General features: G+C 40.8%; 1 protein-coding gene across 1 annotated transcript; it reads right to left on the minus strand.

The window, feature by feature from the left end:
• Positions 1-243: 243 nt before the first annotated feature.
• GRIN3A (glutamate ionotropic receptor NMDA type subunit 3A) lies at positions 244-73,669 on the minus strand. Its single transcript, XM_038170310.2, has 9 exons — positions 72,634-73,669; positions 41,991-42,595; positions 35,066-36,113; positions 18,672-18,817; positions 17,115-17,230; positions 14,672-14,823; positions 5,344-5,508; positions 4,029-4,102; positions 244-1,733 (listed from the first exon to the last, which is right to left on the minus strand). Exons 1-9 carry the CDS (start codon positions 73,363-73,365, stop codon positions 1,397-1,399), a joined length of 3,375 nt encoding a protein of 1,124 aa, XP_038026238.1. The 5' UTR covers positions 73,366-73,669; the 3' UTR covers positions 244-1,396.
• Positions 73,670-144,179: the final 70,510 nt, after the last annotated feature.

Raw genomic sequence — 144,179 nt, forward strand, 5'->3', positions numbered from 1 at the left:
GCCTTATTCAAACCCCATAATACATTTCCATGTCTGGCAGAAGCCTTTAACCACACCTGCTAGGACTGTCACCCTTGGCAACATTCACACAGTTGGCTGGAGATACAGGGAGGGTACAGGTGATTTTGCTGATGTATCAGGGAGACCAGAGTTAATTCTGCCAAGCATTCTTTGTAATACAGGATGTGTTGTGAAGTGTTGTTTAAAAACTCATGGAAATCCTGTATTAATAACACAGTCACGTGGATTGATGTATTATTTATTCAGATGCTGAACAGCTTACCCTTCCTTCCACTCATCCAGGTTGGAGGGAGCTCCACTCAGTACATTGCCTTAGAAACAGCAAATCTCTATCCCCTTTACAGTGATTGTTGGTCCACTAGGAGGTTTTGGTGCCAAATTCCCTTTGACTTCGGTGGGAGTTTGGTGTCTGAATAAATCAGTGGACCAGATCCCCATTATGTTACTTTGGCTGTGAGAAAGAAGCTAAACATCGATTGTAGACAGAGAATGTTAAGGGAGTGGTTTCACAGAGGAGAACCTCACCTTTGGTCGTAGATAATGGTCTGCAGCACTGCTGCCCTCTCCCCTCCCCTCATCCTTGGCTTCTGCCACTGTGAACCCATCCCCTCACGTCTGCCAGTGCAGCTGTTTTTGCATGGCTCCTCTCTGGGTGGGAGTGCAAAGTGAACCCAGGCTCAGAAGCAGACAGAGGTGGTGGTTTGTTTTTTGCCAAGTTATTTCTAAGCTGGTTGAGTTCCTTTATCACAGTCACAGAGCAGCCACATCTGCATTTGTGCTGACAGAGCTAAGGGAACAGTGTGTACTGGGACTGCCACCAAGAATTTGTCTCGTGAGCTGCAGCCCGTGCCAGGAGGGAAGGGGTTGCCAACATAGAAACTAGCACCTGGTGTAATGAGGCAACCATAAGGAGCCTTAGCATAAACAGAGACTAAATCCATAGGTACCACAACAAAAACATACCAACAAGGGACATGCTTCCAATAAGCAGTTTAGATTTCCTTGTTCTTTTTTTTTTTTCTTTTTTTTCTTTTTCCCTTTTCTTTTTGAATTAATGCACAGAGAGGGCTAAAAAAGAGGGAACTTCACTGTAGTGCCAAGTGAAGGAAACAGGAACTCCTGCTGTTGAGACAGTTCTTGTTTCTCTAGTCCCTTGGGAATAGCTGACGTTGGCTGGGAGAATGCAAAACTTGTTAGGAAAGGAGGAGGACCCGGGAGGGTGGCAGTGGCTGTGGGCTGCTGCAACACTGCTCTCATAAAGAGCATATTGCCTGCTTTATTTTCATGCCTCTTCCTGGCATTACAAAAGCACGTTAAAAATTTTACAGAGGAGGGGAGAAAGGGAGAAAAAGGGAAAGGGCCTGAGTATGCTGGCCTAGGGCTCTGCAGTCCTGTTTGTTCTCTGATACTCTTCCAGCTCTGATTTCCTGTCCATGGCGAGCTGCAGCTCCTGCTTGATGATTTGGATCTGCTTCTCCAGCTCTGTGAGCTCTTGCGTCACCGAGGTCCTGGCCATGCTGAGGGTGTCCGCTTTCCCGTTGGTTGTTAAAGAAGCCGGAGTCTCTCTCCTCACCTGTGGCAGGGGGATGTCTTGGTGCTGTCGGATCGCCACCTCATTTTGCCCCTCGTTGGTGCAGACGTATTTTTTCCGGTGACAGTTGCCCGTGTTGGCTGTATTCCACACAGCGTGCTGGCTGTTCCCTACATGGGACCTGAACAGAGGTGTGAGAGTTAACACAAAGTCATAGCCTTCTCTTGTGAGGATGCAACCCCTCCCTGGGAGCCATCCTACTGGAAAAATACGCTGCTGCTGTTATCAATTACATTTAAATATTATTCCTTTATCTTTGGAATTATTTTTCCTCAGAAGTACAAATTATAAACACAGATGGCCAAATGTCTGTGGTAAACCATAGCAAAGAATCAAACAGAATCCTAAAATTCAAGTTCCCTACATTATTATTTTTTTTTTAGTTATTGAATTGCAGTCCTCTCTACTCCAGCTCAGGAATATTTAAGTCCGCTTCCAAAGCTTTCTGAAAGCCTTTGTGGCTGCAACATCTACAGCTCTTTACAGCATTAGTCCTCTGGGGAAATGGACACGATGACATGGTTTATCCAAACCTTGCAGTGTAGAGCATGAGCTTCCCAACAGACATCAGTGTCATTATCGCTAACCTGCCATTTCAGATGCATTTTTTATTTCACAGTTTAGAGCACAGCTCTTTGATAAAGCTTTCGTGACTGCCACAGCTTCTACTGCTTGTGGCTCAGGTGATCTGGGGGGGTTGAATGTAACAGAGGCCCAAGTCCGCAGTTAACACTTGTGTCTCATCAAGTAAGTGAAATCCGATAGAGTTCAGCTACTGATGTTGAGAAGTTTTCCTAGTATGGAGTTTAAAGAGTTTTGGAAAGTTAAGACCTGAAAAAAAACAGTGGAGTTTCCTCCCTGTGGAAAATAGCTGTACCATAATACAAACTCTTTCCACCTCTTTTCTATATCTTGGTGCTTTTAGTAATTCCACATTCCTGAGCAGGAATAAAATAAAGTGCAGTAATATAATTGATTTGAGATCCCTGGGTCCTATGTTGCTGCATTATTATTCATTACAAGCTGGGCACCGTGTTACTAGGTGTCTTGAGTTAAATTCACCACAATTCTGTGCAAATGGCAGCTTAGACCACGTGAAGAGCAAAGGCTGTAGGTGGGCATGCAGAAATACACACGCGAGCTGGGCGTTGCACAAGCAGGATTTTTTGGCATCTTCACTCTGAATCATTAACGAATATTTGTGTACTTCTTTTTCTAAGTATAAGGATTGTGACCATTCCTTGTGTTATGAAGTTTTTGCACTGCTCAGTATCTGTCAAATAATTCAGCCAGTGCTTTTTTTTTTTTTAATTATTGTCAGAGATGCAGAGTGCCCCCACTTGGAGGACTCCTTTGCCCTTGGACTGTATTAGGACCTGAGGCTGGTGTGAGTGTGAATGCTACTGTCACTGCAAGGGCAATGTCGGAGGAGGAAATGTTTTGCAGCAGGAGGCACTTGTTACTGCCATTTAGAGATCAAAAGCAAGGAGTTGCTGTGGCAATGAGGTGCTACAGTGAGGATTTATTGGGGCAATAAGATGAAGGAATGAACAGAGGAAATTAGTTGCATGCATTTTTATGCACTCATTTATATATAGGCAGTCTAGAAGCCTATAAGTGTTTATTTCTTATATTTGCTGACAGTGGTGCAGGGCTAGCAAACAGAGCAAGACATTCATTTACATGTTCCGGCTACACTGAAGTTACACGCAGTTTCAGTCATGCCAAATATACAGCAGCAGCCAGGAAGATGTTTCTTTTCTACATTCTATGTCTCTACTCATTTTCTACTCGAGTATAAAAGCTGCTGCCTGCATCAATAGTTTTAAGTTACTGAGCAAGTGTTTAGTTTTAAGAGAATGCCTTGTATTCCCAAGGGTCATAGATAAGTCAAGCTGTTTGCTCTTCAGAGCACAAGTCAAGTTTGTTGCCTACTTTTGTCTCCAACAAGAGACAAAGATTTTTGAAAGGACTGCATTTTCCTTTTTTCAGCTTAGTTCTTATTCTGAAAAATAAGAAAGCTGAAAAAAAAAACAACAAACATGCACCACCTGATCAGTTATTCACCGCAAAGCTGTCTCACAGGGCCCTACACATCTGCCAGTTCATTAATATATGAGTAAAAACAAGGCAGCAAACTTTAAAATCTGCGATGCCTGTGTTTAGAATGGAGTGCTTTATTTAGCTGTAAGGGAAATCATGAAAGAACAAGATTTCTGGGTTTAATGCTTTCTATTGTAAACAGCTCATTTCTGCTTCCCTCTCTTGTCATTTCTATTGTTTCTTTTTTTTTTTTTTCTTCCTGTTCTCTTATCTTTGGGGTGTATTAGACCCATAGGTAGATTCCCAGACACACTGCACTTCATTTAAAAGGACTTTCTGTACTTTGTTTTTTAAGGCAGGCAAAAATTCCTACCTCTTTTCTACTCGTTTTTTCTTAGGCTGGCATTTGTCTTCAATAAATGAACTGTTCAGAGCACGATGTAATCTCTAGAGGGAAAAGAAGAAAGTAAATTACTAAAAGCAAGATTAAAAATAGCTCCATAAATACATAAACAATTTGGGCTTTGTGTGATGGACTTGAGTATAAATTATTTTGCTTGTTCAAGGATACAAGCAACGTCTGTGCTTTGTCATTACAACAAATGTATGTTCCCATACTTTCCTGAAGAAGGGCAATCTGAAAGGTAGAAAGGTAGTTTGCTAGCAATCCTTGTTTTTTCAAATTGCACAGAAGAAAGGTGGATCTTAGCAAACTACATTATTTTCTAAAAAATCTCTTTCACTATACTGCTTGAAAGCAGTAGAAGCTTTTATTATTATTACTTTTCTTTTTTTCTTTTTTTTTTTCTTTTTGCTGCGAAGTAACCTCTTCCTTTAGTGCAAACTTGCAGAGCAATTTTCTTCTATTTTTTCCTTAGAGTAATGGAGGAAATTACCCAGCACTTCGTGGATGCATCAAAAAGGTTAGGAGCCCATTATGATAAGGTAAAATCTTTGGGCTGTCCAGGCCAAATTAATAACACTGTTGGTATCCAAAAGAGTGGTATGGTTAAAAGTACAAATGGAAAGGCTCCTTCTGTAGACTTTCAGTTGTGAACATTTCCTAGATTCATAGAATGGCTTTTGGAACAGACCTCAGAGATCATCCAGCTCCAACCCCCCTGCCAGGGGAAGGGATGCCACCCACTGGACCAGATTTGCTCAGGGCCCCGTCCAACCTGGTCTTGAAAACCTCCAGACCAGGTTTAGAAATTTAGAGGAGTTAGAAGCTAAAGGAGTGAAACTCATGATATATCATTCAGGGTTTTGAGGTCTTGATTTTTTTTTTCCCTTTCTTTTCTTTCTTTCTTTCTTTCTTCTTCTTCTTATTTTGAATTAGAATTACATGGAAATATGCTTAAAGAAAATTTCCTTTCCTAGAAGGAGAATAAAGAAACATTTTCTGTGTGACTTACAGAACCAGGAAATTCACATATTATTGCTAGAGTCAAGAAAGAAAGATTGAACACTTCTAAATCTGAACATAAATAAATATAAAGTAAATATTTGAAAGTATTTTCTTTGTGCTTTTGATTTTATTTTTAAGACTTTTCAAATTCCACTAGCTGCTGTCACACTCCAAATGCCACTTGGTGGTGCTCTTCTTGCAGCCTTTTTTTCGTTACTCTTGTCCAGGCTTTCCTAATCACCCTGACATTACTTTCATAGGGTTACTACTGAATACATACCTGACTTGTATGGAGCCAGTACTTCATCTTGGATTTCTTCTTGATCCGTGGTAGAACCAATCTGTACACAATGTGTTCCCCAATGGTAGTGAGAATGGACAAGACAAACCCAATGCACAACATCACAAAGAGCCCAGAAAAATGCTTGATGCCCATTTGCAGTGTCTGTGAATAAAATCAAAAGAGAAAGTTAATGAAGGAGACTGTTAGTTTATTTCAATAGATGTTTCTGTTGCATCATTTGGAAATGTGGTCTGACATGGCAGTGAAGTATTGCAGAATAGTCTGGATCTTGGTCACCACAAAACCTTTCTGTGCTGTGTGGCCACTGGAGAGCGTGGTGATCAGGCAGAGCAAAAGACCTGTGATGGGAGTGAGATTCAGGCATAGACCAGGATTTTTTTTTTTTTTCTGTGCTATTTCCCTAACGAGATGAAGTGCTGAGCACTTGAGAATCCAGTACTTGGGGTATCTTTGCATTTGCATTTGTAAAAGCACATACTGCTTGACAGAATACACTCAATGAACTGTAGAGCGAATCTTTCATCAGCAGTGAGCTAAGACTGTTCATATTTTCTGAGAACTGATCATTAACTTTCTCTTTTTGTGCTTTACCCTTGATGGAAGGTCATGGAGAAAACGTTTTGAAGTAGTAGCACAAACACGGCATCTCTCTGCTCCCTACGTTAACATGACTAAAACTGTGTTTTTTTAGCAATCATCACCACCATTATGAAAAATGAACACTCACCTTGGCTTCCCCTGACCCACTCCTTTCATGTAGTTTAGGAGCTATTTATTATTTTGAATCTCTTATTGGCATTAATCATGTCTGAAGACTGAAGAACCATGTACAGCAGCAGTCTATACCACAAAAACTTGCTCTTCAATTCATAGGTCAGGCGTGCCTGTTATGTAAAGTCTTAGTACCCTTATTGTCATGCCCCTGTAACTCAGTTATGAATTCATCAACAACTAAAAACTCTTCCTAATAATTACTGCCCACAGACTTCTTGGGATATATTTCCAAGAATACAGATTTTACCCCTGCCTTTCTATTAAAGAATATTACTCACCATGACATTAGAAAATTGCTTGGGTAGGGTTACGTGTCAGGAGACACCATCTGGGATGCTAACACCATGAATAATTGACCTTTGTGTGCCTTGAGCTTGTTGTTTTTGTCATGAGAGTGTTCTGTTATGACTATAGCTGTGCAACCCACAAAAGAAACCAGATCTAGCTGACAGTTAGATAAATCACATTTTTGGATAGATCTTATTATGAGGTCATTTTAAGCCAGAATTCATTTGTGATGAGTCTACTGAAGTTGAAGACTCTGAAGTCTCTTTATATACTTTTACTGGGTTACTGATAATATTTCCCTCTCGGTTTCTTTATTTGGTTTCTTCTCTTTAGAACACAATGATACGAGACAGCATATCACAGGTTTCTAAGAACAAAGCTTCAGCAGTCAAGCAGAGTTTCTACTTTTTTTTTTTTTTTTTTTTTTTTTTTTTTAAAACGTAGAAACGGCAATAAGATGTCATTCTGAGGATCCTCTGCAACCTTCTTGCCCCAGGCAGAGTTCTTGAAAAGAGAATTCTTTTACTAATGAATCAATGCTTCAAGGGCTGTAATGGGGGTGTAAAAACAGTTTTTAAAGAAAACTACTGCAGCCAGGAAAGGAAAGGAAAGAAGAAAAATACAAGATAATGACTTTGGGGTAGAAGAGTGTCAGAATCTTGAAACAAGGTTTTGCTCACGTTGACAATTCATCAGTTCAACCTAAACAAAACTCCCTCTCAGCACTGGAATTTCTTATTGGCAAGAATCTGTTGTCCCATAGGTTGTCCTTCTTGTGAGGGGAACAGGAGGGGTTACAAAAATCACAGGTCGTAATACTCTAAACCACTGAAAAAACAAATTCTTTGTTTGAGCTCTGTGTTACTGACCTGCTTTTGTTTGTTTGTTTGCTTTTAATTAGCAGTAAAACACAATTTTAGCCTACATAGCATAAAAGCAGATTGAGGCCCTGCATCCAATCTTTTCCTCAGCCTGTAGACCTGAATATGGCCCATCTCTGAATTCAGCATAACAAAGTACTTATGAGAAGCCAAAGCAGTGCTATCTGTGCTAGCTGAATAGGACACTCACTCTTGTTAATCCTTCACAGAGCATTAACAAGTTCAAGCATCACTTGCTTCCCAAAATGAGAAGTTCAAGGACCGATATGAAACAACATACTTAGAGTTGCAGACTTAACAGTAACTACAAGAATAAATTGAATGAGAAATAGAAAAATAATTGATAAGGAATGGACTTGCTCAGTCATCTGAAGAACACACCTATATATATGCTCCCAGGCTGCTGCTGTTTGGTGTCACACAGAGGTGTCTACAGAAGGACACTGAGCTTGCCATAGATTTCCCTGGGGACAGGGAACTGTGAATCAGCTGGGCAAAGGTCCTTTTCCTTAACTACATGGGAAGTAACAAAGAAGTCCCCAAAAGCATGGGAGATCAGTAAAGAGGCTGATCTGCCAGTGTTAGGTTGCTGTATGCCAGGGAGCATTTGTATTGCTCTGAGAATAGAGACTAGGTTTAATGGAATATTATAAAACTCTAGCAATTCAAACAGAAAAAAAAGGGAAAGAAAGACAAAAAGATAAAGGATACACAGTGGCAGTTGCACTGGGGATTCCTGCACACCTGAGATGTCTCCTCCAGCCTGAGGCTGGTGATTGATGCCATTCTAGTGCTGGCTGCAGAAAGAACACTTGGCCAGCTCCTCGCATGAAAAATAACTCCCTTGTCTTCAGTAAAGTTGTGCTGATTTATGCTGATGAGAATCTGGCTCACTGTCCTGTCAGCTCTGCAGAATAGTTTTCTACCTTCCCTGGAAACAGGTGAAAGGAATTCCAGCAGTGGCATCCCAGATATGTTTTTCACTTGTAATGGATAGCTTTTGAAATTGTCCCGAACAAGACATCTTTCACTGGGAAAGGCTGTGCCAAAACAAAGCTTCCATAGTATTTCTTCTAGCAATAAAGACGATAATGCATTGCAAGAGCTACCTGATAAAGGCTACAGATTAAAGGAAAATCTTGAGAATAAATTGCATGGCAAAGAGGTAGAGGAGAAGTAATTAGCTCAGTGTGTGTTACAGTGTATGGAGTTGTTATCTGAAGTAAAGTCAGCAGATTTACATACCCTTGTAAGAAGGCAGATTATCAGCTGTTCATAATTACTCGAGACACATACACATTAAATAATAAAAGCAAGCATCTGATAGAGGCACCTCTCATTTTCATAGTATCATGATGATCAGTATCACAGCAGCAAACTCCAATCCTTATTTTGTCATTTGTCTATGCATTTGTAGGTGTGTATATAGGCTATATTGTGAAAGAGCAGCAATAGACTATATTCTCAGTACACCCAGTGCTTTCCTGGCTGCTGAAGTGATGTGGGCCAGGTTTGTATGCTAGTCCTTTGCTGACAATATAAAAGCAACAGATGACTTCTTTAGTGCAATATCTTGTCCTTATTAAGGAATAAAAGCTCACAGTCTGGTGAGCTTCTATTAACCCAAGATAGAGTTCTTGCTCCAAATTTGTAATCATAAATTCAGGAGGTAGCTCCCTGCATTTTAGAAGCAACTCAGTTTTATCCATGTGGTGGTTCTGAAGCAATAAGCAACCACAGTCAATCCTTGGATGATTACAGCTGATAGGGTGGCAAGGACACAGTGGCAACAGCCTCTGAGTCATTTGCCGCTTACAAATGGGCAAATTGGCAATTTGTGAAAACTAACAAATACAAGAGCAGACATGGAGGTATCTGCCTTTTTATATACCCTTGGAGAGACATTTCTGATTTAACAACCCTTATCTCCAATTGCTGCCTAAACATTTCCTGCTGTCTGTTCCATCCAGAGTTACGTGCTTTTTCTTTGGGCACTTAAGAGATGCAGGTGAAGGTGGAGGATGCAGAGAAGACTTTGTGTTCTGTTTAAAGGGGAGAGCAGAGACAAAAACAGCACTCAGTATTTAATTACTGGATTTCGAGTGCAAAAATCCTGCTTTACTCTGTGCTTTGAGACACTGCAAATAACTTACTCTCCCTCCTTGTACTGAGAGCTGTGAATAGGCCATCGAATACATTTGTGGTCCAGCTTTGACTAATCAGAAGCCTCTAAAGATTTCTGTGGATTCATTTCAGGTTGGCAGCACCACACAGCTATTAATGCTGTACACTGCTGAACTCAATCTCTAAGGAGGGTTGTCATGTGTGTATTAGCTATAATAATAAAATAAGCAACCTTTTTTGATAGCATTTTCCCCACAAGGATTTTAAAAAGCATTACCGAGATCAGGAAGTTAAATTTTGCAGCACCTCTGTGAAGAAGGAATTATTTCCAGCTTTACTAGGGATAAATGGATATGAAAGGCAGATTTTTAAAGCCATTTGGGTATCTCAGTAGATTTTCAAAATCCTGCTGACACTGATGCATGTATTTAGGTAACTAAGCAGTATTAAAAGCAGTCCCTGTCCCCAGATTGAAGCATTTCTTGTAGCTGCAGACAGACTGGCTTTTATTTATTTATTTATTTATTCTTTCTTATGGCTTTGTGTGCTCTCAAAGAAATGGCAGCACTGAAGTAATATGTATTTAATTTCTTTAGGGAGATTATCCTTGGCAAAGACCGGTGACTATGGCTTTAGGATTTCAAGTGCAAAATTTTGAGCTACTGTAAATCATTTTGTCTCACATTAACAAGACAAGTTCCTTTCCCTTCTTGTGAAGAGTTTTGCACAGGACTGGAAAAAACACCCTCTTTTGTAATAAATCTTTTTTGTAAGGCTCATCCATTATCTAAGCCCTGTCTGCAGCAGGAAGAACAACACACATACCATTGGAATTAGGTGGTGAGTTGTTTTTTTTCTGTGATATTACAGGCTGGTGAATTGCAAATAATAGTTTAGTCCCCTCAGATAGAGAACTATTTTTTGTTTCTCAGTTTGGACAGGTGAATCTAAACCTGGTATTCATTCTCCAGGATACTCAACAAGTGCTTCTCCAGACTATGCTGTCCGAATCCAGACTCACATATCCCTTTCTTAACGACTATGGTGGAAAGTATTTTTCCTCATAGAGCAAGTGATGCCCCTCAAGTGGAAGGTGCCACTGCATCTTCCTGCATTGTGACAACCCCCTTGCAATGCAAGGGTTGTCACAGGGTAGTGCTTCCCCTGTGGAGGTGTCTGTGTGGCCTTCCCTTGACACCCGCAGTGCTCCAGAGACAAGCAGCCAAACCACAGCTTCACGATTATGCGTAGAAACCCAACTGTTGAGTTGCCACATTACTGGTATAACAAAAATTGAAAGTAACTGTTGACCCTTAAGGAAACTAGTCAAAAATAAGAGCACAAAGGCAGTTTGCCAGATGATAACTGTGTAAAATTATTTCAGGATGAACGGCATGGTACTGAGCAAGGTACTATCTGATTGTGCATCTCCATGTGATACTAAGGCCAAAGATCCCCCATGTAGGCACAAGCCGCAGAAGGCAAAGTTTGGCCAAGTTTCCTCACACACTCCAGAGAAGAGCCATGGGTGGATTCCACCACCAATGAGAGAAGACAGGATGAAAGGACCTTGCCTTCACTGCACTCCTGGTCTGGATCAGACAGGAACTCATGGTGAATGGCAGATCCCCACCACCAGCATGTGGCATGCACAACAATGTGGCTTCCCCAGTGGGAAGCAGTGGGTCTGCTGTAACAGCTGAGTCTGTGCCAGCATCACCTGTGTGTTTGCATATATTGCTGTTGTACATATCAGGTTAGATACTGTTTGTGTATTACTATGAAGTATCAGCAAGTTGTTTAATTTTACTGCTGTGTATCAATATAGAAAAGTGTAACTTTTTACTCCTTGAATTGGTTGCTATCTAACTGAACTGCCAGTTCTGTATGTACAGCTAGCCCTTTACAAGGGGTGTCAAACCCCAGGATTACAAAGGGCCCTTCTCTCATACTGCGGTGAGAAACTTCTCTGTGCTGGCTCATCACCTAAACACTCTACCCTGATCATTACTGCTTGGCCTAACAGCAAAGACCGCTGCTCAGTGATAGGCAGCTTGTACATTCTTGTTATCCATCCTGCCTGCAGTCATAGTGTCCCTAGCTGTTCTGCTACCATGAGGGGGAAGTTGCAAAGCTACCAATTCGCTCTATTTTGGTTTGCAAAAATGCTGCAGGAAGAAGGAATTTGCAGTCTCTCCTAAGCTTGGGTGGAGCTCATGTGCTGGATGGGAAAGTCCTCGAAGTTTGGTTCCCGCTGACATGGTGATACTGGGAATAACAGTGGAGTGAGGCAGATCTAAGTGTGTTACTGTTTGCAAACTGTAAATGCAGCAGAATGATTAGGTGATTCATACAGATGTAACATGCAGCTATAGCTCTGCCAGCTCCACTTCCCTTCTGAACTATGCTTTGCCCTAAGCAGAGAGACACAAAGAATCCGATTGAGACTAGGGTATGACAATTTTAAATCAAGAGCATTCAAGCTAGCAATCAGTGAGAACAGTCACCACTACCAACAATTACTTGTAGTGGAGAAGGCAATTCACTGTAGAAATTCATTCAAGTTGTGTTAGCTGCATTGCCTGTGAAAGAATACAGACCCGAATATAGAAATTGGAATAAGGCTTTCATGATTAGAGGCAGGTCTCTACGTCCCATTTTCCTCACACCGCCTTAACCTATATGGTGCTAGTAAGGCATTGCAGGTCTTCCAGGTTAGTTCTCATGTCTGAATGAATCTGAGCTGTATCAATTCTAGCTGTCTGGATGCCTGAAAACTTAAGAATTTTTCCTTTTCTCACTATGAGAAAAGAATATACACAGGTGGGCTTCTTCACTATATGTTTGTTTAAGAAGTCAAAAGCAACATAATGGTGAGCTGGATGAGCTGCTTCAGAGATTCCCAATAACTTTAGGGATTGCAGGAAACACTGGAATCTTTCAGTATAAATGAAAGGGGGATTTTATGCTTATAGCCTACTGGGCGATAACAAGCTTGTCCTTATTGATGAGGCAACAGACTCAGTTTTAATTCTAGTGCCTGGCAACAGGGGAGCTGTAGATCAGCATTTCCCAGGTGCAAGTATTTGTCTGGATCTATGTATAACAAAGAAGGGGAAGACCAAGGAAAGAAAGTTAAATATCCAGTGGCAGCAGTACATTTGCAATGGAGGAGGCTGGAGTTTGAATCGGCATGTGAGATTTTGTAGGTATGTAGAAGGCAAGAGAACGGGAAAAGACACGGGCTTGTGAGCATTCTCTTAATGGCTGCTGTGCGACTGCTCAGACATCGCCAATGTGATATTAAGCATTGTTATGCCCTTGACACGTTTAATTGAAACTTCAGACAGCACCTTTTAGGGGATGCTATGCTTAGGCTTCTGGGTATCAGTATGACATATTAACATAAGTGGCACTGACAATGATAAAGCTACCTTTTCATGTGATTAAATCCTGTGAGCCACAGAGGAAACTGGTTTTCATGAGGCTTCTGATTACAGCTTCACATTTAATGCAAGGTCACTTTTAATTCAAAAGAAATGGTGCTGTCCCTTGCTATGACTGCGGATTGTTTCAAAAGATACTTTTTAGGCAGTTTTTTAACCTTTTTTCCCAGTTTTAAAATGCAAATACTTAATAAAAGGATTTAAATGTTTCACTGGGGAATTACTAATAGGGTAAGTTTGTCTCTGCTATAAGGAAGTTTTCAGTTTTAAAACAGTTGGGATAGTTAATACTGTTATGATCTGGTAATTTTCATGAGATTTAATTCAAAAGATTATGTTAAAGTGTAGAGTGACAAAGGGTCATTGAGTGAAGTGCTTGTCAGGAATGGATCTGCGAGCTACATTTAAAAGAATGCTCCCCCTGTACCTTTTTTGTTAGATGATAGTTTAATCTTCAGATCATCCAGATCAAAAATAGCAGTGAATACATTTTTATTTAGCTGTGCTTTCTTATGTTGAAGCAATCACAAAAATTTAAATACGTTGAATAAAAATAAATTGGATTTTCTTATACAAATGCCCACTGTTATAATTTATTTTATTTCATATTGACATAATCTTAATGAAAAAGTTAAAAACGTAATGGAAGAAGCAGAAATACCCCCAAAATCAATGTATTAAAGCAGTCAAAGTTTTTCTTCATCTGAGGTCTAGAAAATAGAAAATGCTAATTTTCTAGCAATATGGTCAGCAATGAGAGGTTGCAGAGAAGAGGTTCAGGTGCCTACTAAAGATCAGGAATCAGAGCTCTAGGAAACTGGGCTTCTCTTTCAGGGGAGAACAGCCACGCTACCACTTCCTTAGGGAATAGGGAGGGTTGGGTTGATGTTTGGCTGAACCTGCTCTGAAGAGAAGACAACACACTCTCAGCTGCGTGTTTTGTACCAGTGAGAACACCTAACTGATGTGTTTTGGAACACCTTGAGTTAAAAATCTGCAGGCATGCTAGATCTTTTGATTCCTCAGTACTTTATCTTTTTTCACTTGACAGTCTTGAGAACTTGAGAAAAACTGCTATTCCGATAAGAGCAGTCTTTTTTTTCTCATAAATAACGCCTATATCTTCAGCTGCCACGAGCTGGCATAACTCCTCTGATTTAATACCAGGCCATAAATCCATGAGGATTTGCCTCCATTTCCTGTAACTGTACTTATACTTGAGACCTGCTGCTCATCAGTTCTTAGCAGGGTATCTTAGAGGGCTGTTCCTAGGCTGCAGTCCTGTCTTTGGTGCAGACACCTGTGACCCATTAGGAAGCGGTCCGGGTTACATTACTAATTTGGGATGTATTAAATTCCTGCAGTCTCTGTTTCTTTTGCTTTTGTCACTCTTTGTGTGGGCTACTTCAGCAATCACTCCTGTGAGTTCAGAGTCCTTGTCTGCTTCTGTAGCTGGTGATACACGTAATGGAGTGGAATCAGACAGCTTTGTTGTGCAGTGGGCAGATCACTTTTTTTAATGCACCATTACATACCCTGTTTGTCTCCATAAGTGCTCTCTGGTTGCATGCACTGCAAGCCTAACTTAGCAGCACTGTCTTGCTGATGTTTTTCTTGCACTCTGAGCTGAACATTGCTGGGTGTAACGACTCCTGCTTCTGGAGCTTAATGCTGCAGCCCATCACTGTCATGTGTCTAAGTCTACTGCACATTGTGTAGGAGGAGCAATGACTGGCAACTTGGGCAAATCCTCAGTACCTTCAGTTATGTGACCAATTGTTCATCACTTACCTCTGTGACAGCAAAGCTTCTTTTCCCACACGGAACCACCTTGTACCATTTGTCATGCAGTACATCCATGAATCCGTGGGACTTGTACTGACTTATCAGTTCGGAGATGTTGGAGGTGAGCGGAGAGTTAGGGGGAAGACCAATACCATATCCTAGAAGGAAAAACAGCACAGTCATGTCTCTTTCTCATTTGCTTCTTACTGAATTATATTGCTTTCTGGTATTGAGTGGCACTGCGGCAGATCAGGTTGGCATTTTATTTGAGGTCCGAACCTGGATGCTGATTTCCTGTGGATGGAAAAAGCTGAGATGAGGCACTGTTGTACAAAGTAAAGTAGCCTGATGTAAACAGGATTCAGAATGATTAAAGCCAGAAAACAGTATGTAAAAATGGAGATTCAAAAATTTAAGATGGCAGTACACATAGATGAATAGACCTGTTGTATATCTAGAAATACAGCCTTTGTCTGCCTTCCTCATGGGCTCTTCTGTTTTACATTGATTTACCAATGCAAGACAGCCTTAATGTCAAGTAAACCACTATGATCCCTTCATACTGTTATAGCCATGGATGTGACCGTGGTGTCAAATGTGACATTTTCTTTTTTCCTGTGTATTTTCTGATGAGAAGCTGTGTGCATATAAATGCACATGGAGCACTGCATATTGTTATAACACAGCAATTTAAAACCCAGGGGTTGGACTTCCCATTCATGCAGTTCTGCTCCAGCCAGAATTTGATATTCATGTGTTCTTCAGCATGCTTGCAAAGGTCTCAGTCTAAATGCAGGTGGATTCAGGAACTTTAATATGGTCTTTACAGAATCCTGGTTTGGATTTAGAGAAATATAGTTTATGCCTGCAAAACACGCAGTTGCCTGCAGAGGTGTCCTGACAATAACCTGTAGAGATTCCTTTCTAATTCACTGTGGATTTTTTTGTTTGTTTGTTGTTTTTATTTGTTTTCAGTTCAGAATGCCAAATTTCATATTGTCCCGAAGAAGAGGGAAGGGGTAGGGAAAGGGGGAGAGGAAAGGGAAGGGGGAAGGAAAAGAGAAAGGGAAGGGGAAGGGAAAAGAGAATGGAAAGGGGAAGGGGAAGGATGTACATGACTGGTAAATTTGCTAGCACAGTGCCTTGCCTTTCAGTAATGTAGTGGTATGTGTACTTGCTGCTGATTTTTCTACCTTGTGTCTGTATTTCTACCTGAATGTATCTGCTAACATTGAAGGAATGGTTTCAGAGAAGGCATAGCTGCAATTCATTGTTACCACATTTCCAGCCTATTTAAGTGTTCCAAAATTTGGTGCTATGAAGTCCAGTTCTTTAAAAATGTATAATTGCAGGTTAATTTAGTTTTTCTATGTTGAAATGTTCAGTAATTGACTCAAAGTTGTGGAAGCTGATGGCTTACTTTGTTAGCTCTGTCCTCTCTGAAAGTGAAGATATATTGAGTTACACATGCATGGTGAAAAAAGCAGCTGCTCACACACACGTCCTACTTCTGTCTAAACAGCTGTCTGCACATCTATCATTCCCAGTAACACCAAAAAAAAAAAAAAAAAAAAGAGGAAAAAAAAAAGTCTCTGGTGCAAACTCAAATGGGGAACACTGACAGAGTGAAAAGAATTCTATATAATCTCTAGTGCTGGTGACTTTTAGCTGAACTGGTTAAAATGCTCGGCTTCTCCTGGCCTTCATTTTGCTTCATTTTGCCTTCCTAGTCAGACTTGAACATTTCTGAAGGAGACTGTTTTAATGGGAGATGGGAGAGAGGCCAGTGTGATTGCCCTTGGAGGGGAGGGAAGGAGGAGCTTCAATCATTTTTGCTGCTTATCTATCACAGAAGTGATTCCTGAGGACTAATGGCTGCCCATGCTGGTGGTGGCTTCAGACAAGCCTTGTTTCCAGGCTGCCTTCTGCTGCCTTCTGCTGTGTCTTTGTGAGTACATCAGGACTGCAGGAGTCCACGGACCCGGATAGGCTCTGCTCTTTTGCTGCAATTAGCTACAGATTCAGCAGGGATCCTGCAATGACCTTTAGAAAGGGAACGGTGGAACTGTGGAATGGCATTCTGAATGCACTTCTCTGAATTTTGAACATGTGTAATGAAAGTGAGCCTAGAGAAAGCAAGCCTTATCTCAGGAGCAACTTTATTTCATTGTGAGTAGTGAAAAGGGCTGTGCCTCCTGCTTCTTTGTAGGCAGACCATTTGAGCTCTTTGAATAATTCCTATATAGAGTATAGGAACAGATGGTGCAAATGATCTAAAAACTTAAAAAAAAAAAAAACCCACACAGGAAAAAAAAGGTGAAACCTCGGTCCTGCTTCATCATCGAGAATTTTACCATAAGTTTCAAGGGGTCTACCTATATAGTTTCACTGAACCACAAAAAAAGGAAGTACAAGAAATAGAGCAGCATGCTGTAAAATGGATTATTACCTTCAATGGCAAAGGGCTTTCCCACAGTTAGAAGCTTGCAGTCGGCATCTATTGATACTTCATAATCTAAGAGTGCTTTATCCATAATGAAGGCATCAAGTTTCTCTGGATCATTCCTGTATTCAACATCAAAGTCAGAAACAGAATCATTTCACAATCTAAGACTCGGTGGTACTCACTGAACATTTATCTATCTAGTTCTCTGGAAGCTTACCAGAGAATGGAAACAGGAACCAGGGACTGCTATTGTCAATGCAAGACTGATTTATATTTGAAGGAGGGAAACGAGCTTGAAAGATACAAACTTCGTGCATCTAGAACAGGGCAGCAGGGCTATGACTTACATTGCTCCCATGAAACACCTGATCTGAAAAATGGAAAACACTACAACAGGTTAGACTTTGACTCAGCTGAAAGGCAGCACACTGCCTTATTGGAAGAAAAGAGCAAAAATTGCTAATATGCTTGTGCTGTCCTGGTTTCTTTGTGATTTTGAAATTTAGGTCATTAGACCAAAATGCAGGAAGATAACTCCATACAAAAGTGTTGTTTCCCTTTCTGAGTATGTGGTAAATTAATTCCCTTCACCAGATCAGCTTTTCTCTGCGTTCAGATTTCATGAACACAGGCAATTAGATTTTACTAACGTATTAACAAATTACGAATAATGAGTGTGAGATTAACGAATCTCACACTTGCACAAGTTGATGATAGAAAGGAACAGTTGCACTGCCTGTTTTCATCTGCCGCAGGGGCTGCACCCTCACCCTTGTCACTTGAAAGGCCTGGATGTTCTCCTGACGTGAAGTTATACCATGTCATTGATTTCAACTGAATGATTCCAATTTAACCCAAAGAACTGCCATGTATATGAATTTTTATTAGAATGGGCTTGGAAAAAATGTGTAAACAGGAAACAACTTCTGGTGAAAATTCCTCAGGCCATCTGCTATGCAACTTTTGTGTGTAAAATGAATGAAGTATTTCAGGCTTGTTATCTCCTCTTCAGTTTCCTATCAGAGTGAATCGATTGTATGACCCCAGATTGTTAGACACAAATGTATTTGAAACATGGGGATATCACGATTCCCTAAAGTAAAATTTGGTGTTTATTACTTTGTACCAGTCTAATGATGCTTTTATTAATTTTAATGACAACTGCTTTAAGGGCTCTCTCTGACAGGCCTTGTCTCCCACTAGCATGGTGAAGATGCTGAGGATCTTCATCCTTGACTTCTGCCTGGAGGGTGAGGATTTTTTTTTCCTGAATGTTTCTCACTGCCCTCATTAAGGTCTCCACGAACAGAAACCTGCCAGGAGTAACACATTGCCCATGCTTGATGGCACTCTAGCAGTTAATGCAAAGCACAGCTTTCCCTGGAAATGCTTCAGCTGGTTCTGTGTTAGCCTGCCCTCCGAGTATGACTCCATCCAGGTGATTACAAGCTTGCCACACTGCCTTCAATGACTGTTTTATGGGATGAGAGACACTGAAAGTGTGAAGCTCATCACAATCTCACTGCCATGCCAGATCTGCTGTTGCATATAGAGGCTCACTTAAGATATGCTACTCCATCCGGGGTTGCAGGGACATTGTACCGCCGCATGTACTCGTGCATCTCTGGGAAGCTTTGCCTCACGTAGTCTTCTGCACTGCTTTCTCGCACGGTTCCAAAGCGAAACCCTTGGGATGGGTGGTGGAGCTAAGGAGATGAAATTACAGATTAGCAGAGTCACTTGCCTCCTTCACATACAGGATCTTGGTCTTATTTGTGAATGTTTGTCAGAAATTTACAGCATAGACCTTTATCTTATGTTTTCCTATAGTCAGCTTTCTACCTCACAGAAGAGGTATGTAAGGACTTACCAGGTGACTGATTAGCCTGTTTGTGTACTCTCAGGGTTTTCTTCATTACATGGAAAACATTTCCTTTGAGACACCAAGAACCCCCAGATCTAGGTGTTTAGTTGTACCATTTGTCCTAAAATGGTGTGTAGTGATAGGACACGGAGTCATGGTTTTAAACTAGAAAAGGGTAAATTTAGATAACAGGAAGAAATTCTTCACTCAGAGGGCGGTGAGGCCCTGGCACAGGCTGCCCAGAGAAGCTGTGGCTGCCCCATCCCTGGAGGTGTTTAAGGCCAGGCTGGATGGGGCTTGGAGAAACCTGGTCTGGTGGGAGGGGTCCCTGCCCATGGAAGGTTGGGGTGGACTAGATGAGCTTTAAGGTCCCTTCCAACACAAACCATTCAGATTCTTTGATTCTATAAAACCAGTCAAATTTTCAGCAAGTATCATGACAAGCTTTTAGGCTTGCTAGGATCCAGTGCCTGAGGTTCTGGATAGGCAGTAGTGTCTGGATGTATTCTGTCAGAATATCTTTACAGGTTCATTAAGGATGACATTTACTCTTCTGCAGAAGGGCAGCACCACTACTTCATTCCTAGAAGCCCAGAAATCATGTTACAGACTGCTGCTGCCTTTGCTGTCTTTCACCGCAGTGAAACTAAACACTGAATTGTTGTGGACACAAAAATGTCTCCCGTGGCTGACAGGAGGATGAATACCGTCAGCAAAGCCCAGGGTCTGTGTTTGATTACCCACTATACACATACAATTTTTGTACCAGACAAACATGCAATTGTGTGTCCTTTCCTTTTCAAAACCTGCTTCCTGGGTCCACCTCCTGTATCTGTATTACAGTCCTGAGTAGTTTGTCCGATCAGAAATTTCACAGACTGGTGTTTCCACAGTATCATGCTTGTCTTGGGAATACTTAACACTTCACGGGGAAATTCTCAGAGTGCAGCAGCTCAGGCAGTGCCCTCTAGTTTTGCTGAGCACTTCCTTGAGAGGACTGAGCGTTGCCAAGACCATGTTAATTGGAAAGCCTTCAGCAGTGTACCAGCCTCAGAGCACAGGAAGCCAAATAAAGTTAAGGCAGACACACTCTGTTTCCCTGGAAGCTGAAGGTCTCCACAACAGTTTGCAAAGACGATCCCAGCATGGCCATGTTCTGCTTTGCAAAGAGCAAGCAGAGAGGTGTTCTGCCAGTCCATCTGGTTCCCTGCGTTATCATCTATGCAAAGCAGAGCGCACAGCAACACAAAGCTGTACAAAAAGACCTTCCCCCCACTTTTTTTCAATGACCCCACAGATAAAAGAATATTCATAGAACATAAAGATAACAAATGTAGGATGTAAATTCATGATCTTCTAGTTCAGTCTGAGAAGGAATAGAGAAAGGTCTTTTGAATGGTATTTTGGTATCCTGGAACCAATGAGTATACTTTATTCCTGGTAAATTTATCTGGAAAGTGGGCAGCTGCTTTTCACATTGTGCTCTGCTGACCTGGTTCTTGTGCTGCAATCCAGAAATAAGACCTGGAGGTAAATGCTTTTGTGTGGGCATGGAGGGAGCCTTAGCATGTTTTTCTCAGGTATCCTGGTCTGGATGACTACAGGATGCACAATGCAGGGCGTATATCCATCAGCAGCTGGCCATAGTGCGTGCTATGCCAGAAGGACCGTGGGCGCAGAGGGAAATGTTCTTGCCTGGAAGTGTGGAAACAACATTGAAGTGCCAGAAGACATAAATAACAGAGAGTGGTGCTGTGACAATACATCATGGAGCCTTCCAGAACAATGTCAATCCAAACTAGGTCTAGTCTCCAGACATGGATGATGACCTGCTTAAAGAAGAAGAGGCTCCGTGTACATGGAGAAGGCTCCATGTACTCTACAACCAAAGCTAGTTACCACAATACGTGTTCATTCTTCAGGTTTTATTTCTCGGCCATTTCAGTGAAGAGACCAGAAACTTCTCTGGGTCTCAACACTGAACCACACTGCTACCTTTCGAGTCAGCTTAGGTGCTTGTTGTGGCATCTATGGTCCACCTAGTGATGCCAACTGCAGTGCCACACCTGCTCTGCAGATAAAGACTGCTGATAGAAGATGAAGTCTAACTGAGACTGTCACCAAAGCAACAGATCTAGATAGATTTTTAAGCCTCCATGAAAAAGGCAAGTACAAAGGAAAGAGTTAAGTCAATCTCTGCGCTGGTGCGGCCTCACCTTGAGTACTGTGTGCAGTTCTGGGCACCACAGTATAAAAACGACATGAAACTGTTGGAGAGTGTCCAGAGGAGGGCTACGAAGATGGTGAAAGGCCTGGAGGGGAAGACGTACGAGGAACGGCTGAGGGCACTGGGCCTGTTCAGCCTGGAGAAGAGGAGGCTGAGGGGAGACCTCATCGCAGTCTACAACTTCCTCATAAGGGGGTGTCGAGAGGCAGGAGACCTTTTCTCCATTAACACCAGCGACAGGACCCGCGGGAACGGGGTTAAGCTGAGGCAGGGGAAGTTTAGGCTTGACATCAGGAGGGGGTTCTTCACAGAGAGAGTGGTTGCACACTGGAACAGGCTCCCCAGGGAAGTGGTCACTGCACCGAGCCTGACTGAATTTAAGAAGAGATTGGACTGTGCACTTAGTCACATGGTCTGAACTTTTGGGTAGACCTGTGCGGTGTCAAGAGTTGGATTTGATGATCCTTAAGGGTCCCTTCCAACTCAGGATATTCTGTGATTCTGTGATTCTGTGATCTCCATTCAATTTTCTGTCCCAAAAGCCTTATTGAGGACTATTCATGCTTCGCTTTGTGTTGGGCACATTGTCAAATTTCACCACAAATGATGACAACAGTGGAATATGTGTTAGATCAAAGGTCCATCTGGCTTAATATCCTGTCTCTAGCAGCACCATATGCCTTGTGGGATGTCTTGGAAAGACTGTGTAGGGAAGTTATGTAGTGATCCTTTGCATCCTATGCTCTTCCTGCTTCCGGTAATTTGTGTTTTTCTTAAGCATAATTATGTGTCTGCAGTTCTATATTTGATGACTCTTGACTCTTTTCTTGAAGGATAAATCTTAATAACGTTCTAATCCTGTATATCTGTTGTGACTTCTGCTTTCTTCTTACCGCTGCTTATTCACATGAGGAAAAGGCTTACTTGCAGCTATACTGAACAGCGGATTAACGACACAAAATGCTGCCAAAAGCAGATACTGGACTACCTGCACTGCCTTCCCTGCCTAATCCACTAAGATTCCTAAGGGTTACTTGCTTCAAGACAAGATAAAAACTTCAGGATGGAAACAAGACTTCAGTTTTCACTGTTGTGTCACTGTTGCTTTCTTACTTTCTGTAGTCCTCTCTGGGAGAGATTCTGTGAAAAGGTGGAAACCACAAATATCTTTATGTTGACAGTACAGGTAAATGTCAGTCTTTGTGTGAGTTTTGCCTTATTAATTGCCTCTTTCCTGTTCATCATGTGCTGCTTCTTTTGTGTTTCTTAGATCTTAAGAATTCTGTATTGAAAAGAGTTTTGCCAAAAATAAGTCACACAATCCTAATGCTTAGGACTTCAGAGAAATCCTTTAAAACATTAACTCTAAAATAACAGCATTTTAAGAACCACAATTTGAAGATTCAGGAATTTATTTACTTTTTAAACTGGTGATTTGGTGGAGGCAGTTACTTATTTCTGGTATCAGTAATAGCAAATATAAAAGCTGTCTCATGGAGAAGAGACAGCCATTCAAATTACAGATATTTTTAATATGTGGAGACTGCACTTCTGTCTATATGCTGTTGCGTTTTTTCGTTAAAAACTTAGTCAGTATGAAAGGTGAATAACTATTACAAAGAAGGTAACGGGCACGAGGAACTGCTAACAAATTTTGCATCCATAGAGTAGCTGGAGATTTGCTGGTGATGTAAGTATGATTAAAATAAACAAACACAAAGGCTGCAAATCCATCTCCAGGTGGTGGCAAGAGCCATCCTGGCTCTCATTTTAAATAACCTTTCAAGGTGCCTCCAAAATCATGTATCTAATGCTGTAAAAAATCAAAAGAACAGGGTTTGTTCTAGCCTACAGAGGAGCTTTCAGCCTTTTTGGGAGACAAGTTGGTCCCAATGTGACAATGCATTGAAAAAGTTATAGAGGTTATATAGGTACAGGTGATATCTCTCTCTTTATTCATCTTTTTAACTGCCAGACCTCCCTTCTGAAGGCCTGGGAGAAAAAGAAATCACTCATTTTCTAAAAGGGTCATAGCTCCTAACTGCAACAGGTCCTCAGCCAGAAGGCTGACTCTGTGCACTTCTAAGCAGCCTCTCCAACACAGTGCATGGGAACTGAGCATTGCTGCAGTGCATGGGGCTCATTGCTGTTTAACCAGGCATTTGAGTATTAGCCAGCGAGGCCACCACAGCACACCACTCAGCAAAGTACAGTGCTGAGCTATGGACTGGGAGAAGCAGGAGGGCACCACCGGGAGCTGCCGGAGGACAGAGCAGAGCCCAGGCATGCTCACCCCCTGGAAGGACCTGGGTGCATGCATCATGGTTGAAAACTGAGGTGGCCAGTTTGTAGCCTTTCAGGTGTTACCCCGATTGTTTTTTAAAACCGTCTCCCCTGTCTACTGTGAGATAGCTGGTGCACATGAAGTTATGATGCACGTGGAGGCCTCCCGTTTGGATCTGGGTTAGCATGTGGGGCCAGCTCAAGAAAGAAGAGATGGATGTAGTGCCAGACGGGACTGATCACTTATCTTCTTCAGTCAGCACTCTGACTTCACATATGCAGAGCTGTGAAATGCTAAGACTAAAGGATCTTGTGGCACAGGTCTGCGAGTGGTTCAGGAAGATAACCAATCTTCTCTGAAGAAAGAAATCGTGGGAGGCCTACAACATGCTCCTGGGAAGAGCAGGGCAAAGGTGCAGAAGAAAAGCTAAAGACCTCTGGAAAGTAAGTATGCTTTCTGTAATTAGGGTACCAAGGCTGTCCCTGTGGTATCTGAGGACATATCTAAAGTGGGATGAATATGCTGGTGTTCCTAAGGGCAAGTCTCCTGTGTAAGAAAACGTGGTATCCAGGGTAGGGGCAGTGGTTCAAGGTGCTGAGAAGGTGAAGTGTTGGTTGAATCACTTGAGCACTGAGGCTCAGGTCACTCAGAGGTTAAGGAAACTCCAGAGCTCTGCAGAACACCCATCCTCTCTGAAAGCGCCAGGAAAAGCTTCGGGACTTCTCTGAGTCTTCTGTACTTTGTATAGCATTGTGCTACTAGACAAACAATGTTTGGGAAACAAATTTGCTGAAAGCAAATACTGCAGACACCATTTCCATTGGCATGCCACCTTACTTCTGGATCTTCTTGGTTTCTGTCTTCTGTTGTTAAAACATCTGCTGAGTGGGAAGTGGAGAGCTAGTGTTTTATTTGGGAGGAAGATGTTGAGAAGAATTGGGTATGTGCATACATCTATGCCTTGGGGTGCCAATTATGCATGAAAATACCAATGTGATAAAACCACAGGAGCAGAAACAGAAAAATAAAATCCTAAATGTCAGGGATTTGAATTACTTGGCACATTCCAGTTTATGTAATACAGTGCCACTGCATTCAGTACCGTCAGCTAGGCTGAGATCACCTAGACTCAGACCTGAAAATACTTAGGCATAGAAATGTCCTGTGCAAGTTGGGATTTAAAGCTGAAAATGCATAAGATGCTACTAGGAGTTAACCTCCAAAGTTGGCTGTTGTGTTTGTGGATCTTTCTGGCAGATTCTGGCTTCTGAATGAACTTTCAGAACTTTCACTGCTGAGAAACTAGGTTTGTCTCAAAGACTTTTCCCCCTTGGTGCTCTGGTTGCTGTCTCTACTATCATTCTGAGGTTTGCATCGCATTTGGTTGTCATGTATTCCTGCAGTGTGTAGGAAACCTAGGTGTTCAGAATATAAATACAGTGAAAAGATGATCTCAGTTCCAAAAAGACTGGCAGTAGAATAGAGGCAGTGAAACTACTCAGTGAGAAGAACAATTTTTTCTTGTAGAAGTTCTCTGTCACATCTTCATGGTCCTCCTGAGTAAATAGCTCTCTGCATTTCTATGTGAATAAGGAGAAGTTGAACAGGGAGTGACTAGCTGATCGCAATGCATCCACTGTATTTATGGAAACTTTCACAGAAGCCTATCACCGATGCAGGAGATACCGGGCTGCGTGTCCAGAGTACTTAATGAATGAAGCATTGTGGGGTCTCAAAATGACAGGAGTTATGCTGAAGCATGAACTGGCCTGGTGGACTTGCTGAAGTGAGGTTTGGCTTTGCTTCCTTCTGATCCTGTGGAGTTTGAGCTTGCAGGGAATGCTGAAGAGATAAGGAAGTTATAAGCAGAGAAACTGTAAGGAAGTGGAATTATGACTATTTTCTATAAGCAGATAAATCAACCTACCCATAAATGATTGAATTTTAGGCAATTTTTCCCAAGTACTTGACTGATGGGGTGCAGTAACTGTCTCAATGAATTTGATTCAAGACCATTTTGTGCACACTGATAGCTGGTTTAAGAAAGACTGGTCCTGGGACTGTTTCTAATCAGCATCTCAAATCATGATCATGACTTCACCATTCATTCAGCTAGCCTCTCCTTTCCAAAACTCACCTCCACAGAAGGGGCAACCCAGTATGCAGTGAGTTGCAGTGGCAGTGATTGCACGCTGCAGTGGTGGATGCAGAGGTAACACGGATTCAGCTTTTACCACAACCCACGATACTGTGTTTTAATTTTAATAGGGTATAGAAAGGGTGAACAAGTCTGAAAACACTTCCCTAAGTTTTACAAAAACCTTAGAGGAAAAAATTTTCTGAAAAGGTTTCATTAGTTCTGCCCCGTGCTATTATTGGTTACCTGGTGTAATACTGAGTGTAGTGTTTAATGGTCACCCCACATATCAGCAAGCAGGCTGCTGGAGCCAGCATGATCTCTGCCAGGCAACTGCTGCAGACTCTGGAAGAAATATTCAGTTTTGGTTGTTAACTGCTGGAGTGTGGTGGCATTAAGTGGTCTGCTCTGCTGTGAAGGGCTGACATGCTTTTAGAGTATGTTTTGCAACGAGCCTTTATGAATCAGTAGCTTTTTATTCTGCCTTCCTTAACCTAAACTTTTAAGTGGTCGCCTACCTGCTAACAGATTTCTCATGGCCCACTGATAGAGGAAATTCAATTGCTAATACCAAGCAAAGTTTCAGGGTAAAAAGAACAAAACAAACAAAATTAAAAACAAAGTAGAACTATGTTCATGGGCTTTTCCCAACTTATCTGCCAGAATTTTTGAAAGCTAAACTCTTGTGAATATTTATGGGGTGCAGAGAAGGATGAAAGAAAAGAAAATTATTCATAGTGAAGCAGATGAATTTCAAATTTTAGCAGATGAAAATTCACAGCTGAACTTCTGGAAGTGAAAGCTTTGTTCAAAAGCTGTCCCATGTGTTCAGGCTTGGGATGTGGAGATGTTCCCAGGGACTCCAGGAGATGGTGCATGCAGGATACATCTGAAAGCTCGCTTTCCTTTCTCTATTGCAAGAAGTGTCAGTGGAGCTGATTATTGGCTTGCCAGGATAATGTCAGATTTTGTTAAAATCCTGTCACTTAGAATCCAGCTCAGCTAGGTCATTAGTTGGCATAAATCTTTACAGCTGCATTGAAGTCAATGAGCAGTTTCAATCTGGGAACCAATGCACAGTCCAGTACTGAGAGTTTATTCTTCTGTATTTCAACCTAAGTGTGTATGAAAAAAATCTAAGATCTCTGTTTAAAAATACAAAGCTTCTTTACTGATACTCCTTGTGTGAGTGCTAAGAATTAATTAAAAACTGCTTTGCTCCTCTGTGTGCCACAGAAGCTGCATTGCTAAGGGGTGAAACTGGGCACTCTGGTCTGCAAAGGTATTAATTTCCAAGAATTGTTTTGCTGATTGAGATGCTGGGCAGTGTCTTAGTCCAATAAGATTTGTAAGAACAGAATGGTGGTGAATATAAACTGCAGGGTGTGCTTATCTCTGTTTTTAATAGCACTTTTTTTCTGGACAGAGGGATCCTTCAGCTGGGATTTATTCTAGGAGAGTTGAGAACTGCAAGATAGTATGTGTAATAGTTACAGACAAAATTGATAGATTAAAGGGAAATACAGGGATGTAATTCCCAGCAGACTATAGATCACTGGTTCCAGATGTACTTCAGCAGCACAAAGCAGCCATAGAAATGCTCCAGACTGTCACTTCATACGCTGTTCTTCCGCCTCCCACCTGTTTATTAACCGCAGGGTTAATGCTGCTTTAAGGTGAAGTCCTTTCCAAATCAGAAGGGAAAGAGAGCTGCTTGGCTGTATATGTGTTTGGTATCAAAGATGCATGGGAGTTTTCTGGTTAAATAGTCCCTCTTGGCCTTCCATCCTGGGTTTCAGGTTTGCTGATGAAAAACTGCCAAAGAGCTCTCTAGTATCAGCCAAGGTCTGGAAGGGGACACCTAATATTACAGCAGCATATCATGGAGGTAGCTTCCTCACCCCCAAGCTTCAAAACAAATGTATTTCAAATCATTTTTCTTACAAAATCCTTCTGCTCCAGCTGTTGCTGGTTGATCAGGGCCATCCTGCCAGTCCTCCTGCCCTCTGGCACTTGTCCCCCAGGTGCCAGAGCATGAACGCTGTCCTCTACAGATGCACTGCCTAAACTTGGAGGGTAGGGGTTGTGCTCTGTAGCTTCTGGGAAAGGAACAGGCAGCAGTTTCATGTTGCAAATGGGTCACTAGTTACAAGAAATTAATGTGATTAGCACTTCGCCTGTAGGGACACCAGAGCTTTCCAATCACTGACTGTGGAACTGTCTACCAGCACAACTCTGATTTCTCAAAAATGTTATCTGCTATCTTTTTTCTAAAGCATCAAATGACAGTAAATCAGAGGGAGTCCTTAGTTATCAGTAGATCCATTGTTGAAACTAAACGTTTTGGGCTTTTGTTTTTCTTCTTGGAATCAATTTTGAACAATGAAGCATGTGTGAAGCACAAAGACTAAAAGAAAAATTATGGGGTCATTTAGATGCCTTGGCCTCTTGAAAGGCCGCAGTGAAATATGGACAACACTACTTGACTTTACCTGGTGTTCAGTCAAATCTCATTGTATTCAGTGAGAACTATGATTCTTTCCGGGGGGCTTGACCTCTTGGCATCCCAGAAATCCAGCAGTGCTGGTGCTGACTGAGGACTTCTATCATTAGGAACTGCTGGTACCCAGGTGTGTTTTTATAGATCACAATGGCCATGAACACTAATAAATTTCCTTCATGCTGCTAAGTCAGCTGTACAATGATCCTCCATCTGCCAGGAGATAAGATCAACCTTATGTGTCTTCTCTGTCCTCTGTTCTTTGCCAATTACTTCAGCAGCACCTTCTCCTCATCTTCATCTGCTTGCTTTATTTCTTGCAGAGGTCTCAGCCTCGTCTATGATGCAGCTGCTTTTTCCAGTGATGAGCTCGCTTTCATTGATTTTTGATGACATGACATACAGGTACATTGCAGCTTGAGAGTAAGAAACTGATGTGAAGATGGCTGGAAAAATCCTAGAAGACATTAATTTCTTCTGGTGCTGAAAGATCAACCTTCATGATGTTCTTCAAGAGAAATGAAGACAGCAGGACTTCCTCTCTTCCACCCTGTTGCCTATCTGCTTTGGATCAAACAGCAAGGTGAGGTAAGGAGTACTCAAGACAGTGGGTGACAGAACAAAGAACAAATCACTCTATATAGAGGAAGACCTGGAGCAGCAGGGTATAATAGACAAAGATACCACAAGGATGATTGTTGGTAAAAAGGCACAAAAAATAGGTTTTGAAGAGAAAGGAGACTCGATTTGGAGAATGGGGCAGTGCACTGTGTGATACGTTGGATATCAACATGGAAAAAAATCCAAACCATCCAGATTCTGAACCTTCAAAGCCATAACTTTAGGAGAAATCTTTAACAAGGTGATAGGGAAGCTAAACAAGTTAACTTTTCACCACCATAAACTGCACAGGGGAGATAAAGAAGCCAAGATTTGACCTCCATACATTGCAGGCATGCCCTTCATGCACATATGAGATTAGTCTGCAATGTCTGTTCTTCATTCCGACTCTTCACTTTCATACTTAATTTCTCTTTCATTTGATATTTTTTTCATTTTGTCTGGTCTCCATGACATAAAAAGTCCTCCTGAGTTCAAATCCTTCACTGACTTATTAATACTCAGAAAGGCACCACACACTAATTAGCAGGCTGTGGTGCTGTCAGTCATGACCTTCCCGTGTCCAGTAACTTCTCGCACAGAAATTTATGCTCTCTAGACATTGCAGCCAACTTCTTGTAACTCTGAAAATAAATGAATCATGCAGTCCTGGACAGATAAAAAACCCCATGGGAGCAATAAGATTTCTGTTAACTCCTCTGAGGTTGTTGATTGTTTTTTGTCATACAATTTAATGCATTTAATGCATATTTAAATAGTTGCTGTTTCATTATATATTTAATATATAGCAGTATAAGTAGCACTCCTGATAATGATTCCTCTTAGGCTGATGCAGTGAAAGACCACAGCAGAATTTAAGTGCATTTGCGTTGGTGTAATTCTTACAAGACTTCTTTTTTTCGGGAAGAAAATTTATCAATAAACGCATAACAGTTATGACCTCGCTCTAAAGCTTGTTGGACTCAGAGGAAAATCTCATTAAATGCAATATTGTTTGGCTCATGCCTCTAACTGTGAAAAAGGCCTATAAAGTGGCTGAAGCTTTCCTTTTCTGTGGTTTGATATTGCTAAATCTCATCTGCAGTTACTCACCAGTTGGTATTTCTGGATTGTTTTAACACTACATGTAACAATGAGTTTTCAGCTGATACAATCATAACCATAAAGCTTCTAAATTAACTTAGATTTTCATAAATCAAGATGTGAGACTTTGCACCCTCGCATTTTACATTTTAAATTTAGAAATGAAAAGCTAGGTGATTGTAAACATTGAATTCCTGAATAACAGTATCTCAGTAATCTTGTTTGGATTATTCAAAGTGCTTAGTCTTGTAATAAACAGATGGACAGATCATAAAAGCAGGTGTTCTGGTGGCACGGCAGTGGATTGAAGATTGCTGGGAGAGAGCATCAGATATTTCTGAGGATTAATTCCAAAGCACGCCAAGGTGTCTGGAAGGACATGCCAGATGGGGCTTGTCAGAGTGATTGTGGGTGTCCAGCGTATTCCTTGGGGACTCTATATCATTTGCAAGATATGCTCCATCGTCATTGTGCATGAAGCAGAGAAGCAGACAATTTCAGGGTCTGGGTGATCTCATCCCAAAGCGTCTTCAACAGAGGACTCAGCCAGATGTGCCTGCCTCTCCCAACTAATCGTGGAAGCATACTAGACTAAGTAAATCACCCGCACTGTCTCCACTGTGGACATGTGAAATTAGGTGAGATAACACAAGAAAATTAACTGATGGTGGGATTCACAGGCAAGCACAGCACTTTTTTGCTAAATGAGTCTCTATAGGCATGATATTTAATATCAAATTACAATGTGGAGAGTAACTTTGCCATTGTTTGGAAGACAAAGTTATCCGGACAGATCAAAATATAGCCATGCTAAATTAACAGACATAGATGCTAAAGCGAATCCTCAGTTTGGCAAAGAAGAGCTTACAGCTGATACATCTGTGACAATGGTAGGGTAACGCCTGAAAAGCTTGTTACATGGTGGAAGGCATGGCACCTTTATTAGCAGAAATAGAGGCCAGGTGATGGATCACCTCCTGGAAAGTCTGTCCAGCCCTTCAGCTTCTGCTGCTGTATGCTTTCTTGTTGGCATGTTTGAAATGAGTCTTTGGTCCTCTGGGCTTCCACAGTCATTCTGCCTCAAGTTATATGGACAACTCAATATGCTCCTGACTTTTACTGTGCATTTCCAACATAGGATCTTGCATTAGAAGCCTGCAAGCAAAGTCCCTGCTTCAAAACTTGCTACTGACAACCCCTGCTCCCTGGGGAGAGCCTATACACCAGAACTTCATTTGGGGATTTGACAGTGAGGAGTCATACTGGATCCAGGCCTTATTCTAAAGAGTTGCCGGGCAAAGAAAGGCACTGTGACTGCCTATGTACTTACAGAAAATCTTTTTTCCCTGCCTGTGGCACCGAGACCCAGATCACGCACACGCAGATGGTATTCCTTTATGGAAACCATTCCAGAAACTAAGATGTAAAATATCTGGGTTTGTCACAAGACTGAATAAATGACACAACAGCCATAAGAATACATGATTATGAAGCAGCCTGGCAGCAAATTCTTTTTTTTCTACCCAGAGCCCCTTGCTTATCACTGTGCCCCTTCTCTGCTCCACCCATGCCTGCCGGCCGCATACTCAGCATGCTGCTGTTGGTCTGTAATGCAGTCACAGAAGAACGAATGCCTGTCAGCAAGGAACAGACAACAGCCAGACTCATCTGTCCCCCTCTGCATACTTCGGTGCTGCTCCAGCAGCAGTCAGTTTTAATGTGTTACCTTCTGCAACCCGGTCTTGCCGCTGTGGAAATGTGCACTGGCACCAGCGAAGGATAAAAACATTGGGCAGTGGGTGGCTTCTTCAGCTGAGACTGATCACAACGTCAAGGGCCTAAGGAACTATGAAATAAACAAGGTGGTAAGCAGATGGGGGAGATGTCAGGAATTGTGCCAGTTGCCTTCCAGGCCGTGACAGGTAGGCAGGACAAATGACCAGACCAGCTCAAAGGCAGCCTGTTGGTTTGCGTGCTTGTAGGCTGAAAAACAGAGCTTGTACAGAAGTTGAGTTTACACAACAGATACACAGTCTGCCAAGCAGTCTGAAGAAGAGGAATGCCATATTTTTTTGTGTGCATCCAACGATGTGACATTAGAAGAACAATTGAAATAAGCACCTGGGATTCGGATGAGAGAAGGGATGAAAGCAGTATAAAATGATCCAAATAAAATGCTTTTCTCTACCTTCTATATGCAAGCAAGCTTTTGAATTTATTTGCCACATGGCGTTGAAGGTGGTCTGCTGCTTCAGGTGGAGGATCAAGGCACTGCAGCAACTTTCACCCGGATAAACAGCACGTTCAGCCTTGCAGCTGTCTTCTTCTGCTCAAACAGCAGCCTGAAAATGTATTCAAGTGAACGTTTCTTCCCCAAAACACGTCTGCTGGTTTGCACTGGGAAGAGATGATAGTCTAAATTGTGTAAGATTTGCAGGCCTGGTTGAGAGATCTGTAAGATCTCTGTTGACTTCATTTTCTGTTATTTCTAATGAAGAGGTTGTACCTTTGAGGCTCCAGCAGCACAGAAGGACCATGTCTCCTTTGCACAGCTATACCGAGCACTTGCTAAACACTGTACTGCTCGGTCCAATTAAACATCACTGCTGTAATCTGTGTTTTTCTAGAAAGACAGATGTTGTTTATTTTTAAGCAGAAAAGAAAGAGTATATATACTCCTGGAAATATTGACTTTAGATATCAGGTTTCTCATCTTGACAAAGACTTTCAGTTTTTCCCAACTTGCCTTCTCTTCTGACTGCTTTCAGTCTCAGATGGGATTTTTTGTTTGTGGCTGCCAGCTTAAAGAAATTGTATGTTTGACATCAACTCAAGAAGGTTGCTCATCTATTTTGGGCTTTGTTTTTTAAATACTTTTCAAAAGCACAGTACAAAGGCATACCTATATAGAGAGCAGTATGAGAATGTTTAAAAGCACATTGATATTAAAAAGATTATTTTTGCATCTTGTTGCCATCTTTTTCAAAAAAAAAAAAAAAAGAGGCAAGCAGATCTGAAAAAGGGAAAAATATTCAAATCACGTAAAAATTATTTTAAGGAACTAGAACTAACTAAACTCGTGGGTGTACTTCTAAAACTGCTGTGCTGCAAACATCTCCTAAGCCTAAGCTTTACACATCAGAGAGCACTTTGCAAAGGTACAGCCCAGGCTTTGTGTGAGAAGAGGTTAAAACAGTGCATTTACTATTATAACTGCTCTTACATACTAAGACTTCAGAGGCAAATGCGTGAATGAAATACCTGGAACTATTTTGCAGTTCATGTCACATCAGGTGATCTTGTCCCATAAAATCTACTTGTTTTATTCCTACATTGGTAACTATTCAGACGCTGAGCTTTGTTTCATGAAGCAGAGAAATGGCTGTCTTGAGAAGGCTGATAATGCCACTGATTTACTGGGATCACTGAGGTGATTAACCCCAAACCATCAGTCAATGTTGTTTTTATTCAGGCCTAGGACCCATGTTTTCAGTTCCCAGTATGCTTCAATACTCTGTGCCCAATTTTGTAGCCTGATGGAGAAGTTTTACCATGCAGCTTTAAAATAATTTCATCTTCTTAAAATTGCAGAAATTTCCCAATATCTCTCTTAGGAACTCTATGTGTGGTCACAATAATGATGCAGAAAAATAGGATGTAATCTGATGTGATTTGATTTGATGAAGGTAATGCTCATGCAAAGAGCAGGACTAACCTAATTTTCAAGTCCATGTTATGGCTTATACAACAATGACTGAAAGGCTCTCATTTACTCACTCAGAATGCTCTGAATAAAACATATACATGATTTCAGCAGTTTTGAGGCTTAGTGAACTTATGGATGTAGAATATATAACATTTTTCTGGGAGGAAAAAGGGGGATTATTAATAGAAACTTTGTTTAAGTCATAGATCAGAGGGCCTTAGGCCAACCACAGAAAACTCTGTTTTGTTTAAAATATTACTGAAAGAAAGGATCTAGATTATGTTGGAAAAAGTGAGTCAGAATTCGTACTCACAAAATCAAAACTGAATGGTCATCAGTCTGAATGCAAAATACCTCTAACATAGAAGAGAGACATATATACCCTTTAATTTCAAAATTTATGAAAGTAAAATAAATGATCAGTTCTTGCATTCTTGAGGTGACTTATTCTAGTGGTACAATGTTGTATTTAGTTCAACTACCTGAGACTAGTGGGAGGTAGTTTCATAGCTATGTACCAGCAGTTAAGTCATGAGTATAAAATTGTGAACAATACCATGAATCATTCTTTTGCTGGAGAAAGCACCAAACAAACAAGGAAAATTTGCTGTTGTCATCCTGCTCCCTAGACACAATTGAAGAGGATGCCTGCTCTTGTGTCACCTGCAGCCTTGAACTCTTTGCATAAACCCTTCTGCTCTCTTTTATTCATGATCATTACTTTGGGGCAAATAAAATCAGAATAGTCTTTTAAAATTGTTGGACTGGGGAATTTGGCTGAGACTTAAATTCCATCCAAAATTTGCTTCACCCCCCCGCCCCCCCCTTTGGGATTGAGGGAGAGAGCAGGTGTGAACAGTCCTGATTTTGCATTTTTCCTTGCCTTCCCACTATGTTTTTCTGAGCTATTTGCAAATAAGTTGTCTACTACATAATCCATTCCCTCCAGTGTACATTTCCCAGTATGACATTGCAAATCAAATGTTTGACTACACATGAAGTGAATCCCACTGTTTTGATGCAGAAGGTAGAATTTTTCAAACAATTTCTGTTCTTCTCCATTTCATTTAGCATTCATGGGGAATTTTGCCAGTAATGCCCTTGTAAGTACTGTTAGGACCTCTGAAATACTAACAAAACCCTATCTAGAACACCAGTGGTTTTGTATCCATGCTGTGTGCATGGTTGAATAAATCACCAAAACTGCAGCCAAAGAGACTTTGGAATTGAAATCTAACCCTGAATCTGCATATAGAAGCCACTTATCATCTCTGCAGTGAGTAAAAACAAAATCCTTGACCACCTTCCTTACCACACATCTTTGAAATAAACCCCTACACTTCTGTGGATACTTAAAGATCTCTCAGTGGATGTTTCTACTGAAAAGACATGAGATGATCATTAACTGTAGTGTAACTGCTCTTTTGCAGACAGGTTGCTTTCTGATTTTATTAGAAACCATAAACTGTGCAGCAGTAAGTTTCAACTAGGAAGAAGAAAAGGCTGAGTTAATAACAACAGACATGCTTTACCTTTGGGTCATGTATTCCAGAAAGCTCTTCGTAGATTTTCTCTCCTACCATGACAGCAGCTAGGTTGGCTGTGTATGTGGACAAACAAAACAGACAGAAAATAGCCCATAGATTCATTAAAAATCTTCCAGTCCAGCACTTGGGAGGTTTGATGGCAGCTGTTCTTCCAAACAAGATCGCATAGCAGACATTGAGAGCAGATGAGAAAGAGAAGACTTTGTTCCTGTTCCTTCCCTTGGGGGTCATCCCAAAAGGACTTTTCCACTCATATAAGGTGAGGAATATAGCTGTGATATGCAGTGCGACAAATATCCCCAGCCACATAGTCCAGTGAAGTGGCCACATAAAGGCTCCAATTGGAGCCGCGGTGTCTTTGGTCCTAACCAATATGCCCAAGCTGGTTGAAAAGAAAGGGCTGGTGAAATCAATCACTTGGCTGCGGGCAGTGTTAATGCTAAAGGATGTCACTGCCATATGAGCTGTCCCAGAAAGAAGGTCTCCCACCAGTCCTGTCCAGTGGCCGTTCTTCCAGGCTCCATACTTTCCATCACCAACAATATACAAATCAAAATCAAAGTTCATATCCTCAGCCAGTTTCTCCAGCAGGTCAATACAGTAGCCATAGCAGCACTTCTTCAGCTCAATGGGAACGGTGTCATTTCCTCCTTGAAGGGTTTCAAACAGGTTATCCAGCACAGCTGAGTCATTGGTCAAAGGATCTAAGCACAGCTGCCCTGCTGGGCAAAGACCTTCATCATCTACATCTCTTGTAAAGACAAATGGATGCTCAATGAGAGTTACCACTCTGAGATGCAACCGGGTGGGGTGTTGCATGTGATTTTTATGTCTCTGTGTTTGTTCTGGCCATATCCCGTAGTCCATGACTATCTTTCCTTCTTGCCAGCTCCCCAGACGAGTCCACATTGGATTCCCAACAGGGTCATGCTGCAGATTCCAGATAAAGAAGTTGTTTTCTGAGCTAACAACGGAGGAGCCTTTCACCTTAATATGGCCACTGAGGCCATCAAATGTTGTGTTGGCTAAAAACCTGTTGGGGGGAGAAAGCAGAGAAATCAGAAGCAGACATCTCAAGCCATATGCAGACACCATGAATTTATGTTTAAAGGACTAGATAAGGAAATCCAGTTGAACACCTAGATAATTCATAGCTTTCCTATGGCACAATGAATAAGCCACTTAATTTATGATTAAAGTAACTGGGAATACTCTATCTCCTGCATATTTTATGTACTGTAAATGGAAACTCTTCAGAAACGATATTCTATTTACCTATTAGAAAAAAATGAGTGACAATTTACTTTTTTTCAGTTATCTTTCCTCCATAAGGAAATGAAACATGGGTTAATTCTCTGCTGAACTCTCCAGATCAGTGTCAGTTTCTTAGACAAAAATATGTACGAAAATGGAAGAATGGAAATGATGAAATGTCCTTCCAAGAAAAATCTTATAATTTCAGTAAGATCTAGTTTATGTAATAGAGGCTACTGAAGTGCTGTCAACAGATTTCAAGCACTCTGAAGTGAACCAATCTGGATTTTAAAATGCAGATTTGGTATTGGTAAGCCGCTTCAGAATGGGGAAAGAGATTCAGTGAAAGAAGATGGCCCTAGAACAGGCAGATTTAATTCTTTAAAACAATAAAATATCTTCAAAAGCAATGTTCTTACAGGTGAGATTTTGACCTACCTGCTCTCATTAAGTGTGCCAGTTTTGCACTGTGAATTTTGCATTAAGGTTTTTGGACTTTTGCTACCCCAGATACTCAGAGTAAACTTAACTATTTCATTTGTATTGGGCTGGCAATGTTTGCTAGTAGTTGTCACCCCTTTATGTAGAATGCAGCTTCTGCTAACTCATTATACAAGATGCTAAAATGACATGGATAAAAGAGCAGGGAACTGAATGGGAACATGACCAGCTGAACTGCTCTCCTTTAATGAGAAAGCCTCTGTGCATTTCATAGGGGCTGTAGAGGGGCACTACTTAGACTATACAAGTCTTAGTAGAGTGATTCCATTAGAAACAACTGAGTTAAATTGCTGCTAATATGGTGTAAGGTAAGTGAAGCAAATATTTTTTCAGTAAGAAGCATTCAGAAGACAGACTATTTAGCTGTCATAGTAGAATATAACACGTCACATTAGCTCTGGGAATTGGATGAAAGCGAGTATTGAAAGAAGTATAAAGGCTAAAGTTGTCATTCCAGTCTCAATAGACAAGACATAACCTTTAAGTGGTGTTAATTGTTTATCAATAGCTAGAGGGGGAAAAAACCTAACCTGAAATTGATTCGAAAAGGATAAATACGTAGCAACTGTTTGTGCATGCATGCTTCTGACTGGACTGCAGCCTTTGTTTTGATGACTTCTGGTGAATTTTGATGGATTTTCAGCAGTCAAAACTGCATATGAGTTCAGATCATATAATTTTTTTGCCCTCAGCAAAGAGTAAATTTAAGAAACTGAATGATATAGTTTTGAGTGTTAGTTGTGTGAGAACCTTTTAGAGATGGCTCTGAAACTCTTCTTATGCAGCCTATTTTGAGTGTGTTGAGTTTGGAGAAAGATTGCACAGCCAACACGGTCAAAAGCTACTGTACATGTGTTACTTGAGTCTGAGAATTATGCCTAAAAATGCATGTAGGTGTTTGTATACAGGACTGATGCATAAATATGAATCACATTTTAAAATCTTTACCCTTTAGTCTAGTGTTAGCTAAACGACACTGCAACTTCATTAACCAGTGGTCTCTGCCATTGTTTGACTGGTGCTTTCCTCCCAGCCTGCGTTTTGTATTTAACTGTGTTTGTGCATGCTCATGCATGTAAAACATTATCAAGACACCATCTACAGAAGAAGGCAATCCCAAGCACTAAAGAAGGGTTTATGTAGCCATTAACTTTTCTGTTTTCTCTCTCTTTCTCATTCTTTGTGAAAAAAAAATGAGCTATTTCCTCCTAACAAGCCTTACTGGGTTTATATGCTGAGGTCATCACTATGACAATAACTGAATGTGTAGATGTGCCTGTGCATAAAATTATGAAAGAAATAGTGTTGAAAATAGTGCTAGCAATTCACAAAATGCCAAAATTGAGGGAAACAAATTCCCAAGGGGAATAAATTAGCAAAGTTCTGATGGATTTGGGCCCACATTTTCATTGCAGCAGCATAACCTGGATGTTAGAAAGCTGCAGACCTGGTGTTTTGGGAGTAGATGAAGCTATGGAATAATGCCTTAGATTTATTTTCTACAGGTAGGATGAGAACAGTGAAATTTATGCACTGTGTTCTCTGACTTTCAGTGTAGAAATAAGCGTGCCCATGAGAGTAAACCAAGCACTCGGTACCTGTCCTGTAGTTGAATTGTGTTAGAAGCATTTACCTGAGAGATTTAGTAGCATTTAAATGTATGACTTTCCTACCTTATCGAGGTAGTGGCTTACTTTTGCAACTCATTTGCATGTTATATATTTTTGGTAGTGACAGGACATTAATCAAAATAAATGAGGGGAACCATGTGGGAGATACATTTTAACAACACGTTGTTATATATGCGAGTGGCTATGGCTGCTAATCATTTTCATATGCTGTATGCAGTACTACTGAAACTCATGCCAGGGGCTTCATGGAAAAACTCAGTAACTTACAAAATAGGTAAGAGGATGTGACTACATTATTTAGGGCAGTAGTCTCTAGTATGAAAATTTGGGGAGTTGCAAGTGTTGAGTATTACATAGACACATTGGAAATTCCAGAACTGGTCCTTTTCAGTAGGGCTATGGACAGATTTTTAAGGAAAGATGATGTGTACAGGTTTCAAAAGGTGAAGGGACAGATCCTCAATTGATTAATTTCCTTGATGTGTCAGTATCTGTGAGTTGATGATCACACTGGCAGGCTGATTGCTGTCTCAAAGCTTTACTAGCATCTCCTCAGTTTGACCAAGCAGTCTGAAGTGTGCCAGCTGCTCTTTTCACCTTTATTCCTGTTTTTAATGTGCTTTGCTGTAAGAATTGCTTATTACAACTTCAATAGTACTACCACAATCCAGAAGAGACATCTTTGTAGTACGTTTAAGAATGACTTAATTTAACAATTTCATTTTCTCTCAAGCTTGATGGCTTGGCCATTCTATATCTTTCTTAGAAAATTTACCAGAAAGTAAGAGTCAGAACAGGCAGGCAAATAACAGGCTGGTGAAATTACCCAAGAAGGCAAATTAAAGATGTAAGTCTAGTTCAAGCTATAAAGACAAGATGAGGCTTTGAAATTTTAGTATCTCATTCTGCCAAAAAGGATGCTCCCATGAGCAGACAGGAATGGATGAAGGAATCAACCTTGTCATGAGAGAAATTAAGGATGGAGATTTACAACAGCACAGTCTTTAACTGTGTGTATCTCCATATCAATACCTATATCAATAAAAACATGTTTTGCCACAGAGCAGATCTTGGCCTCATTCACCATCATTATTCTGCTCTCAGGTGGCATTTAAATGTCTCCAATACCAGAGTACAAGCACAGCATTGGCCACAAAAGCCCAGGTGCCAGGCGGGCCAGCCTGTGGGCCTGATGCTTCTCTGCACGCAGCAGCCATGGTGGTGAAGACCTGTACCTCTGCACCTTCTCCATCCCCACCACCACAGCCCCAAGGCTATGTATTGAAGCATGTGGATCAGCTCAGGAAGAGAAATGCACACGTAAATGCACATGTAAATAAATACTCAGTTATGCACCAGATAAAAATGTTGACTTTTGAGGGGCTCTGATCGCCTAAAAGCAACCGTGAAATTGAGAGGGTTGGTCACTGTTGAGATGCTCATCAGTGCATCATGACTCAGGAATCACTGTTACACGGGTGAATTAATAGGTATGCTGCTAACTCAAATACATCAGTTCTGGCCATCAGGAATCTGCCTCACTTACAGGCTACAAAAACAGCTGCAGTGCTTCAGGCCAGGGATTTATCTAACCTGTTATTTTGTCTTTAATAGGGTCCACAAGCAGATGCTTAGGGAAAAGCCCGCCAATCATATGACATTTTCTTCTAATGATCTAACACTTTCCAACCATTTTGAGTTCCAGAACCTGCTGCAAGTTGTCTGTGTGGTGTCCCTTCCTCTGTTCTCTCCTCCAGGCATTTTATTCAGTCTTACACTTGAACCCACTTAAGATGCTAGTATTTATTGAAGTTTTGCCAGAAACCTTACAGGTGTACTGGCTGTACTGTACTGTACCACTGTACTGTGGTATGAATTGCTGCTTTTGATTTGTTTTGAACCTTTCTGACTTCATCTTCACATACTGCCCTTGCTTCTTTTACGCAAAAAGACAATGAACCATTTATCTCTGTCTAGTACCTCCACTCCATTAGTGATTTTGTAGACCTCTATCACTAACCCCATAAGCTGTCTCTTTTCCCAGCCTATTCAGTCATTCCTTGTAAGGACAGATTTCTTCCTACCCTCTGACCCTTTTTTCTTTTCCACAATATCTTTACTGAGATGAAGGGACTTGAAATTTCATAGATGTGAAATTGCATTTTGTCTCCCAAAATAACACAAGAGTTACAGTAGTCAGTGTCCATATGGTAGGTAACAGTTTTTTGAATAAACAATGATGTAGAAATACCATGCAGGAATACATAACAGAGCTTTGATCTTGCTTTTCTTTCTCTTTGTCTCTTCCTTAATACTCAAAATGTCTGTCCTACTACCACTTCTACCTCAAACATTTGGTATGTCAAGAAGCCAGTTTGTGGGTTTTAGTTTTCAGGAAATTAGGTATGATCTAGTTAAAACAGATAGAATGATGATGCAGAATTAGTATCACAAGTTGGTGGATATATTACAAAGATGGGCAATATTACTCTCGAGACTTATTTCACTATTCAGAATCATTTTTTTTTGTCCCTTATGTTATGGATGAGGGCTGACTAAGGAACTGTTAACATCTCAAGTGGTTGTGTTTTGAGCAGTGCTGTTAACACTTCATCGTGAAGACACATCTCAGATAGCATTTCAAAAAAAAAAGTTGCAAAAATAACAAAAGCTTCAAGAATTCTTATCCTAACCCCATCTATTAAAATCTGTAGACTGAAAACCAGGTGTAATGGTGGAAAAATATGCAACAGTCACTGGATGTAAAACAGGTGATGAATTCACATACTTAGCAAGGACTGTTCTGTTTGTTTTTAAAAGGAACCATGCATTTTTCCTTATGTTCAAATCCAAAATATTTGTAGACATGAATCCCCAGGTGGATTTGGAAATAACTTCAGTGCACTGATGCGCAGTAGTCTACAGGACTAGTTTTACAAGCTGAATGAGAAGCCTCCTGTACCAAGCAACAGAGGGTTTGGTCTGCATCAGTGTCCTATGACATGGTCAAGGGTTTTTTGTTGTTGTTGTTTGTTTTGTTTTGTTTTGTTTTGTTTCTTTCACATGGAAGCATCCTACCAAGTGCCTGAAAGCAAACATATGCTTCTATATTCTGTGATTACTTTGGTAGCCCAAATATTCTTACTGTGTTTTGTATTCTCTCAGGTATCTCAAAACCTGAGGGAATTTGACAATAGTCCTGACTTGCCCCTCACATAGGCATAATTACAAGATACTTTTGGAGTTTAGTCTGTAACCTATCCTACAATTACTATGCTATCTCTACTGCCACGGAACAGGGTTTTCATCCACAACTAGCTTCATCTCCTCTGTGGCTAAGTTTAAGTTTATTTCTCCAGCAGTAATGAAGTAGGAAGAAAAACTGAAACAAATGTGCATATTAGGGAGGGTAGCATTATGGCCAAGACATGGAGAATGGTGGGAAGAGGAGAGAAAATTAAGATTTTATTTTATACCGCAAATGCTAGCTATAAAAAAGAAAAGAAAAGAAAAAAAAAACTTACTTTGATAAGTACTGCCCTGAAGTGATATTTTTTTCATCTGTGTCCATGCAATTCATTGTACTTGGAATAAGAGCTAGTTCAGGCTGAATCATGGTGGCTGCTGCTACAGCTCTTGCTACCAGCTCCATTGCATCCTGGACGTAATGCTCAAAGACTGATTGTGTTGTCTTGCCATGAGCAATGAGACCAAGTGGCAAACCTTCTGTCCTCAGTTCTTCTACATTCTGTGAATCCCCAATAATCCAGTGAAGTTCTGGAGGCATCACACCAAACTGGGTAGTTATTTCAAAAATTCTCCTTGTTTTTTCCATGTCGCATCCAAACATCACCATAGTAGACGTTGTTTCTTTAATGCTCTCCAGATAAAACTGTAGGTAGTTCAGAAGGTCACTGGCTGAAGTGAGATTTGCTGTGATGTTTATAATGGATCCCAGGTGGAACTTGGAGCTCTGTTGTGTGAGGAAGAGAAAATCTGTGATGTTCCACTCCTCCTGGCATACCATCAAGCTGAAATTGTACCAGTTGTTCATTGCAAGGATTGAGAAAGTGACATCAGCATCAGAACTCAGTGAGTTTTCTAAACTCATTTGCAGGTGAAGGGGATTCTGTAGTCAAAAATATGAAAGATACTGATTAGAAATATGCTGGAACCAAAGTTAATGTGTTTTCTTTACTTTTATATGAAGATCACATATTCATTCATGTTGTTCAAAGTAATCACCTGTTGATCAAGGTAATGGTGTCAGAAACACGGAAACTTAGACCAGCCCAAGCTTAAATGGTCTTCATGGATTCCTTGGCTTCCTGAAGTTTAAGTCAACTTCAATAACCACCAAAGAGTAAGTTTCCCATAATTTCATAGAATCATTCAGGTTGGAAAAGACCTCTAAGACCATCTAGTCTAACCTTTAGGTTAGTACTAAAGTTCATCACTAAACCATGCTAATAAGTTCTAAGTCTACACGTTTCTTGAAGACCTCCAGGGAAGGTGATTGAACCGTTTCCCGAGACAGACCATTCCAATGCCATGCAATCCTTTCAGTAAATAAATTTCTCCTAATATCCAACCTAGAATTTGTATTTCTTCCAATCAATAATTTGCATGTCTTTAAATACATTTGTACTTTTGGATTTCTTGGCATTCTCAGTTGATGAATTCCATAGTCTCCTGACTGTACATATGAGAAGGTATGCCCTTATTGTTTGCATTCAGACATGGTGTTAATATTTTAATTTAATGGATGTTGCCAAGTGCTTTGTTAAAAAGTTGCACTGGGTCTGGCTGGGATGGAGTTAACTTAAAGACAGATGGAGTTAAGGAAAAATAAAGAAAAACTCTGTTCTTTTAGTTATCTCTTTCTTATTTTTGTTATTTGGGGACTTTTTCAACACAGACATGTGAGTAAGCTAATTAAACAGATCATAGCCTACAATCAATGCACATCATGTACTACCAATAAAACATGAGAAGATTGATTCTTTGGTAAAGGACACGTTATTGAATGCACAAGAGGCTAAGACATTCAGGCTCCATGATTTCTGAGCTGGAAAATATTAGATAAATAAACCTTCCATACCATTTTTTTTCTGTATTGTTGATAATACCACGGTACTTAGCCACTTACTTTTCCCAACATCATTGCTTTTAGCTGTATTTCTTCCACGAAAAGAGACGAGCAAAAGGACGTGAGGTTCATCCATGAACACTTTTCCCCTTACTCTTAACTCTTCCCCTTTCCAGAACCCCAAAATAAAGTTAAATTTTACCTGAAGATTTAATAAGCAAGAATAAATGAAGGGACCCAAACAATTTCGGGCATGAAATGATTTTCTCCTTTACCAAAATGCTTCCATCAGGCCTTCAGCTAGCATATACGTGTTACATTGCTTGGTTTCAGCTGAGAACTTGACAGTCCATAGTGTAGCTTTACTAAAAAGTTATTCCAACTTACTTTGGCATTTGATTTCAGCCATGGGACTGTTCAAGAAACAAACAACAAAAAAGTGAGTTATGAAATCAGCTTCAGTATTTGATTTGCTTGTGAGATCTTTGTTGTGGTGTTGATCTGTGCTGTGTTTAAACATTTGTCAGTATTCATGGTCCCTCAAATCATATGCTACCCTACACTGGTTCCTGCATTTTATCATCTTTCTATCCATTCTGAAGTTATTAAACACACTTCAGGTCTGTTCTTCATTATCTTACATTTTAAGAAGTCAACATGTATTATGTATAAGTGGGATCAGACCTTTACTCTGTTCAAAGCTAGTATAAAATGCTGTCATTTTGATTTTGACAGAATTTTATCATTACAGACTCTAGTTTGGTTGGATCTTAGAAATGTCATTAGGAATAACTCAAAATTTACTGAAATAAAATCGTGGCTCTCTGATATAGATGCAAGAGGTGAATGAGAAAAACAAACAGACAAGAAAACAACAAACTGAAGAGCTAAACAGCATTTATAAGCAACAAGCTTTCACTGTGTTAATTTGTAGCTATGTGAATACATCATGTGTTTTCCAGAGCAGATAATTTAAATTCAAAGCTTGATAGAGAGAATACTGTAATTGAAGATGCACTCAGCTCTTTTGTTATGTCTTGGTTTTGGTATTTGTGGCCTGTTTTTACACAGACACATGAATAAGCTAATTAAATAGATTACTGTCCACTATCAATGCACATCATGTACTGCCAATAAGATGCAAGAGGATTAATTCTTTGATAAAGGACAAGTTACTGAATGCACAAGAAGCTAAACTGTGCAGACTCTTTGAGTTCTATCCTGCAAAACATTGCTTTTTAATTAAAACACATGATTAATTCAGAAAAAAAAAAAAAAGAAAAAAAAAAAGCTTTGTGCATAGTATCTGGATTTGGGAAGCTGATTTGAATAAATTAGTCTGTGAAAACTCAATTAAGATTTTTTTTTGCTAAGGTTATGAGATCATATAGCAAATTAACTCTAATTTGTTTCTCACTTGAAATAGAAGGGAATAGAAGGAGTTTTCCTTGTGTCCTCTCTGCCCAACATCAAGTAAAAGTATGAATATTTTTTACAAAATTATCTGATTTCAACCAAGAAAACTGCGCAACTCTATTGGCATGGTTAATTTGTTAGTTAAGAAAGGAGTTATGCTATATAAGTAGAACACTTTAACAGAACACAGACAGCACACAACCTGACTATACCTGTACTAGTCAGATCAAATTTCTCTGGTGTATTCAGAATCCTATCATCCCAAGCATAGTTTATAGCTATTATAATACAGATGCAGGTATAAAAGGAAAAAATCTAATGGATGCAGAAAAACAGCCCTGTACTGATGATTGACAGAATTTAGCAAGAGTGTCTGTGTCCATACTGCCGAATAAAGCCAGCCTACGAAACACACATGAGCATTTGCCCTGCTTACTTTGTTCCTGGTCTTGTTTTGGGCCATGGCAATTAGCTCTGATGCCACGCACTGGCACTGTGGGTTGCAACGCATATTGGGGATCACTCGCAGTTGGCAGTATGGGTAAGACTGCATGATAAATGGCGCTCCATCTTACCCAGCAGGTTCAGATCTTTGAAGGCCTATCTTCACCACAGTAAGCCCAGTGCTTATGCACTAGGTTTCACACTGTGTAAGACTTCTCCTTGTCCATAGCACATTTCTTCTTGTATTAAAACACTTTGAAAGACATATGGAAAAGACATACAAAAGGTACAAATTACACCTTAGGGTCAGTGGGCATCACACTGCATCTACAGCAAACATAGTACCAAGCACACATAGCCCAGAGAATGGGAGTCTCCTCTGGGGCTGGAAAACTGGATTTAATTTTACTCAGCTGTGCAGATGATGACAGTTTTCATCAGACCTGTGGGTAGTCTCAGGTATGAGAAGGACTCACTACCTAGTAAGGCAGCTACAGATTTAGACCTGAAGAGCTTTCATGCTGGTCCCTTTCTTATATGCAGAAAAGTTAGGTGTGCCAAGGTAGTCTAATAGACTGTTTCTGTATTGAGACACTACTTCTTCATTGAATAGAGATTAACCTGTTTTTAGGTTAACCTGTTTTAGGCCGAACGTGCTTTAAAAACTAGTTCTTGATGTTAAACCATCCATGTTTCAGTTGGGATTTTCTAAAGGCAATAGGTACATCTATATAAGCACTCATCACAATGATTTATTAATTGCTAAATTCCTTGTTAACATTCTTCTTCAACTTTTAGCCCTACCAAACATACTATCTCTCTTTGCTTCATTAAATGTACAGGGACCAGATGGTTTGAAGGGAACTGACTGCAAATTCATTGTCAGAACTCTTCTCACAGAATCACAGAATTTCTAGGTTGGAAGAGACCTCAAGAGCATCGAGTCCAACCTCTGACCTAACGCTAACAGTCCCCACTAAACCATATCCCTAAGCTCTACATCTAAACGTCTTTTAAAGACTTCCAGGAATGGTGACTCCACCACCTCCCTGGGCAGCCTGTTCCAGTGCCTAACAACCCTTTCAGTAAAGAAGTTCTTCCTAACATCCAACCTAAAACTCCCCTGGTGCAACATAAGCCCATTCCCCCTCGTCCTGTCACCAGGCACGTGGGAGAACAGGCCAACCCCCACCTCGCTACAGCCTCCTTTGAGGTATCTGTAGAGAGTGATAAGGTCGCCCCTGAGCCTCCTCTTCTCCAGGCTGAACAAGCCCAGCTCCCTCAGCCGCTCCTCGTAGGACTTGTTCTCCAGGCCCCTCACCAGCTTCGTCGCCCTTCTCTGGGCTCGCTCGAGCACCTCGATGCCCTTCTTGTAGCGAGGGGCCCAACACTGAACACAGTACTCGAGGTGCGGCCTCACCAGAGCCGAGTACAGGGGGACGATCACCTCCCTAGCCCTGCTGGTCACACTGTTTCTGATACAAGCCAGGATGCCGTTGGCCTTCTTGGCCACCTGAGCACACTGCTGGCTCATATTCAGCCGACTGTCCACCATCACTCCCAGGTCCTTCTCTGCCTGGCAGCTCTCCAACCACTCATCTCCCAGCCTGGAGCTCTGCTTGGGGTTATTGCGCCCCAGGTGGAGGACCCGGCACTTGGCCTTGTTGAACTTCATGCAGTTGGCCTCAGCCCATCGGTGCAGCCTATCCGGATCCTCCTGCAGAGCCTTCCTACCCTCGAGCAGATTGACACACGCACCTAGCTTGGTGTCATCTGCATGTCATTCTGATACAATGATATGCATAACATTCATCTAGTAGGTATCTATCTTCTGCTTAACCTTCAGCCAATCATCAGCCCACCATTCAAATGCCCCTGTAGACTTTGGGAAGGAAGAGGCAATTTTGTCGTAACAGAGGTTGATGTCTGTTTTGTATTGGGATTCAGCACAGGGAAACTCAGTCAGCAATGCTAGTTCACAGCTCAGACGAGAACCTCTCTGGCCACTTCTTGAAGGCTGCTGGTTGATTTTACTGGTTTATACAGAGATGTATGGAATTAACACCCTTTTAATATTATTTTGAAAGGTTTATTTTTCATTTGTAGGATACAATTGAACATATGAGGCCTGAAAAAAAATTACACAAAATCAGGATGTAAGGATACAGATTTTTGATATGGTAGTGTTCTTAATTCTTTTATGTACTTTTGTTAATTCATTGTTCAAAAAAAATAAACTATTATTGCTTTTTATTGAAGACCTTCCAAAAATTGTTTATTCAGTGATTCAGTACTAATCCCGGAAACCACTTGGTTTCATTGCAAAGGGTTTTGACAACTTAAATGATAGTTTAGATGTGTATAACTTTGTACTTCTGAAATAGAAGATTTATGAGATAATATCAATGTATTGAACTATGCCCATCCATCACTATCAAAGTTCTTAGGCAGACACCTTTATTACTTGACTTTGGAAATTATTAAAGTTTGACTACTTCAGTCAAACTGTCAATGAAATTTTGTATAGAAAATCAATTGCTTTGCTTAAATTTGACTTTAAGCTGTCATTAAAGGTTATGGCTTGCATCAGTTTTTCTCTAAATTACACAGACAATTAAAACTCATTTGAATAATTTTAATTGTGATTTATTTTAATAATGTATTTGCATTTGCATAACCTCGCTAGCAAAAACATTTTCTATGTTTATGAAGACTTAATTTCTTGCTGCACATCATTAGTTTCTATTTTATAAACCAGCCATGATGAACTTGACTTCAGTTTTTACTGGGTAAGGAACAGGCCTAGAATACTTAATTTCTGACTAATCGCCTTTGGATCAGATACCAACCGCCTTTCTATGACTTTCAGTGGGCTTTGGACCAACCTACTCATAGAATATAAAGCTTTACATGGTCTGATGTGTTTCACTTTCCTACATCAAAAGAGACAGTAGCTACTTATTTGCTTTCTGTATCACAACCAGAACAGTTTTTAGTTTCGTTGCCTGAGATACCTGAGATAGTAGGTTCATTTAATAACTGAAACATGATTTGCATTTCATAAATGCATTATTTTCCAAGGCTCTGTTTCAGTGGTCTACAGAACTGTTCTGAGCCATTGCAAATCTTGTGAACACAACTAATGCCTGGAGCTAGACTGTACCCTGAAGAATCTGACCATTTATCTCTTCAACCAAAACTGTAATGCTAATTAGGCATGGTCACAGTAACATTTTATTTGACATTATGATAGATTCATTAGCAAAGCTAAAAGCATGTATGCGAACATTTTTCGCCAACTGTATAAAAGTAAGTAATACACTGAAAATATGATTCCCCACTGATTCTCAGGGGCAAAGACAGTACTAAAATATTTACTTATGATAAGAAACAAAAAAGAGACGAGAGGATATATAATTACATCAGAGAGAGCTCTGTGAAAGGAAGAAAAAAGCTTTCGGGCTTTCAGTGCAACAGTGGGGACTCTCAGCTTTACAAACAGAGCTAAATGGCAGCAGTGAACAAACTGATACTGCAGCCTCAAAACCCAGGGAGATCTTTATTCCACAGTTGAAGTTATAAAGTTTAGGCTTAAAACCCAGTTCCCTAGGGGCTAAGTGATGACCTATTACTTTTCCTTTCATGCCATAATGAAAGATGCTATGCAATATATATACGTTTTTCCTTTGATATCCACCTTTCTGCTGAAACTGCAATGTTTCACAGAGGATTTTGTGTTGGCAGGGTGCAGGAAGCACTCTAGATGCTGAGGTCCTGCCAACCTGCCCAACCAGACACTGAGCTGCCCACTGCACCACTTCTGCATGGTCCACTTGGAAGAGTGGTGGGGAGTCAGGAGGGTGGGAACACTTCCTCTACCTTCACCAGTGTCACTGATGGAATCACTCCACAACCATTGAGAAGGGAAGCTTAAAGCTCTCCATATCTTCCACGCAAAGAAAATTAATTCCCCTGCCTCAGTCATTAGCCTAAAGAGCTCAGTGTGTCCTTGGTGTCAAATGCTGTGCTTGTGCTGAAGGGTCAAGAGCGCTCCAAGGATTAATGGGAGACCACAGACCTTTGCACACAAACAAGTCTTGATTTCTTGTTGGGATGGCCCTGGTTGTGCATTCATCCTCTGTGCATCTGGATTTGTAGCACTGGGGAGAGAGGAAAGGTGTGCTCCAGCAAGTCCACTGCTGTGCCGCGAAGTCAGGGCAGTAAGAAACCTGTTCTGCCCGAGGTGGAGACTATGGCCCAAAAGTCAGTCACATCTGCAGGTTCTCACAATCACATGTGCAACATCCAGACTTTTTCCTCAAAATCCATTCTTCTGTTCAGCTGCAGCGTTTTCCAGAGGGGGAAGGAAGGTCTCCCACCAGAGCTCAGCCTCAGGGCAGTTATTTCCTTCCCCTCCAGAGCAGCTCCTGCAGAGCCAGGAGTGGTGCACAGGGCAGGCACACATCCACTGCTCCTCTGTGAAGAGCACAGGGGGCTGGGCTCTGGTGTAATGCTGCTTCCAGGCTTTCTTCCAGTCCCAGCTAAGCCCCCAAAGGCTTGTCACAGACATCACTAACCATTAGATTCAGCTTCTAGGCCTTCATCCAGAAAAACACTTAAACATCTACTTAAGCAGCATCAGTATGATTAAAAACACCAGTGTCTTCTGCTATTTAAACAGCAGCACAGTCCCATCTTTTGGTTCTCTAGGGAAGAAAATCCTATACACAGATGATTAGGACTATTCATCAGTTTAAGAACAAGCCTCTATCAAGCAAATGAATTTCTCCCGTGTTGGCCCAAGAAGAGGAGGATTACTTTACTAATTCCTCTTTTTTCGTGTTTTGCATATATTCTGCCTTCACATATACACCTCATCATATATAGCATCATTTGAAACACGGTAGATCCCAAAATTAGAGGCTATTTTTTACAAACAGTTTCAAAGTTTCTGAGAGAGAAAAGCCTGCTTAAACTAACGAACGTTGTTCTGATTCTTGCAGCAAAAAAATCCTGGCATCTGTCCAGGCAACGCTTATCAGCAAATCCTAACAAGGCAACGACTGTTGATTTAACAAGAAACAACACACTAACCCACAACAGTTAGATTAATTTAAGGCTTGACTTAGTTCGTCCTTAGAATGATTTCTCTACTTAGACCAGACAGTCATGACTTTGGGTTGCTTAGCATCTCTAATGGCTACATACAAATACTCCAATCTAATCCTAATATATACCTCTACAAGGTCAAACAGGCAGTATAAAATATGAACATTCATCTGTTCTTGGAAAGTAAGGCCCATCATTTATCTTCATAGCCACTATATAAATTATCATAAGTAATATTACTTCAAAAACTTCAAGGTGTTCTTTGCTCCAGGGGAAAAAAAAAAAAAAAGAAAAATTTGAAAAACCCATGAAGTTCAACAAAGAATATTTCATGCAGGTGCTAAGACCCAAAATAGTTTTTCCTTCCCTAAAATGTCTCTTTACAGTTAGAAGACAGATGATTTCTAATACAAATAGATTGGGGGAGTCGCATTAATTCTCCATAACAGGCTTTTCTGCATCATTAAAATGCCAATACAATGCTCTGGAGAAACTCTGTGGTTTGCTTTGTATGGGAGAAAGAGTTGGCCAGGACCTTGTCTGTGAGTGGCTCTGGCTCTGCTATCGTACTGCAAATGGGAGATATAAAAGGGTGAGATGAGGTATTTTCTTGCTTTTAAATAATACACTGTAGGGAATCCAAGTTATTACTACCTCCTCTTAACCCAGCCATTAATTCATGACATTTGTAAATAATTATTTGTTCTTTTCTTATATCAACAGTTACATGAGGAATCCTCCTTTTTGTGGGAAGGTGTGATTTGTAGTTGGTGTCTGCAAAACCCTTGTAAACAATTGTATAAAAGATGCCAGGTGATATTAAATGCATGTATTAGCCAAAACAGACAATTTGTTACTGTGCGGCATTATATTCTAGAAGCTCAACACCGTTACAGAATCAGGTTGTTGCACCAAAGTGCGCACATACCATCAGGCACAATAAGATCTTTGCTAGCTCTGCCTCAGGCTTCCTTTACAATGCCATTTTCCAGCAAGACATTTTCTTACAGCTGACCTCACCTAGACCGTTATGCCCAGGAGCAGGATTTCTCATCTGGCGTTTATGCTACACACAAGAAGACCAATCACAAGTCCTTCCATGTTTGCAAAGGATGCAAAGTACAGGGACAGTTACACAGAAGTGTATCTTTTGGGGGTTCATGTGAACGCCACTGCAAGCATGGATGGTTGGAAAACAACACTTAGGAGAATTTAATTCTTCCTTTAAAAGTACATGATGTGACATTCAATCATCTCATAGCTCTTCAGCAGACTGTCTAAGGGTGTCCATGTGCTCCTCAGCTGAGTGATGCAATCACAGACTGGTGCTTTTCACACCCTGGCCATATGTTGTTGCCCAGGGAAGCTGTGGATGCCCCATCCCTGGAGGTGCTTAAGACCAGGCTAGAAGAGGCCCTCAGCCACCTGATCTAGTGGGTGGCATCCCTGCCCACTGCAGTGGGGTTGGAACGGGGTGATCTTTAAGGTCCCTTCAAACTTGAGTCATTCTATGATTCTATGATCAGTCAAAATGTCTCTCTGTTAAAGTGACACTGGAGCAAACCTCTAACTGCAGAGGTCTTGCTGGATCTAGTGGGGCTGCATGGAGGGCAAGGGCGACCTAAGTATCTCACCACCAGATCCTGCTCTCAGGGTGCAGCTGGAATAGTTGGTCTCTGGTAGTGAACAGAATAGCAGGTCTCTGGTAGTGAACAGGGAAAGCTGCAGTGCATCCAGTAGTAGACCCAAAACCATTGCAGCACATGGGAGAGGGCAATGTAAGCACTTTGGGGTTGCAAAGTTGCAGATCTGCCTGCTCCATCCTGGCCCTCCTAACATCTGAGGTGCAACAGAAGTCTCTGTTGCTGTAAAGCAATTCTGTCTTAGCTTGAAGGTAATGTTTTAGGTAGCTACCAGAGCACTCCATGTGCACCTTTGAATGGAAGAGCTCTTCTTACTATTACTGTCTTTTAGAGTGATTACTAACAACCTTAGATAAAGGAGTCAGGTAGGTGTCATCTGGCTGCAGTAATAAAATGTTAGTTGACTTATCAAGAAATCACGGCTGAAAGGCCACTGGAAAAAAAAATAAACAAAAAACACAGGAGTGCTTGTATCAAGGACCCACGTAAGTATTACCACAGGATGACAGCGCAAGTCTTGACACCGAAAGCACAGGATGGCACAAGAGGTGCCAGAACTAAAAATCACCACTCACCAATGGTCAGTTACCATTCAATAAGAGACTGCAACTTTGCGAGCTGAGAAAAAATGGTTTTAGGGTGAGCAAAGAATAAGTATCCAACATGTTTTATGTCCCATATACCATAAATGCATATATAAGATGGAAATGCAAATGAATGTGAAATTGTCAACTAAGTACGGCAGATATGCAGACAGCATTAGCAAACATACAGAAATGATCAAAAGTAAACTCAGGGGACAAACAAACTCCAACGATCAACATAATACTCCTACCTTCAGAGACTGCTGGACATACGCTATTTTCCATTAAACCAATTAAACCACCCCTAAGACACTTGCTCTGACTCCCTAAAGGAGATCTGTGATATTGACCTTGGATCCCAGAGATGCATGGAAAGGTGAGCCTAACATCTGAGAAAAGAGATACCAGAAGTGTGTGCATGATAATTCCAATGATGTTGTTGCTGAGCATGAGCTGTAATATTTGGATAATTTGTCTGTAAGTGTTAGTATCATTGCTGTGTGACCAGTAATACTACTTTGATTAGACTGCTAGGACATTAATTAGACTAACACTGAATTCTTGGCTTTGCATATTGAACGTATTTCCATAGCTCATACTAATTGCATGTGGTGTTTGCTCTGATGCCTCACTCTTGAGGACTACTATTAATACAATGCAAAGCGTTACAGAGAATTTGGCAACCTAAGCTGTAATTACAATGCACATTGCCAAGCATTGTTCTCCACCAGCCTCCTTGGCAAGTCAACCCTACTGAGCTCCTCTGTATAAAGAGCTTTTGCAATGGCATTACCATCCTGGCTCTGTTACAACAGCTCCTACCTTGCCATCAGCATGATGGACCTGTTGCAGTCCATCACTAGAAAATGCTGCTTTTTCACAAGCACTAGAGGCTATGAGTACACTTTCAATTAGACCTAACTTTTTAGACGTGAGCAAAACTCTGTCCAAACAAAAAGAAATGAATCCAGGAGAAAATGTAGAATGTGAAGTGAGTACAGAACAGGCTGATTCAGTTTACGAAAGTAAAAGAAGTTTGATCCTGTTCTATAAAAGCTGCTATTGTCCTTCTAGTTATATGCTTCTGTACCCACGCAGCACTTCATCCAATTAGATTTTATTCACCACTAACACCTGCAGCAAGGAACAAAATCTGGAGCACTTTTTTCACCCACTGGTCCAATTCCAGACTGGCTTAAAAGTGTCTTCAACTCGCCCAGTGCATTTGCATTCCCTGTACTTGCAGAAGCTCTGTCCCGTGTCTCGTTATTTTTACAAATGACTATGTGCCTGCCAACAGTCTGTGCAGTGCCATCCGGTGTTTGCAGCCCAGCAGAGTGAAACTAGGCCATTTGATCCTGGGGACAAACGGGGAAGGAGGTGGCAATTCAACCAAAATGCCTTTCCTGTTCTTCCTGAGGCCATACCACGAAGTGATGCAGGACGCTGGGTGCTGCTCCTTGAGCACAGTGACTAGCCAAGTTAGCATCCACATCTCCAGATGTCCCTGAGTGCTGGAGTGAGAATGCAGTTACCAAAATGATAGCTCTATATGGCAAATTACAGTGGGAGAAATGAATACTGATCTGTGTCCTGCTCCTCAGAAAGCCAGGACCAGCTCATCACTGAATCCTTGTTTGCTGGGCCTTGTTCTGTGCATGTCGCACGGGATTAATTTCACCCACAGGTGCATTTTACTCTATATTGATTTTTTTGTATGAAAGAAAGCTGGGAATTAAGCTTGCAAAGACTGATCTCTTAACTCTGTTCAATGAGGCCAGGGCAGATTAAGTTAGTAGTTCATCCTTCTGAGGCTAGACATTTAAATCATGGCTCTAAGGTGAATTCTGTGTGTACTTGCTTGGTTAAAAATCAGGAACAGTGTTTAAATGTCTCTGCTTGAGGTTTCCTACTTAATACACCAAGGATTTAATTAGAAAGCTGGGAAATCACAACGAGTTATAATTGCCTCTTAGGGGAAAGGCGTGAGGAGGAGGAAGCTCCCAATCGAGCATCTCTTTTAAAAACAAATACTGCAGATTTTTACATTTATTTTCCAAACGGGCAGCCCTGGGGCCTTCCTCCCTTCTCAGGGTATTTCCCCCTGGGTGCCCTGGGGCTGTGGCCTCCCAGTGGGGCTGAGGCTGAGGGGGGCACCTGGGGCCGGGCTCCTGTTAGATGGCAGCCGAGGCCTGCCTGGGGGCTGCCTGGAGGCCACCCAGAGGCTCTCCCAGAGGCCACCCAGAGGCCTCAGTTCCCCATGGAGGCCTTGTCCCACTCCATGGAGGCTGCCCTCCTGGGCAGGGGACAGCCAGCAGCAGCGGAGGGCAATGCGCCCGCCAGCGCCGGCAATTACTTCAGGAGGATAAAATGAATAAACCAGGAGGCGGGATGCTTGTTAGCTCGCAGGCTGCAGATTTACGAGCCTTCAATAGGAGACGAACGTGCGACTTTTGGAAATGCCGCAAAGCCTAGTGGCTTACATCCACTTTCAATTTCCAGTCGCTGCTCCCTGTTTTTCCTTCCCAATCCTGGATTAACTGTCATAAACAGCAACAAGCAGCAACAAAACCCACCACCAACAAAACCTCAAGACAACTGTTAACACCATTTGGAAGTTTCGTCACACACTGCTGATCTCTCTCTTGGGCATGCAGCAGAGATGTAAGGCGTGATCCTGTGATCCGGAGCTCCCCCTCCACCAAAGGCAGAAGCGTTTGAGCTTCCAACCACGCACTTTGCAGCCACCCACACGAGCGTGAGCCAGGCTGCACGGCGCGCTGCTACCAAGCCCAGAGGGAGAGCAGGAGGAGCAGGAGACATGGGCCCTGGCTGGGTGTTGAATACAGAAACTGGGCAATCTAGTCTGAAACCGCTGCCCTGCCTCATGCTCCCTTGGTGAGCAAACGCTCTGCTGCGGGACAGGCCCTGCCGTGGTGCAGTGTGTGAGTGAGTATGGCGGGGCGCAGACACCTTTGTGGAGTGGCTTGCTGCCCTAGAAGTCCTACAGCTTACAGAAGGATAAATATTTCATGTCCCTTTGCACAGGGAAGGATCCAAGGGGAAAAAGAATAAAAAGAAAAAAAAAAAAGAACAAGACATTAAGTTTCATGTCTTAGAGGATATACCAAGATTTTGCCAGAAGCAGAATCTAGGGCTCAAAACTCCTATTAATTCCTGTGCTAAACACAGCTGCCTCCATAGATAAAACAATATGTGCAGTAACAAGCATCCATTTATTTTATGGGTTACTGTTAAATAATTTGGACATTTGCACCATTACACTACTCACAGTGTGCTGGTCTCTTTTTTATTGACCCAATGATGCTTGCCTCACTGGGACCTGATGCCTGCAAGCCTTAGTATTCTGCAGTTTCTTCATTAGTTCTAAGTGGGTAAACAAGTTACTAATAATCCATTGTGTTCCAACAGAGTCTCATGTACACAATGAAGAAGCCAGACCTTAAGGTAATAGACAGGGTTTACGTACTGTGGTGGGGGTTAGGAGAATACATCTAAAGTCACACCCCGTGACTGCTTCAGCCCTTGATGTATAAAGTGCAAGACCATCAGGCGGACATTTAGAGCTTTTTTTTGGTGTGACTCAGTCTACTGTTCTCATTTAAACACTTGACAGAAAATATACAGTACAATCATCTCTCTACTGTGCACACCATTCTCTCTTCTGTGCACAAATATTTGCATTGATTACAGCTACCATGTTTTCTTTTAGCTTGCACCTAACATGGACATTCAGACCAATGATAAAGTGATGGCATGGAGATTGTAAGTCACTGTAAAATATGAATGATACCTTGCACTGGCCACTGAGTCTGGACTCAGAGAAGCAATGGCAATTGATGCTTTCAAGACTTGAAGCAAGGTACCCATTTTTATGCATGTGATAGTGGGCACAGACTGAAGATAAATATATGACCACACACATTGGGAAAAACAACACACCATGCTTGACAGGACCATCTGGCTGTACTGAGGACTTGTACTGCTGTCTGCCACCATCACTTGACAGCAGCGAGCACTGATCACAAGATGTTGGCACTGGCCAAGTCTCTTTTAGTACGGCTCTGCCCATGGCAAGCACAGTTGGCTCCAGCATTATGCCATCAGAATAAGCTCATCAGTTTTGTCCTGTAGGTCCCTTTCTGCTAGTGTAGCAGAACGCCACAGCTGCCCCCGGAGTGAGGGCTAGGCTCTTCCCCCTTGGAAGTCTCATGGAGATGGAGTCACCTGCAGCTTCCCCCTTCCTTTGGCATATCCACCCAAATGCATGCTATTACACTGCACAGAGTCGAGGGGGGGGGGGGGGGGGGGGGAAGAAAAAAAAAAAAGGAAACACGTACAATGCCAAAGAAATACCAGATCTTCCCTTGTTAACAAAAAACTTAATAGCATATTGATAACAATAATTCAGTGTACTGCTCTTACTAGGAAAACCTGTGGTGATGGAGAAGAAATTCAATATACTTTTTACTCTTACAGAAAAAAAAGCAGTAAGGACCAACTGGGCAGAGCATTGTGATGGAACTGTAAGCAAAGATGGACATCCTATTTATGCAAAAACTTGTTTGTACTGCTACTTTATGTTCCTTGAGGGGGAAAAGGAAAAAAATGGTGTGGCAGGTTACTGGGGTTGGCTTCATTTATGAGAAGGTAATGAAACTAACAGCAGCCATTTAGCAGGCTGGATATTATTGATAGGCAGAACACTTTGCAGTGTGGGAATGAGGGGAAAGGTCTTTACAAATCTAGTTTTCTCTTCTATACTGACTTGACCTTCTCTGCTGTAACTCCTTTATATCTCCACTACCTCAACATCCCTCTCCTACAAAATAATGCATCTCCTCCTTGAGGTTATGTGAGGTTTGTACAACCCTGTGACAGCTGAAAACCGTTCCACTCACTGAGAAGCACCTATTACCCAAGTACATTGGGTATTTAATTTATTTTTTAAGAGCTTTGTGCTTTAGGATCCAGGAGGGCTACACATTTCCATGAAACAAAACACTCTCAAATACTCTGCACCAAAGGAATCAATAAACTCCTGTCAGCACTGAGCTGCCTACTGACACACAAGACACCTTCACCCTCACTGCTCAGCTCTAAAAAAGTCTTGCATCAAGGCTAGGCACTCATTATATCAGCTCTTTCGCTGTGATGTCAGCAGGTGGGTGATATGCAGGCCCTCATCTCCTGCTATAATGAACGCAACAAGCGCATGCCAGCAGCCAGACGGGGATCTCTGCGTGTGGGCTGGGTACAGCTGGGGCAAATCAACATCCTGGTTTGCATAACTGCAAATCTGGAAACACAACGTCTGTATTTGTGGATCCGCCTGCGTGAGGCTGCCCTCCCCTGCACTTGATGGCTTGCAAACTCTCAGGACACTGCAGCTGCGGCTCATCGTGAGCGGCACCTCTCCTGTTGGAGCCACAATCCCTCCCACCACCCTTGCCAGCGCAGCGCCATGGACAGCATTACGGTCCAGCCTTGCGCTGCCAGAGTTTGCGAATTTAGCAAATGAGGCAAAAGTTACAGGAGGCAAACGATCTGGGAACCCATCTTGAGTTATGCAAAATGCATGGAGTTAGGTATTCACAAAATTGCTTCAGTGTAATTGTCGGCACGTGGATTGTTTGCAAACAGCTAGCACAAACTACTTAGTGCTAATCATTTGTTCCGTGACATAGTTAGTCATGCACTATTTCTGCTTCTTGAGTGGGTGATTGTATCCTCCTAAAGGAGACGATAAGAACCAGTGAAAATGAAGCACACCCTGGGATTTTGACATGGATAAGCAGTTGTGATAAAACACTAAAGCGTCATGTCTCACTAATCTCAGCGAGACACTCGTGTCCGTTCATCTCCATGCAAATAATCCACGATGGCTCTGTGCAGCCTGGTGAACCGCACCTGGGGACCAGGAATCCATGTTGGTGCTTTTTGGCTCAGTGAGTCTTTTTAAGTCCCCAAACAACTGCAAGTGCTGTAGAGGAGTACCTAATTACCCCAGACAACCTGAAAGGAAGGGATGACAGAGCACTGCTCTTACGGGTTTGACAAGAACATACGATCAAAACTGCGTGCTCTCTGCAGGAAATGATGGTGCTTCAGGGGGAGAGAACCTATAATAAAAATCACTGAAACAGTGTATTTCCTGGAGAAATTGGAACATATTTTTTCCTTCCCTTTCCCCATGTCAGATTCTCTCTCTGTTTTTGTGACCCTAGCACTTGAATGCAAGTTTTGGTCAGTTTTTCAAAGGAATAATTATGCTTCTACACATTTCAGTGACCTGGAATGGAGCTACAGAAGGTGAAAAAAATATAAGCTCTGAATTTTGATATTTTGCATCGACATAGAGGCTGCACTTTGAGCAAGGGAACTGAAATATTCTGCAAAATTCCCTGCTTAAAACCCTTGGTGGTACCACACAGAACACCAGGATGTATTATTAATAAATCCAAGCGAAACGGCCAGCCAGCTGTGAGAACACCGGGAGAGAGAGACACTCACACAAAGCACCATCTTCAGTTAAAGGTTTGCTTTGGAGCTCTTTTCCTGAAACGAAAGCAAGGTAAACAATGTTTGTTTAGAGACCATTCTTAAACCGACAGGAGATTCTGTAAACACCTCCAGACTGCTAAGCCAGCGGTGGGGGGCACTGTGCAAGGTGGCGTGAAGGTTATAGGAACAGCACCCTCTGTGCTCCTGGCGAAGGAAACAGAGCTTGTCCCCCCATGAGCAATGCTGGTCTTTTCCTGTCCCACTCTGTGCAATGAGAAGCACTGCTCACTCCTGACACAGTGCTGGATGTGCCTGCTCTCGGGGCTGGCTGTTTCTTCCTCCCCGTACTGCTCACACTCCTCAGAAGGAAGGATGCCACAGCAGAGACAGTGTCATGGTTTATGTGAGGCTGGGGCCAAAGGCACATGCAGATTAGGTGCTCCATTTGCAGGCAGGCAACTGACTACTGCTGATTTGGATGGCCCTGCACAACTACTCAGCTCCCAGAGGAGACTCCTGACAAAGCAAGGAAGTTCAGCCGACCCTCTCTGGTCCCAGACGGGCAGACCAGTAACTACTCCTGTCCTTAGTCCATTGTATTTTCCTATAGATTTTTAAGTCTCCTTTGGAGAAGACCGAAATCTCCATTTGAGTCCTCTGTTCAATGGTCAGATTGAATTCTCATTTCTCTCCCTCTTAACAACAATAAGAAGCCATTTTGCTGCTTGTTATTCTCTAATAAGATTGCAATAATTTTGTATAGCTCTCGGAAGACATGCATTTGCTCTTATAATGCTGGAATAAGTAGGGTCCAGAAAAAGATGCATTGTCTGAATTATCCTTGATCTTACTCAGCAAATGGCTTTCTATAGAATTTTAAGTGAAGGGAATGTAATCTCTGGTGAGAATAAGTTCAAGTAGAAACAAGTCAGGTAGAATTAAAGGTTAAAGTTGATAGCAGTGTTAAGCTCACGTGTGAATATAGTTTAAATATCACAGTAGCAAGCCATGGATCTGTTAGACCAGTTCCTCATCCACAGCAAAGCCATACCATGCTTAAAAGAACAGGAAGTCTGAATATATATATATATATATATATATTTTGTTAATGATGCCAAATGCATCAGAAACAACACATATATACTCAAATGAATGAAATTATTCATTTCAGCTGTTCTCATACTCAACATTTGCTTTCCTGAACATTTAAGTAATCCAATTACACTAGAACAAATGTTTGTAGAAAATGAACAACAGAAGTGTATGCTTGCAGTATTCGCAAGTTTCAGCTTCCATGTATGTCTCCAATTCTCATGTTCATGAGATTGAAAGAGAAAAAAAATACCACATGGCTTAGCCAAGCAACCAAAACCATATCTCAAACTGGTCCCAATTCAAAGCCAGGAAAGTTTTTACATAAATTTTTAGAAGCTCCAGGTTGCAGTTAGCCCTAGTCGTTCATGCTTGTTCCAGAAATTTCAGGTGTTTTTCATGCAGAAAAATTGTCAGCAATTATCAGATGTATTATTCACTGTGAGTTCTCACTTCATTTTCCTCTTAAAGTACACTTCTGGGGAGGAATAGAAGAGCAGTATGATCTGGGCAACAAGCTCCTGTTCTCTAAGCAAGGAATCTTTCTTATGTTAATCATGTGGTATGCCGCATCCCACCACAGGTCTCAATTTGCAATTTATTCTTTTGCTGTGAACCTGTATGGGTTGTGAATGCCCACAGAGGACATCGTGGAACAGCTAACTTTCACATAACTACATGTTACATATTTATATGCACTGTCAAAATGGTGGGAAGATACGAAATTCAGTTTCACTGGAAACTAGCAGGCTGAGCTATTTATAAATAAGTGTCTTATTTTTGGTGCTCTTCAGAAAATGTGATGAACAGTGAGTGATGAGCAATTTATGTTGCTGATCATTTGTATCACAATAGAGCATTGCGGTCTTTTTCTGGAGTCAAGTCTCTGTTAATTTAGGATCTGTATTACCCTACAGTCGAAGACAGGACCTCAGAACAAAGACCAGTGGGTAAGATGAAGAAAGGATGAAAGAAGGAAGGCACAATGAAAATGGAAGAGAAGGTACAAAATGGAGTAGCTGAATAAAAGTTGAGAGTTCCTGGGGATTCTGGGATCAATATTCAAAACAGACCACTCACCCATCTCTCTCTCTCAAAAAAAGATCTCAGTATGAAGGAATCCTTTCCCACGAGTATTCTGCGCTGGAGGATTTTCTATTTATACAATGAAAGATAACATTAAACCAAATGTGGAATGATGAATGTGAAATAAATAGTTAGAAGAACTACGTGCTCTGAAGAGATCTTACGAGTCTAACAATGAAGAAAGCAGGTTTTCATTAACAAGTGTACACTTGTTACCCTGTACTATGTAAATAATTCATACGTACAAAAAGATAATCATAAGGGTGACTGGATAATGATCATTTTGCCTTCCCGGGGCTGACTGCTGATGCAGGATTCTCCATCAGAGGCCACAAGGGTATTGTTAACCACACCTGTCTATCCAACATGTTTCTATAATAATACATTTTATAAGAACTTTCAAAGATGTGATTAATAGGTGGTTTTTTTTTTTCTCTCCAGAATCTCTGGGAAATTAACACTGATGCCATCTTTGATCACCGCCTCCCTATTTTTCACTCCAAGAAAAACATCCAGTTGAGCTGAGCCTGCCAGCTGCACTGATCAGACACATCTACTCACACCTCGAGCACGCCTGGAAGCCAGCAAGGGGAATACTGCTCCTCCCAACCTCTCTGTGCCCTTCAGACTCAAGCAGCACCTGAGCTCCACTCTACCAAGTCTTCTGCACAGCTTAGCATCCCCTGCCTCATGAAAAACATAAATGAGGTATTTGAAGCTCTGCAGCAATTTTATTGATGTCAGCATGAGTTTGGCAGGAGCTGCCCCTCTGGGTGGCTTGCAACAGCTGTAGATTGCTGGCCTGCCACAACAGGCAGTGTAACTGGTTTTGCCAAACTGGGAACAAGGGGGAATGTGGGGATCTTAGGGCACCAAATTCCCTTGGGCACAACACTTTCTTCTGGGGTCGAGGCACCCCAGCCAGCATCACCAAGTGTCACCAGTGCCAGCTGCGTGCTTATGGATGAGTGAGGAGGAAGGAGCGACGAGAGGCGCAGAACCTTGCTTCACAGCCCTGCTTCGTTTTGTACTCAAAAAAGCCCTTGGAAAATCCTGTCTGGCTATCACAGCCATAACATTTAAAGCTTTCATGTCCCAAAGCTGAAACCAAAAGCACCGATGTGTTTTGCTTTAACTGCTTACTTCTGTTTCCCTCAAGGCTGTTACTGGGCATGTATTTGTCCCATCAGAGCTCTACATTTCAGCACCTATCACATGCAATTTAAGCTGAGGAAGCCCAGACAAGTCACTCTGTTTCACCTTGTTGCCCTCCTTCTAATGCAGGAGCAAAGCCCCATGCTGTTAGCTAGAACAGCTCCAGTACACTCTACAGAGGGCAGCTATCAGCTCCAAGTTATGTCCAGATCTATTTTTCCCATGTTCTGATGCTTATGTCGAGTACAGTAAATTCTTAGAAACAACTGTTCCCCTCATAAGAGCTGTTTAACTGATATATATATGAATGAGCCTTACAAGCTGAGAAAGTGATAAATAATTATGCTTTCATCCAAAATAGCACCAGAAAATTATCAAAATGTGAATATTGACTTTTCATCTGATTTGAAAAAAAAAAAAAGTTCTTTTTAAAAAAGTTCTTTTTTAAGCTGGTTTGAGTGAGTACGCTATTAAGATGAGTGTAATGTAACTGCTTTATCAGTAGCAACGTTGTGAGAGCCCGATGCATAATACAGCTGCTCTTTTTGGCTATTAATTGCAATGCCTAATAGTTCTTTCCTTGGATCAAGTGCAAAGCTTCATTTTTAAAACCTCGGTTTTTGCTCAAAGATCTGTCTCGTCTTTTAACTCTGTCTTAAGTTAGAAAGCCTAGTAAAATGTCTGATGAACAGCATGGGCAATCGTTTCCTTCACACTCTTAAAAAAGCTGAAAGTGGAATAGCACGCCGTTAGGGAAATGCTAAGAGTTTAAAATCTGCCTGTGCAGCATATCCATAGATTTTTATAATGCATTTCAAATACTTTCTACATTGTAAAATAGGCTTTGAAAGCTATCATCACAGATGAAAGCTGGTAAAAAAAAAAGTAATAAAAATATTGTAGCAAGAAAAGGAAAATGGTGCCTGTTTCTGAATTTCCTGACATTTGATTTCTCCTCTATAACAGCAACAATCAAATGATTGCAGTAATTTCTCCATTTGCTGTGCTTTAGTGGCAGTGGAGGGTGCACCTGTGCTCATGATCACTCTTTCTCCCTTCCTGTCCACCTCCCCATCTGTAGGTGGGCAGATTCAGGTGACCGAAGCACTTCTGATAAAAGTTAATTAGCCAGAACACTGACGAGCAGATCTTTCCCTCTGGGTGCCAAGGGGAAACCTTCCCATCAGCTCCAGAGGGCTCTTCTAGCTCTGCAGCTCATTGCAAGGGGGGTGCCAAGCAGCCGCGTGCAGCCAAGGGACTCAGCACCATCTCCTTGCTCGCTGGGCCTGCACACACACCCTACAGGTATGGATGGAGTGGCTGCGCATGGGGACAGAGGTATTCACAGGCCCTCTGCGTACACCTGCGGGCTACATATATCCTATGTGCAAGCCAAAACCACACCCAAGGCCATCTGTGTGCAAACATCTGGTTCCAGTGCCCTCCACCAGTGGCAGGTAATGCTGTGTTTTGCTGCAGTTTGTGGTGTGCCCTGCTGCCAAGTCCCTTCTCAGTCTTGGCAGCTCTTGGCATACTTGTCAATAATTGCCAGAAGTAACGTTCGGAGCTTGATGTGACAGCTGCGAAGCACTCAGGGCCAGATTGTGGACTTGTTAGTCACACTGCCGAGGAGTCCCTTGCACAAATGGCTTTGCTCGAGTGTGACTCCCTTAATAAATGAATCATCTATCATTGCTGCCTACTCGAGCTTAAATCCCTCTCCCAGTTCTGCTGTTACTTCCACCATCTGCACATCCTCTCCCCATGGTGGTGAGAACCAGCCTGGCTGATCCATGGGATACCTGCAGAAACAGGCAGCCCATCAGGGCCAGATCAGATGTAAAGAACAGCCACTGACGTCCAATGATGCCATCCCACAGCTGCTGTGTCTGGACTTGCTCCCATGTATTAGCAAGTCCTGTGTAGGTACCTACTGATCTGATGCTACATGTGTTGGCACGAGCTTGCTCTGTCTCATGGCAATGTGACATGCTGGACCAGAAGATGTCAGACCCCCACGTGGCAAAGCTGTTGGCTCAGCAGTCCCCTGGGAGGTCTGTGTGACTTGTTTGGGAAGAATTACACATTGGAGGCAACAGTTCCTAACCAGGGAGCACGGCAGCCCTGCCAAGTCAGCCCTGACATGGGAGAGATGCTTTGATCTCTGCTTGGTGACCCCAGCGCCTGGTACAGTGATTTCATGTAAAACTCAGTTCTCCTGCTTTTCTGCTTCTGGAGGAACAGAATTTAAGAGCCACGGACGGGCATCTCCTCCTTTGTTTCTCAATTCAGTTTATTTTCTCCTTATCTCCCCCTGTGTCACTTACACTTATGCCTATAGTTTTCTCACTGTGATTTCTTGTTTTCTTCCCTCTCTTTTCTGTGTCTCCTTTTAGCTATTCAAAATAAACTCTGCAAGTACTGGAATGGCAGCAAGATTCGGGGGGCCCTTTTGTTCAACTGAATGGAAAACACGATCCTTCCCCTCTTTGAAAGCTCTTCACTCACATCTACAGAAACATGATTCTTCTTGGAAAGACAGATATGGAATGTGGAAAAAAACTACGCTTTTTCCAGTTTTCTGTTAATCACAAGTATATAAATTCTAGCTGTGATATGCCTTGATTTCTTTCACATACAAAAAATTGCAAGGAAAGCCGCGCAGAAAATGAATGGAACACACATTTTATTTGATGAGCTTTCGATATTTCCTTTGTTTAAATAATAAGCAACCCATTAAACATACCCTAGATAAGAATGTTTATAAGTGGTCTTTGAATTTAATTGTGAGCATCAAATTGAATAACATACAGCAGGACAAGATACTTGGCTATTTGCTAATTTCCACAGGTTACTTAGATCTGCTACGTATTTTAGTGGAAATATGAGGTGCTCACACTTTTTTGGACAAATTCTCAAGGGAAATTATACTGAACACCCTAACTTATATTTGTCTGTTTGCTGCCGTACTTCTGTGTTCATATAGTATCTACTAGTATCTACTATCTCAGCCAATTTTTACTTAGTGAATACCACTAAGTTTGGTGTTTCTTCTGACAATGGCTGTCATTCAGTAAAATAATAATTAATGATTAAACCCTGCCATAGTTTTTTCACTCATCATCAACATGTGTTTGTCCAGTATATTATAAAAGACCTCTTCTAGGCTATACAATGAGGAAGACATAATTTTGCAAATACCCAGAAGAGCAAAAACACAAAAGAAAACATCATGGATGTTATTGAATCCATTTTTTTTTTTTTTTTTTTTTTTTTTTTTAATCAGAAAAGCTGCACAGGATGAGGAATGATAAAATCTTGTTACTAACATGCTTGTATATTTTCTCCAAAATCTACTATCATATGATGAGTACAGCAAGGAAGGGGACTAACAGACAAATGTACATCAGGCTACAAGGCAGGTACCTTTGCTTCTGATTTTTTGTATGAATTCAGCGTATTTTCTTTTAGTTTATATAATAAATGTCTACTGGTACAGTATTCAGCTAAGAGGATCATCTTTCCTCCACCTCCTTTCCAAATTGTAACACTTAACCCCCAAATTGTTAACACTTAATCCCCCTTTTCGAATGGAATTGATATAACTGAAACTGCAACATAGCATATGAAGTTGACTACATGATTTGATAAAGCTTGACAGAACTAGATGCACTTCAAGAACAAAGTGATCATTGACATAATTTTATCAAAAGATTCACAGAGTCAGATACCCTAAATAATTACAGACATGGTGCACATTCTGAATCCGGATAGTCAACCTTTGCTGTATTTGAGACATTTTGCTCATGGCTGAGCTGAAGCCACTCGAACAGAGAATCTCTGGAGCATGTATTTCAAACAATGCTGTGCTATCCAGTTTCTAGTGTCTCAAATCAGCATGTTGCCTTCAACTCAGAAATAAGCAGATATGCAAACTGAGGCATGACTAACATTTCCTCAAATAATAATTGCCAGGAAAAAGAAAAGATAAGCGTACAGAAAATTATTGATAGTGAATAATGTTATGATTGGTGGTTGACCAAACCAAGCCTCACAACTTGTGTTACAAACTACGAACACTAGAAAATAAGAACACCTTTACACTACCATCGGTGTTTAAGACATTTAGGTGAGTTTAAGAAGGCTGCTGAAATATTTCACAGCAATTTAGGTGATAAGGAATACTAAATAAGCTTCTAGTATTACAAAGAACTTCAAGTCTTAAACTAATATATTTGTAAACACATTTCCAACTCATTATACTGCTCCTCCATAAGCAACAAAACAGCTGACAAAATGAGATAATCTTGCAACTCAAAGTTCTGTATACATTTATCTTATGCCATGCTAAAATACTGTAAGCTGCAAGATATCCCTATTTTAAAAACCCAATGGTAGGATGGCAAATTCAGTGGGTTTCTGAGGGGCTTTATTCTAAAACGGGGGTTGGAAATAGTACTGAAAGTTCAGATTTGGAAAAGTTCACCCCAGCAGAGTACTGAGTACTCAGAGAGTACAGCAGAGTGCTCCTTCTATCTCAATGGGATGTTAGAATTAAGGATCCAGAGGAGAGAGCTCACCACTTTCCTGCATTCCAAAAAAACGATCCTTTGCAAACACAATGAACTGAATCCTCCTCATGTAATGTAAGCAGAATAAAGAATGTAGTTCTTTATTTTATTTCCATTGCCCCATGTTTCTGTGTATGCAAAGCTTATTTTTAGAAAAAAATGTTCTTAAGAAAGTCACCATAGGTAGGTAGGCTGCAATTTTCAGTTTTAGTCAAGAACTGAAACAAATGTATGTCCTCTAACAGAATTTCAAACAGTGTTTGCAGACAGGTAAGGATGACCCTGGAGTATCAGATGTACAACAAGTGGAGAAAACAGACCCTGAGCTAAGGCACCAAACAAGGAAAAAAAAACTCAAAATACATTATGTGCCAGTGCAACTTCTGAATGTTATGCCAACTTCACTTTCAGAAAACTTCAGTGCTTTCTGATCATGGACCAGAATATAAACAAGAACTCCCTTCCCTTCAATACACATCATTTGTCAACTTCAAGGTAACAGACAGATTGGCTCCAGCCAACAACCCAGTGAACCATCAAAACTCTGCACATCCTACAGCCCGTGATGCTCAACACCAGGACCTGGTCAACAGACCAGGACCACAAGCAAAACCATTCTTAGAGTAACAACACGAGGACTACGTACAATATTGTGAAGAAGAGCAAGTCAGAGGCAGGAGATGGCAGCAGTTAGCAGGTACCTAAGTTCACCTTGATTCTGAAATGGGATCAGTGAGCAAGCATTGTATTGCTGTGTTTCAGTGGAGGACTGTTGCAATGAGGAGATCTCTCACATGACACCAGGACAACTATGTTGCTAGCAAAATGTGAGTTACACCTCTAAATTTGTGTTTAAACAATTTATGACTCTAGGAGAACTGACTGAAGGCAAACTGTGGTTTTACACTAGGTGGCAATCGAAAAAGACTCTCGCTTTATAGCAGAACTATAGCCTAAATTGTGCAAGTTTCAAAAGGAGCACTACAGCAGAACTGCAGACAGACCTTTATCTGAAGAGGAATGGCCTTTCAATTTCCATCCTTTTTACCTTTTGTTCCCCCAAGAACATCTCTCACAAACCCTCCTCAAGTGCCCAACAGTTGTGTGCCACTCTATTTATGCAGTGAGCTGAGGAGGGCTGATCACAGAGAAAGACTGAACACATATTGCTCCTCTATACAGTAGCTATTACAAACTCCAATATGTGGACCAAGTCAAATCATCAATGGCAGATTGAACTACCAGAGGCTGCAGTTAGGCAGATGTTTGGCAGCATCCCCTGGACAATAAGATTTTATCTGTTTTGTTCTGTTTTGTTCTATTTATTTTTTGCCAATCAGAAAGAGTTTTCTATAAAAGTGCAATCCTGTCTTGAAGGAGGAAGAAAACTGCCTCTGAGCTATTAGGTAGAGAGAAGCTTTTCCCCATCCCCACACCCTTTTTCTTTTCAAAAGAAAACTTAATCTCTTTTTTTTTTTAAAAAAAAAAAATCATCCAAACAAAAAATCAGATGTTAACGGTGAGTTTCTTTTAAAGCCTCTGTTCTGAGCACGAGCTTCCTATTTTACCAGGAAATTCACCGTTTAACCTAAAACTCTGATTTGATTTATGTATTCTTTTGACCCTCCCTGAAGTCATAGCAGTGATCAGTGCTGGCAATTCCAGTTACTCAGGAAACCAGATAAAGCATGGATGGGCCATGCAGGAACTAAGATGATTCAGATTTATTTTGCTGTTTTGTTGCTCTGAGAAGGCTCCTTTTAATGTTAAAAGACATCAGAGCTACTGATTTATCTGAAGCACACTAAAAATACTCCATTAGTTCTGAAGTTTGGAAAATGCTGCTGCAAACATTATCTCCCTCGTGTTTCTGATACTATCTCCTGTAAAATAGAAATTATAGGTTATATATGGGCTATCCTTCCCAAACTCTTGGCTCTGTACTAGAAGTGATATCCCTGTATCTCCTTGTGGTTCATGTTCCCTATCTCTTTTCCCTGTTCCATTTCTGGGAAAATTATTAATGACATTGGCAGTCTTGGAATGAAAAAATGAAGTGTGCTTCTTCCTTCAAACACACGTAAGATGACAAGCCTTGCCTCAATGACATCAGTGCTCATGGGCTGCTGTCTCCAAAATAATGATCTGTCAAAGCTTTAGTGCAATCTGCATTTGTGTAAGTAGTAAAGAAATCCAGTGGTTTTTTGCTTACTGAATGATGGTGATAAATTGTTACTTTTGCTTACTGAGAGTGTGAAAATTTACAGGAGTGACAGTAAACTCAGAAAAGTAAACAGCTTTTTTCAGGTCACAACAGTGTCTGGATTTACTGTCAGTATATGTTCATCACTAAATCACATATACAAATCAAAATGAAAAAAAAAAGTCACATTTTACTCTGTGTAGCATCCCTTGCAGCTGTCTGTGTGTTTTGACACAAACAACCCTGAGCCTTCAGCAAAAGCTGTTGCCTGTGACAGGACAAGCCCTGTATCTTTGTGATGGTTGTTGCCATGTGATTGTTAATTGCTGTGCGGGAACATTGTGAGCTTTTTTATCCCCTTAACTTCAGAAGGGTAGAATTGAATCAGAAACATAAGTTTAAGGATGCTCGAGCACAGCATTTGAAAGCACTAGGCATCCAGCTTACTTCGGATGCCTACTTTTGACATTTTTGACCATGGATCTCCACTTGATGTTATACTTTTGAAGTGTCGATTGTAATGGAGGCAACAGCCAGTAATATTAAAACATTTCATTTCTAGAAACTGATCTTCCTTTTCATTTCAAGTACTGCTTTTTGCCATGTTACAGAAGATCTACTCAAAGTGCTTTTCAATTACAATGAGTATTTGCTTATTATAAACTTCTCTATGAAGTAGTAAGACTGTTAACACTCAGCAGCAGCACAGGTGTCACATTTGTACACTCCCATCATGGCACAACATGGAAAATGAGATCTTGTTTGTTGCTACTGTAAAATCATCCTAACAAAACCTTGGAATAGGAGTGAGGATTGGCTGCTAGGACACTGCCCACCATATGTAATGTCTGTTAGCACATCTGTGAGGCTCCTGAAGGAAAAGCTCTTCAAGGGCAAGTGTTTGAGGGGTTCGCTGACAGCGACCTGCAAGGAGGGAGGCTCCACGAAGGCCGCCGCATCCCACCTCAGAAGTAAAGTTAGCCCCCAGCTCTCAGGCTTCTCCTCTCTGAAAATAATGTCTCCTCAGACTATTTATGAGCAAAATCTGCCACAGTGACACTGCTGACTACCCCATCTAGCGCTGCTAGAGGTGGTTGGCCTGTGGCCCTGGGCCTGTGGAGCTGGAAGGTGGGAGGCCAGGGGGATGTCCACTTCACACCATTACTAGTGTGAGACAGAGCGACAAAATCCCGGGGTGCAGTGGGCAGTAAGGCATCGGGGGGTGCTATGGCCAACCTTGTCGGGTCCCTGGGACAGGGACAGTGTTGGAAATCCCGTAACAGTGGGAAGTGTGTGAGGTAAGGCTTCCAGAGTTGGCCAAAACTGGTGTATACTACATGAGGGTATGAAACAAAGTGTTCAGAGAGATGTTCAGTCTCTCCGATCCAATTCTGGAGATTAATAGGCTTGTATTACCTGCTGGCCTTTGAATAAGGCTGAGTTTTTTTTAAATCCACAAAGCCTTGAGTGATTTTTTTAGCTCATCTGAAAAAAAAAATGAATCTATTCAGCACTTAAGCACAGGTTTAATGTCTGGCATTGGTTTCATTGCCATTGAAGACTGACATTTAAACATCTGCTTATGAACAAAGTCCTGATTTGGACAGATTTATCCAATGAAGACCTCCATATCAATGAGCACTTGCCTCCCCAGTGAGAATAACGTGAAAGGAAAGTAGGAACCTTGAAGCTTGCAGAAAGGAACAATGTCTATAACCCTGCACTGAACGTGTCTTTTGTGTGTCCTCTGGCAGCTTCAGATGAACTCAGACCCATCTGGCATGGAACAGAAAGTATTTCTGATTTTAACAGAGCAGGGAGATGCTCAGTTCGGGCTCTGGTCTTAGGAACCTTTGGCTGTTGACTCAGGTACAACTGAGAGTGTAACTGAAAGGTTGGTAGATTTAAGTGAGATAACTTGGGTGCTACATGCACCAAACACACAGCAGTCATGGCAGTTGGTGGCATTGATTACCCCCGAGTTTGTGCAAAAATCTGCAGAGAAACTCAAATTACCTTTTTTTTTTTTTTTTTTTTTTTTTTCTGAGCTAGAGAAAACTAGCTGAGTTTAGACCAGCACACAGTGGCTGAGCCTTCAATTACTGACTAGCACTTTTCCCACCTTTTCTGTCACCACCTAACACAAGAAATATAGAAGATACATATCCAGGCTATGTTTTTTATATTTTGCAAAGCAAATTCAGTTGGTAATCTTTTTTTTCTAATTACATTTTGAGCACAAAGTTGAGCTATGTCTTTTTATATAAAGCAATTGTTTCTCCTGGCTACTCAAATGGCAGCTTCTGCCATTTTACTCGCAACTTCCCTTGCATGGGCGACACGGATGAGAGCATTTTCCTCCTACTCTTGCCAGAACACGATTTCTGGCATGAAACCCACACTGGCAACATATTGAGCTGTTATCTTTTTCCAGAGTGTGCAACATTAAGATGCTGTCTCTGCATGATAGAAAGTTTAGCTCCCCTCAGATACTACTATTATTTGTGCCTAGGACAGTCAAGCATGCTGACTTTCTTTGCTACTACTTTAGGTACACGATCAAACAGACACAGTCAGAGTTTAGTTTCTACTATTTTAGCTGGGCAATTCAGTGCTCCAAAAACCAGATCTAACGGAAATGCATGAACTACAAGTAAGAAAAAAAAAAAAAGCTAGTGCTTTAGACAGCTCAATGAAAAGTCAAGTTACAGTGAACAACTTCCCTAAAATCTGTCACCTGCTGAACGATCGACACCATCCCACACCAACAGTGCACCGCATTCAGACCAGCAACAAATAAGCATCCTGGACGTTCATTTCAACCTCTTTTTTTTTTTTTTTTTTTTTTTTTTTTGCCATTTATTTTGGCTCACAACCTTCTTTTGGTCCGGGAAGCTTCTCCAATGGACAAGCCGAGGACCTCCAGAGGAGCCCCTTGCCACCAGGCAGTGATGGACCGCGGGAGCCCGTCTTCTCCTCTCAGCCCAGCAACTCGGCGCAGGCTGAGCTGTCACCGCCGGGTCCTTCTCCCGCGCAAGCTGGGGGATGCTCGCTCGTCCCCCGCCGCCCCGGGGCTCCCACCTGGGATGCAGAAGCGTGGTTCCCCGCAGACACCAGGCGGGACCCGCTCCCTGCTGCTCCCCACGCCGCCCGCAGCCCACCGCCCTGGCGCTGCGGGGGCTCGGCGCTGCCTTCTCGCCGTGCAACGGGGGCCCGCCTCCCCCCGTGTGCCCCGTCCCCAGCTCCTTACCGGGCTCTGCCGGGGGAACTCGCCGAGCACGATGCTGACCACGGGGATGCGCAGCGCCGCCGAGACGAAGTCGAGCTCCAGCATCTCCCCGCGGCTCTGCGGGAAGGCGAGGATGGCGGAGACCCCCTGCACCACCACGGTGTGGCAGAGGCTCTGCAGGAAGGACGCGGGGTCGTTGCTCCACGAGGCGCTGGGGGAAGAGAAGGGGAAGAGGGGCAGGTCGCCCAGCCCCGCCTCGATCGCCATCACCACCTCCAGGGACAGGTTGTAGGGCAGCAGCCCGGACACGCCGTTCAGGTTCGCCACGGCCAGCAGCAGCGCGTCCCGCGGGGAGGGCACGGGGGGCGTTCGCATCTCCCCGCCGCCCCCCGGCCACCGGCCCCGGGACCCCGCCGGGACCCCCCCCTCGGGGCCACCGCCTCCTTCCACCGCCCCCTCCCGGGGCCAAGCGTCGGGGACCAAGCGGGGCTGCAGGTGGGTGGCCCCCACCCTGACGGTGTGCCCGATGCGCCGCAGGATCTGGCAGGGCTGCGGGTGGGACGCGGAGCCCGGCACCGCCGCCAGCATCAGGGCGCAGGGCGGCAGCAGCAGCAGGCATGCCCGGACCACGACACCCCGCACCCCCGGCCCCTGCATGGCCCGGAGACCCCCGCCACGACCCCCGCCGCTTCCACCGGCCCCGCCGCCGTCCTGCCCCGCATCAGCCGCTCCGCGGCCGGCCGGCAGCGGCATCAGCCGCGGCGGGCGGACCCCGCACGGAGCCGCCCCCGCCGCCGCCCATGGAGCCCCGCTATCACCGCGCCCCCTCCCCGGGGACGGAGGAGGAGGAGAAGGAGGAGAAGGAGGAGGAAGGGGCTCAGCCCCCGGACCGCCCCTCGCGGACCCCTGTCTGTGACGGGGAGCACCCCCACACGGTGCAGTGTCCCACACTCCCCCCACCCCACACGTGCAGCCCCTCTTCCCAAGCTGCAGCCCCCTCCCCAAACTGCACCCCCCTCGCCCTGGCTCCCCTTTCTCCGCAGCTTCCCCCCTGCGCCCCCTGCCCCCTGCCCGGCTCCGGGAAAAGTTGGGGCTGCCGGGCGGCGGTCGCTGGGCTGCGCTGCGCTCCCACCGGGAGGGACGGCGAGCGGCGGCCCCGCGCCGGCTCCTCCCCGGGCAGCCGGGACTTGTAGTCGCCGCCGCCCCCGCCGGCCGGGTGCCGCCCGCCCCCCCGGGGAGGAAGGAGGGGGCTAACAGGGATGCGCCCGCTCCTTTCCTCGGGGGCGCGTCCCGGGACGGCCCCGACGGATGCACCAGGTGGGGGGTTTCGGCCAGGACTGCCCGCCCGCAAGAGCAGGATGGGGGTCTGGAGGAGAGTGTGTGTTGGGGGGGGGGGGCGCGGAGAATGTGCCCCGCGGCTGTGTGGACCCCCTCGGCCCTTCTGCAGTGGATGCTGCGCTGGGTGCCTTCGTGGTACAGCCGCCGCTTCACGGGGAGCCGCTCCTCGGCGTGTGCGAGCCGCAAACGCTTTCTAAAATCGCGTCTGTGACTGAGAGCGCTTTGCCCGAGGGAAAACAGGGCATAGAGGGGACGGGCGCGACGGTGTCCGGGGCTGTGCAAAGTCCACGCCGCGCCTCGGTTCTGGTAATTTGCCCTAATCCCAGGCAGGGTCGGGAGCCGTGCTGACACCCGGTTTAATGCTCTGGCCGAAGTACTAGAGCTCTCTGATCTTATTTCTGCGCTCCGCGATTCGTCTCCCGGACCGGCACCATGTCCCCCAGCCACCTTGTGCACCAAAGGGGTGATAACCTCGGCGTCACGGCGCACCGACCCGGGGACACCCGGAGCCCAAACCTCCTTGGTGCCTCTGGCAGTCCTGGCTGCCTTCCCTGGCTGGTTCAGTGCTGCGGGCTCCTGTGCGGAAGGACAGACGGAGACCCTCGCTCCCGGAGCGGTCAGAAATCCTTGTTTAACTCCTGTACAAGCAGCTCACCTTGCCTGAGTGCTGGCCTTGCTCTCTAATGTAAAGAGCTCCTCTCCTTTGAACGTTCACCTTCCTCCCCCTTTCTCTGAGTTTTATCCTCAGAGGTATTTATGAAGTAACATCATATGCTCCCTTTCTTTCTTTCTTCCTTTTTTTTTTTTTTTTTTTTAATTTGATGTACACAGAATCCATGTAGCAGGAGACACTTAGTCACGCTCTAAAGATGTGGTCACTACCCTCTGACAGCTCTGTAGGGCATGTTTTCTGAGCTAAATTCATCTTCTGTGAGGGGAGCTCACTGGCGGTGTACACAGTATTCAGAGTGAGGTCTTACCAAGGTCTTGTACAACCCTGCTGATATTTCTCTGTCTCTATAAAACGGTTTCACCTCTGATGTCCTTAGGTCCATGATGTTACCACTGTTTCACACCTGTGTGCATTACCATTGTCCAACTGATCTGCAAAGCCAGAACTTCCTTCACATTGCACCTCCAGATTCTCACATGGCTCTTAGTGGTGGTCCCTTGGTAGCAAACTGCAAACAGCAGAGTGGTGGTGTGTATGCCAAGACTGAATGCACTGCCTGCTGTGTGCAGAAGTGAGGTAATACTGTGATTAAGGCATGAGTTAATAATGTTTTTTTCCCCCTTTTTTTTTTTTCTTTTTCTTCTAGCCTTAAAATCACATCTATTTCTTGGCATCTTTATCTTTGATCAGCCCTGGTTCCACCTGTACCTTTTCCTCAACTGTTTTGAAGGAGTGGCTCATATTAACACAAGTATTCAAAGTCTCCTCCCTTAGCAATAAATAATTATTGGCTGGGAGAACTGGCTTTGAATATAGAAGGTTTCACACAGTGCAGAGAAAAATGGGTTTCTTTTCCCAAAGACACAAGAGCTAGATTTCAGGTGGCAAGCATGAACTCATGTGAGCTCTGTACAGCTCCAGAGGAGTATTCTGTGTTTGCATCTTTTTTCTCAGGCTTGGAAAAAACTGGTAAGCTAATAATTTCTCTGTGTGCAGTTAAGTAATGACTTTTCTTTGGGATTTTCATTGGAACTAGTCATGAAATACTGAGTCCACTGTGAGAGAGGGTATTTTTGTTATCCACAGGTACAACCAGCATCTTGGAAACCCTGTGACTTCTAGCCTAATATTTAGAGTAACAAGGTCTATAACACTAATACAAGTTTTACATAAGTATCTTGGTTTCAGAAGTACACAGCCCCAAGCTTGGTCATTAGATAAAATGCATTAAAATTTTTATAAGGAACAATAAGTCTTGTGTGTCTTAACAGACAGCCTAAACTGTCATTTATCTGAAGCTTCATTATAGGAGCGGCTCCTTGTATGGCTTTAGGGTACAGGTTGCACAGTCAGAAAAATAATAATAATAAAAAAGCTTTCAGGGAGTGTAATCAAGCTGATTATTGAAAAAGCTCTGAAAATTACAGAAGAATCCAATTAAGAAAGGGAAATCAGTATCTCCATTTTGTTTATTTGTTTGTTTGCGGGTTATCTATGAGCAGATTGCAATTTCTGCTCTTTTTGGTGATCATGCAGTCCCAGTTTTGGGATTAGTGCTGTAGATAATTCCTGGGTTGGAGCTCATTTTTGAGCAATTCATGGCAAGTGGTCACAGACAGAAGCCTGAACTGTGTGGAAAGGGGAAACTCTGCAGGTGATACAAGAATTTTGACTTGAAAGACTCCAGTGCTTCACAGATCAATTATCTATAGCAACAAATTATGAATTGCTTTTCTTTGCTTTTTTTTTTTTTTTTTAATTTTCGCTCAAATATATTCCTGTTAATAAAGTTCTCCAAAATACCCTTGATATACCGAAGTATTTAAGCACAGGCTTTAATTAAGAAGACACTTACACCCTTAAGTGCTGTTCTGTAAGAATCTGGAATATTTGTAGAAAGTGGTCTGAGAAAGGATGTAAACCTCACCGGAGTGTATACATGCAACATTTGGAAGATTGTGTAATCAATTTATTTGCATAAATGTGCACGTGGAAAAGAGACACATTTTGTTTGGATTAATAAAGAAATCTGAGACTGCTGTGAGTCAACTGCACTCTGCTTTTCAGCAGCATTGCGGTCCTTCTTCCAAGGCAGAATGAATTTTAAATTTTAACAGATTTTTTTTTTTCTCATCTTCAGCCCAAGGACTGGCTGCCTTCTACTTTCCCCTTTCTCATGGGGGCTGCTGTAGCAAGAGCATCTGCTCTGCTCTTCCTCCTGTGCCAGTCAGTCAGCTGAAATAAGACCAGGCAGCTTGGCACAGGCAGATGGACCTTCTGGGGATCAGCTGTCCTCTCGGGTAACCACAAACAGAGCAATGCTGGTGGCATTGGCTGCTGGGGACAGTGACCACAGAAAATGTTCAGCCTCTGTCAGTGGTTGAGTCTCGCCCTTAAAGCTGGGGAAAACCCTTCAGCAATGAAAAATGTACTGGGGAGATGTGATTAAAATCCCCACTCATGTTCCTCTTGCTGCTCTTTCCACTTGCTTGGCTCGTGATTTCTATGAAGGAGAGTTAGTTTGTGTCCTGGGATGCAGAATGATTGTCCTGTTTGTGTTCGGTGTCCTCCTGCAAGGGCTGGCCCCTCCGAGCAACTTGGCTCGCTTGGAAGCAGGTTGTGCTGTCCTCCCATTTGAGTCTGTGTTTCTCTGCTTTCCTTGCTCCGCGGGCGAGGCTGCCCAGGCTTGACAGAGCATGATAGCCAGTTGCTTAAGCTCATGTTCATCTGTCCCTTTTTCAGCCCCTCAGATTTTTCAAAAACGCCTGAGTCACTAGCTGAGATGCAGGGTGTCATGCACTGTCTCTTTAGCCCTGGATAGGGGTGAGGGATCTATTAGCGGTCAGCCTGCAATGAAATTATTTTCCCTTTTTGCTTTCCAATGACAATAACCATCACTGAATAATGAGAAATAGGGAAAAGCACTGGAACAGTGTTTAGAGCACTGGCACAGGCTGCCCAGAGGCTGTGGAGTCTCCTCCTTGGCGATCTCCAAAACACACCTGGACATGGTCCTGAGTAGCCTGCTCTGGGTGGCCCTGCTGGAGCAGAGGTTGGACCAGACGGACCCAAAGGTCCCTCCCAGCCTCAACCCTTCTGCGATTCTGTGCAAAATAAAGCATTCAGGTAAAATTTACTTTTCCATTCCCAAAGAACTATCTGTGTTTTTTTTTTTTTTTTTTGTTTGTTTGTTTGTTTTTCTATGTAGAGGCCCATATTATCTAAACACAGTTTAGAACATTTCAGCATATCAAGTTTTTCATTTTATTTACCATTTTAAGGGGAAAAGAGAGTCAAAATAAAATTCTGAATGTTCCTTTCATTCCTTCCTCCACAAATCTTTTTCCCAGCCAGAAGTATTTATGAATTTGCAAACACCTTCAGGTAGCCAAAGCTGAATTAAGTATGTTAAGTACTTAAGTAAGTTAAGTATGTTTGAAAAACTTCACCTTGCCCTTGTGCAGGTCTGGTGTGAATCTACAGTGCAGCTGCTACTCCAGATTTACACCTGTAAATTTCCTGGAGCAGACAGGCCTGCTGTTGAATCCTAACCAGCCCTTTGAAGTTAATTTGATTTTCACCAGTCAGGACCAAGTGCTCCTTTGCTGCTTCAGAAATGAGAACGAGACAGTTCTTACTCCCTGAACAAAGCTCTCATTTTCTTTCTCCTGGCAGTACAAGTCCAGAATAACTCTGATACTGTCAGACCTGTCTTGGCTTTAACTTATACCCAGGATGCACAAAGAGCAGGTGAGAAAAATGTGTGGTGAGGTGTTTTATACCATCTCTCCATTTTGGCTGCAGTCTTGTAGCATTGCCAGGCAGCGGCAGGCAGCCCACTGCCCCTTTCAGTTTCGGTGTCTCTTCTCTGAACCTGATATTACCACAAGGTCTCAAGACACTCTGGGTACCTATAAATGGAAAAAAAGTAAGCAACTAGTATTCACTCGCAGCTTCTTCCCAGCCATCACTTGAATGGTATAAAGGTAATGTTTCCATTGCCAGAAGGGCGAAGCAAGGGTTTCCTTGCAGGTGGAAGCTGTTCTCTCTGGTAATACAAGCGATCCGATCGGTCGCTTTTACTGCTGCTTGTCTGAAGTGGCGGTATATATCTTCCCCAACAAGCAGCTATAAAACCTTCACAATATCTCCACTTGCCACTTGTTATGTTCATGACATATATTTTGAGTTTGATACTTGTTCATGTTTTTCAACTTGCTCTTGTAGCTCCCCCCTGCTGTTCTCACCTTTGAGATTCATTAATCGTGGGCAAAGCCAAAACTAGTAGAGAAGTACCCTACGATCCAGTTCAGCACTAAGCCTGCGGATATAACTACCTGAAGTTTCTGCCACTGCCTGTAGCTGCTTTTATTTTTAAATCTTTTCAGTTGTATTACCAAATCTCCCAAGTTGTCTCTTCAAGGTTAATATGATGGTGATGAAAGCAGCTCCTGTAGGTAGGAATGGGCCCAGCTTAGAGCATTGCAGTGGGTAGCACAGACAAAGAGCCTTTGGGAGGCCCTTGGTTTAGGGTGATGCTTATCTGGGAACCCAGAATATGGTTTAATGTAAAGTCTCCTGCAGCTTTCTGAGTCCAGGAGTCAAACTCTGTTGGAGCTGACCCCATGGGGAAGAGCTACTTTTTGGTATATGCACCAAACCTGAATGTACAGGAGGGGTATGGCCACGAGCCTTTAAACTCTACCAAAATACACCAGCTATATGCCAGAAATGTGTTCAACTGAGTCAGAGAAGGAGAACATTCTCCACAGGGAGTCATTTAGGACTATCCCCACTGCAGCCCCACCACGTCTGTGCCAGCAGGAGCATAGGAGTGGTTCCCAGTGTGGTGTGCGCTTGTGCTTATGTGCTGCCACTGTGAACAGTGATTTTTCTCCTGCCAGCAGACAGGCAGGTGCTCCCTCCTCCAATTATTTTTTCAGGTAGAGGGAGATCCTCTGTCATGGCCATGCCAATGATGTTCCCCATGAAAATCAGACACTGTCACACCCTGTAGGACCAAGCTGGATTTAACATAAGAATGTGCTTGCCTCTTTATTCCAGGATGACAGCCAAGCACTTGTGAAAATTCTGTGAGAGAAGAGGAAAAAAAGAAAACACCCTTTGAAATCAGTGTCAAAATAATTACTAATGTCAATGTTGTTTGAGTAGGCAGGTCAGACAAGCACCTTACCTCCTAACAGAGCAAACCCATAGTTCTGAAGAAAATGTCGGCCCTGGTTTGCTGGCATTGTGGTACCTTCAGCATTGCATCATTTACTCCATGCTTCTGCACCAAATACAAGATTATTGGAGGGTATGTGCCACCTTCACATGGGTTTGGTTGGTTTCTTTAGGCCACTTGGAGTAAATGCTCAGTGAAAATGAATAAAGACTGACTTTTAGGCAGAGTCTTCAGTTTGCAGAAGGAGAGGAGGGCACCCCCTACCTCGTGGCGCTGGCAAGATCACATATTTCTTCCTGTATCTGATTTTCTCCTGCTTTCTCTGGACTTAGTGTTGGGGAAGGGAGGGGAGGAGTGAGATATCATGGGTGTTTATCAAAGTTGAATTGTAAGGGTGGTGTAAAAACAGGAAAAGACTGAATAAGCAAACTCCTGAAAGGCCACAACAGCATCTGTGTAAGAGGTAATTCACCCAATTTGTCCAGCTAAACAATTCTGTCAAGTTTACCAAGGGCTGCAAAATTGGCAAACTGCCTCATCCTCTGAGAAGCGCAGTGGCAGCGTGGGCTTAACCCTCCTGTTTGCTCACTGAAAGCACTGACTTGTACACCCTTACTCAGAGCAACAGGGAGAACCTTATCCAAATTATTAGCCTTAATAAGGATAGTATGAGCTAAAGTGAGTTGGACAGGAGCCACCTCACCAGCCGCTGTCATGATGACTGCCTTGGGCTGGGTCCTGCCTTTGGGCACAGCCTGAAGCTGTGCAGCAGAAGATGCAGCTTGGCAGGGATGCTGCAGAGGGACGCTGTCCAGAACAATGAGCCCCTGCCCCAGCATCCAGCAGAGCTCCCTCCCCAGATTTCACCAGAAGGGAAAGCTTCCTGGGGCTGTGTTTTCACAGGTGAACTCCACCTGCTAATTGAGCACATACCTGGTTGTAACGCTGAGCAGCAGCCTCATGGTTTTCCCAGTAACTTGCCTTTTCTGCACAATATTAGCTCTCTGTTCTGTGTGTGTGTTTATGTAACTAATAAATGATTCCTTAGAAGTTGCTTCTTGTTGCAATTTCCATTAAGACATGGCATACTGACAAAAAACAAACAAACAAACAAACAAAATCACCTGGTTACGTGCGGGCACAGTGCTGAGCTAGAGACTCAGGGAACCTCAGGGAGACACTATACATCTTGCTTGCTCTTTGCTTCAGTAAGAGATGTCCTAGGAGGACACCTGGTGTCAGATGTGCTATCCAATCTATCTGTTTGAGTCAAATACACTGATAAGGGCATGTGCATGAATGGAGATAAGAGTCTTCTGCATCAAGGAGGCATTCAGCAGTTTATTCCTATGCATCTGGGCTCAAGAACAAGCTTATCCAGCAGGGGTATAATCTGCAATGTAGTCTAAATTACAATTAAGCCCTCTTCAAAGTGATATCAGGAAAAAATATGTGATGCAAGTAAATGTCTTAGAAGGCTAAATAATGCAGAAAGTTAGGCTCACGTAGGAGATTACAGTGGCAAAAGGGAAATGTCCATAAAATGCTGACATATGAGATAAAGTACAAGTGAGAATGGCACTCACCCAAGGTCGTGTTTTTAGAAGGAAATAGATGAACTGGATGTGTGGCATTTGTTCAAGGGAACCCTTAAATAATATGATGCTGGATACTCTCCTGGTAAAAAAAATACAGACAAAGCAATAGTTAAATCAGACACATTCATATAACACTTGTTCTTCGTCACGCTCCAGAAGCAACCTAAGAACTGAAGAATTTAAAGAAAATTTAAGAAAAGAAAAAAAAATGAAGCCTGACGTATTTTTAAAATCTGAGGTTTCCTTAAACAACATTCTCATGAAAATCACATGTGCTACTGCCAGCATCAGATTACTCCCATTGCCTGAATGGGCTGTGTTGGAGCAAGCACAGGTATTTTTAACACGGTTACTGGTTAGCAGGGGATAGACATCTCCTATGAGAAGAAAGAGTAAAGATATCTCAGGGTTTATGATGTAATCCTGGCTTGGAAACTGTGGTGTGCTTTCCAGCTCTGCTATATGGGTCCTTACTGAGTTTCAATTTCTTGCCATAAAATGCAGACTCAAGCAGTGCTCTAGCCCCTCACAGCGCAGCAGAAGGGTGTTACTGGGAAGGAAAGATCTCAGAATACAGAGCACTACTTGTGCACCATTGGAGATTCTTGAAGCATCCTTTTGACAAGCTGCTTTAAACACTTAAGAGCTTTGTGAAGAGGAGGAAGAAAATGAAAGTTTTCTGTGTTTTGTTTCAAAGCCTGGAAAAACAAGCAAACATCATCTGTACCCTCACACATTGTGTGGCCACCCACTGTTGTGTAAATCTTCAGGAAAAGCCTGAAATCATTAAAAATGGCAACATAATGACAACATGTGGAACAAGGGTTAGATCTTTTCATGAACAAAGCTTTGTGTATTCCTATCCCTCTGAAAAAAAGCGATGGAAAAAATATTTTTATTTGCTTTTTCTTAGAAGTATTGAAAAGAAAGGCAAAGCAGCTTGATGTATTTGAAAGGTAAATTATTCAGTAAGGCTCTTCAGATAGCTTGAGTATAATTTTTTCCTTCTGCATTTTAAAAAGATTTTTGTGTAAGAAGTTTTTGGGTTACTAGGACCACTGACAGCTCAAATGAGAGGCCTCCAGAAGAAAGCAGTTATGGTGTGCTGGTTACTTCCACTACAGGGCAGCTCCTGTAAGTGAGCTGGTGAAGAGAGAGGGATCCTGCTATGGACAACACGTACCTCTAGGAATAAAGAGGAAATTGCAGAGAGCACTGGCACACTGAGCTCAGGTGCTTCTCTTCCTTGTTTCTACAAAAGCAAAATTATGCTCTGTCCTTTACTTGTCTTTCATAGTTAAGGTTCAGCCCCACCACTGAACATCGCCCCTGCTGAATGTCCCTGGTAATTGTCCTCAGTGGGTGTACCGGCAGGGTTAGGCACCACCCAAGAGGAGCAAGCTGGGCATTTCTGCTGTTACAGCAGTGACAGTAACAGCTGGCAATGTGGCTGTTGGCTGCTTCTAACCTTCATGGCAAAAGTATTTTTATAGTTGATAACGTTTGATGAGAAATGAAAATTTTTGAGGCTCTTTGGAATGCAGATCAGCTTCAAAGCGTTCAGTTCCTCTCTTGCCTCAGACTTTTTCTGCAGACAACAGGAAACTGTGGAAACATCACTTGGGAAAATATTATTGTAGTTGATAAATGTCAGTATAAGCAGGAAAGATGTTCTAGCATCTCAGAGTCATCTGCTTGCCATGTGAGAAGGGGTCTTCAGTAGTAAACAGGCTGAGGGAAATGCTGAATTATTTGGAAATAGCACAAAAATAAAAAATAATAATAATAATAAAAAAAGTGTTCACGAACTGAGCCTGAAGAAATATGCAGGGAGGAAAGCAGAACTGCAGGGTAAATTCAGATCCTCTGGGAGGATCTCCTAAAGATGTATGTTAACCCCAAGCACAGCTTAATGTCCCAAAGTCTTATCCAACTGTGGGGAGCATTTCATGTGGAAGTTGATGGTACTTAACACTACTTGGTTTGGCTAGGAGTGGAACAAATGGAGAAGACAAACCCAGCAATGTATCCATTGCACCCAAAAAAAGTATCTGACATGACCTAGAGAGAGAAAATTTCTCTCTAATATAGGATTATAAGCATTTTGGAGTGGAGAACAGAGAGCTAAAGAAATCCAATATTAGACAGCCTCGTGACAAATTGCTATGATCTCAGTCTACCAAAAATAGTAGGTGGTTTCTGCAGATAGTATTTTGAGGAAACCTTTCTGATTTTATTTAAACCATTAGTTTCTTGACAAGAGAAGGATCAGTTGTGTTTAACACTCCAACTGTATGAACTCCGTATTTTTCCTCCCCAAAATTAGTTACACATATAAAATCAATATTTTTGTCCTCAGTTTGTTTTGGTTCTCCACATATCCTAAAGAATAAGGAAAATTCCATAAGAACAATGGACATGTATGAATATATTTGTAAAAAATAAATATTTCATCAGTTCAGGGCTGACAAGAGTCCTCTGGTATATTGATTGGTTGGAAACTGCATGCTTGCAACAACAATCGTTAAATTAGGAAGAAGAAAAATAAAATTCCCTCACTCTCCTAAGTAAATCCACACCTGAGTAATTAAATGATTGAGTTCTAGCTCAAATCTGTATCTTACAGTTACGGTTTTGAAATTAGTACAATAAAAAAATTATCCTGAGCCCTGCCTGATGAAACCTATCACTCATTTGAATTCTGTCCATCAAACACTTGCAAGAAGTTGCTTTTGATCAATCTACCATCTGAGAGAATACATTTCAAAATTAATCTAGGGAGCAACAAATATTCCAGAAAGAAGCACAAGCACAGGCTCATTGTAGAGCAGAAAAAGAAACCATATTCACTATGGCTGCTATGAATTATTCACTGATGAGCAATAATAATAAAAAAGAACCCTCAGACTGGTATAGATGTGCTATCCCTGTCTTGTTAACAGCCTGTGGCTGTTATGGAGCACTGCAACTCTGTCAAGGGGCTAAACCTATCTACAGGAAGAAGTTTAATCTGTTTAGCCTAATATAGCAACTGGTTTAGTTACAGTGGTGCCAAACACCCAGGAAAAAAATGTTAATCTAAAATAAGTAGAATTCAGACTAAAATATCTGTATCTTTATGCAGTTCTCCAGGCTGTGTTAAAAAAGACATTTGAAAACCACATTTTTATTTAAAACTGTGCTATTTTTTCCCTGTTCGACCCCCCCCCCTCCCCCCCCGCCTTTTTCCTTTGAAATTTGTAGCAAGTTTGGAATAGCAGCAAATCTATGTAGTTTGAGACTGTGATGTCTTTGTTATTATTCTTCCATTCAACAGGAAAACCATAATACTCAGCTATGAATAGATAAAGCACTGTGTATTGTTGACAGTATTTTAAACAAAAGAAGAGATACATTTATAGAACAAGTTGTACATCCCATTTTCTGTGTTGAGGAAGGTCAAGTTCTGGACTGGTCAAGAGCAAAATATTGCAGTTAATGAAGTTACTCAGAGGAAGCCAAGAAGAGAGTCTGACGATGTGTCTTTGGGACCAGTGAATTGAAGACAGCAAAGAGCCAAGTGAAGCAAGAAGCGTGATTGACCTGCTCTTCTCAGATCAACCATCAAAAGCTTACCAAGGCTGTGGGACAATTTCTGACAGCATCTGCTTAGACGTTTTTAGGGCAGATCTGTGGGTTAAGTTCATCAGCTTGTGCCTGAAGTTATCTCGGATGCAGATGAATCATATGTTGACATAATATTAGACCTAAAAGAGTTTATGCAGCTAGAGCCAACAGGCATTCAGCAGAAGCAGGACCCCCTGTGACGGTTCCTCAAGAAGTCATCAGCTGTGGGAGGAATAAGTGCATATGTGTGGTAATGAGTTAATCACACCAGAGCATCACACTGTCTGGGCAGAAGGCCTTGAGATCGAACCAGGCAACTAGCAGTAACAGCAGGGACCTGGAAGAATGGCAAACCAAGCAGGGAAAATCCATAATGCATTATTTGCTGTTGCTCCACCGGGGTCACTACCGTTGTACGAATTAACAGCACCTGCTGAGGACCGGGTAATTTAACCAAAAGACTGAAACCCCCGAAAAAGGGCTTCATACACTGAATTGAATTGCTGGAAGAGCAAACGCTGAGTTCTGCTGGTACTAAGCCAGGGAAGCATATCCTGCTAAAAAGTCTGCAGAGGACTGCCAGAAAATCAGCAAGCGTTTGCAGTTAAAAAGTTGTCAAAATACTCTTGTAAAAATAGACTGACTGTGAATAATGAAAAATGCAGGTGAAAAATGTGTGCAGCTAATGAGTGAATGGAAAGCCAAATGAGTTATAAATGCATTAAATGCCATTTTCCTTTGTGTTAGGTAAAGGGCAGCTTTCTAATTAAATCAACAGTCATATATAAAGTGGGGATATATTTAATGTCCACGTGAACTTCAGAATTTTAAAAGAGATAGTAATTTACCCTTATTAGGTTCCACATGACATTTCCTCAGACGAAAGCAAGGAAGAACCTGAAGCAATAAAAACCTTACTCATCCTCAGATCCATGCATTTTTCTACTCTTCAGATGAAAGTACCAGGTAGGTTTTGCTCTCTGCTTGTGGTTATGCTTTTAACTTCTGTGGCTAAGGTCCTCCTCTGGATTCACAGAGTTCTTTTGATCCAAAGGTTTAAACAGGACATGTAGGCTTTGGAGTTCAGTGATTGAAGTAGGATCAGTGATATTATCAAAAAAATCACAGTGCACTGGGTTTATAGGCTTTGCAGAACATCAGCTTACTGCAACCACATTTCTAATGAACTCAGTAAGCTTAATGCCATCTTGTTGAGGGTTGGGTTTAATTATTTTTTCACTTAAGAAAAACTATGTCTCTATGTATTTCTCAAAACACAACTGAGACATGCTGTAGCAGATCTTGTCAGCCTGTTGTTTCTGTCTCTTCTGTTTCTTTCACTTTCTGCATTTTTTCTGTTATTGCCTGCATTCTCCGCAGGTCAAGATCTTTCAGCACTTCACCTTCAAGTCTTCTGTCCCCTCTCACCACCATCAGTAGTCACCCCTCAGGCAGTAATGTTTCTTTTTATATCTTGTTTGCAACACCCATTTCTCCACTTTTTTACACTCTGCAAACCTGAAGCATGTTAGTAACTCTACTCCAAGTGACACAAGAGAGTGAAGTTGCACAGATAAGTATGCACACTGAATTTTTGCAGCTGCGTGAAGTATAGCATGAAAAGTTCCGGAGTTTTTTTGTTTGTTTGTTTGTTTTGTTTTGTTTTGTTTTGTTTTTTTCTTCCCTGAAATACACCATAAAAAAGCATATTTTTAGTCTACTAATACATTGTGTTAGACATGAAAGATGCAAAATCTATCCCAAGCTTATTTACTTACAAAATGGCAAAAATGGCAAAAAATGGACTCCTGATGTAAATACCATCTATTTCTAGCCTATTCTGGGATGTGTTTAGGCTTATCTAAGCAATTTTCCCCACGCTGTCTCAGAGTCTTCTTTAAAACTACAGTAGTTTTCCTTTTTTTTTTTTTTTTAATTATTATTCTTTTTTTTCTCTCACAGTGCCTCTCTGCTTCTCTTCTTATTTAATAATCTTCACATCCCAGCAGCCTTTTCTGCAATGGAAGAATTGAATGAGTTGCATGTGTTTCTTCCACCCCTTGTTATTTTCCAGGAAGCACTGCTAGAGTGAGAGCTCGTTGTGCTGTGTCATTCAAGGGGCTGAGGATCAAATTCCCAAAGGTGCTCATGCAGTTTTTGACCTCCTGAATGACTGCCACCCATATAAGCCTACAAGGACTGACCTTGGTGTTCTGTCTGAGGTCCTCAGTAGTTCTGAACTGAGGGTCTGCCTAAGAGTTGACCAGTGTCCCCAGAAGAATTTTTTCCCTTGGAGTCACGACACTGACAACAGCCAGATAAGGGTTGGTATTGGCATTACCAAGGTATTCCCCCTTGTTATAGAGAGGAAACAGTGGATAAGGTTAAACAACAGGCTTGTTAAATGGAGCAGGTCAGAGGAATGCTGACTCAGTGGTACTACAATTTATGGGAGCAATGCTTTGGTGGCAATAGAACTACAAATGCTAACATTATCCTGATCTACATATTACCCTTAATACATTTAGGCGTTGCCATAGTCTTAAAATGAATAAACCTCTAGAAAATAATTATTAATAAATAAAACTAAAAAAAACAATTCAGACTAGAGATTAGAATCAAAATTTGCACACCTAGGTATGTGCAGAAGTAGCACCTTAAATTTACCCAACTTAAACCACGAGAGAACTTTTTCCATAAGCATTTTTCCATAACAACTTTGGAAATTGATAGAATCCCTATTTAAAAAAAAAAAAAAAGAGAGAGATTTTTACTTAAAAGTCAACTTTTAAACATCTGGGTGAAGAATATTGATATTGACTTCTCAGATTTCATGACAGACAAATATTTTAAAGCATTGAAGTTCATAGTACTGAGAAGAGTGTATAGCAAAGTTGTTAGTTACTTTTTACTAAAAAGTTTCCTGTTTAATTTCTTCCACTTTATGGAAAGAACTTCCAGCTGCGAAAGGGCAGTAGTGGTCTTATGTTAGAAGACTTCAGTTAAGATTTGCTTCTCTGGCCTGCAGACTTTGCTTTTGAAGCAGACCTATGCTTTCTCTCCTTGAGTGTTCTTCAGTGTAGCTGAGTGATAGCATTCAGCAGCCAATCTGAAAATGGAATTCACTGCAGAAGTTCAAGAATTGAGGTGAAATGCTGAGAGAACACTCACTTAAAACCAAAAAGGAAAGGAAACACATAGAGATGAGGAAAAACCGGCAAGGGCATTACTGTCTGAGAAGGCTGGAACACTGATATTTTCACCCAGGCTTGAGGGTTGCAGAGACTTGTGTATGACAGCAGGTTAGGACAGTGAAGCAAATCATGCTGCACTACCCTGGCTGTCTTCTTTGGCTGAGATGCTTGGCTCTGGTGACAGGGATGTTTTACAGCTTGACACTGGCAAGGGAATGATGTGCTGGGGGAGGGCAGCCCCAGCTGCAGTGACCCTGAGGAGAACAGGGTTTTCAGCTCCTGAAAAAACAAAGAGCAAAACCAAGAGGGCAACGACTCTGGGCCTGTTGGAGCAGGGAGGTGCGTGCAGGGACACTGAAGGAACTGTCTGCCATCCTCATGCAGCTGCTCTTTGTTGACTCAGGAAGGTCCTGATGGCTGGGGGAGGTTCCTCGAAAATGACAGGTAGATGTCAGCCATCCGATTCTGGGACGGTGGGTCTGATTCCAATTTTAAGAAAAAAAAAGGAAACCTTATAACTCCCAAGATGTTTTTCCACTTATATATTTGTTTAATGTTTTATTTCTTTCCAATTTACATGATTAATACTTTTGTCCTTTCTTAACCACATGCACATATAATCCTAGAACAGTTACTGTTTGGCAGATATCAGATGAATTAAACATTCTCAGTACTGAAATCAGAAATATCCTAAATAAATCTCCTAAATTAATTTGTATGTTTGGCTTTTTTATTATTATTATTAATTTATTTATTTAGGTTCACATTTGTTAGTTTGTTATTTGAGAAGATTTAGCTTTTATAGGATCTGAGATAGACATTATTATGTCTTCTGTGTGTCAGTTCAAAATTGGAATACTGATCAGAGCTGATTTCACCATGGCTAGCCTGTGAAGCTTTGATTTACTCAGATGCATATCCATCTGCTTAACTGGGAAAAGGAATAGTCCTGTTGACTTCAGTAAAACCACCCTTTAATTCCCACTTGGTGGGACGAGATGTTCAGAGGAAGGATTCTGAAAAGCCCTGAGTCATGGCCTGGTTCTGTTTCTCTGTATGTGGCGCAGTGTTTAGCGTCCTTCAGGATTGTTTTAGTTACATCAGCTGTCATGAGTTATAAAGAGAGATCTCTTTTTCAGTCTGAGATGAACTTCTAAAGAGTCACTCTTATGTTTTGTTTGTGCTGAATTTTTATCCTCTTTGTGGTTTTCTGAAGTGTTCCCAGTTTTTCACTTCTAAACTATAGAACAATAATAGATCTGGGAAGTTTATTACATTGTAATTTGCAATCAAGCCTTGACTAACCACTTGGCCATCATTTTATTGTCTGAACTCAGTTCTTTTGGGGATTGCAAATTAGCAGGACATGGATTCCTATTTCCTCTCCCTTAGCAGGGATGATACACCTGTCTCAGTAGAAATTTCATCCATTGGTAGGTATGGATATCATTGTAATGCTGTGTTTAGCTTCTGATAGTTCAATATTGAAAAGGCAGCAGGTGGTGGAAACTAACTTCTATAAATTATTATTTTAAGTGGAATCAGCTTATAACAGATTCTGAACGTAACTTTCTTCTTAATATAACTTTCTGAATAATAGAAACAGTGTAGCTAGCCAGTACAAACAGGTGATTCTCCTGCTTATATTTAGCATTGCTGCAGCCTCAGCTTGAGTATTGTGTGTAGACTGGGTTTAACAATCTGAAGGGGTTGTTAAAATACTTGAAAGCTTCAAGAGAAGGGCAGCAAAGCTGGTAAATGGGCTGGAAGGCATGTTGTGTGGGAGAGGCTGAGGACACCTCGTTTGCCCTGTCTGGAGAAGAGGAGGCTGAGAGGCAGCTCCCTGCAGCTCCTGAGGAGGGGAAGGGCAGAGAGAGGTGCTGGCCTCTGCTCCTTGTTTACCCATGGCAGGAACTCAGGGATGACACAGTGCTGGGCCAAGGAGGCTCAGGCTGAGCATCAGGGAAGATTTCTTCACTGTGAGGGTTGTCAGGCACTGGAACAGGCTCCCTGCAGAGGTGGCTGGTGCCCCGAGCCTGTCTGTTCAAGAGGCATTGGAACAATGCCCTCAGTAACATCCTCTAACTTTTGGTAGTTGTCAGGCAGTTATATACAGTGGTAGTTCCAGGTCCCTTACAACTGAACTATTCTGTTCTGTTCTGTTCTGTTCTTGACAATTTTGAAGTTTATTCCTTCTATGTTCTGATGAGAACTCCCGCTTGAAGGACAAAAATCAAATCTCTTCCAACTTTTTCTATTTTACATTCTCTTCATAGGCCCTTTGCTCTCTGTACCCTATCTTGTTCTGAATGATTTTCTGCTAGGTACCCTTGTTTCTTCCACATTCTGTTGTAATTTGGCAGCTCTAAGTAGGAGTCTGTCTGTTAATAATCGGTGTGTCTGCTTTGAGCACACTCTCTGATTACTATCAATTCTTCTGGAGATTTTCTGCTAGTTGTTGATTTCCTAGATCTGTTCATTGAGGATGAAATCCCCCCAGATATTGCACAGAAGTTTTTGAATACACACAATTCATGACATCCATTTTCCCCTCTAATATTTTTACCTGTGGAACATTTGCAGCTGGAGGGAAAGGACAGCAGTCTCTGACCATCAGTTTTTCCTTGAAGGTCAAACTAAGGCAAAGAGACTCTTGCTTTTCCTCGTTAACGGTTTGTTCTCCAGTCCATACAGTACACAGAGTCGGCTCAGCAGATATTTTTGAAAACAAATAATCAACACTACTTTAATTTGTCTAAATAATGCAAAATAGATGATCATTTTTAAAGATCTTAGATGGAAAAGGTATAGCTTGGTGTCCTGGTGGGCTGTCATCAAGGGCAATTCAGCCCCTTCATTAATTCAAAGCGAGAGAGAGTAAGATCATTCTGCAAAAACTCAGCCAAAGTTGATTTATTAAAACCTTATGACTCACCAACTTACTCCTCCTTCTCAAACCTGAATTTTGGATTGAAATCCTTCAAGAAAAATTCCTGAAAGCAATAATCAAAGTGTTCTTTATCAATCTGTGGTGGATTTGAGTTAGTAGAGCCCCAGTTCCAAACAGTCATTTCTTGCAGGCTCAGTTCAGTCTGACTCACAGTTCTTGTTGCTACTTTCTTTCTGGTGTCTTGATTCAGGTTTGTTGTTTGTAGGTTTGTAGGTCTTTTTTTGAATATGAGATAAATTGTTGAGGGGCTGGAAGGTAAAATAAGATCAGTGACTGGATATCCTGAGGATACAGTTTTCCAAGACTGAATACTGAGCTCTTAAGAAAGTGACATGTGGGAAGCACTGAAGTGGACAGTCTAAAATTACAAGTTGGTTTTGAAGAACTGGACTTTTGCTGACAAGTGTATAACCTTTTAAGAGGGAGAAGAGGAGAATAATAATAATAATTAAAAAAAAATAATAGAAAGAATGAAAAAAATCAGAAGATTAATGCTTTCAAGTTATGCAGCACACTGGCAAATCTAGATTGTTGCCAGCAGGCAAGTGGCAAAATGGCTGCAGTTGAAAATTCAGAATGGTGACTTTATGTAGTTGGGTATGTGTTATATGGATATGGAACAGAAGAGGGGAAAGTGATGGATACCAGAGGAATGTCATGCTCTGTGTTGAAACAGTGAGGAAAAACAGTTGTGCATTTTGTCTGAAAACCTGTCCACTAAAAATCGAGCTGTCTACTATACTTAACTGAGTGAAGAAAGTGATTCTTTTGGAATGTGGAAGAGAAGCCCTCAAGCAGTGCTGTGAATTGCCCTTTGTCTTGGGCTATGTTAAATATGAGACAAAGCAGGCAAAAATAAATAAATAAATAAATAAATAAATAAATGAAAGTGAATAAAATTGTACCAACAGTGGACTTAATGTTTGCCGATGGAGCAACAGAGCTGGTCCTGGCTCTGTGCTGCTGACATACTGTGTCGTTTTTTGGAGAGGGTGTTATGAATGCTGACCAGGCTCCGCTCTTTATTATTTCAGCTGTCATTGAGGCTGGTGGTTCTCTGGTAGGGGGTCACACCACCTGGAGGGAGTCTTCTCTCTTGGGGAGACATAATGACATCAGCTTCCTTCATGCCATCATGCACTGCTGACTACTGCTGCAGGTGAAGGTACTTTGCAGGTACTTATTGCTGGTACTTTGCTGAATATCTCTGCCCATTAAATGTGTTGTGAAAGTCAGCTTGGTCTGGCATCCTGGTCTGTTGTCAGTCTTTTGTCCTTTGCTGTGTTGCCAAAATTCAAGCAAATACGATCACTTTTGTGTAAAAGGCATTGCAGACTTCAGATGTTACTCAAACATTTACTTCTTATGTGAGAATTGTGTTGCCTTGCCTGAGTTAAATCTCTGGAAATAATACTATCAGAGTGTGTGGAGTAGAAGGCTGGTGGTAAAATGATAGAAAAGCACTATAAATCTGTAATTTTCCATAATGAATTATTCATGGGATGTTATTCAAACCACAGACAGGAAACTCATATGTATAAAGTTAGCTAAATACTATAGTTCATTTACGAACAGGACTCAGTCATGTGAAGGCTTGCCATATGGCCCCCACTAGCAGAAGCAGAGATTCAGAGCCATATTTTCTGCTGGTGCACACAGGGATAGCTCCATTGACTTTAATGAAGCTGAAGTTCATGCTAGCTGAAGATTCAGCTCTTTCTTTTTAGAGGTTGTGTTGTTGTATCTCTATTGTAGTTACATGTCCTTTTTATTTACGAACATGTGACAACTTTGTTTTTCCTTGTGTTGGTTAGCATGTGGTTATAAATCTCTCCTCCACAATTGTTGAGGGTTCTTCAGCTCTTCTAACCCACAATATGAATATTTCATGGGAAAACTGGATATTTTTTGCCTTGATAGAAGCCAAATATTTAAGAAAAGATGGGAATTAGAGATTGGAAAACATAACTAAATATAGTGATAATAATGGCTACCATAACATGTTCGTATTAGGAGAAGCTCAGAACAGCTAGTTTGAGCGGGCTAAACTGCTAAGGACTAAGATGAGCATCTCCTGTATCAAAAACTGGACAAACTATTACTTTTTTTTCTTTTTTTTTTTCCTCCAGCCTGAACTTCCAGCACTGCTTTGTGCCTTATAACTCTTTTCATGAACACGGGCCACCTTTGTTTCTCCCTTATGTTATAAATGAAGTCTCAACTCAATCTGAATTTTGTAATATTTATACTTATAAAAGGTTATAAAAGGTATAAAAGCTATAAAAGGTATAAAAGGCAAGTAAACAGCGCTGGGTGTGCGAGGAGTCTACGCTCCACCAACATGCACACACAAACATCAAACATTCTAAATATACAGAACATTGCTTTACATACTAAACCCGAGTATGCCTGTACAAATGTACAATCAGGAAAGGTAACAATTCTTTAAGTTCCATAACTTACTAAAATCGAGTACGCCTATACATAAAAGGTAACAAACAATCCTTTAAGTTCCATGACTTAACAGTCTCCATTTTCCATTCTTTGTCTTAAATTACAAACAACAGTCTCAATTTTCCATTCCTTTTGAACAATATGTCTCGCTTAAAGTTGTCAAGCAACTTGGGTCTTTGGGACTTATATATCCCATTTTTCCCGGATCGAAGAAAAGTATATCCATCTACTTTTCAAGGCCAATGAGGCCTGGGTCAAAAGGCACATCCAAGTCAGCAGGGGGCATAACAGCAAAAGCCTTCAATGGCTGTAGCAGCAGAGGGGCCGATGGCGTAGCAGTCAGGTCAGTAAAGGAGCCCGCAGCTCCCTCAGTGTCTGGCAGACCACACGTTTCTGACTGTGGTCCCACAGGGCTCTTTAAGGCCTCCGAGACTGCTCGCCAGGTGCCGAGCAATCCCACTGCAACTGTGTCATTTTTAGTTGCAGAGTCCCACACCTTGACATCAGTTTGGTTCCATGTTACAGGATCATAAACTGTCCGATCGTTAATAAGGAGAATAAGCTGTAAGGTTACCAGGACAGTCTTTGTTCCTAAGGATGTGTGATTCCCCATAATGCGCAACTGCTGACCAGTGAGGGGCAGTTGTGTGCACGGCTCCGCTTCTCTCAGCTTGAGCTTCTCTCCAGCTCTGGTGCGCCCATTTCCAGCAACTTTCTGGACGAGCTTCTCTGAGCAGTTTGCTGAGTTTGGCCGAACCCATCTTCATGAGGCGATCAGTGTGCCTGTTCCCATCCCGGTCTCCGTTCTGCTAGCCTGTTCCTCTTCACTCCTTTTTCCTGCTTCTTTATTGCTCATAACTTAATCACATTGTCTTGCCTTCCTTTTTTATCTCGAGGACAGGCTCCCCTCTTATACCCTTCTCTCCACAGCAGTTCTTTTCAAAACAACTTTTCATTGGTCAAACAGCTTTAAATGTAACAACAACAGCAAACACCCAGAAACATCCATGCCTTAACGCTGGAGAACAAGCAACCTGAGACTGTATGGAGTCTCCTGAATCACCCTTCTTTGTTCCCTCTAAACTCTTTTACATTCCTGATGGCCTCATTGTTAAGAGTCTAATGTTATCTCAGCCATGGGGGCTTTCCAACCCCCATGGCCATACTCCCAAGTCTCCCCTTTCTTTATTAATATCAACCATTTTCTCGACACGAATTACCACTCCATATATAACACTTACACAGATACTTATTGCCCCACATTAGTCGAGAGCCCTGTGAAAACAGTCTGGCTGCATGGGCTAACCGAAGGCTTACAGTCATGACCTCATGGATGTGGTATGTGGGCAGAGGTCTACCTGTTGTCCAGGGCTGCCTGGTCATTGTTGTGCTGCCAAAGGCCAGGGTATTCAAAAGGTGCAAAGTCTATGAATGGCAGTCTTGTAGTAGACAGCGGAAGGAGTTGCAATGAAGAATAATTAAAACTGCCTCTGAATGTTGATGGCACAATTCTGCACTTTTTATGGCAAAAGTCTGAAACTCAGTATATTCTGCTTAGTAAATATGCAAGGGCATTGCAGAATAAGGTTGCATATGAATGCACTGACTTAAGTGATGATTCACTACAATTTTTCCTGAGCTGCTGGTTGAGCAAGGCAGCCAATAGCTAGCCAAATATATTTTAAGCCACCCCAGATACTCCAGGCTTGGTAGAATTGCTACTAAATATTTCTGTCCTTGTATAGGAACAATTGCCCACAATGATAATTTGCAAAACTGACAAATATTAGCACATCTAAGGAAAATCTTTGCTGTCTTACAAGTGCACTGTTTTAATGCCAAACTTCTGTATCTGGTGAGCTCTGAACAAGCAGCAGGCTCACCCTGATTAGCTGAGCTACCATTCAGCTGGCACACCATTCATGCCAGAAAAACACTGACTTCTTAAATTAATGAGATTCTGCAGTATTAACAGCTATTTTGGATTTATTTTTTTTTATACTGGATGGACTTTTTTATTTTATTTTATTTTCATTCACAAATAATTAAGCTAACCTGGTCATTTTCATTTTATCTTTTAGAATAAGTGTATGTTTGGACCTGCAATAATTTGATATTGTTTGCATCTTGTACACTACCATGGATAAAACATTTTCATTTTTAAAATCAAACAGGAGTCTTTTTTTTCTTCCTACTCTCCAAATAATATTCATTGTTTGAATACCATAACATCATGCTCGTTAGATTTTGTAAAATCTGAAAAACTGTGGCCTGAAATAACTTGTTATTTATGTTTCTGATGTCTCTATGAGATGAGAACTTCTTGGTTAACAAATAAGTGAATTTCTCACAGTCATGATGTAAATCTACGTAAGTGCCAAGTGCTCAATGTGAAATCCAGTTTCTATCCATTACTTAGACCACATGGGCCTGTCTTTTCCCCTGACAATCAAAAAGATTGCTGTTAGGCAGTTGACAAAAGAAAGTTACAATTTGGTTTCAGGAAAGATAAGGTGGTGTGGCTTTGCAAATTATCACCGATCACACCATGGTACTGAGATCTCATGCCTTCTCTTGGACTCCTGAACCTTGCATGGGCAGCTGTTAGGATTTGGAAATAAGATGTATGCGTTTCTGTGATATGTCCTGGAACCTCCTGTGTGTCCACATTCCCCTGACACGATCCTGCTCCAGGGCTGGTAGGAGAGGGAACTCTGCTGCTCGGCTTGCATTGGGATTTTGCCACTGCTGATCGATCATTGCCCTGTGCAGAGGCAGATACTACTAGGGTGTATGTGGAAATTATGTTCCAACATAAATGAAATACAATTTGTTCAGAGTTCCATAGCAGTCTGGAGGATTTGTTGTGCATCGTGCATATATGGGTATCTCTGAGTCCAGCCTGGGATGAGCTCTTCGAAGCATACAATAACAGCATTTGTGACAGAGTTTTATTTAGAAGTCAGAAATCAAAGCTGAAATTGACTAGGAACCAACCTCACATGAATATTTGGATTTTTTTTTTCTTTTTTTTTTTTCTCATTGAACCCAGTAAAAAGAAAAACAATATCCTGGTTTCCTGGGAAATCTCTTATCAGAATCAAATGCCTTACACTTCAGAATGTGTTTTCCTACACCAAGTTAATCCATGTGGACTAGGACAAAAGCAGAGGTTTTTGTACTCACTACAAATCTGATGGGAAAACAGCAACTCAATATTCTCAGTCATGATCGGGTGAAATAACATGTTATAGCAGTACACAAGAGAGAACAACAGAAAACTTGAAAATCTGCCATTCAAAGAGAAAAAAGCAAAACCTATGCATTACATTGTGTTTAAAGGAGGCTCAGGGGCGACCTTATCACTCTCTACAGGTACCTCAAAGGAGGCTGTAGCGAGGTGGGGGTTGGTCCTCCCATGTGCCTGGTGACAGGATGAGGGGGAATGGGCTTAAGTTGCGCCAGGGGAGTTTTAGGTTGGATCTTAGGAAGAACTTCTTTACCGAAAGGGTTGTTAGACATTGGAACAGGCTGCCCAGGGAAGTGGTGGAGTCACCATCCCTGGAAGTCTTTAAAAGACTTTTAGACGTAGAGCTTAGGGATATGGTTTAGTGGGGACTGTTAGTGTTAGGTCAGAGGTTGGACTTGATGATCTTGAGGTCTCTTCCAACCTAGAAATTCTGTGATTCTGTGAAAAAAGTAGAATTTGGAACTGGTCAAGAGCAAAATATTGCAGTCAATGAAGTTGTTTGAAGGAAGTCAAGAGGAGAATCTGACCATGTGCCTTTGGGACCAGAGAGCTGAAGACAGTGAAGAGTCAAGAAAAGCAAAAAGTGTAATCAAACTGCTCCTCCCAAATCAACTGTCAAAGCTTATTAAGGCTGTGGTAATTTAGGAAACATTCTGACAGTATCTGCTGAGTGCTTTTAGAGCAGTTGCATTGGTTGAGTTCATCATTTGCCAACCCTAATGTGGATCAGCTTATGGAGTCATTACTCTAAATAAGTGCCCCCCCACCTGGCTCGGATGGGAAAGCTGGACTGTGGATTTGCACAACAGCTTTTCCTGAAAGCTGGACTTCGGTGTATTCCTTCAGCCTGGGTCTTAAACGAGGAATTTTAGACAAAACAGGAATTAAATAATATGATGCAGCTTGTTTCCCTTTTGTTTTAGATCTACTTGAATCTTGAATGAATTTATAGGTTTGCGAATTTATAAGAATTTATAATTTATAACATACACCTGTATCCCATCTGTTTGTTTGTTTTTCTTTTACCCTTCTACATACATATATAGAAAGGTCAGAATGTTCGTTTCAGGTATGCTTTTGTAAATCTTGGATATTTTTTCATTTTGATAGGCTTGTTCTAAATTAAAGTGTGGGGTTTGAATTTACCCTCCAAGAAAAACAAACAAACAAAAACACATTATTCCCTGGATTTTCATTAAGATACCAAATGAGATGTGAGATTGTTAACAGGAAGAGTCAGACAGTGATCTGTTTCTAGAAATGCAGTAGGAATGGGAGCCAATATTTTCATGTGGCTAATACGTCATGAGCTGAGATAGCCAGAGGTCAATAGCCTGAGTAAATGAGCAATGACTCATGGATGTTCACTGACATTTATTATAATATGAATGGACTCCTTAGGAATTCTTATAGTAAAAATCATCCAGTTTAAAGAAAACAAGGATGAAACTAACACCTGATATAACCAATGCCATTGGCTAAAAACAGTTCTATAAAAACATGCTGTAGTGCTATGACAGGGATCCAAAAAATGTACTCCTAAGAAAGACAAAATGTGTCTCCTTGTCATATTGCTCATGTCAACCCAGGGAACAAAGATGATTTCTGAAACCATAGCAGAAAAGGAATTTCTCATCACTTCTTCAGTTCTGATTTTTCAGATTCTAATAATTCTTGCCTGTCATAGTATTAAGATGTTGTGATGACTGATCAGTTAAGACTCATAAATACTCAGATCTCAGGACAGAAAGTACCCTTACAGAATAACCTTTAGTGTTACCCAGCCAACTCACAGCCAGAACCAGAATCTAACAGTTTTGTCTTTCTGTCCCTCTGGTTCCTAAGATGTCTTTGTCTCACAAACATTATTTTGAAAATAGCTGGCTCTTGCTTTTGATGCAGGTGACAGGTTGAGAAAGATATTTTGGCTTCAGCAAACAGCCTGAGCTTTTCTAGACTGTCTCTCTGCAGAGCTCATGGTTTAGGCAAAGTGGTTAACACTTTAAGTACTCTGAAGAAAAATGGCAAGAGTTGTGAGAATTTTTAAATATCTGGCTCCTTTCTTTAGAGGTTTAAGAGATTGAGAGCTCTGAAAATCTAGAATTTCCTGAAGTTTATCTAGATTTTTTTTTCATTGACATGAAAAAGATATTGAAAAACCTTTTTTTTTTTTTTTTTTTTTTTTTTTCCTGAGCTTTCTAGTGTTGGGTCTTTCTGTTTATCAACAAAAATGCTTTTAGTTGTGGATTTTGAGAGCTTTGCTTTCATGGAGCAGGCTCTATTCTTTCCAGTTCCTGAAGTCTGAAAATTCAGACCATGAGAAAGATTTTTTTTTATTATTTTTTTTTCCTACTTGGTTAGAATTTCAGATACTGCTTGTGTAGGAAAAGTGTTCATCTACTTTATGATTTGTGGTGGAAATCTGATTCTCAGAAATTACTCCAGCTTGAACTGACCAGCTTAGAAACCCCCAGCTAACATGATGTGGGATAGCCAGAACTGAAGCCAACCTGAAGCCACAAACCTTACGTCTTTGTTTACATCCCTGCATTGTGCATACGAGGACAACCTCTGTGTCATCTTTCATGCAGTGATGACCTGATCAATGTAGAGATGAAGTTTAGCTCTTCATAAAGATAAAGTTTTACAGGACTGAAGATGGCTGACAGAACATAAGATATTTTTCTGCTCACTTTCCTATCCTCTTTCATTTCCCTTACCTCTTTTGTGTACTGTTCTAAAGAATTTTAAAATATCTTCATAGTTGATTATTGGCAGAGCAGTGGGCAGCTGTGATGCCGAGGAACCACGCTGAGAGACCTGGTGTGTGCCTCCTTCTGTCCTCCCCAGCTTCTGTGCCCTTATGTATTCCCCTTTTACACCCTCCTTTTGTTGCCCTCCATGCAACAGCAAATAGCTGCCCCATGACCCAGGTCCATAGGGAGCCGGTGCTTGTAGTGAGTGTCACCGCAACAACAACTGGAATAGGCAGGTGACCAGGAAGGATAACTGCAAGAGGTTATAATTGCAATTATAAGTGCCATGTTCACCTCAGGTAGCTTTTGTTCTGAATCAGAAGATAAAAAACAACATATCCAGAGCCTGTTTGTGCAGACTGCTGTAATGTAGTTGTTCTAGTCACCTGCGGCATCATTTGTAAATTCCTGGAGTCTGTAAAGATTCCATCAGATTCATCTTTTTTTTTTTTTTTTTTTTTCTTTCCTCTTTTGGGATGTGACCTTTTTGCTGGGTGTAGTCCCTGACAATGCCATCTATCCTGTCATTTTCAAAACAGCTGTTTTGATGAACACATACATAATCTTGTCTCTCAGAAGTCTTGATTTTGTCTGTGTGCATGTTTATTAAGGGAAGGAAAAAAGGAAAAAGAAATCTGAGCATACAGTATCTGAATGTCTCGTACAGTGATTATATGATTAAAATGCTCTAAGAATATCTGTCTGCATTTTTGACTTGCACAATGCAATCTTAATGACTGGTAAGTGCTAAATTTTGTCACCGATGAAAAGAACACAAAAAGTGCAAAGCTTGTTAACATGAGCCAAGCCTGCCATTTATCTGATATTTTCAGCACACTGAATATATTTAAGCAGTTTTGCTGCCATTATGGAACTTATTTTAGACATATCAAGTGCCAGTTTTCTTTCAGATCATAAAGAAAGAAGAGAGAACAGGAATTTAGTTGTTTTGTTGATAAAGCTTGTCCTAGATTATCATAAAAAAGAACCACAATAAAGCAAGGCTGCTCGACGCACACAACTCTGAAAATAGCAGTTTTGTCATAAGCGACAGAATTAGAGGCCCATTCTTGCTGATACTTCTTATCTGTGCACTGAAGTGTAATTGAATCAAAATCATGGGAGCCACAGAGAAGCAAAAACATGCATCTGGGACAAATGCATTTCTGTGCTCCAAGTCTGCTGAGTCTGGGAGCTAAGTTAGAATGACTGAGCTCAAGAGTATGGGGAATATAGAGGGATGCAAAGAGAGCATCCTCTCAGGCAAGTGTGGGACAGGCAGCAAGTATCTTTAATGCTCATGAATGCAGCCACTCTTACTCTGTAAAGGAAGACAACTGTTTTCTTCTAGTCACTGGATCAGATATTTATATATGTTTTCGCCCTGCACTTCAAACAACTTGTTGGGGCTGCATGATGACTATTTGACTACTTGTCTCTGAAGGTGACTGCATAAACCCATCCAGTATACTCCAGAGATATCTCTTCTTTCACTGATGGTCGTGGTTGTGGTTGATCAGGACCTTGTTACTTAAGTGCTGTGGATTTTTTAAATCTGGTCCTAACTCAGCTGCAATTGCAAAGAGAATTGACAAGACACAGGTTGTCTCAGAATACATGTGATGCCTCTTCCTCTCTGAGGTGTAAATGCCTAGTTGTTTTTTTTTTTTTTCTGGCAATTTTTGGTTTGGATTTGAGAAACACTGACAAACAAATGTGGAAGAAATTTCAGATCAGATCAAGGGTCTGTGTGGACTGGCATCCTCTCCCTGGAAAGTAGCTGGAGATAAACAGAAAGAAAGAAAGCTTTGTGGTAAACAATATGGAGGAGCACACTCTTAGTGTTTTAAGTTAATTCTGGGGAGATTTGCTAAAAATGCTGACAGAATGGGCAAAAAGACTCAAAGACTAGACATTTGCAGGGTATTTTTGACTCTCAGTAGTGTAATTCAAAAAGCTGTAAGAGCAGTGTCTTCGATCATTTTCTCCCCAGCTCTACCTTGTCTTTGCTTTTTGATTTTGTATTTGTGGGTGTGTAAACCCCTATCACACTCACATTGTAAAACAGGTTTACATTACCATCTGAGTGGGAAGAGCATGCAATCAGAGTGTGGAGAGGTAATCACGGAACCCTGCAAAAGGGGCAGTCTAGCCTGTATACAAACTGCAGGTTGCTACTGACAGGATTTTGCAGGGGCAGGAGGAAGAGAGATGTTCTCCGAGGTATGATGTTGCTGCTCATGGGCATCTATCTGCAGTTCTGTCTTGAGCTTTCCTTTTGAGTCCTGAGAGAGAAGAATGTTCCAATTTTCTGAAATCAACAGCAAAAAGATGAGATAATCATATGTGTATCATAAACAAACAAACCAAAACCACTCCACCAAACCAAACAGTAATGAACATACCTGCTAGTACTCTTGCAGTTTGCTGTAGACATCCATGGTCTATGGCTGAAAATCTCAAAATCTTCCACCAGTAACAAGATCGGGTTTAATATGACACTTTTCCCTGACAGCATGTGTGGTTTACTGGGCACAGGAAAACAGAAGATGTGGTGTATTGATTCTTGACAGAGTGCTGTGAAACGTTCACATGAACTGCATAGTAGAACATGATGCAGATGTACAGCCTGTGGACCTATTTGCTGCCTTGTATTGGGAGGATGTTGCAAGTGATGTCCCGAGGGTTAATTGTAGCAGAGAGATAATGTCTTGTTTAATGACTTAAATGACAAAATGGAAATGTTTTGCTAAACCAGATGGTGTGGAGCTGGGAAGGGCTGAGAGCATGATGGGTAATGGGATTAAAATTAAATATGATTCTGATAAATTGGAGAAAGTGCACAGCATCAGTAAGATGAAATCCAGTAAGTGCAAATGCAGCGTACTATGTTTAAGGATGAAAAAAAAAAATAAAATAAAATAAAATAAAAATGAAGTGAACAAAGAAAAGGCGGGCAAGAGAGATGTGCAGTAGATCACAGACTGAGTCTGAATCAGCCGTGCTGTTGGGGAGGAGGCAGGAGGGGGAGGCAGTTACACTCAGAAGTATATTAAAAAGAACATCAAATGTAGGATGTGGGAGGAAATTATGCCCCACTCCTGTGCCCTGGTGAGACTGAAGCAGTGTGTCCCAGCTTGAGCACAGCACTGGAGGAATGTAGGTTTTGAACTGGGAAGGGTACAGGAGGCAGCACCAGGAAGGATAAGGGATTTATGAAACAGGGTCTGTGAAGAGTGGTTGGATGACTTAGCTGCATTCATCTTAGAAATACAAGGGGCTGGGAGGGAAAAACAGTACCTAGTTTCTAGAACTAAAAGACTGTTGCATAAGGGACAGCAGTAAACCATTCTCTGTGACCTCTACAGGGGGAAAGTTAAAAGTAGCCTCCAGCCAAAGAGAAAAAAAAAGAACTGGAGAAAGATTGTGGGAACACTTTTTACTCTAAATACAGATGTTCAATAAAAGAAGCTATCTAGAGAAATTAGGGAATACCTTTTGCTGAACACCTTAAGAAAAAATAAGAGAAATACCTTTTAGAGGTGAGTTAGGATGCACTGAATTATTTCTTGGGAGAGATGAGGAACCATCCTGAAGTGATAATCCTCTCCTGCAGGCTGCCAGGGGTCAGTGGAGCAGAAGCTGAGGATACAGATCTGTAGCCTCTGTCCTTTTAAAAGACATTGATTCCAGGAAATCATTCGGTTGTTCTGCAGACAGAGCATATCAGTTATGTGCCTAGGAATATATTCCTGTATCTAGTGGGGGTATTCAGAGTGGTGGATGCAGATAGAAGAGGTGTGCAGAAGAAATTATAATGTAACAAAAATGTAGAAGGATAGAAATGATAGATATACCCTTAAAAATCAATTTCATTTCTCATTAGGAAATTGCTGATGTTTACAGTGAGGGTAGTGAGCAAGAAAGACAGTAAACTATTTAGTATCCATCACTTTTTTGGTATTCTTGCTTTTCTTCAGCAATGGACTGTCAAGACAATGTGTATTTAATCTTTTGGTGCCTGCGCTGCTCATGAACCCTACCCTGCAGTATCTGCAATGCTTTCACACAGAAAAAGCTTTACTTTTTCTTTATGTATGGTAGTTTGCGAGTCTGGTTTAATAGATTACAATTAATACATGGATTTACAGCACTGAAAGATGGAAGGTTCTTTTACGGGATTGACTAGAAGCAACTTTACCAATGTTTGACCTATTTTGTTATAGGGATGGAGGGGAAAGATTCCCTTAGGAATACCTCAGGAGTCCTGTGAGACTCAGAGGACTGCTTCTGTTTTCATTAACTCTTTTAGTAAATTTTATTTCTCTTTTAGTAAATTTATTTATTTCCTGTTTATCCAAATGGGTAAGCAACATTAAGGCACCTGTTTTAATAGAAGAGTGTATTTTGTTCAACCAGTGGAAAAAATGCATACCCTGGATCTCTTTAAATATTAATTTACTGCATCCTCTGAATTTGCTCTGTGATGACAGTAAAGACACATGGTTTTAGAAGTGGTTTCCTTTTTCTGAGCTGACTTTCCTGTGTAAGTTTCCAGGCTAAACTTTGATTTTATGAAAACTCCAGATTTATACCATGTTGACAGAGGAGCATTTGACCTTCTATTAGTTAAATCAGACTTTTGCTGTTCTTATCTTCTAAAAGTATATTTTAAGAATCTTTCTTTCTGGTTCTTTAAATAGGGATAGAAAGAGGAATTTTGTCTCTTGGCAACCTGATCAAAAAAAATCTAAACCTTTTGTGTCTGTGTTCCTTTTGAGGAGCTAAGCAACCTTTCCTACACTTCCAAACTGGGAGGAGCTCGTGCATCTTTATACCTTCCTATATGTGAACAAATAAACTTTGCAAAGATAGATGTACAAGACCTTGCTACTCCTTCGGAGGAGTACCTGGAATCAATCTGGGAAAGTGGTAACATCTAGAGGTAGTGCAATGGTCTCACCAGATTCTTCACCTTTTCCCTACCCAGAGATCTTCTGTGCATTCAGAGAAGGGCATACACCACCGCAGAAGTTTTTGGAAAGACATCTTTACTTTTCCTGGTGACCTGGATGGTGCCTTTAGCATAGGGAGCTCTGTAGAAAGAGGACAACTGCTACTAATTCTGCAGAGAGGTGTTTGGAACCCTTTAAAATCCCATTTTTTTTCCAATTTTTCTTTAAATCTATCAATTTTTTCTTTAAATACACAGAAGGATCAATTGCTTTGGTGCTGCCATCATGGTTCTCATTTCCAACAACAACAACAACAACAACAACAAAAACGTTGCTTAATTTTTAAAATTAATTTCCCAATTTCCCATCTTGCTTATTCTTGCAGGAGTGCTGACTATGTATGAATTTGTTACTTTAAGGTCATCTTGCAGATCTCTGATATTTTACACCCTAGTCTGGGTCTTACAGATTCTCCCAAATTGAGAAACAATGCCTGTAGCTACAGTCTAATTGCAGAAAGGGTATATCAATCATGAGGACCAGCACACAATAGTCTAGATGGACAGTAATTGATTTTCACCTTCATCTTAAGGGCATGGATACCCAGCAGTCACTACTACAGTTGCTGATATTGATCTAGACTACCTTCTAGCTACTGCTCTCATGGTCTGCATGAGAAATACTTGTTTTTTCGATGTCCTCTGCTATATTATATGACAAGACCCCAGTGTATTTCCTTATCATTTCCTTATCTTTGAACTACTCTCCTCAATTCCAATGAAGCTAAAGAAACTGTAATTAAATAATTAAGAATACCAAAACCTTCTGTTTACAACAAATTCAGACACAGCAGGGTCTGTGAGATAGGCCATTAAAAGGTAAAATGGACTAAGGATCAGGATTTATTAATTCAAATCTTTACCATTATGTCTCAGGCATAGAACATGGGTTACAGTGTAGTTGAGCAGGAGAGAAGCACATTTTCATAAATTATTATATTTACAAGGTCATGCATTACTACAACAAAGTACATGATAGCAAAAGGTTCAGGGTTTTGGAAAATTGTATTTAAGGGAGAAGGGAAAGAAAAAAGGAAGTAATAACAAATCCTCATTCTTTTCTGTAAATCATCTTGAGAAGTTCAGTATATTTTGTTCTCATGCTGATAGACTTCTAGCATTTTTCTCTTTTGTTTTTCTCCAATGATTTTTTTTCATAGTAGAAAACTATGAAATTTTGTCTTAACTTCTGATGTTCATCAAACAATCAAACAAAAAAGCATTTGACATATATATATATAAATGTTATTTTATTTAAGAAAAGCAAGCAATTCTCTTTACAGTTTTAATAAAAGGAAAATGTTCCTTCACCCATTTAAATAGTGGGTATGTGTGATTGTGTGATGGAATTGAGTTATTTAAGATGGATGTGGAAGAATAAAGAAGCGTCAGCCAAAGACTTAGCAGAGTTACACCTAATTCTGCCCCAAATATCCTTTCAATGAAGAGAAGAACACACTTTAACTGTATTCAAAAGCTAAAATCTGAAGAAGTCACTCTGAAAAATAGTAGACAGAATTCTACCTGGCTGTGACAGTGCGAGGAGTACAATAGAGAATTCAATTTAAAGTGATCTTTTCATCAGGTGGACTGGTTTGTTTGCCTTGTTCTGATTGCCTGTCTTTCTCCCAGCTGAAATTGACTACAGCAAGGACTGGATATGCATTAGCAAAATGCCGGTAAGTGATAGTGATGGTAAAGCAGTAATCACACAATCTGACTGCTACAGGTAACATTAGGTTAGAAGGTTAAATGAGCATAACTTGGAAGATGCAATTGAAAGTGAAAATTCAAGAGTTGTTAGGAGGGTGTTATATGAGCTCATGGTTTTCAGTTCACATGCTCCTCCTGACTCTGCTGAGCTGTATTTACTGTGGAGTGGAGCACTTGAGTTAGTGCCTGAAATCATGTAAGGAACGAATTGTTCTGACACCAACTGTGCTGAAATAGGCATATACCATAGATGGTTTTGTATATATGTTTACCTTATATATACATGTATTTGTGTGTGTAAGTATTTGTATATCCATAAGTGAAATGCAGGGCTTGTGTAACTATGCTGAAGATCAAAGGGCATATGTCCATACCCCATGAAAAGTAGCCCTTGTACCTGCTTGGGAGGCCAAAGGCAGTTCAGATGAAATCCATTTCTCACATATGAAACCTGGATTTTGCAATGGCATACGAAAAGACTGGAAAGGGTCAGCTAAAGGCTATACCTGTGGCTGGGAACCCTGAACATAAAAAGAAGAACTGTAGAGAGCTATGATAAATGAAGGGCTAGGTATGGATACATGTTTCAGATAGTAGAAGAAAATTGTTGGTCATGTAAGCACATCTATTGTGCTCCCTTTGGTATATACAGAAATATACCTGGTAATTTTGTTGTTTTTGGAAGTTAGTAAGTCAAGTCAGATATCCATCTTTTTCCTAGATATACTTCTAAAGAGTCAGGTGCCATAAATCTGTACTATAATACTGAAGGGAATCTATCCCTTTCTTAGTCTGTAAATGACCTGCAAGTTGTCCCTGATCTATCCGACTTCAGGAAATTGTGAATAAATCTGCTGAATCTGGCTAATAGCCAAACAGGTCATTGATCAATAGCAATCAAACAAACAAACAAACAAACCACCTGTTTGGACTTTCACAAAAGATATCTTGAAAGGAGCTGTAAGGATTTACTGCCAATATCAGCAAGATGCTAATTAATCCCTACAAGTAATGGAATTTCTTCCACTCTCTTTGAGTACAGGCATACAGCTGTGGCTTTGCTGTAAGTAATCCTGAGTACTGGTAGCAGTGAATAGTGGCTGCTGCCACAAGTTCAGCTGTAACACCAACGACAGTGCAAACACAAACTGATATTTCTGCACAGAGACCTGTGCTGCCACAACCCAGTATATACCAGGTCCCAAGGTGGCTGTCCCAAAGATACCTTGGTGGCTGTCCCTGGGGATACCTCTGAAAGTAACCTTCCCAAGGAAAAGTGCCTTGCTGCCCCTGCATCCAAAAGCTCTGATCTTCAGCCAAAGTGAAATCTGGCATAACTTCCTCTGTGCTAGGGTCTGATGCAAATTTTGTATAGAGAAGAAGAATGAAATAGGTGACCTAATTACAAGATTAAGATCCTGTCTTCTAAGATACCGTATTTGGGAATGGATTATGGTTTCATTCTGATTTCATTTCTTTTGGAGAGGGAACCACCCACGGGAAATCAAGACAATATTGAGCATGCCTGAGAAATATAATGACTTACTTCTCAAATTTAGAACTGAAATTGTGCTCCTGTCCTGAAATCAATAGGCCATTGAATGCTGCACATTATTCAAAACACATAGGGAAATGTCTGAGGCTTTACTTTCTAACAGTAGCTATTGGCCTGTGATATCATAGGTGCTGATCATGCTCTTTCCGTGGCATCTTATATTTACAGACACACTTAAATCTGTGGATATTAAGATTCATGGTGGGACAATATTGCAGCCTTCCTGTTTCTACATTCATTTTCTTCCTTCACTTCCCAGCTGTCACTTTTAGAAACAGCCTTTTGTCTTTGAGTAGTAAAAGATATATTCTTACTTTAGTTCTACCAGTATTTATAGATAGGCATTGCATCATATATGTAAGCAAGCAGTCCCACCAGTTTGGAAGGGCATAAATTTAAGTAATTTCATTTTATTTCCTTTTATGTGGGTAGCTTGAAAAGCTTAAAAAATAACCCAACCCAATTATAAATGATCCTTCCTCAGGGTTGTAAGGAGTGGAAACTGATCTTTGTTTTATGCAGATGTCAAAAAAGCTAATCTAGCAAATCACTGGAATAGACATGTATAATAAAAATTTCATAGTCTATTTACCTGTCTAACTGAATAAATGGGCAAAACTAGGATTAACGCTTAGTCACCAGCTCTTACCAGAACTGCTGCTGGGAATAATCACCCTTGTTCTATGTATGCTTTGTGGTTTAGCCTCTTAAAATAAGGTTAAAATGTGGAGCTAGGAACTAAGGGTAAAGGAGAAGTATTAATCTTATTACCTGAAAACCCAATAAAAAAAAGGGAATTAATATTAATAGATTGGACCTTGTTGATAGGTGATGCTGTTTATTCTGTCATTGCAACTTGATGAGCTGTCTCTACAGATTTTTTTTTTTCTTTGTTTGAAGGGCAGTGCATTTTGATAGTTGAGACTTTATGTATTGATTTTCTGTAAACTGAATACTATATTAAAATGACACGGCAAAGTTGTCTTCCTCATTCCTCTTTCAAGTGCTTCTTAGTCATTCCTCATTCAAGTGCTTCTACATTAATACTATGTTTATACAGAGACTCTATCAGACAAAAATAAAGTATGAGAAAAGTCAGTTTGTGAAGACCGTATGGATTTCTTAAGCTCTGATTAGGGTAACAAAAACTTTTTTATATAGTTCTCAAGGAGTAATATAATTGAGGAAGCCCCTGTGTTTCGTTGGGTGCCACAGCTGAGGAATAGATGTCAGACCTGATGATCATCTGCTTGTACGCAGATCTTCCAAATAGTTTCATGAAGCATTGCCTTAAAACTAGGCTAAAATGCAATCTGACAGGGCACCAAACTGCTCTGATTAACCTGAATTTTCCTGACTTATGTTTATGTGTCAACGAGATGCAATTGGTTTCCATGCTTAACCAAACCTGGATCTCAGACTGGGAAGGTGCTGGGGAGATGCTGCCTGGTCAGAGCTGGAAAATAAACCTTTCTCAAGTCCCCTTTTCTTCTTCCCTCACAAAAGGGCATTCAGCATTATACCTTGGAAACGTGGGGGGGCAATTGGTCTTCACTTGGTGATCTTCATCTGGGTGTCCCTATTCATGGTGTGCTGCCTTTTTGCATCAACACCCAACTGTTATGCTGTTTTAGGTTTTGAGAATACCACTTACCTACCAGCTCATGGAGCTCACAGAAATGAGCTCTCATGATAGGGCAGTAATGTGGTCAAGATGTTTCAAATCTAGAAATAATAATAATAAAAAACAACAGCAACAACAAAAAACTTATTTATCTTCCCCTTCATCTTTTGTGGAATTTGGAGTCCCTTAAGCAGTGAAAATCTGCCATTCCAGCTGAAAGATGATGATGGTTGGATTTCAAGGGATACAATGCTTCATCCTGGCTGTGTTCAACATTTGGATTCATTGCATCAAAAAAGCAGCCATGTGTGGATTTATGGAAGAGACTGAACTCTCTCTCTTTTTTTTTTTTTTTTTAATTATTTTATTTTATTTTATTTTATTTTATTTTATTTTATTTTATTTTATTTTATTTTATTTTATTTTATTTTATTTTATTTTATTTTATTTTAATTTTTGCCTGGACTTGCACTGCAGGGTAATATCTCAGATGTTCATTTTAATCCATCAAGATGGTGAGGTGACAGATGTGCTGGATTTTGTTTCATCTGCCTTCAAATTAATAAAGAATAGTTGCAATGATGAGGAAACTTTTCAGGGAATCTGCAGAGCAGACTCAGCTTTAAACCACTTGAGAAACCACCACCGCAAACCTGACCGACAGCAAGCGTTTCTGTATGAAACCAACACATACTACACCAGATGATATTTGTGTTGCTTTTGGTCCACTGGTTAAAATGAAATAAATGTCAATTTTCCTGGTGATAACAGGGCAAGATTAAAAAAACAAACAATTAAACAAAAGGCATATATTTCTGTTTTGTGTGTCAATGTATCAACTGACTTTGGGGTCAACATTGTGCAACAGGGTATCTTTAGAAATCTACATGATATCCATCATCACTTTCACTGACAGCATCCTATATCAGGATGTTTCACAGCACTGAGGTCTGCCCAATAACCATGACCTCTGTATCACTAAAACCTAAAGCAGCATGTCAGTGATCTGGGGCAAATGAAGCTCCAAAATGCCATTACCACTGCAAAATTAAGGTGGTGAGAAATAGATCTTGCAGAAATGACCTGGAGACAATCTGAGGATTATCTGAAAGTGATAAACAAAAGAACAGGACTTTGAGTGAATGACGAAATTTCTCACAGATCTGTGTCAAATCGCAGTTTTTTCAAAGTACAGAGAATGACTCTTAACATCTGTATTTCTGGAATTATAGTTTCCTGACATTAAGAATAGGAACATAAACCATTTGTAATTCGTTCTCTACCTTTCAAAAGTCTTACCAGACATCTGGTATGCTCTACCTATCGTGTGTTGAAAAATAAAGTTGCCTGGCCAACACAATTTCAAAATATAATAGCTGTTCAAATCTTTTTCTTTTCTTTTCTTTTCTTTTCTTTTCTTTTCTTTTCTTTTCTTTTCTTTTCTTTTCTTTTCTTTTCTTTTCTTTTCTTTTCTTTTCTCTTTTCTTTTCTTTTCTTTTCTTTTCTTTTCTTTTCTTTTCTTTTCTTTTCTTTTCTTTTCTTTTCTTTTCTTTTCTTTTCTTTTCTTTTCTTTTCTTTTCTTTTCTTTTCTTTTCTTTTCTTTTCTTTTCTTTTCTTTTCTTTTCTTTTCTTTTCTTTTCTTTTCTTTTCTTTTCTTTTCTTTTCTTTTCTTTTCTTTTCTTTTCTTTTCTTTTCTTTTCTTTTCTTTTCTTTTCTTTTCTTTTCTTTTCTTTTCTTTTCTTTTCTTTTCTTTTCTTTTCTTTTCTTTTCTTTTCTTTTCTTTTCTTTTCTTTTCTTTTCTTTTCTTTTCTTTTCTTTTCTTTTCTTTTCTTTTCTTTTCTTTTCTTTTCTTTTCTTTTCTTTTCTTTTCTTTTCTTTTCTTTTCTTTTCTTTTCTTTTCTTTTCTTTTCTTTTCTTTTCTTTTCTTTTCTTTTCTTTTCTTTTCTTTTCTTTTCTTTTCTTTTCTCTTTTTTTCCCCTTCCCTTCCCTTCCCTTCCCTTCCCTTCCCTTCCCTTCCCTTCCCTTCCCTTCCCTTCCCTTCCCTTCCCTTCCCTTCCCTTCCCTTCCCTTCCCTTCCCTTCCCTTCCCTTCCCTTCCCTTCCCTTCCCTTCCCTTCCCTTCCCTTCCCTTCCCTTCCCTTCCCTTCCCTTCCCTTCCCTTCCCTTCCCTTCCCTTCCCTTCCCTTCCCTTCCCTTCCCTTCCCTTCCCTTCCCTTCCCTTCCCTTCCCTTCCCTTCCCTTCCCTTCCCTTCCCTTCCCTTCCCTTCCCTTCCCTTCCCTTCCCTTCCCTTCCCTTCCCTTCCCTTCCCTTCCCTTCCCTTCCCTTCCCTTCCCTTCCCTTCCCTTCCCTTCCCTTCCCTTTTTAAAGAAGCGATTGCAGTATCATCAGCTTTAGTATGTTTCCGTTGCTTTGATAAAGAAAGTTATCCAGCAGTCACCTAGAGACTTCAGAAGATGTAGACTCTCTCATGTTGCTTATTTTCACACACTGTATCTATTTTCACTTGCCATATTTTTAACTTGCTGAGTTTGTTATTGTTGTGTCTTTCTATTTTTCATTTCAAGTGTATTTTTACATGCCATTTTTTCCCCTCTTTTATCGATCTTTGAAAATTTCAGCTTTCTCAGTAAACCAGAGAGGAGCTCCTTCAGGAAACCTATGTGTCCTCTTTTCACAGGACAGAAGTAAAGGATTTGTCAGAGGAGACTAGATTCACAGTTTGTTATTCAGTATCCCATTTCCTACCATGAAAAGTATTGGATACTTCAAAAGATGAAAGAAAACACAAAACCTTTATACAAGGAAGCAATCGACTAACAGCTTTAAGCTATGACTTTGCAATACGAATCTAACCCCCAGCCTTTCAAAATCCTTAGTTACAACTAACCTGTTTGCTTTTCCTGTGAAACCAGTTTACCTTTGTCCTTAGTATGAGGAAGATCTTTTTTTTTGTTCTCTTCTACTCTCCCCTCAGCCTACCTGATCTCTTTTACTAATGTTGTTTTTTAATCTTTGGAACACTTTTTGCTCTGACAGGAGCAAACATTTGCTGGCTGCTGCAATCCACATTAGAGCAGATTTTGTTGGATTTTTTTGTTTTATTTTGTTTTGTTTTTGCATCACCAGCAGATGTAAAGGAAGCTGCATTCACAAAACACTTAGAGCTACATAATGGCTCTTGAAAGCTGAAGGAGGGTGAGGAAGAGAGTGTACTCCGAGTGCTCTGGAAGGGTACATCATGTCTCTGCCAAATGGAGTGCTTTAGAGAGGCATCAGCTGAGCAGAGGTCCAATGAGTGAGTGCTTGTAGGATCCACACCACCAGTGCCCATCGCCCTCCTCTGCACACTGCTGTGCTCTGTCTGCAGAGGCTGTAGCAGTAGGACAGAGTCCACTGGACAGCTTGGGGTGTCCTTCCTTCTGCAGTGGTGCTGGTGGTGCAGGAGGGACGCCTGTACACATATTCCCTGGACTGGGGTGGAAATGGGAGGCAGAGAGCAGGCTACCATCTTTCCCTTCTGTGCAGACAGCAAAATAAATCATTGTCTTGCTGTGCAAATTTAGTGGAAGAGAGCTATGACTCACTTCAAATCACTTCAAATCCCAGGCCCTGTCAACCTTTTTAGAATGGAAGAAACAGTGTTTTTCCATGATGGCTCTCATGTCTTTCTTTTTCCCTTCCCTTCCCTTCCCTTCCCTTCCCTTCCCTTCCCTTCCCTTCCCTTCCCTTCCCTTCCCTTCCCTTCCCTTCCCTTCCCTTCCCTTCCCTTCCCTTCCCTTCCCTTCCCTTCCCTTCCCTTCCCTTCCCTTCCCTGCCCTTCCCTGCCCTTCCCTGCCCTTCCCTGCCCTTCCCTGCCCTTCCCTGCCCTTCCCTGCCCTTCCCTTCCCTGCCCTGCCCCTCCCGTCCCTGCCCCTCCCCTCTTTTTTCTTTTCTTTTTTCTTTTTTTTTCTTTTTTTCTTTTTTCTTGTTTCTTTTTTTTTCTTTTTTTTTTCTTTCTTTTTTCTTTTTTCTTTCTTTTTTTTTCTTTTTTCTTTTTCTTTTCTTTTTCTGGAAGATTCTGATTGTTATACAGACAGTGACATTTTGCACCATCTGGGGAACATGAGAAGGGGGGAAGGGCTTTTACCTATGGTGTCCTTATGCTAATTTTCCTGGAAAAATGGAGCATTCTTTAAGATTTATTGCTTTTAGAAGGCTTCCTTTAATTTGAAGATGTTCTGCTGGGCTCTGAGTGTTCTGCTTAAGAAGGTAGCTTTTCCTATACATGTAGCTTGTATAGATGTGTAAGCTCTCCCTGTTCAGTAGTTTTCTGGGCATACTCTGAAATGATTTTGCAAGACATATGAGGAGCAGCTGAAATCACTTGTTTTTTCAGTCTGGAGAAAAGAAGGCTGAGGGGAGGCCTCAGGGTGGTCTGCAGCTTCCTCACTTGTGCCTTTTTTACGATCACAACAAAGCTTTTCTACCAATGATTCTCAATTTAACTTATCAAGGTAAACAGAAAGCTTCATCAATTTTGAAATTCTTTAATTTTCATGACATATTTGACATATTTGGGGGCAGGGAGGAAGGATAAAAAATATATATAATTTTTATATTTTGAGGGATATATCACTTTCTAGAAATAGTTGCCGTGGGACTGTTCAGGCTAGTGAAACCTCTTATAAACCCTTCCCACTAAGCTATGCCAGAGACAGGTATTGTGGCAAGAGAGAGCTGTGGCAGGGCTCTGGGAAGACATGGCCCATGCAAGGGATGCTGCTGGAAGCCCCAATACTGGCAGGAGAGAGTGTGGGCAGTGGTACTGCAGTAGCCCCAGTGGGTGTGCAGAGACACAATGCTGGTGCTGGCACAATGCTGGAGTGCATTGTCTGCCCCCCCGAGACTGCCAGCACCTGCTGGCTTCCAGGCAGGCATCACTCTCGACCCCAGTGGGCCTGCAACATCCTCCCTGCAGGGAAAAGCAGGGCCAGGCGATGAGGGGCAGGGGAGCATGGCCACACTGCCCCGTCTCCTGCCCAAGATCTGGGCAGTACTTTTCAGGAAGCACCACAGCATCCTCGACTGCTGCTGCCCTGGATGCGTCGGGAGCTGTCCATCATCTACGGGGTGCACTGGTGGTCAGCAATGGTAGCAGAGAGCACGATCCTGCAGACCCTGTGCCATGCCAGGCCAGAAAGGAATGTCTTTATCCAGCAGCTGCTGAGATGCCTGGGAGGACGGGACAGAAGTGTTTGAGGATGGACTCAACACCATTGTGTGCTTGTGCAGTGAAGAGGCCTGGAGGCTGCAGGCCTCCAGAAGGCCCATGTCAACAGGGAGCAGGAGGACAGCCCTGTGGCCAACCCTTGCCCTCCTATCCCCCTGCAAAGGACTCCCACCTCCAGCTCTGCAGACTCTGATGACAAGGAACTCCCCAACACATCCAGTGCTGCCCTTTGTGTGGTCCTGGCCACCCCACCACTGTATATGTCTCCAGCTAGCAGGAGGAGCCCCAAGCAGAGCTTGAGGAGGCAGCAGAAGATGATGCCGGCCAGGGCTGCAGCCACTGAGCCTCTGCCCCTGGCCTGGGTAGGGACCACTCGCCCGGCGGGCCCCGGCACCCCCCAAAAAGGAAGGCCAGAAGCAGCCCAGACCCTCTCAAGCCCTTCAAGAGGCCGCCCTGACGGTGCCGCTAGCAGGGCTACCCTTGCCTTTCATTAAAGAAAAGCAAAATCCATGAGAATTCTAAAGGCAGTGTCTTGCTCTTACTCAAAACAGAGCTCACAGCAGAGCCTGTGAGTGCTGCCAGAAATGGGGTGGTGTTCCTGGCCATGGAGCCCAAGGGAGCCCATGGTGCAGGAGCCCACGACAAAGGTGAGGATAGGGGCTGGGTGAGGCTTGGCTCCTTGGAGCTGAGGCCCTGTGCTTCGATCCCCTGGCACTAGTAATGACTTCCACCACATTCATCCTCAGAAGGGGCTGTCATTTTAGTGAAGGCGGTGGGACTGGAAACATCTTCCTGGTGTGATAGGATGGTATAGCAAGCACTTTATGGAGGCCTGTGCTGAGCCCTGGTTTGGTTGAACTTCATGGTGCACGAGGGAGGAGAGAGCATTGCTAGTCAGGGATGTAGCAAGAGTTTTGAAAAGCATGTGAACCCATAAAAACTGCAATGCCATCAGCCCATGCTGTCTTATAGCCTTCCCAGAGTTTTTCCATGTGTGTGTGAGAGCATTCTTGAGGAAAGATGTGTTGTTTTTTTCTGTCTTGGTTTTCAAAACCAATGCTGTCAGTCAGAAATGACACGCCTGGGGGCTTGCTCTGACTTGGCAACAGAAAAACTGCACAGTTCACCAAAGTGATGGAGCTTGAACTCTGCCATCATCTGGTCTTTCCTCTGTGCCACTCCCTAAATATATGGTGTGTCTGTCCTCTGCCTGTCTTTCTGGCAGGAGTGAGAGCACAGGGACACTTTGCTCCCCACCTTGGAGCTATCAACTATTCCATCAGTCCTGGAAGCAGGTGTCAACAATCCACTTGCAGATCAATAAATCAGTAAGAACTGCTGACTAGTGATCTGTTTTGAAACCTAAGTCATTAAATGGCTAAGTATGTCAGGATGCAGTTGGGAAGAAATCCGTCTCCTTCCTGGGGTTCTCACACCAAATTCCAGCAGTAAGGCAATTTTACAGATAACTTCCCTCTTTTGTCTAAGTAGTAAAAATCTCCTTCTAGACAAAATGTCCAGCATACAACCAGAGAAATACATGATAAGGTGAGTGAACAATTGGCTGATGGGTTGGGCTCAGAGGGTTATAGTAAATGGGGTTACATCAGGCAGGCAGGCAGCCAGCCAGTCACTGGTGGGGTTCCAGAGGTGTCCATTTTAGGGCCAGTTGTCTTCCACGTTTTCCTAAATGATTTGGATGCAGGACTTGAAGGTATACTAAATCTGCGGATAACACTAGATTGGGAGGAGCGCTTGACTCCATTGAGGGTAGAGAGGCCTTGCAGTGAGATTTTGACAAATCAGAGGGCTGGGCAATCACCAGCCATGTGAAGTTTCTTAAGAGTAGGTGTTGGATTCTGCACCTGGGAAGGGGAAATCCCAACATATGAGGAGTGGCTGAGGTCCCTTGGTTTGTTCAGCCCAGAACAGAGAAGGCTGAGGGGAGGCCTCATGGTGGCCTGCAGCTCCCGCATGAGGGGAGCAGAGGGGCAGGCGCTAATCTCTGCTCCTGGGGACAGCGACAGGACCGGAGGGGACGGGATGGAGCTGGGACAGGGGAGGGTCAGGCTGGGGGTTAGGAAAAGGTTCTACACCCAGAGAGTGATCGGGCGCTGGGACAGGCTCCCCAGGGTCATGGCACCAGGCACCATGGAGTTCAAGAAGCATTTGGACAATTCTCTCCAACACGTGGTCTGATTTTTGGGTAGTCCTTTGCGGACCCAGGAGTTGGAGTTGATGATCTTTTTGGGACCCTTCCAACTCAGGATATTCTGTAATTCTGTGAAATAACAGGCTTACCTGCTTCATATGTAGTGATTGCTCAAGGACAGTTGAACTTGCAGGTCATGAAAGTAGTTGTAAAATACTGGAACAACGTGTGGTATCTTTTTTTTATTCTCCACAACTATAAATGGCATTGTTTCTCTGTGTTCGGAGGTCACTTTTCCTTTTGCACGTGCTCTGGTGTAGTTTGGGAAATTACTTCTTTGCCAAGCACTTTCACTTTGAAAAGTTTCTGGGCTTGCTCCCTTTATGATGGTTCTTTATTCCTTTCTTCTATTACTATGTATTATTCATTGTCTGCATCACTTCCTTTCTTTCTCCCTTTCATTACTGGAGTTTTCTATAATCAATGGATTATAAAACTTTTCTCCCATTTGTTCTTTGAATCAAACCCTCCATCAATGAATACTAGATTAATCTTTGTTGTGTGCTTTTGGAGAGTCCTTTCCACCTTGTATGTTTCAGACCCAAACTTCACTGTTCTTGTCTGTAACGTTATCACCTCCAGGTACTCTATGCAGTAGATGTGTGGTACAGAGGCTGTACTTCATTACACTTAGCTTAGAGAAACAGCACACACACTGAATTGCAGCTGTTGTCTTTACCTTATTCTTTAAGCTTAATTTGATTTTAATATTTAAAAAGCACAGGCAGAGAGCTCCATTTTGTTACTGAGTACAGTCAAAGTAGTTCTCTGCCTGTTGCCTGTTTTTTTTACAGCCGCGTGGAAGGGGTTGAGTGCCTCAGTGAAAGCCTGGTAAAGAGGACAGTAAACCACCCATACCTGAATATTCATGGGACAGAAGGGAAGGCTGTAGCTCAGGCTGTTAATGTCTTTGTTAATATGTGAGTCTCCATATCTCAGTGTTAATGCACCCTGTGTGTTTTTAATTCTTCCAGGGTAGTGAGGATTTTCTCCTTGGCCCTGTCTGCTCCCTGCCTCAGCCCAAGTACGAATTAATACCAGTTTAATGGCAGGCCTTTTTCCTGTGACCTGGGAAGACAACAGTTGTGTGCACAGCATATCGTCTCTGATGCCAGCTGTGTCACCTCCTGGCAACAAAAGAATTGAAACAATTCCAAGTAATTTCAGCTTTTTAATGAGACAAGTCTCTGGCCTATGGGTTGAATACTGGGCTCAGAGTGAGAAGCTTTTTCTGCGCTAGGGGCTCTGCCCTACTTGCTCACATTTTGTTTTCCCACATTAGAAGTTCTATATATTTGGAACAGTGTTATTAGGACCCTTGTTTCAGATGACAACCTGAAATTGTTCATGCCAGTAAATAATAGTGAATTCACATAAGCCTATCCAGGATAACATGTACATAGCAAAGTTAGACAAATATTTGTTAACAGAAGTGAAAAAGGATGTATAAGACAAACAAGATCTTGTCTTACAGACTGATGCAAGTTGCATTTTGTGCATGTTTGTGATATACACAGTAACTGAAAGGGGCTGTTATTTTCTTGTCTGTTACAGTTTTTTTTTCATCTTAACATTTAACCAGGGAAATCTGTTAATCCAGAATATTATACTAAGAAAATCGTCTATGTATCTTGGATTTAAAAATACCACATGGATAAATTTAAAAATACCACATGGATAAAAATACCACCATCTAGCTTGATGACTTTAGTAGTCTTTCACTTTCTGTTCAACTATTTTATTAAAAATAAAGCATAGTTTTAATGTTTTAATTGAATGTTTTAATTTGCTAAGAATGTTTTAATTTGCTAAAATACCATTTTGGACAAACAATGATCTGTACAATTTTGAGCAACCACTGGTCTAAATGAAGCTGCAAAGTGCTTAAGCGACCTTTAAAGCAGAGGCAGACATGTCACAGCATGACAGGTATACATTCTCCTGGGATGTGGGAGTCAGTTCAAATTCCCTTTTGCCTGCTTCAGCAGGGTTGTATCCAAGGTGCCACACTTCATTAGTGACTGCCTTAAGTGGTACATGAAGAACTCTGGAAAAAAAATTCTAAATATCTCAGGGCAAGGCAGTTTCTCAAGGATACGTAAAAAAGCATTATGAGAAAAACAGCAAACTGGTTTTGCAGGCCTTATAAAAGTGTCCTTCTTACTGACTATTGAATTATTTTTTCAGTCTCAGTTCCACTGAGTATATAACACATCAACAGGAGAAACTGAAATAAGTTAATGAAAAGTACTCTAAGTGATCACTAAAGGTTACTCTTCAAGGAGTCTGGAAAACAATTACAATATAAGTTATTTTATTTCATAGTAGGTGGGAGGATTTTGTTGCTTTGCTTTCCACATTAGTGCTTGACTTCTGCATTGCAGTGTGTGTGAGGCTATTGCATCCTTCTCTGGTTTTACAATCTTAGTCTTTTATTTATATTAAGAATATTCCAAAATCAGTTTCTATTTTGCTAAACTTTATTTTTGCTTTCCAATTCTTTTTTTTTTTTTCTATATCAGTTTGACACCCAAGCAAATCTCCATTCAAAAATTAATTTAAGTCACTGTCCTTAGAAAACAAATGTTTTCATGTAGTCAAAAGCATACCTATCACTGTGCATCAATGCATATTCTTTACCATATTTCATGGATAAAAGTGAAACAGATTTTCTGTGGTGTAACTCCATAAACGTTGTTTGCATCTGCTAGTGGTTTTGCCTATGAGCAAAATGTCATGTGTTGGTCCTAAATAGAACAAATACTGCAGTTTGTTATTGACTTAGAAAAAAGGAACTTCATTGCTATTCTACATCCATGTGAAAAATGGGAGAATCTGATGAAGATATAGCCTCTCAACATTTTTTCTGTATGCCTTTTAGTTCAAGAATTTTAAACCTTGTTACTGTACACAGAAAAGAGTGAAGACTTGCCAGGGGTAGTTGCCTTTGCTGTTCTGCATACAGGGCACAAGAATTTTATTTGCTGAGGCACCTCCTGGTATATATAAATTCAATAAAAGTGCAAGAAGTGGTTAGATTCTTTGGTCTTATAAATAGCATCTCTGGATAAGAAAAAAAAAAAAAGAGAGAAGGAAAATGAAAGAAAAGAAGAAGAAGAAGAAGAAGAAGAAGAAGAAGAAGAAGAAGAAGAAGAAGAAGAGAAAGAAAAAGAAAAAGAAAAAGAAAAAGGAAAAGGAAAAGGAAAAGGAAAAGGAAAAGGAAAAGGAAAAGGAAAAGGAAAAGGAAAAGGAAAAGGAAAAGGAAAAGGAAAAACAATTGCTAACCAGTGAGGCAATGCAGACTTCTATGAAAATATAAATTTTTGTGAAACAAAGATTTGTTTAAGTGTTTTTTTTTTTGGAAATTGTTTATTGCAGGAAGTGCTTTTAATGGATTAGGAAATGGAGTGGGACATGAAGGTAATTGCATGCAATTCTGGTAAGCAGATTGTCTGCTGTTTCATTCAGCTCTTTTTCCCATTTTAAACTTGGTCATCAGTTTCATATTTGCTTTTGAAAGTGTTCTGTATGCTTCCTATAAATTGTCATATGCAGTGCATCTAGATCTTCATGGAGTCACACTTCAAAATACTAGGATCTTTTTTATTTTCCAGAGGAAATATTCATGTATAATGTTCTGAATTATTCTAATGACTTTTAAGCACCTCTTTCCTCCCATTTCAGCACTTCTCCATTCTTTTCCTGGTCATGTACCAAGTTCATCTCTGATGTCACACTGTTAAAGTCAATGGAGTGATTTAGCATGCTGGGACCAATTAGTCCCTGAAATGCTTAGATCCGGCTGATATCATGCTCTTTACTGGTTTCCTGTGATGTCTTTGTTAAACTAATTGCCTGGCTTGACCATGTATGAAAAGGATGAATTGCATTCACATATATGTTAGAATGGCAATTTAATACTGATAGAATTTGTTCATGGCTTGGTGGTTGATTTGTTAATGATTGTTCTCCTCAGAACTGAATGCTGAAAATATTTCTTAAGACTAAAAGGGTGCAATAGGTCAGGTCTGAATTACATACTATTAGGACACCAAGGTCAGGTTGGTATAGGTAGATTGTCACTAGGATGTACATTCAAACATTTCTGAATATTAATAGGAGGCCAAACCTTCCAGGAGAGAAAAAGCATTTGTTTCTCTCAAGTTACTTTAATTCACCAAATCACTTTTCACTGCAATGTTGAAGCTTAAAGGACTCTAAGATGTGATTTCTGACAATTTTTCAGTAGCAATTTAAAGGTTTCTTCCCCCACCTATCTCCTCTGTTATCTTCCAGAAATCATCATTTTCAGAGCAAAGTCATTAAAGAATACTAGGAAATCAGTAATCAAGGGTGGCTTAGGAAAGAGAAATATGTGTGAATGATAACAGAGCAAGTGCGTGGTTTGGAGAAGTTATCATTGCAATTAATTGTTTTTACTATAGCTGTGTATATTACTGCAAACTTTTTTAATGAGCTACAGTTTCAATCAGCTAAAAAGAACAAAACAAATATTTAGCCAATTTGCTTCTTCATGTCTCTTCAGAGTAATACGTAATATACATCTTTATCTCTCATCATAGCTGGCTGGCATTTCTGGGAACAGTTTCAGGAGAATGTGTTGAGACTGGGTGGAAAGAGACTTTCAGATGCAGTGACTTAGGTAAGCTGAAAGTAGATTTCTCTCCACAGAGAAATGCTCAGGAGAGTTTCTATTTGTACAGTCTTACTCAGTGAACTCTCCTGAAAACTGTGCTTGCAGACCTGCCTTATTTTTGTGGTTAATTGATGTCAGGAGAAAGCTGTGTCTCTTGCCAGCTTTCAGGGTGATGAATGTAATACAATGGGATGAGCTGACACAAGGAAGTGATTAAAGATGAGATACTCCCCGTTTTTTTCTTACAGTTCATTTTAGGCTGAAGGGTGAGCATTTTTAATCTTATGCAAATAAGTTAACTTGCAATCATGGAATGAAGCCATTCATTTAAGTTAAAATCAAGTCAAAGCCCTAGTGATTTAGAGATTATTTATCCTTAGGGCATTTAGATCACACAGATAAATTGGCAAAAAGTGTTTACGCACTTTAAGAGTGAAAAAGAATACATAAACTCCTTCAACAGAATTGAGTGTCTCTCTAGGAGGAGCTCAAAGGTCCTTGCATTATTTTCTACACCAGTTCTAGGGTCTGTTAACCTAACCCAGCATCTTGGCAATGTTTTTATTACGTATCTTGTGGAGTTTAAGCACCAAATGTACCTAACCAATGAATAAATCACAGAAGAGTAGATTGTAAAAAGGGAAAGAGTCTTTGGGCCAGACTCGCCACTAACACATGAGGTCAGTTGAGCCAATCAAAATTACACTTGATAAAAAATAAAGGTCCCTTTTCCAGTTCATCAGTTTCACTCCAGTTCTTACTTACTGATGACATGAGAAGCAAAGGTTTTTTAGAATGTAAAACTTGGTAATAAGTATGTATAATATCCAATATAGGGAGGAGTTGCAGGGAGAAAAATAGTTTCCCAGGCTGCTGAGAAGGGAAGTAAGTGAAGCCATAGTCATCAAATACAATGTTAAGATCTAATTCTGCTGGCTGGTTCCTTAAAAATCAAGTGAGGTGGGGAGGACAGAGAGAAGTCCACAGTGGGACCTGTCACTGGGGACTCAGAAAGCCTTAGCAGAGTTGTCAGAAAATCCCAGCATCCATTCAGTTTAACTAATTCTCCTACATCACGTTTACAAAGACTATGCTATACAGTAAGAGCTGTGGTTTCTTTCCAGAAATCTTCCTGTTCTGATTCTCTCCAGGACGTGATTACTAAACCCTTCCTCCTTTTCACACTGTCATTATCTTCTATACATGTATTCCATTGTCGTGGTTCCGCTTGAGTGGGCAGCCGAGCTCCACCACAGTTGCTCTCTCACTCCCCCTCCTCAAAGAGGAATGGGGAGAAAATATGATGAAAAGGGCTCAAAGGTTGAGATAAGGACGAGAAGATCACACAGTAATTATTGTAACGGGCAAAACAGACTCGGCATAGGGAGATAGTAAGATTTATTGCTTATTACTAACAAGCTAGAGAAGTGAGTAACAAAGGAAAGAAACCAAACGCACCTTCCCCCCCATCCACCCTCTTCCACCTCCTCCACCCGAGCGGCGCAGGGGAACGGGGGAATGGGGGTTATGGTCAGTCTACAGCACTTCTTCTCTGCCGCTCCTTCTTGATCACTCTCGTCCCCTGTGCTGTGGGGTCCCACCCATGGGATGCAGTCCTTGATGAACTGATCCAACGTGGGCTTCCCACAGGCAGCAGCTCTTCCAGAACTGCTCCAGATATGGGTCCATACAACGGGGTCCATCTCTCAGGAGAAAACTGCTCCAACCTGGGTCCCCCACGGGCAGCAGCTCCTGCCAGGTCACCTGCTCCTGCGTGGTCTCCTTTACACGGGCTACAGGTCCAGCCCGGAATCTGCTCCGGCAGGGGTCTTCCACAGGCGGCAGCCTCCGTCGGTGCAGGGCCACCTGCTCCACCGTGGTCTCCTCCACGGGCTGCAGCGTGGATCCCTGCTCCACCGTGGTACTCCATGGGCTGCAGGGGGACATCCTGCTTCACCATGGTCCTCACCACAGGCTGCAGGGGACTTCTGCTCTGGCGCCTGGAGCACCTCTCCCCCTCCTTCTGCACTGACCTTGGCACCTGCAAGGCTGTTCCTCACTCCTCTCACTCTCCCAGCTGCTATGTGGTGCAATATTTTTTTTTCCCTGTCTTAAATATGCTCTCACAGAGGCGCAAAACAACATCACTTATTGGCTCAGCTCTGGAAAACAATGGGGCCCTTACCAAACATGGGGCAGCTTCTAGATCCTTCTCACAGAAACCACCCCTATGGCCCCCTGCTACCAAAACCTTGCCATGTAAACCCACTACATCCATAAACCTTGATTCATGTCATTTTCTTCCATTTCCTCACAAGATTATTCATGTAAGAGGATGTGCCTGTGCAGGATACTGACTTATTGGACCGAATCCATTAACTCTAGATCTTAAAGCATAAACTTCTATATCTCTAGATCTGCAATTTCACCCTTGATTAAGTAATGCTGTGGGAAGTACAGGTATGAGGCATTTGGAAAACATCACTTGCAGGAAAAGGTATGTAGAACAAAGTATGTATTACATTTTTTTTTAGTGCTCCATCATGAAATCTGCATAGAGAAATGGTTAATTTGTGGTTAAATCTGTCTGCAGTCATTTGGGGGGTGACACTTCTCTTCCAAAAGAAAAAAAAAAAAAATTGTACGGAGAATTTATTTTATTCTCTAATTTAACAAAATAATAAAAAAAATAAGGCTTTTGAACAACTTCTAATATTTTTATACACAATTTTCCAGAAACGTAAAAAATTTGCTACCTCTTCTAAAAACAGGCACTAGGCATGCTTACTGCACCACACATGCATTTAATCTTTGTTTATATTCCATATATATTGCCTTTAACTTTCACTGATTTACTGCTTTTCTGTTTTAATTCATACATGACCTCTCAGGTCCATTGCTGAGCCTAACCTTTATCTTGCTGCTTTGTAAATTTGATTTGCCTCTGACCCATGGGCTGTTTTGGTATTAAAACTATTGACTTGTCAGATAGTAGAATATAACCAGATATAAAGAAACCTTCTTGGGAATTAATGGATATATATCTTCTTCTATTGAAGAGGGAAGAATAGATAGAACATTAAGATCCTCCAGGGCACCCTGTGTACTTTCACTGTATATATATGTATACATATATATATACATGTATGTGTATATATATATATATATATGTATTTTTTTTTTTTTCTGTAGAACTTTATTCTTGGTTTCCCCAGGATTATGCTTCAGTGCTTCATGAATTAGGTTGTTTTGCTGTGCTTCAGTGTCCTCCGTAACATTCTGAAAACATTCTGAATTGTTTGAGACAAATGTTTGCAAACTGCAATTCTTTGAATTATAAATATTTTTAGAAAATCATGTTTTTAATGATGGAGACTTTAAGATTTCAAAGATCTAGCTTTTTATTTTTTCCAGCCCACTGTTTTAAGCAATTCTGCTTGCTTCCTCCATTCACTGGAAGTTCTGGACTCTGACTGTCCTCGGGATGAAATTTTGCCTCCATGTACATTATATACATGATGTGGTATCTTCCAGATGTTCCTAAAACTGCCAAAATAATTCTGTATTTGGTGCTGTTTAAACACATGGTAGCAGCTGTAAATAAGGAAAATATAAGGTTGTTTTGATGTTATGTGTTAAAATTAACATGCGTGCTCTTGACAATGCGAACTTTAAGCAGATACTGCTCCTTTTAGTATAGGCCAAAAATGTGGTCAGTCTCTAGGAACAGGAAGGATTTTATTGAATGTAAGTAAGTATCTCAATTTCTTTGAATTGCTCCTGAGAATACAACAGCCAAATTGAAAGTACCATAATCTGTAATTCTGCTCAGGTACTTCACAGTTCACAACAGAATATTTGTTCATAAATCCCAGATAGAAAGAAGAACGAGGTTGTTCAAAAATGCAATAAACCTTACTTATAAAACATCATCAAAAAAAGTGTGGATTTTGTTTCTCAATTGAAAAAAAAAAATCCATTTATTTCTTCTGAGTTTGGTCTTTCCTACCTGTTAGAACCAGAAGAAAGTACAAACCATGCTGCTAATCCATGTGCAGAAACCACGAATACAACTACATGGACAGGTATCTGAAGAAAGACCAAGCTCCAGGCCTCATACATGGTTAGATTAGAGCAGTAGGAGGAGATCCATAATTCTGAGAGGGATGCTTGCATGAATGTCTCCATTATTCTCTACTATCTACACAGTGGGGGAGCATATGGAGCAAACTATCTGAAATCAGTGTTACAAAGGCAAAGTTTGGCTTGTGTATATAATTAAGTATCTACAGTACCATACCCCTGCAACAATGTCTGTTTCTTCCAGAGCTGAACCATTCTGTGCAGTTACTTCAGCAAATCAAAGCATTGATATATATTCTGTAAAACTACCAAGCACTCAAAAACATTTAGAAGTACATTTTGACTTTCCATAGCTTTACAGAACGTAATATTAGCATGGCTGTTCCTACTTCTGAAGAGATTTCTGTGAAGGTAGAATTACCTTCCACCTCTGTACCCAATTGGGAAGCCACTCTCTGCTCCCTGAATTAGTGATGTTAGAGTTACTGTTCTCTGAACTTACCCCTCAAGCTGGACAAGTAAAACTGTTCAAAGTTGCCTGACAGATGCTTTGAGAGGTTCTGACTTACAGTGGAAAAGACTTTTTTTCTGGTGGCCAGAAAGAAATATAGAATTGCTTGAAGAATTAGTGATCACACTGCTCTTTGTGTTCAAATGTCTGTGATGAGGAGTCCAAGGACTTGGGCTGTGTGAAAAGAAATTTACCATACATGTATACCCGTCATAATGTCTCTCTGCAAAAAACAATTGATTCCCTTGAACTACTTTATGATGTTTTGTCAGAGTAGCCCAAGTATCGTGAAATGTTTAGCTTTGGGGACTCTCTATAGAATCAGATTTTACTATATTAATTTCAGAGGTGAGGCATAACAGGATCAAAACTAGAGAGTATTAAAAATAGGTTCTTGGACAATCAAGTTTTACAAGCCAAGGAATGAGGCAACATTCATCAGTTCACAAAAATAACAATAATAAGTAGGTGATAGAGATTCTGCAGTTGTTTTGTGCTGAATGAAGTTGTCTTGCAATTTCATGATAATCTGTGTTGCTAACTTCTGCAGCAAATGAAAAGCCTCTACACCTAGCTTTGTGTAACTGTGCTACTTTTCCTAATTCTGGAAAACTAGGAAGAGTTTACAGGAAGATTGTGATCATCTGATTAAAAGCAGGATGCCTTCCATACCTGTAGAAGGAGTAAATTAACAGTGACACTTCAACCAAGATTTTACACTACAAGGTTCACTATTACTTTAAGAGCTCCCACCTCAGCCATACTATATTACAGTTCAAATCTGGGTCGAAGGACAGAGAGTAATATTGGAGCAAGATGATATAAAACAGAAAAATCTTGTTTCACAATCAGGAAGTGTTTTTACTTTTGTAGTATAATTTAGTCTTAGTGACATATGCATATATAAACATAAGAACAATAGAGGGCAACATGGGGAGAAGAAATGAACATTTTTGACAGCTAGTGATTGCACAGAAGCTGACTGAGAAGAGTTTCAGTTTAAGCAGTCAGCAACCTCTTAAAACAGCAAGGTTAACATTTCAGTGCTCAACTAGGATAGCTTCTGTTTGAAGTATTAGCTGAAAGTAGAACATAACATAATCCATTATGGATGGATGTTTGAGAAAAGAGTTGTTCTCAGCAGAGATGTACTTTGTACTAAGCAATCACATGAGGCTGCTACATTCGGAAGTATGACTCTGACTTTGCAAGAGACAGGCATTGAACCTGTGGCACCATAACTGAAATGCATGACACAAATCTAGTTCTGAGGGGCGTAAAAGTTAAGGGTGAAGCAACACAAGACAACAACTGGGAAGAAATAAGAGATGGACCAAGGTGCAAACAACAAAGTAAAAACTGGCTTCAGTTCACAATGAAATGCTCTTTTATAAAGAAAAATAAAAATAAATAGAAAAAAGAGATAACTGGCAGGCCTTCCAGTCTTCGGATTCAAACTTCATTCTTTGAAAGCCCTAGTACTTACAGAAGGAAATGCAGACCTCTACTACAATGCGGTAAAGCTCATTGTGCACCATTCCTACTGGAACAGTTGTATTCCCCCCTAACATGCAGGTTTTCAAATTAGAAGTACCACAAAGGTTTCTCTTGGTTAAAAGTGTTTACAGATGGCTCTGAGGAAAGTAAATGGAGAAAATTTAAGTTCATACACACATTGATAACTCAGCTACAATCGTAAGCAAGAAGGAAAGCAGTTGTTCAATTTTCTTCCACATCCCCTTACTTTTTACTTCCTTTCTTCCCAGTTTTTGTTTTATTTATTTATTTATTTATTTATTTATTTATTTATTTATTTGTGTGTGTTGTTTTCTTTTGTTTTGTTTGTTGTTGTTGTTGTTAATAATGAATGTTTTATGACTCTTCCTTCCTCCATGTGGTTTGATCCAGGTAATATAATGGCAGAAAACAACCTACAACCACTGGTTCATTGAACAATGAGGCTGAAGATTCCTTGTATGTTGATTACAGATTAACCAAGAAGCCGTCCTAACTGTGGCTGCATTTCTGGGGATACACCCCAAGAGAAAATGGATCTGATGTTGCCCAGAACTTAATTATGTCTTGTAACCCTGCAAGCCGTAGCTATGTGCTTTAGCACCCTGATATCACTAACAAGGTTAGAAGACCTATTAAGACAGTCTAGTGTTTATGAGGGTCTGGTGTTTACAAGCTGTTTATCTGAAGGTTTTTTTTTCATCTGTTTCTCCTGCCTCTTATACACAAATAGGTATACTTTATAACAAATGAGGCAGGCATTTGAGAATGTAATGGCTATTTACTCTGAAGCAAGACTGTTGTCTAGAACATTTTCAAATTATCATGTTGTAAGGTAAGTCAGGAGTTCTTTTCCAGAAGATCAGGAAATCATTTGCAGTAGACATGTCAGACTAATCTCATTTTGTGTTCTTACTGTTGTGTTGGCTGCCAGCAGGTGTTTAATGTGTTTAGATGGCAGGATGTAAATAAACGTTACATCATGCATAAGGGCTTTTTATGCTGCAAAACATTTTTACAGAGTCCTCCACACTGAATGACATTATTTGAACTCATTCTTCCTAGGCTTTTAGCACTGGCTAAATCCTATTATCATACATGTATCTGTTGCTTAACCAGTGGCTAAGGTTGGTACTGTTTGCAAAGCATATGAGTTAAAGCTGCATGCATGAAAAGCAAGACTTATATAACAATTTTGATTTACCATCCATATAAATTCTAGGTGTACTGAACCTGTCATGAACAATGTCACTTTTACATAAGCTAAGAAAACAACAATTTATATTTAGCTGTTCTGGCTATTCTTGACACACTAAAAAGAAGAAGCATGATTAATAGTTTACATTATCCAGTCCATAATGCTGTCAGCTAAAGTTATCTGGCTGCCTGCCTCCTCCCTGTCCAATGAGTTTGCAGAAGTGAAGAATCTTACACAACTTCTAAAGGGAATATTTTGAATTAGGTATTCCAGCAGAACATCCACACCCTCCTTTACTCTATATAATCTGGCAAAAATTAATGCTAGGAAAAAAAAAAAAAAAAAAAGGAAGGTTGTGTCAGTTGAGAAGGAATCAGAAACATCTTCAGTAGTATGTAGTCTGATGGATCTATTCCTGAATGTCATCTGGGGAGACTGTGGACACCAGACAGATATCCTTCAAGAACTGTATATTACTACAAACTTCTGCCAGAGCACAAGACTCTGTATGTGGTAAAGAAGGGCTAGGAATTCAGAAACGTACTACCTACTGTTCTGCACAAAATAATTATGGTATGAGTTCAGTGTTCCTTATCTGTTAGTATAGCATGAGGTTGTATTGCTTGATGATAAACCTCTATCTGGGCAGATTCCAGGTCTTTGTTTTCTCCAAGCCGTTCCTGCTTCTGCTGTAGCCATAGTGCTTTTACTTCTCTTTGACATCTTGAAGGTTCTTGTTGGATCGATTAATCTAGTGTCTGGGAAAGCAAATGGGAGACAGTGAGTCCATTCTCAGAGATTAGAGGTTAGGGCCAACTACATTGATACTGCTAGTCTGCTTGCAAGAAGTATGTTTCCACTATGAGTTCCAACATGTGGCTTTATAATAGACAAATTACTGGAAGCAACACCTATACTTTTTCCTCTTTGAACAACACCTCCCAACAAAAGAACTTTCAGTATCTTGTGCTGTGAATCAAATATTTACATCCTTGTGTGAAAGGGTTTAAGTCAGAGCTGAGGTAGTGTAGGTACAGGAATGTCTACATGAGCATATCCTGCTAGATTAGAAAAGTAATGTCTGTAAGTGACATATGTAAGTGTTGAACCATTCCACTAATGTTAACAGGTTTTATTTAGGAATTTATAGCACAATTCTGTCAGAGCAATGGCTATTATTGAAAATATTTTGCTCAGTTTACTGCTGACAAGTTTCTTTAATTGATTAAAACATATATATTTTTTCAGAAGCATTATTTTATGCCAAGTTTGTGAAGCACTTCATTAGCAAGCAAAGAGTGAGAGTCATCCACTGTGCTATCCAGATACAACTCATAAACAAGCAGAACTGGGAGCTTCTGAGATCATTAACTGTTCCAGTTAAGCTTGAACCAAGGGGCTTCAGCTCAGAGTGTGTTTGAAAGTGTTACACAGTTTCTTGCAGGAGAGTTGCTTTGCTGAAGATGGGAGTTAAATTGCATGAATACCTCATGCTCTACCTAACTCGTGTCATTTTTTCCATGAAGCTTGGAAAGGCTATCCGGTGGAGTTTTGTTGAAAATAGGAGTCCAGACACATGTAATTGTTTTCATCTTTTCATTTCCCCTGACTTACAGCAATAGCTTCAAACCCCTCCAGTCATTTTGTAGACTTAGCTGAAAGTACTAACAAGTGTTATTCTTGCTAATGGGTGGACAAAGGCAGCTGCTAGCTGACTGCATGGCATCGTAGCAAAGATCAAGAACAAGTTAATGAGTGCCAAACTCTTCTGTGTAACTAGTTTTTAATCTAACCTCCTATGGATATTGTGTTATGAGCATTCATGCAGCCATTACAGATGCCATTACAAGAAAAGATGCAGTATCTCAAGGCAGGAATTTGGTATTTATGTGCATTAGGTACATAATTCTGATAAAGTAAAAGGATTAAATATCTTTGGTGAAAGTCTGTCCTTCAGTCCAACAGTGACGAACATTAGTTTCTAAGTAAAATCCTCAAAGAAAGTGTAGCATACAATTTTCGAGGATGACAGCAGTTGCAGAGGCAGCTATTCCAGGTGTTCCAGATTCTCCGAATATCATGAAGTAGGGATGTCTTTTAAAGGTGTGGGTCAGACATCAAGGTTTAAGTTAAATATTGCAATTTCCATTCAGAAGGATGGCATGTAGCACCTCTGTACTTCAAAGGGAATATGATATGTTCAGGAAAACCAGTCATAAAGCCCTATCTTACACTCTCAAGAAAGCACAACTTTGAGGAGTTCTTAAAACAATTTCTGTCTGACCATACCTGGAATTGCCTGTTTCAGCTGCTAGCTGAGAACAATTCTTTAGCTCTTTGCAGTTACGAACACTTACTGTAATGTCACATGGTTTTGGCAACATTAGAAATTAGTTGTTTTTCATTCTTACTATCAGACTGAGGCGTCTTCCTACCCTGAACAGCTGAGATTACAGAATTTTAAGTTTAAAACACTCAATAAATTATTCCTTTTCCTTAGATCAAATAGAAGGCATGCTTATATGACATTCAACATTTAGCATACCAGCGTGTAGTCATGAATCAGCGTTTACCAGTAGCAGTAGCTTCACTACATTCCTGAAACACTGCTTAATTTCAACAAACCTCTAACTCTTCCCTGGCCATTTGCTCAGAAAGTCAACCATTTGACCAAGGAAGAAGAAGTAGAATTTCAGTTCTGCTGTATTCCTGTGAAGACCTCCAATCTTACATATACACAACAGAAAGAGAATTACTGATATTTTGTAGATGGTACACATGGAAAGCATAACCACAGGTCAAGGAACCTTAGGTCCAGTGAGAAAAAAAATTGATTTACTCAAGGAACTCAGTCTTGTTTCCTCTGTTCAGAAGAGTTAGTACAAAACACTCACTTAGATCCTCATCACTTATGAGTAGGGAATACACCATGAATTACTCTGATTTTTACCAGCAGGGTGTCAAAATGGGCAGCAGCTTTCTGGCCTATGCTTGATTTTGAAGCTGGATACACGCTGATACTGGTTACTGATTTGATTGTTTTTGCTATGATCTCAAGAGCCTCTCTATCTCTTTCCATCACTTTAGTTGCTTATAATTCTGCAAAAGCTATGACCTCCTCTGCATCAAAGAGCACTTAACAAGAAGAAGAAGAAGAAAAAGAAAAAGAAGAAGAAGAAGAGAAAAAGAATATTGACATACTTAATAGGTCAAAGTGGTTGACAGTTCAGTTCTGTTCCTATGTATCAGCTTTTTCTACTGACGGTATCTCAGAAGTGCATAATTTGGGTAGACACATCAGCTCTCCATTGATGACTAGTGTACAGAAGTATTACAGAAGCTTTATGTTAAAATGAACTGTGAGAAATCAGTTCATGGAGCACTAATATTTGCCCAAGATAGGTCATTTAGGCAAGGAAAGATGCCTAGACTTGATAGAACTGAAGCTGAAAACCACAAGATTCATTTCAAACATTTGTCCACCCATAATCCTAGGTCATCTGCTTCTTATTAGTGCAGGTTGTTCAGAACAAGGCCTGTTTTCTTATGTGAGTTTCATTGTAAAGAAATTTCAGGTGTGATGCTTTAATGCTAAAGCTTGCTAGCAGTAGGTCAGTCATGCTGCTTAGCGCTCTCTGGAAGGGATACCCCTGCCACTGTCCACCCATGGGATTGAGCACTAAAACAAAATTCTTAGCGTATTTTATGACTCATATTTATGAGTCGCCCTACTTCCTCTTGTAACTCTTTCTATCTGTTCTCTGTCTGATTGTCTGCAGTGTGTCTCAATCTGCTGAAAGGGAGAGAGTGGATTATTCAAAGATTAAGCATCCAAGGACAGTCAGAAGAAACTGTTTTCCTTTTGGTAGCTCTGAAACTTGCTAGCAGCATGCTATACAAATAAGGCTTCTTGTGCCCCAGTTACCACTCTTCTTAACCCCAAACTGAATCCATCTCAAGACCAACTTCCCTAGGAAGGAAAGACATGGCAAATGCAGTGAGGCCTCATGGATGTTTCGTTCTGGCAACCTTAAGAGAATTTATGTTGCTAAGTATAGATATCGAAACACAGCTGAAGGTTTCTCCAGGCAAAAATTTGTAATGAAGAGGGGAAGGAAGGATCATCTCCCATGATATTACTGATAAAAAATACAATATACATGTATCTTTGAAAAGTTTGTTGAAACATACAACTGATACAGCCTGTCACTTGCATATTCACCTATTTCCATCTGTAATTTTCACTTTAGAAACACTTTCCTCCTGCTCAGTAGATGACACTTTGAAGTCAGAAAAGGGGTAGGAAGACAAATGTTTCTAAACTTGATGTCATGGCAAGTGATGGCATTATAAATGTGTTTGCATTGTCTCCACTTCAATCCATTCAAAGTCATTGAAGGAGAGTGCACATAATTGTTCTTCTCAGCCTTCTCACAATGTTATTGGTAAAGAAACAGTATATGCAAAGTCTTTGATGGAACATTTGCATCTACAGAGTTATCCTGCTTCCTGAAGAAAACATCACTTGCAGCTGGTAGGAAGGAATTAATATGACACACAGCAATTGGTTCTACTAGCTGTAGTCTAAAGGATAATGACACTGAAGTGGCACATTTATTCTATGTGCCCTGAACTGCCAGCTCTCAACTGCAGTTACTGCCAAGGTGGAGGCTTTCGACAGGCTCAGTTAGAGGCGTCCATCTGTTAACTGAAGATCACAGCTTCTTTATTATATGAGTGGCATAGCTGCATTAGTCAAATTAAGTTGGTTTTTCTTTTTTAAAAAAATTATTATTTTTTTTTTCCCTATCATATATATATGTATATATATATAAAATAAAAGCTGAAGAAGCAAGTGACAAGAACAACTGCCGTACTGTTTAGGGTAGACAGTTCTATCTGTTTTAGTATGGCAAAGTACTACACTTACAACTCTTGCAAAGAGTTTTTTTTTTTTTTTTAATTATTATTATTTAATCTTAACTTTTAATATTATTTACCATCTTTCTTCTTCCACATGTACAATCACTACCTTCTAGTCATTGCTGAGATTTAATTCCCCTAAGAAATTCTCATCCTGAGCTGAAAGCTACATTTTAGCTAAACCATTCTGTATCTAATATCTCTCAATTGGTTGCCTGTGTTTTATTTTTCCAGCCAGATCAGTTAAGAACTATGAGACTCTAAACTCCTCAGTTAGCACATGGAAAAGTCTTTATGGCTCAGATATTATATATAATGATGGGTCTTATATATCTTTATGACTTAGCAGTCATAAAATTAAAAGTTATCACAGTATTTGAGATGAGCTTTTAATTGTGCTCGTAACTCACTGAAAATTCCTCACTGGCTATCTGGCATGTTACTCAGGTCAATAATAAAATGTGTGGCTGCTGGCTAAGAGAACACAGAGCAGATAGTTCAGGATTATTATTATTATTTTTTTCCTAACTAGGTTTAAAAGAAATGAAAGCTGAAAGATTTTAATTGAAGAGTTTTACTCAGTAGCTACTATGTTTTTCTGCAGCTGCTATGCCCTTTCATACCTCTAGATAACTGAATAAGTAACCCCTCCAGTGATTCAAGAAAGACAACAATTATTCTGTTATACTAGTCTTGCCACTGCATTGATGAGAGACAAATACCAAATTAGGAGACATCATGGTCTAAGCCCTTTCATGCTACCTCTAGATAACTGGATGGAAAACACACCTTACTGTTGTCAGGTCAGGACTAATTTATGGCCTCTGCTTCATGCTCTCAAAATGGAAAAGGGAATGAAAAGGGCATTCTAGGAGCTAAAACTGTTTTCTACATAAGCACTGTCAGAAAGGCCTTTTCCTAATGCCATTCTACAAACCTCTGAGAACAGTAGCATGGTACTCCATTCCTAAGTACTAAGGTAAGATACTGGGTACTAAGAAAAAAAAAAAAAAGAGAGACATTTTCTTCCCACAAAAACCTATACATTTACCTGCACCAAGTTATTCACTTACCTGTACCAGTCAGTTACCTGACCTACAAGTCTAAAAGGTAAAGCTAAATCCTTTCCCATCTCAGAGCTCATGCTTTCTTCATGCACAAGTCATATGTCGATTTGAATCCTTGAGAGTCCACCTGAACATTAGCTTATTTAAGCAATTGCTTCTAACTACCTGTTAAATGTTGGCTATTTTTTTTTTTTAAATTTTATAAATTTCATTTTTAAGAATTAAAATTACAAAAAGAGTAGTCAAATGCTGGAAGAAGTTGTTCAGAGAGGTTGTGTTATCTTCATCTTTGGATGTGAATGTTTAAAACACCAACCCTGAGCAACCCACTCTACTTGACCCAGCTTTTAGATAGGAGTGTTGACTGCATATATGCAAAGGTGCCTTCCAATCTCCATTATTCTGTGATATACAAAAAGGAATGAGCATATCAAAATGAAAGGTGCTACAGTACTACTAGATGCTTCTGCACACAAATAAAGCAGTGTTTCAGAAAACAAAACAAAACAGAACAACAAACAAACAAACAAACAAACAAACAAAACCTCTCTCCCACCCTGCAAAAAGGATAAAAGAAACCAAACCAAAGCGTAATAAACAGCAGTGGTAGAATATGACGTATTTCACAGCCATCTGGTACTTTCCTTTTTTTTTTTTTTAAAATTTTTGTTGATGTTGTTGTGTTTGTTTGATTGTTTGTTTTCTGTGCTGACTGTCTTGGTTGATAAGCCATATGAGGAGCTCATCAATCATGTGCAACAGGAGCAGACCTACCTTTCACAGTGTAGGCTCTGTGAAGATAGAAGTATAGAAAAAGAGAAAATGTCTGAGAAAGAAAAAAGGGTGTTTGTAAAAATACCAATTCTTCCTAATGGTAAATGCATCTAATTGTTGCCATCAGCTGATCTGAGATGTTTCCTCCTGCCCTTTTCCAAGTATGTTTCTACTCTCTACCATATTACAGATTTTTTTTCTTTTTTCCTTTGTTCTCAGTGAGGCTAGTATATTATGAATATTTAAGCACTTGCTACAGAAAACAAAGAAAAAAACTTTAAAATTTATGAGAATGTTCAAGCTAGAAACTGGTGAGCTGGTGAGAATTGAAAGATAACTTTGAACATACAGCACTCAATTTTATGCTTACTGATTGTTTTCCATAGTTTGTGTCTGCTTTTGAGGAAGTGACAGCTTTGATGTTGATCTTGGACTCTACAAGTACCACTTCTAATAGCCACCTTTCTAACAAATTAGTGTTCTCATGTTAGAGATTAACACAGAACTTTGGGGTGTTCTCAAATGAGTCAAACTAACCTTTCTCTTTTAATCAGTTTATGTTGAAAATGAACATACTAGATAATCAGTCTAAGAGGCAACAGACTCAGTTTGATTAAACTAAGCAGCTCTTATTAGTAATCAGAAGTAAGGAAAGGAAATCTGTCATCTTGAGGGTACTCAAAGCTAAAATAACTTCAGCTGATCTTTCTGAGAAGCAAAAACAGGTGTTATGTGTGTGTTTCTAAAATCCAGAAGGTTGCTTACAGAATAAATACCATTTGGCAATGACCAAATGTAAAGCTGATGCATTTCACAGGATGAGACTTGGGAGGGAGATGACCAGAAATCACTCAATCCTCCCACCTTCCACAGAATCACAGAATTTCTAGGTTGGAAGAGACCTCAAGGTCATCGAGTCCAACCTCTGACCTAACACTAACAGTCCCCACTAAATCATATCCCTAAGCTCTACATCTAAACGTCTTTTAAAGACTTCCAGGGATGGTGACTCCACCACCTCCCTGGGCAGCCTGTTCCAGTATCTAACAACCCTTTCGGTAAAGAAGTTCTTCCTAACATCCAACCTAAAACCTTCCATTCTTTTTCTGAGGTCAACTAGGTACTCAAGTACTTCATTATCAAATTAACATCTGTTAATGGCATCTATGTGAGTACCTTTGGGAAAATGATGAAGATAGTGTCAGATTCAGTCGTCCTGGAAATATACTTCAGTTCCATGCTAAATGTGAAGCTGTAAACTTTAAACTATAGAAATAGAAAATTTAAAAGACAAAACAATGTAAGACCTCTGTAGCCTAGCAGAAGGAAAATTTAGGCTTTACAAACATCTGTCTCTCCCTCAGGTTTGTTTTTAATAGCTTCTCCAAAAGACTGGTTTTCCCTCTAATCATAAAATCATTCTTTAAGAAGCCATTAAGAGAAAAAGGGGATAATTTGATCTTAGTTAATTACAAACTCTCCTGGCTGTGTTCAGGATAGGTTTGTGTACAGCTGAATGAATACATAAGTATTCTGGGGAGGTGGAGGAACTTAAGGCTGCTTGAAATTAAAGATTGTGAGAGGAGACTAAACCAGGATGGGTAACACGGTGAGGCATATAACTGCTACAAGTCAAAGAAATCTTTGAATAGCAGTATCCTCACCAGGAAGCAGAGACAAAAATTAGTCCTGAACTGCCAACAGTAAGGTATCCAGTTATCTAGAGGTAGCATGAAAGAGCTTATACCATGATGTCTTCTAATTTGGTATTTATCTCACATCAACGCAATGGCAAGACTGGTATAAAAAAAGAGTTGTTGTCTTTATTAAATTGCTGGAGGGATTACTTTGCACCTTCTTTACTCTGAAATCTCTATGTCTCTGATGAAAATCGTGTCTGAAAGTCTTTTTAGAAGGAAAACTAGAAGTGCAGGTGTATTTTCTCTTTGAGTATTTGGGTATTTTCCTATGCAAACCATGGCATTTGCCATGGCTATGATAACTCTTTTTGTTGAATCCTAGAAAACAGTGATTTATAAGTGTGTGTGTTTATATATGTGCATATATATGTATGTATATATAAAGTAACCACCTGTGCATTGTACTCCCCTGTTCTTAAGAATATCCTTAGTCAGTTTCCTGGTTGGAGTGTCCTTATCTGCTACAGGACATTTCAGAGAGAAAGATTGTGCCTAAGATATGCAAATCCAGGTGATAAAAATTAAAGTTGTGTTGTGAAAATATTCAGCAAAAAGCTTTTATGCTCTGCTTAAATTTCTTCTGAAATTGTATAAGTCTGGCCTGTTTTGCATCATTTATTCTTTGCCTGTTTTGCATTATTGGTAAATGTGTCAGTGTACAGCTATGAATTCTGTTAGATGAAGGCAACTCTCTGAGTATGTGTATCAGAACATAGTATCAATTTCATATGTGAAATTTTAATTTTATTTAACTTGCATATGGACTGAGTTTTCAAAGAAGTGAATTAATGATGAAACACAATGAAAGAGAATACACAATGAAACTTGATGTCCTACTGATCACGGGGAAAATCCCCTGAATAAATAATTTTCCTCATATGTTAAATTTATGGTTGGTGGCAAGTAAATTGCTTAAAGAAACTGATAAAGGTTAATTTAAAAAAATAATAATAATCAGGAAGATGGTGAAAAAAAAAACTTGCCAGAGATTTTTAAGAAAGAGAAGACAAGCAGACAAGAAAGACATCACAAATATTCTTTCTTTTTGGGAGCAGAAGGCAAATGCAAAATGGCAGGAGAAGCTAAAGCATTACTTACCAGCTAAGAAGGTTCTTGATCAAAAGCTTGGAATTTGTGTGTAAGATTGGTAAAGCAATGCATGACTTTCCCTACCATCCCCCAAATATGTGTTGTTTTTACTGTGCCCCTTGAGGCAAATTAAAGATGCTTGTTCTTAAATATAAAGTAATTTAATGAACAATGCATTGACATTGTCCCTATGCTGTAAGTGTAAACCTTAAGTGTTTTTGGTAGTTGATTCATGGTTTCCATTAATTTTGAGAGCAGTAGCCTAAGTAGTTACAATTTTGTGATATCGTGTTTTGAAAGAATAACTGAAAGAATAACTGCAATATGCAAAGATTACATGTACCTACATCCTTATTTACTTAAGCACACCAGTTTTTCAGGTGTAGTACTCTTCTTACCTATTAAAAATAAGATATGATTGTGCTTAATGAAAGAATCTAATATATCTGCCAATATATTTCACAGCTGGCACTAAGACACTGAGAGAAAATATCAGCTTTTACTGGAATACAGTTTACAGTTTAAATAAATTCTAATAAACAGTGTAAGCAATATAAATTAAATCTTGACCTTTTGAAAATGACTGAGAATACTGATTATTTTTGAGGAAAATAGTAATTTTAATTGGCATTTTGGTTATCCAAGACTGTGGGCTCTGCATGGAGTATCATAATAATAATAATAATAAGGTTAGTTTTAGTAACTGAAGAGGGTGAAAAAAATCTAAGAGGTTCAAAACACAACAGATCTTTTTGTGCTGCAAAACTGTCAGAGAATTATGTACTGTTACATTCAGATGAGACCACCAGTTTCCAGTCAAAGAGATGCTGGTGTCAAACTAGGAAAAACATTCACACTGCAGAATTCAAGTTAAATGATAAAAATATAGGAGTTTTGTTACTTGTTCTGCTGTAAGCTGCAGATGTTTTAATATTTGACCTGTACACGCATGTGAAAGTATTCTTTCCTAGGCATTAGCACAGAGAGCCTTAGAAGTTACTGTACCTGGACATTGAAAGAACATGAAGTAATAAATAATGCAGCCATTAAATGAGCTTCTGGTTGGTGGCACAGAAAAATGTTCTTTGCTTCACCCTCTGATTTGCCTTTGTTGTTCCTTCTGAGCAACATCAGGGATCATTTGTGACTCCTCCTCCTTGGGCTTAATTCCTAGATTCTGCTTGATGTCATAGGAATCAATGAATTTTGCCTTACACCTTCTTTTTACTGTAAGCAAATGCTTCCTTTGCCCTCTAGACATTCTGCCTGTTGAAATTCTTCTACATAGGTTTAACCAACTACTTTTTTTCCTCCAAACTTGCTAATTATTTCCCAGGGAAAAACAAAACAAACAAACAAAAAATATTTTGTGCAATGCCATTGCTATGTGCTAATGGGTTTGGATTTGTTATCTGGTGCACAATAAGCCAACCCACATACTAGGTCAAGATATTGTTTATTTCAGAACTGTACAAGTCCGAGTACCACAAAGATGGGACACCTTAGAACTTTCCATACCATTCTTTATACAATACCTTATCAATAATCTTATTTTTCTACCCATAACATTAGAATCAAAACATAGTGTTTGTATCTAAAGCACAAAAGATACAGAACTGAAAGATCAGTTAATGTCACCTTCTTATTTGTCCACACATATCCTTTATTCAATATAATAAACAAAAAATATAATTATGTAATAATAATTAGAAGCAAAGTCATACCCAAAATAAGAAAAATCACATGAAATGGTTCTTCTGATTTTAGAGGACTTCTATCTTACAGTATTCCATTGAGACTAAAGGTAAAATGAAAATATATTAAATGAGCATGAATTATGTCCTATATTACTCTGCTTTAATAGTTTTGGATGGGCAGAATATGTTCACTCAGATTAAGTAACAAATTGGTATAATCAGAAAATTTGAACAGATGTGTTAATGTTAATATGACATTAAGTGCAAAAGGCAGATAAGTAGATGTAGTCACAATGATCATTTCAGCAACTGAGATAAGAATTTTAATAATAATGAAAATCCTGTTGCCTTTTCACTCTTCAAATTTATTCCTTCTGATCAGGCTAGGATGTACCTTTAAGCTCTCCTGATGATCGCTTTGTCTTTGAACAATCAGTGTTCTGGGCTGTCTAAACATTTGAAAAATGCCTGGAAAGACTAACAGAAGAAAATAGTGAATAGAATCAGTGGTATTAAATACATAGCACTCAGCTATCCCTTTCAAGATTCCAAAGCTTTAACTTTATGATGTGTTGAGCCACAAAAATACATTGGCTTTAATTTCATTATTTTCTCTAAGATGGTAATGGAGTACTGTGACACCAAAGTCATTCATAACTGACAATTTTTATTTTTTTTTCCCCCTATAGCAAGACTTATAGTAGAGGTCTAGAAACATAGAAACATCACATTATATAAAGTGTTTGTAAATAATCTTACTCACAAATAAAGAACAGTGGAGACTGTGTTGCTTTGCTGACAAGCTAGTCTTCAAGCTTCTAAGTTTTGTTATTTGTTTGTTTGTTTTGTTTTGTTCCCTCTGCCCCGACCCTTCCCCCCTCAAAAAATAAATATTTTATATATATATATATATATATATATATATATAAAATATAATATTCCATGACCACAGACAATATATATATATATATATATACATATTGTCTGTGGTCATGGAATGTGAATATATATAGATTTTGTTTTGAGCTGTCGTGTCTTCACTTTTGCTAGGTACAACTTCTTATAAATGACAACTCGAAAAGTATAGTTTAATTAATCACTTGTTGCTTGGATACTGTCAGTCTTCTTCGACCTAGAACTGCATTCCTAAAATCAAGCTGAAACAAGTTGAATGGAACTCTGAAATAGCCTTAAAGTAAAAAGAAATCTAACATTACTAAGCCATCATTTTTTCTCCCCCAAGATCAATACAAATTTGGCAATTTGATGAAATTTTCTTCTGCATTCTTTCTGTAGCAGGATTAACAGGCCTAGTAGCTAGATTACAATACAGATAATTTTGTCAGTAAAATGTTGATTTTTCATATAGTCCTGGATTCAGTTAGGATATAGTTAATGTTCCTCCTAGTAGCTGGTAGGATGCTATGGTTTGGATTAGGATGAGAGATAACACGCTGATGTTTTAATTGTTGCAGAGCAGTGCTTACACCAAGCCAAGGACTTTTCAGCTTCTTGCTCTGTCCTGCCAGCGGGCAGGCTGGGGGTACAGCAAGAGCTGGGAGGGGACAGACCCGGGACAGCTGACCCAAACTGGCCAAAGGACTATTCCATCCCATCTGACATCATGCTAAACAATATATGGGGCTGGCTAGCCAGGGTGTGGGGACCGGGCTGCTCAGGGTTAGGCTGTGCATTGGTCAGTGGGTGGTGAGCAATTGCATTGTGCATCGCTTGTTTCGTACACATTATTAGTAGTAGTACTATTATCACCATTATTGTTATTATCATTGTTATTTTCCTGTCTTAATAAACTGTCTTTATCTCAACTCACAGGCTTCACTTTCCTGTTTCTCTCCCCCATCCCAGAGAGGGAGGGGGGAGGTGAGCTAACGGCTGTGTGGTGTTTAGCTGCCGGCCGGGTTAAACCACAACACATATAAAGAATAATTGTAATACTTATACCTTTACTATTAATTTATTTAATTTATTTTCTTTTTTCTTTTTCACTTTTGTTCTTAGAGAGAACACTATAATGATACAGCTCCTTAGGAATACTATATGCAGCTTACCAATATTAAAGTTTGGATAGCAAATTTTCAAAACTAAGTGGTTTGTAAATATTAGAGAAAGTCATTCCTGCTAGAAATAGTATTCTACAATTTAGTAGGTAATTTATGTTTCATTATATAAAATACTGATTTTTCTGTATTAGAAAAATGCTAAATATTTGGGAAATACTTAAACCTGTTTAATATTTGCTTATCGATCTCATGCAGGTAACTGCAGTACTGAATACACATTTGTTTAGTGGAAGTTTGAAGTCTTTTCACTAATGCTTTACACATAACTGTAACTACACCTTCTCATGCAGCTAGAAAGCAGAATGAAAATGGGAAATCTAGAAATTAAAGAACACATACTGTGCATGCATCATCTAGCTCTAAATATTGTCCTAGTTTCCCTAGCATACTTGATTTATTAATTTCCATGGTAATCTCACAAGCATTTACCAATTTTGTTGTTGATCTATCCATAAAAATGAAGATTATCTCCTACAGGAGAAAAAAAATGTAGAAAAAAGATGTAAAATTTTTCACTTCCTTCTTTCCTGTCCTTTCCATTCTACAAGACTTTAAAACAGAACAGACCAGGAAAAAGGAAAATTTCTGCCTCTAAACATGGGAACTGGGTTAAGATACCAGTGACCGAGTGAATTGCATGTTATTTTCATCATCCATCATTGTTCTTAACTGCATATACACATTTTTAAAGAGCAAGCTCCCTTAAAAATATCTGCCATATATAAAGTATGTATTTTCACAAGGCATTGCCTTAGGGTTTGGTAAAGTTAATGAAAGAAAGCAGGTACTGGGGCATGGGGTACAGTTTTAGTGAAAACTAGTGGACCTTCAATGCAAATGTGTAAAGTGAATAGGGGCTTTGCTAAGCTCTACCAATTAATGTGTGGCCATTGTCACTGCTCCTCGGTGTACGTAGGACATACCCCTCCCAACCATCCCAGACTTGTTGTGAATGGTCAGAGAAGTTGTGGATGCTCCATCCATGGAGTTGTTCAAGGCCAAGCTGGATGGGGCCTTGGCCAACCTAATCTAGTGGGTGGCATCCCTGCCCATGGCAGGGAGGTTGGAACTAGATGATATTTAATGTCCCTTCCAACCCAAACCATTCTATGATTCTGTGATTCTCCTCAATTGCTGAGTTTAGGGCCTTCTTAGAAGACAACCTGTGCCAGCCCACTGAAAAATTACTGAGTAAATAAGTATGAAATAAAGATCATTTCTATGAAGCATTAGGACCAAAGCATATACAGGATACTCCATTTTGCAGACATCCTGCCTAAGCAATTGTGAGGCACTGTTTAAAGAGTAAATTTAAAGCCCACATACAAATTTCCTTCTTCTAGTGACCATTGCAGACTGGCATACAAGCAATACATAGTTGTTAGCAGATTAACTGCCTGTTTCTGCATTCCTTCCCTTTTCATTCTATACCTTTTTTCCTGGTTTTGTACATTAGCAGTTTAACTCTGAGATTGGACTTGAAAAGCAAGACTACAATGGTCACTATAAAACAACTAGTGAGAGGTGAATTGAAATCACAGATCTGTGTAGAGGTAGATGAAACAGATTACTAAAGTCAATCACAGTTTTTTTTTTTTTTTTTTTTTTTTTTTTTTTTTAATCTAACTGTGCACTCCACTAGGAACTACTCCACTAAGAACCTGTGGCAAGAACTTTTTAATTCAGATTTTAAATCCATTCATCTGCACTAAACAAGATGGCAATGATTTTAAAAATATAATTATTTTTCTTTCTATTCAAGCTATATTTTTTGTTCTAGAGAGGCCTTATGTTGTCTTCTCTTTTTAAAAATTGACAGAAAAGATGTTATAGCTTTGACAGATTCATGCTCATGTGTTCATTATTAATACATTTTTGACAAAGCAATTAGAAGGTCAAATAGTTGTGACAATGTAGTTTCTATTAGTTTAGTCTATGCAG

Source organism: Anas platyrhynchos, chromosome Z (assembly GCF_047663525.1).
Source record: "Anas platyrhynchos isolate ZD024472 breed Pekin duck chromosome Z, IASCAAS_PekinDuck_T2T, whole genome shotgun sequence".
NCBI lineage: Eukaryota > Metazoa > Chordata > Aves > Anseriformes > Anatidae > Anas > Anas platyrhynchos.

Bases quoted from the DNA above. Each gene is read 5' to 3' on its own strand.
- GRIN3A (XM_038170310.2), bottom strand. From the start codon at position 73,365: ATGCCGCTGCCGGCCGGCCGCGGAGCGGCTGATGCGGGGCAGGACGGC. The intron at 18,818-35,065 runs GTAAAGCATGTC...TCATCTCCTTAG, and splicing joins CTGGAATACATGACCCAAAG to CTCCACCACCCATCCCAAGG. The intron at 4,103-5,343 runs GTATGTATTCAG...TTTTCCCTCTAG, and splicing joins ACTGGCTCCATACAAGTCAG to AGATTACATCGTGCTCTGAA.